Source organism: Paramisgurnus dabryanus, chromosome 13 (genome assembly GCF_030506205.2).
Source record: "Paramisgurnus dabryanus chromosome 13, PD_genome_1.1, whole genome shotgun sequence".
Classification (NCBI taxonomy): Eukaryota; Metazoa; Chordata; class Actinopteri; order Cypriniformes; family Cobitidae; genus Paramisgurnus; species Paramisgurnus dabryanus.
Window position 1 is genome coordinate 24,344,182 of NC_133349.1, and position 121,896 is coordinate 24,466,077.

The window sequence follows — 121,896 nt, forward strand, 5'->3', positions numbered from 1 at the left end:
GTTCTTTAAATTGAAAATTGACAGAGAGAGAACGACAGAAAGAGAGAAAGAAAGAGAAAAAAACTGAGAAAGAAAGAAAGAAAGAAAGAAAGAGAAAGAGAGACAGACAGAGAGAGAGAAAGAAAGAAAGAAAGAGACAAAGAGAGAGAGAGAGAGAGAGAGAGAGAGCGAGAGAGAGAGAGATAAAGCGAGCGAGAGGAAACGAAACCAAGCGCTCTGAAAAGCGCGTTCCTTCTGCTTTTCTTGAAATTACCGTATGTATAGTAATAGGCGCACACGCGTAATTTGAAATGCGGCTGGCTTGACCATGTATTTTCGAACAGCGGCTGGCTTGACCGCGGTGAAAATCACCCCATGGCAAAAATGGAAATGAAAAGTGAATTCCACTTTTGGGTCCATGACTTGGCACTCATGCTGTGATGTACTCTGGAAGGCTGGGAGAGACCGTCTGCCTCTGGATGATCTCCTCCAGGATTTCCTTCGCGAGCGACGATTTGATTCTGAAGCAGGTAAATTCACAGTCATACCGTTCTTCACACAGCTCGTCTTTGGATCGTCTGACTGTTGCTCTTTTCCTAAATTCTGCATTCCTGAAGAAGCAGGAGATGTGCAAGGGGACTTCTGAGGAGGACCTGAGATGTGGTTACTATCATGTGGTTGTTTGATCCCATGAGAAGCATCAGAGACCTTTATCAGACGGATAAAATAGAGAACATAACACAATCCAATATATACACTTAGTGTTCGTACACGTGAAATTTTTTTACAAAATCCTTCTCATAAGCATGCAGTACACTTGGATGCTGCCATAGTAGGTTTTGTATATATAATAACATTTCAAAATATCGCTTTAAATATACACCGATAATGACACTATAGGTTATAACTATATTAAAAACGAAATAAAAAAACTGATTTACCATAGTGAGATTGTTGCTGTCATCACACCTGTAAAAATGATTTAAATAATCATGTACGTTGGGTATTATCGTATAACATTAAATAACACTGACAGTACAATGAGTAAGATAACATAACCTTGTTTGTATTCTCAGATAAACTGTTTATTTTAACTTAGATGATAGTTATGTGTGTATTTGACAATTGTGTTGGGCTGCTTGACAGTATTAACAGCTTTGGACATATCTAAAAGCAGCCTTTTAATAAAACAGGCCTTCGTAGAAAATTGTAAGCTTAAAAATATGTGCATTTAATATAGTCTCGTAATAAAATCGCCCAAAATCTTTTCTTTCAAAGCCCATGCGCCGTCTTCCCTCTGCCCCGCCCATGCGCACCTATACTGCGATGGATTATGGGAACTGCTTTAAATTTGAAAAGCCCTTCAGATAGAATCTCTGTTTTTTGTCTTGGTAAATAATCACAGTTTTTCACTACAAGGCCTCTGTTTTTCATTATAATTGTATTTTGACAGCAACACAAACTACATTTATACAAATATTCAATTTTATTTCTGCATCTGTACCATGTAGCTACAAACCTGACAAACCTAATCTTACCCAACCAAGGCATGACGTGGGCAGGCTCTTGGTTGGCAGGCATGAGGTTAGCACACTCTTGGTCTTGGTTGGCAGGCACAACGTGTGCAGGCTCTTGGTTGGCAGGCATACAATTACCTTTTACCACTTACCTTTTTTCACGTAACTTTTTCCACTTACCTCACACTTTTTTTTACCTTCACATACCCTAAACTTTTTTACCTTCACTTACCTTGCACCTTTTTGTTTGTTTTTTACCTTCCTATACCTCGCACCATTTTGTTTGTTTTTTTAACTTCACTTACCTCGCACCTTTTTTGTTTTGTTACCTTCAGTTACCTCGCACCTTTTTTTATCTTCACTTACCTCACACCTTTTTGTTTGTTTTGTTTTTGTTTGTTTTGTTACCTTCACTTACCTTGCACCTTTTTTAGTTTGTTTTGTTACCTTCACTTACCTCGCACCTTTTTTTGTTTGTTTTGTTACCCTCACTTACCTCGCACCTTTTGTTTGTTTTGTTTTTGTTTGTTTTGTTACTTTCACTTACCTCGCACCTTTTTTGTTTGTTTTGTTACCTTCACTTACCTCGCACTTTTTTCTTTGTTTTGTTACCTTCAGTTACCTCGCACCTTTTTGTTTGTTTTTTTACCTTCACTTACCTCACACCTTTTTGTTTGTTTTGTTTGTTTTGTTACCTTCACTTACCTCGCACCTTTTTTCTTTGTTTTGTTACATTCACTTACCTTGCACCTTTTTGTTTGTTTTGTTACCTTCACTTACCTCGCACCTTTTTTACCTTCACTTACCTTGCACCTTTTTTACCTTCACTTACCTTGCACCTTTTTTACCTTCACTTACCTTGCACCTTTTTTACCTTCACTTACCTCGCACCTATTTTTGTTTGTTTTGTTTTTGATTGTTTTTTTACATTCACTTACCTCACACCTTTTTGTTTGTTTTGTTTGTTTTGTTACCTTCACTTACCTCGCACCTTTTTTCTTTGTTTTGTTACCTTCACTTACCTTGCACCTTTTTGTTTGTTTTGTTACCTTCACTTACCTCGCACCTTTTTTACCTTCACTTACCTTGCACCTTTTTGTTTGTTTTGTTACCTTTACTTACCTCGCACCTATTTTTGTTTGTTTTGTTTTTGATTGTTTTTTTACATTCACTTACCTCGCACCTTTTTTTTGTTTTGTTACCTTCACTTACCTCGCACCTTTTTTTGTTTGTTTTGTTTTTGATTGTTTTTTTACCTTCACTTACCTCACACCTTTTTTGTTTTTTACCTTCACTTACCTCACACCTTTTTTGTTTTTTACCTTCACTTACCTTGCACCTTTTTTTTTTTTTTTTTTACCTTCACTTACCTCACACTTTTTTGTTTGTTTTGTTACCTTCACTTACCTCGCACCTATTTTTGTTTGTTTTGTTTTTGATTGTTTTTTTACATTCACTTAACTCGCACCTTTTTTTTTGTTTTTTTACCTTCACTTACCTCGCACCTTTTTGTTTGTTTTGTTATCTTCACTTACCTCGCACCTTTTTTTGTTTGTTTTGTTTTTGATTATTTTTTTACCTTCACTTACCTCACACCTTTTTTGTTTTTTACCTTCACTTACCTCACACCTTTTTTTGTTTTTTACCTTCACTTACCTCTCACCTTTTTTTTTTTTTTTTTTTTTAAGTTATATTTTTGGGCCATTTTTGCCTTTATTAGATAGACAGTGATTAAGGAGACGACAGGAAAGTATAGGGTGGAGAGAGGGGTATGGGATTGGCAAAGGACCTCGAGCCGGGATTCGAACTCGGGTCGCCAGAAGTGCGTCTGCACCATGTGTCGGAGCACTGTCCACTACACCATCGGCTCCGACACCTCTCACCTTTTTTAACTTCACTTACCTCACACCCAATTTTACTTTCACTTACCTCGCACCCTTTTTTACCTTCACTTACATCGCACCTTTTTTACCTTCACTTACCTCACACTTTTTTATCTTCACTTACCTTGCACCTTTTTACCCTTAGTAAGTAGGCTCTGGCTTGGCAGGCATGAGGTGAACAGGCTCTGGCTTGGCAGGCATGAGGTGAACAGGCTCTGGCTTGGGAGGCATGACGTGAGCAGGCTCTGGTTTGGCAGGCACTGAGCAGGTTCTGTTAGGGGTGGGCGATATCTCGATTTTCAAACTATATCGATATAATGTTTATATTAAATTCTGATTTCGCCACTTTGCCTTCTCTGTGTGCTGTGCTCGCCCCCGCCTCCTTGCTTTTGTTCCCCTTCCCCTCGCGTGTTGTCTCATTTAACATGGCGGCGCCCACCACGAATAGATCTTCCATGATTCCGATTTACACGTATATTTTACTGTTTAAAACGGCTTAACAAGGGGAATACACTTCGTCTTTATGAAAAGTGAATTTTATAATTTTGCAATAGACTCGCTGCAATTAACAGAAACCGTCGTAGCGACGGAGAACTTTAATCCATGATATTATATGTATTAATAGTATACTACTACCTATGTTGTACTTTAGTGCACTTGGAAAAAGTATACTAAATACCAGTAATACAGTAAAATTGTTTTTCAGTGTATTAAAAAGTTAATCTTAAGAAATAGACATGTTTGTCCTGTGGGGGGCTGTTGTAACTTCTCTCTGCATTTCAACAGGGAGGGGTGAATTGGGGACTGAGCAGTTGGTTGCAATTCACAATCTCACAACTAGATGCTGTTAAAAATCTACACAGTGGACCACTAAAGGTACAGTCCATATTTTTGAAAATAAGCTAATTTTCTAGCTCCTCTAGAGGTAAAATTTTGAGTTTTACCATTTCGTAATCCATTTTGCAGATCTCTGGGTCTGGTGGTACCACTTTTAGCATAGCTTAGCACAATCTGTATACAATATTATTCTGGCGTAATAATCAAGGAACTTTGCTGCCGTAACATGGCTGTAGCAGGCGCAATAATATTATGCAGCGCCTGAAAATAGTCCCCAGCTAGGTAACTTTCAATGTGACAGGTGTCACTAAGTTTGTGTAGTTGCAGAGTTGCAGTCGGGACTATTTTCAGGCTCTGCGTAATATCATTGCTCCTGAGGGAGTCTTTGATTATTATGCCATAATAAGAGTATAGTTCCTGGCCATATCGGCATAGAAACTCGCAAGTTCTTAGTACACGATGTAATTACAGAAGAGTCAAATTTTAAATAGGAAAAATATCGAAACTCTTTGGTCATTTTTCAGCACGATGCTAATGGTCTAATCAGATTCAATGAACTATGCTAAGCTATGCTAAAAGTGGTACCGCCAGACTCTGAGATTAGCTGAATGGATTCCAAAACGGTAAAACTCAATTGTTTAACTCTAGGGGAGCTGGAAAATGAACATATTTTCAAAAAAAGTGGAATGTCCCTTTAAGGTATGGTAATATACCCAAAAGAGTACAACATTGTAAAGGTACAAAACAGAACCTTAGGGTAGGCTACCACCCCAGCAACAGAAAAGGTACAGTTTTGTACTTTTATTCTGACTGACAGTATATTAAATGCGTAAAATTTACTTAGTTTACTTAAATATATTTTGTGCACTTTTTTCACCTTGGTATTTAATAATTTTTTAGTGAAATTGCTTTAAAAAACAAACACATACACCCAAAAATCAAAGGAGAGACAATAGCTTGCAAGCCCAAAATGAAGAATCCAAATAAAAGATTCAAGTGGCACAAGGTATGAAATCAAACACTTTAGTGTCAATGACAATACAAAGAAACAGTCGTACATTTCATAAACGTTTCTCTGAGCAAGAGATTCTTGGCTACTCATTGAAATTAAATTTCAGGATGTGTAATAATGTGTGACAGTGGAAAACAACCTTCAGATTTTTTTGAATAGCGCAACTATACTTGAAAACATCCACAAATAATTAAGGAGCTCTGATGCAAAAGCTGCTAAACGTCACCTCTGTCAAAAAATGAGATAATGAAATTAACCGAATGCTATCAGCACTGAAATACTTTTGCTCCAAATCCGCTTATAATTCCAGCCTCAGGCTATTCACAAAAACTGCTTTATTGGAAAAATCCAGAGTCTGATAAAAAATGAAAATTTTCAAGAAAACACGTCAGACACACCTAGAGGGTTTTGCATCAGAGCTCTTCAATTGTTCCTGATACAAAATGGAAATTAACTGAAGCCCTGACTCGTAATCAAAAGTAGCTAAATGACATTGAAATTAAGAGCTAATGCAATGCATTTATGTTGATGAGCATTGTGACATAAATAGTTTATTTTTAGCTGCTTAAAGTAGCCGTGAAGATGCTCAGACACACCGCAACACAAGCATACATCCACATGCATCCAGACAACATATAGTTAATGTTTGTCATATCAAATAAGTACACCACATAAGATGTAAAAACTCGAACCCTGTCCAGATGAAAACAAAGACTGACACAAACATGAATACCGATTAGCATCTGCACTATACATTGTACTAGACTACAGCAGACTAGTACTATTACCAACTGTTTAACGACTGACTTATACTACATAAACATTTTACATGCTTAACAGTCAGTCCATGAAAGATGCATGCACAAATCCAATAGGATTCTAATGAGAAGGTACAGGTGCTGTTAGCACACAGTGTAAGACAGGTGGAGTTCACACATGGCGTCCACTGGTTCTCCTGAAAACTTACATTGATAGCTCATATCGAGCAGGGGAAAGTCTTTTAGTCTGTCAGGTAAGTGATAAAAGATACAGAGAACCAGGACAGACGCTCGTCCCCAATGAAGGGATCCAATCACTCCAGAACTTCTAAAGCTTTTCTGGAACTTGTCGACATTCAATTAAAATCATTATTAAAAGTTCATAATGAAACAAAGGGTACCAATCTTCTCCACCAAAACCTGAATATTTGCACCTGCAGCTGTGTCCAGCAATACAGAGGTAAAAGTAGACTGGTTTATAGTCAATCTGAACAGCAGGATGTGGAGGTTGATGCGGTACACGTGTGTTCTGCAGTGCGATAAAATACAGTGAAGGGGTTTCATGATACAGCAGGATTAAAACCACTCGCTCCCCTCCATTATCGATTGGCAGTTCCTTTCATCCTGAAAAAAAGAAGTATCAGTTAACACTGGGTTTTCTTCTGTGTTATATAAAAAATGGGCACTTCTAACCACTTTATATACACTCACCTAAAGGATTATTAGGAACACCATACTAATACTGTGTTTGACCCCCTTTCGCCTTCAGAACTGCCTAAATTCTACGTGGCATTGATTCAACAAGGTGCTGAAAGCATTCTTTAGAAATGTTGGCCCATATTGATAGGATAGCATCTTGCAGTTGATGGAGATTTGTGCGATGCACATCCAGGGCACGAAGCTCCCGTTCCACCACATCCCAAAGATGCTCTATTTGGTTGAGATCTGGTGACTGTGGGGGCCATTTTAGTACAGTGAACTCATTTTCATGTTTAAGAAACCAATTTGAAATTATTCGAGCTTTGTGACATGGTGCATTATCCTGCTGGAAGTAGCCATCATAGGATGGGTACATGGTGGTCATAAGGGACGGACATGGTCAGAAACAATGCTCAGGTAGGCCATGGCATTTAAACAATGCCTAATTGGCACTAAGGGGCCTAAAGTGTGCCAAGAAGACATCCCCCACATCATTACACCACCACCAACAGCCTGCACAGTGGTAACAAGGCATGATGGATCCATGTTCTCATTCTATTTACGCCAAATTCTGACTCTACCATCTGAATGTCTCAACAGAAATCGAGACTCATCAGACCAGGCAACAGCCTCTTTTTCCTATTTGTAGTGGAGATGAGTGGTACCCAGTGGGGTCTTCTACTGTTGTAGCCCATCCGTCTCAAGGTTGTGCGTGTTGTGGCTTCACAAATGGTTTGCTGCATACCTCGGTTGTAACAAGTGGTTATTTCAGTCAAAGTTGCTCTTCTTTCATCTTGAATCAGTCGGCCCATTCTCCTCTGACCTCTAGCATCAACAAGGCATTTTCGCCCCGGGACTGCCACATACTGGATGTTTTGCCCTTTTTTACACCATTTTTTGTAAACCCTAGAAATGGTTGTGCATGAAAATCCCAGTAACCGAGCATATTGTGAAATACTCAGACCGGCCTGTCTGGCACCAACAACCATGCCACACTCAAAATTGCTTAAATCACGTTTCGATCCCATTATAACATTCAGTTTGGAGTTCAGGAGATTGTCTTGACCAGGACCACACCCCTAAATGCATTGAAGCAACTGCCATGTGATTGGTCGATTAGATAATTGCACTAATGAGAAATTGAACAGGTGTTCCTAATAATCTTTTAGGTGAGTGTATGTGTGCCACAATTATTGGCACCCCTATGAATTCACATTAGCCAAAGTATGTTCCCATTGATTTAAAAAAGAAACATTTAGTACACCTGTTGACTAGAAACATGAAATTGGTGACGTCCGAAAGCTTAGCCAGCTAACTTGTTGCCTCACTCATGAAGTAATGAGTTCAGAGGCATGAAGGCAGCTCCGAAAAAAAGCATTCAGACAGACATCAATCATCACTTTTCTAAAGTATTAAACTTTTTTATCAAAATGCAGAGACTTTGCATATGTATTAATACCTGTAGGAGATGGGCAAGAGAAGGTTGTTCTTCTTCAGAGCTTGCACTTTGCTGAGAGTCTGTGGGTCCAGGGCAATGTAACACCGTCGGGCGTAGTCCAAAAGTTTTTCTTTAGATGGGTCGAACTCGCCAACCTCAGCCACCTTCTCCGGTGCCACAAGCAGCAGCTCGGCTATGGGTGTGGTAGAGGCCACTGTGTTACGATCAACACCGTGGATCTGGAAGGCCTTGGACATGTTCTTGAGCCTCTGGTAAGTCACTAGGATCTTCTTATAGCGGAACAACACACCTGCTGCATCTTTCACTGGAACAAGATAGGAAAAATTATCCTTCCAAAATTATAGTTTTTGTGATTCTTGTACATATTTTCCACATTTACCTCTCTGTCTTTCCCTCCCTCTGGGAATTCTGAAGACCCTCCTCCTTTTAAGTGCCGGATGACTGCCGGTGGGTCTTCCGGTGATATTCCGAAGAGACATACTCTCTGATATCACATCCTCTCCGGACATCATTTCCTCCTCTTCTAAGTAACTATCCTCCAGGTATTCGTCCTCTTCATCTCCCAGAAGAGATAGAGATTCTGTGGAAGTAAACGAATATGTAAAGATAAGATTGTGTGATTACTCATCAAAAATAAAAATTCACATTATTACATTACAAACCCACCTTGCAGTTCATTAAGTGACCGGTTGTTGCTACTGCAGCTGCTGCTTGTGCTTCCACCGCCGTGGCCCTGAAGAAGAGACTGAGGATGTGTGGGTCCGAACATTGAGTTTATCTGTGCGCCGACTGGACCGGGAGCCGAGCTCAGGACCTTGGGGTTGGCTGAGGTCTGCTGCTGGGTTGATCTCTGCTGAAATGTCTGACGGTTGACTGGCCGCTGACTCTCCGCTTGTTGATCTAAAATGTTAATGACTACATACTGACTTTATATTATAAGTAGATTCTTCCCATTATACAAAGGGACATTCAACTTTTTTTGGAAAATATGCTAACTTTCAAGAGGTAAACATTTGATTCTTACCGTTTTGGAATCCATTCAGACGATCTCCGGGTCTGGCGGTAACACTTTTAGTATAATTCATTGAAGGTGATTAGACCATTAGCATCGTGTTCAAAAATAACAGTTTCGATATTTTTTGTAGTTACAACGAAACTACATTAATAAATTATATGAATTGCTATTGAAAGTTACCAAGGGGACTATTTTCATGCGCTGTGTAATATCATTTCGCCTCCTGCAGCCATGTTACGGCAGCAAAGTCCTTGATTATTACGCCAGAATGAGAGTATAGTTCCTAACCATATCGGCCTAGTACAAAATCGCAACTTTTAATTTTATGTCTGTCTTAGTACACAATGTAACTACAGAAGATTCAAGTTTTAAATAGGAAAAATATCTAAACTCTTTGGTTATTTTTTTGTGCGATGCTAATGGTCTAATCAAATTCAATGGATTATGCTAAGCTATGCTAAAAATGGGGCCAGACCCGAAGATCAGCTGAATGGATTCCAAAACGATAAAAATCAAATGTTTAACTCTAGGGGAGCTGGAAAATGAGCATATTTTTTAAAAAGTGGAGTGTCCCTTTAACCTGAATGAAAATATGATGCTTGCTTTGTTCATACTCTGAATCCAGTGACAATAAAAGTGCCAATTTACCCCGATCAGTTTCTCTTCTTCTTCTCCATGAAAAACCTCTAGAATCATTACCTGTGAGAAAAAGAGAATTTCTGTATCACTTTTACATTCACACGTTGTAAATAATAACATTTACCCGATTACACAAACATGTGAAATGGGATAGGGTGGAATATATGAAGTGCTCAGATGCAAAAGGGGCCTAACTATGCTGCCCTCCAAAGGCAAGTTGCAGTAACTACACATTTGATCAAAAGTAAGGCATAAAATGGTATTTGTTATGTCAGGTCTCCTGTTCAATTCTGTCCCATTTTAGAGAAACGAGTGTATCAAAATTGCAGTAACATGTTTTACTGGCTGGTGTAAAAACTTTAAGGGTATTTTTCCGGTTTTAATGTTTGTGTAGTAACTGCGCTTTGCCTTTGTAAAACACTATGATACCATAACTATGCAAATTACCCCCAAACCCATTTCATTCTATTAAATAAATGGCAACCCTTTCAATCTCTGCTACAATTTTTCATTGTTTAATTAGCTCAATTTGTGCCTGCTTCGTGATTTCTGCCATACCGTTGCTCTCCTGACTCTTGGTTGAGAAGATAAAGCGATCGAGCTGGCAGCGCAGGAAGTCTCTCTCTTCCTCCAGGTCCTCGATGCGTTTCTGCAGCCATGAGTTTTTTTCCAGTGAGATCTGCAGTTGTGTGCGCAGGTTTGTGATCAACAGGTACGAGCTGCCCGGTGCTGGTGCATCATTACCTGTATCACATCATAGAGGAACACAAGTATGTACTAAAGTTTTCATATTAACATACAGCACTTACAATATAATGTTCATTAAAAGATTTATATGTAAGGAATAATTGACGACGGGCCATTGAATTATTCGAAAATAATACACACCCAGGGTGGTAATCATGTCGTGCCTTTACACATACCACGGGGCTGTTGAATGCTTTATTCTGATTGGTTGAGAAATGTTCTACGGGTATGCATTATTTTTCAATAAACGCACAACTGATTTGTCAAATGTCTTAAAATAACCATCAGAGCAATGTCTCAGGAATGTCTGCATTAACCGTGGTATAAGCGGAATAGCTGACTCCTGTCCTTTGAATTATGTAAGGAATAATTGACGACAAGTCGTTGAATTATTCTAAAATAATGCACACCCAAGATGGTTGCCAAGAAATTGGTCTGGTGGTTATTTTAAGACATTTGACAGGTTGTGCGTTTACGCAAAAATAATGCATACTCGTAGAACATTTCTCAACCAATCAAAATAAAGCATACAACAGCCCCATGCTATAAGAAATAAAAAATAATTTACGACAGGACATTGAATATTTTGAACATAATGCACACTCAAGGTGGCACATTGCAAAGTGGAGTGCTGTTACACCATGGTTCCCTCAAACATTGCTCTGGTGGTTATGTTAAGACATTTGACAGGTTAGGTGTGCATATTACTCAGAAAAATAATCAACACCAATTGAACATTTATCAACCAATTAGAATAAAGCATTTGACAGACCCGTGGTATAATGGATAATAACTAACCACCTTCAAAGTTTTGGTCGTTTTGGTTGTAAAAGGCCCCCTGATGTTCAAAGTTGTTATCTTCAAAGGGAATCGAGATTTCATATGCGTCCTCATTTTTGGGAGCTGAAAATGATGAATAAAGACATAGGATGTACATTAGTATTTTTGACACGTTTACAGGTGTCATGGTGAGTTATGATGTACATCAGCTCACGTGTCAATATTACCAAATGTAATTATTGCGCGTGTACTCACTCTGTAGCTCTCGTGAACTCGCGTGCTTCCTCGTGGCTGGATCCGCATCATTCATATTTCCGTCAGTTTTGATCTAGGAGCAAACACACAAGCGAAAACTCTTCATATCTTTACTTCATCAGTAGATCCATAAATTTGTATAAATGTTTCAATATGTGCATGCAAAATGCAAACGTTCGTGCATCTGCATATCCCATAAACGAGATGATGGTTAGAGCTGTCAGGTTATGACAAGCATCCTCAACAACAGTCCATGATGAGTAGCAGAGTCCCAGTGACTCCCAAAACCAGCCATTCACAACAAAGCTAAAGGCTAGATATGGTTATGACATGGGCTGTAACTTACTCAGTAAAATAAAACATATTAGGTGCGAGCATGGTGCATTTCTTTGGTGCGTTAAGATCATAATCAAACTGGCTAATACATTAATTAAGCTAGCATGTACACACAGTCGTTTCTCATCGCTTACTACACAGAAAAACGTAATAAACTTGTGCACAAAACCCGTACAAACCGTTTTTCACACGTGAACGTGCTCGTCTTTCACATACGTGAAGTGTATCTTAATGCACTTTCATCTGTCTGGATATTTTTAAAGAGTTCGCGTGCTAACAATAACAATTAAATCGACCCAAACAGCTGCGAAGACAGAAACAGCCCACCCGGGACGTAGCATTTCAAAATAAAAGCCTTTAAAGGGAAAAACCTTTAGGATATTAAGTTAATTTGTTACCTAAAATATTTAAGTACAAGGATAAAATTAAGAAGTCTTATTTTGAATCTTATATTTTTTTCTGTTTTAATTACAAATACGCAGATAATATGGATAAATTACCCATGATATAGGCTTCCCCTGATTTAAAAAAAAATGTAGTCTTTGAATTTTTCATGATTGTGCTTTATTTCATAAACTTTCATAAACTGTTTAAACCCAAAGCATCATGGAATAACATTGTGAAAAAACAGTCGTTATAAATTACAAATATTGTACCTTTGTGACGCAGGGATGACGTACCTGCTGAAAGAAATAAAACGATTACAGAAAATTCTAATGGTTTCCATTAAAATACCATAGGAACCATAAGCTTTTACCATTAAAACCACTTCACTGTAGTGTGTTTTGGGCCATATTTCATTAGAACCAATAAAATTCCCAATAAAACCAATAGAATTTCTGTGATGGTGTCTATTGTTTTTTTTAGCAGGGGTGTTTTTGTAGACTAACCCAGAAAGTTAGTCGACATGGGTTCCTTAAAGGATTAGTCAATTTTCTTAAAAAATCTAGATAATTTACTAACCACCATGTAATCCAAAATGTTGATGACTTTCTTTGTTCAGTCGAGAAGAAATTATGTTTTTTGAGGAAAATATTCCAGGATTTTTCTTATTTTAATGGACCCCAATGCTTAACAGTTTTAATGCAGTTTAAAATTGCAGTTTCAACACAGCTTCAAAGGACTCTAAACGATCTCAAATGAGGCATAAGGATCTTATAACAAAAATTGTCATTTTGGGCAAGAAAAATAAAAAATATGCACTTTTAAACCACAACTTATTGTCTTCCTCCAGTCCTGTGACGCGCCAGCGCGACCTCACATAATACGTCATTACGTCAATAGGTCACGGATGACGTATCTAAACCACGCCCCAGTAAGTGTGGAGAAAAAGGACCGTTCCGACGTTGCTGTATGTCGAATGATGTTAATTAATGTCTTTGTGTCAGTTTATTGCTCAAAAAATTTTCCTCAAAAAATGTTTCCTCAAAAAACAACATTTCTTGTCGACTGAACAAAAAGATATCAACAGTTTGGATAGCATGGTGGTGAGTTAAATACCTGGATTTTTTTTTAAGAAAATGGACTAATCCTTTAAGCAGGGCAGGGACTTTGTAGTGGGGGGTAAAGGGTGACTAAATACATAGGGCCCTGGCATGTGAGGGGCCCTCACGAACATTTTATAATTTTTATTAATGTTATTCTTTTATATATGTCAGGTTCCTCCCACCGCCAGAAAGCCATTCATTTTCCCCATAGACTTTTGAATTATCACAAAAAATAAGATCTGTGTTTAGCACTTTACAATTTGAAGTTAATCTTCACAGATGAATGCACATTTTATTAATATAAAATGTATGAATTTAGTAAGGAAATCGCAAATCTGTGTGTCCAATTGAAGAGATTTGTTGCAAAACGAGATAAATCCGTTTTTTAATTGTTCAGAAATCTCGTTTTTTGGTTGTGCATTCCAGTTAATATCAATTCAACTGCAGTTTGTTTGTTTTAATTTAAACCTTTATAACTTAAAAATACAGCTAAGTACCACCATAAAACAAAATAATAACATGATAACATAATAATAAACATGTTTTGACAAAAATGTAAAAAAATGGATTTATCTCGTTTTGCAACGAAACTCTTCAATTTTACTTTTAATGCATTTTGTTACAACCCTTTTTTTATTAATGTGATTTACTTTTGTAATAATGTAAAGAACATTCTGTAAGAAAATATAACCTTAATTTATTTTTTTATTTTTACTGAGTGAGCCTGTGTGAGATTGAAACCAATGTGGAATCAAAGAATGAATAATACTTTTATGATCTTAATCTTATACTTAGTCACTTATTGAAGTATAAGGTCATAGATAAAGCAAGGAAATGTTAATTTTTCCAGAAAATTAAAATTGCTGAAATTGCTTAGAAATAAAAACAGACGACTCAGACAATTGTTAAAATACATGTACAATGAGCATGGAGCTGTCATGATTGCGGTCTTACCGGTTGCTGTGTGCTCTGTTTTTCCTTTGTTGTTGTGTGTGTGTTTGACAGCTCCACATGTGCGCGTCTGCCACGGGTGTTTCCTATCTCTGCTGATTTCTCATTGCGTCACTCTCACAGCTGATCCTCATTTGATCCCCAACGGTCTTGTATAAATTCTTCCCCTGCCCTCTGCATTTTGCAAGTTCGTCTTAGTATGATTGTCGCCTATTCTTGTCCTGTCGTGTTATATATTGCCCATAGTTATTTCGCCTGTGCTCTCTGCTGCCTTTTGTTATATTCCAGAACATCTGACGCTGAGTTTCCCTCTGGAGGATTTCTTGCCTTGCCATCTCTCCACTGTGGACTTTAAGACTCTGATTTCCTCCTCAGCTGCCTCCCCGTGGATTTTGTCATCTGCCACCACTCCGTAGTGCTGGACCTCCGGGGGTTTTTCCCTGCTTTGCTGCCCGCTGCCTGCTGCTGGGCAACCATTTAACATCTGTCTCTCTCTCTCCGCCTATAGACTGTTACCCGCCTGTGCCATCTCCGGGATTTCCCCTTCGGTGACGTCAATACTGCTCTCGCTGGATTTCCACCCGCTGTGTCCATCTGTGGTCTGGGGCCCCAAGCGGTACCACCCGGTACCCTAGACGAGAGTTATCCAGCTGCTGGTGCGCAGTGTGCAGGACCCTAGACTTTTCTGTGAAGCGATGCTCACGTGGAATTGGTCGTCTACCGGCCATTGCTCTGTATCGGAGCCAGATACCCCTGAGACCCCGTGCCTGTGTTCGGCCGGGGAATTTTTCCTGGATTCCGGCGGCATCTCTTCTCCTGTCTATTCTATTTGATAATAAAACATCTCTGCTCAGGAATCTATCTCTCTTGTCGTTCCTAACAGGACGAACTCGCCAAACATGGATTCCGCGGAGGTAAATTCAATGAAGACAGCGTTCGCCCAGCAGGGCTCCTGGCTGGGACAGCATTCAGCGCAACTGACCAATACAGCACAGGATGTTGAGGAATTGGCTGCCAGAGTCACCGACCTTACTGCACGTCTTGAGCAGGTTAGTTGTGAATCCACCCCACTCTCGCAGCCGCCCGAGATGGAACCCCATGTCACTGATCCACTGCCCTATGACGGAGACCCATCTTCAAGCCAGGCATTCCTTTCTCAGTGTTCCTTAATCTTTGCCCTTCAGCCTCGTTTCTTTGATTTTTACTGGCGATTCATCAGAAACTACAGCCAGGTCGCTCAACCCCTTACGGCTCTCAACTAAATTAAGGTTTGCTTGGAATCAGAAGGCTCAGGAGGTCTTTGATAATTTAAAGTCCCGGTTTATCTCTGCTCCTGTTCTTTCTATTCCAGATCCGACAGTGCAATTAATTGTTGAGGTAGATGCTTCTGATGTCGGGGTAGGCGCTGTTTTGTCTCAGCGGTCCTCTAAGGACGGGAATGTGCACCCTTGCGCCTACTTCTCACATAAGCTTAATCCAGCCGAGCGTAACTATGACATAGGTAATCGGGAGCTGTTGGCGGTCAAGTTGGCCTTGGAGGAGTGGCGTCACTGGTAGGAGGGGACCTCAGAGCCTTTCCTGGTCTGGAAGGATCTCAAGAATCTGCATTACATCCGTTCAGCCAGGAGATTATCGTCTCTCAGGCACGCTGGGCACTCTTCTTTGACAGATTTAACTTCCCCCTCTCGAACCGGCCCGGTTCTAGGAACACCAAACCCGATGCCCTTTCCCGCATGTTCGAAGGTCCCGAGTCCACCAGAGACAAAACCATCCTCCCGGAGGGGCGGGTGGTGGGTTCCCTGCGCTGGGGAGTCGAGCAGGGGTTGAACGGGCCGGCCGAGAGGGGGAAGTGCCAGACGGGTGTCCAGCGGGTCGACTGTGGGTACCGGATGCGCTCCGCTCTGAGGTCATCCAGTGGGGTCATGAGTCCAGGTTAGTTTGCCATCCGGGAGTTCGGAGAACATTGGCTGCTGTCCTCCAGCGTTTTTGGTGGCCCACCATGGGTCCTGATGTCAGACAGTTTGTATTTGCCTGTCAAGTTTGTGCCCGTAACAAGGCTTCCCACCAAGCCCCCATTGGTCAACTTATGCCCTTACCAGTCCCATCTGGTCCCAAATAGCCATTGATTTTGTTACCAATTTACCTAGTTCTAGAGGTAACACCATCATTTTGACTGTAGTTGACCGCTTCTCCAGAGCGGCTCCTTTTATTCCTCTGCCCAAACTCCCCTCTGCCAAGGAAACAGCTCAAGTAATGATCGAACACGTCTTTCACTTACATGGTCTGCCCACAGACATTGTTTCAGATAGGGGTCCTCAGTTTGTTTCTCGTTTCTGGCAAGAGTTCTGTAGACAGATTGGCTCCACAGCCAGCTTGTCTTCAGGTTATCAACCTCAGACCAATGGGCTATGCGAACGGGCTAATCAGGATCTCGGTCAAGTGCTCCGCTGTCTGACATCACAATATCCGAGCTCCTGGTGCCAACAGTTACCCTGGGTTGAATACGCGCACAACTTTTTCCCGACGGCGTCCCTTCATATGTCCCCATTTTAGGCTTCCATGGGTTATCAGCCTCCCTTGTTTCCATCTCAAGAACCCGATGCGTCACTGTAGACCTGCGCCCCGTTTTATCTGTGGGCAGAAGGTATGGCTTTCCTCTGATGCCGCATTCACACGGTCAGTCAGCGTTAACGCTTAACGGAAGGCTTGTATGAAGCGTGGCCAACTGCCAATCACTGTGGCCGCAACACAAGCTCCGGTCTTCCATAAACTTAATTGGCTGGCTCTGCCTAGGTTATTTGCATAAGGCGATATGATTGGCTGACGCACGCGTTGTCGCTTGAAAAGTTGAGAAATGTTCAACTTCTGCCGCGAGCAACGGCACTGACGCGGCGCCGACGGATCCACAATTCAGTTCGCCAACGCTTGACGTCACCCCTTAAAAGTGAGTGGGAAGCATCAACGCTTACGTATGAATGCGGCGTAAGGATCTGCCTTTCCGGGAGTCTTCACGCAAGCTGGCACCCCGTTTCCTTGGGCCATACAGTATCATTAAGGTGATCAACCTGGTGACGGTCAAGCTCAGATTGCCTCCTGCCCTCGGTTGGGTTCACCCGGTTTTACCATGTTTCCAAACTTAAACCGGTGTTCTTTTCTCCCCTTACCTTAATCATGTTCCCTCTGCTCCCACCCCTCCTGCCCCACAGCTTATCGATGGTACCCCGGCGTACATAGTCAAGTCCCTGTTAGATGCGCGCCACTGGGGTAGAGGTTTATCTGGTGGACCGGGAGGGATACGGTCCGGAGGAGAGGTGTTGCGTACCGGCCCGGGACATCCTGGATCCTGGCTTGATAGAGGATATCCGCTGGCGACGATGTGAGCCCCCCCCGCAGACCGCCAAGTGGCATTAGTGGGGGGGTAGTGTCATGATTGCGGTCTTACCAGTTGCTGTGTGCTCTGTTTTTCCGTTGTGGTGTGTGTGTCTGTGTGTGTGTGTGTGTGTGTGTGTGTGTGTGTGTGTGTGTGTGTGTGTGTGTGTGTGTGTGTGTGTGTGTGTGTGTGTGTGTGTGTGTGTGTGTGTGTGTGTGTGTGTTTGACAGCTCCACATGTTCGCGTCTGCCACGGGTGTTTCCTATCTCTGCTGATTTCTCATTGCGTCACTCTCACAGCTGATCCTCGTTTGATCCCCAACCGGTCTTGTATAAATTCTTCCCCTGCCCTCTGCATTTTGCGAGTTCGTCTTAAGCCCTATTCGGACGGGATTAGTTTTACAGGGGGACCTCTGAGAAAATCGTGCTTCTCAGAGGTCCTCTGTGTTTTTAATCCCGTCCGAATCGGCCATGTCTGTGTTTTTCTCTGATGACCTCCGTAAAAATTCCAGAGCAATTTACCTACTGTTTTTCGCCGAACTCAGAGGTCCTCTGAGAAATTTAATCCCGTCCGGATGCAAATGTCTGTGTTTGCCCGCAATATCTTTTGAAAACGCGGTTCATTTCGTGTTTTGGCCAACTTGATCTGCCGTAAGGTCTTACTAATGCGCGTATATTGTATTTCCTGAGTCCCATTCATTCAGATATGAATGTTTTTCGCATTCGGCAAAATAAAGTAATTAAATCAAGACGAGCTGAATATCATACACTGTTAAGACTAAACACTGATATATCATTAACATTATAAGAAACTCCGTTCAAAGTTGTTCAACTCCGGAATGGTAATGTTAATTAATAAAGATATTAAATTGTATTAATCATTATTTCTTCATTATTTTTTGTTTGTTATAAGCAGACAGTTATATAAAACACGTAGGCTAATGTTACTTTAGTAGGATTTGTTTATTTTATTTTGATTTGTTAAAATTAAATTAATAAATTACATGTTCTGTCATGATTTTACATTTAAAGCAAAATATTAAACATTACAAACACGCGTATCCAGAGCACGTGCTACTGCAACGCCCAAATGCATGAAACAGACACTCCCATCTCTGGAATAGCCTGCATCATTTTAATCCCGTCCGAATCGGTACATAAAATCACAGACGTCCTGGGGGACACGCTGAAACTCAAACGTCGTTTGGAAAACTAATCCCGTCCGAATAGTGCTTTAGTATGATTGTCGCCTATTCTTGTCCTGTCGTGTTATATATTGCCCATAGTTATTTCGCCTGTGCTCTCTGCTGCCTTTTGTTATATTCCAGACCATCTGACGCTGAGTTTCCCTCTGGAGGATTTCTTGTCTTGCCATCTCTCCAATGTGGACTTTTAGACTCTGATTTCCTCCTCAGCTGCCTCCCCGTGGATTTTTTAGTCATCTGCCACCGCTCTGTAGTGCTGGACTTCCGGGGTTTTTCCCCTCTTCGCTGCCCGCTGCCCGGGCAACCATTTAACATCTGTCTCTCTCTCTGCCTATAGACTGTTACCCGCCTGTGCCATCTCCGGGATTTCCCCTTCTGTGATGTCAATACTGCTCTCGCTGGATTTCCACCCGCTGTGTCCATCTGTGGTCTGGGACCCCGGGCGATACCACCCGGTACCCTAGACGAGAGTTATCCAGCTGCTGGTGCGTAGTGTGCAGGACCCTAGACTTTTCCGTGAAGTGACGCTCACATGGAGTTGTAAAGGCTATTGCTCCGTATTGGAGCCAGATACCCCGCGCCTGTGTTCGGGCGGGGTTTTTTCCTGGATTCCGGCGGCATCTCTTCTCCTGTCTCTTTATTCTATTTGATAAAACATCTCTGCTCAGGAATCTATCTCTCTTGTCGTTCCTAACAGGAGCTATAAATTAATGTAAATTGTATAGGTAAAATAATCTGGATGTGGCTAAATTTGATGAGTAATGTTTGACTTTATATTAAAATCTTCACTAATATTGCCTTTTGATTGCAGACTTGGCAAATCTGAGCTCAGTTTGTGGCATTGTTGAGATCTCTCTTGAAACTCTAATGAGATATGTATAAGATTTCTGTGTGTTTTTTTAATAAGAACGAAGGAGAATTGAGCAAAGGTTTCCATTTAATCTCCTTGTAATCTGATTGATGTCTAGATAAATAATGTGTTAGTAGAACAACTTTTAACAATATTCTGTTAATAACATGATTTCCATAGGATATTGTTTAAATGTTTTTAATAAAATAAAAAACATACACGCGCATTTATTGTTCTCTTTGTTATGCATTTGTTTTTAAATTGAAAAACTGTAAATGGGTAAACAATTTATTTTCAATTCACTTGTTTGCATTTTTAAATGATAAAGTGGCCCATATAATAGTATAGTTGTTTTCTAATCTAGGGGGGGGGGGGCTTTTGACAAATTTACTGTTTATGACATGAAACATGACTGGTTGGATTAGCACCCTATGTCTGAAACAACATGTTTTACTTTTTAGAAAAAAGTGACAGTGTTGTGGAAAAATGCTATTTCAGTAAATCTCAGTAAAATGTCGAATTAACAATTCATTTGATATGTTTACATTGCCTTGAAAAGACAAAAAATGAAAAAAGTATTAATTTAAATGAATACAATTAAAATATAAAAATAATCATTCTTTTTGTAATAACTAGCCTACTAATAATAAACACAATACAACGCAATACACAACACAATAGCTGAACACTGGGATCAACACTAAGTAATTTCAAAACAAAAATGTATCATGTCATATTTAAATCTTCATGTTTTTAAACTCAAAGTAATCTTGAAAATGAATGGTCACTGACTTTCAGAGACAAAACGAAAGAGAAATCAAATGACTACATAATGGCATAGTCTTCTGTTCAAACCCAGAATGACTCATTTAAGCCCTGTAATGAATTTGAAATAAAATTACGAAGCTATAGACAAGCGCTCTGTTTCTGCTAATTTGACAGTTTACAGCAAACCAAAGTTTCAAGAGCTCTCACGCTTTAATAGCCTACTTGACTGACTAGAATTATTCGGTGGTTACACACGCCAACATAAAAAACGTGGCAAATACACACAATCTTATGAATGGACCTATGAGTCACCTTTAAAAAATCCTCTTCTAATCTAAAAGATTAGGCGCATTTTTTAAATAACGAAATGGGTGAACGTTTATGGGAAGTGCACTTAAAGAAGACATTACGCACGAGCGTGAAAATAGAAGTAGGCTAAAAAACCTAAACGCAGATACAACAACTTGATTGTGTGTCAGTTTAACGGATTATATATAGACTATAACATTCGAGTCTGAGAATGTATGACTCTCTGTGAATGCTGCTGTAGGCTACTGTTCATCAAAAGCCTGTGGTCAATTAAGGTCAAATAAAGTGTATGACTACAGCGGACATAATTGGCTATTGGAATCTGAGGTAAATGAATCATATAATTTTCTTAAGCCATAAGCTATGAGCGCCTTTTAAAGTTAACAACTCAAACAGAGGGTAGGCCTATATCCTTTTAAGAAATGATGTAATGTTTATTATGTAATTATGTAAGACCCTAACACAAGGCTTACAGTTAAGACATTTATTTAGTCAGCATTGGTTTTGGTTTTTCAGAATGCGTCGGATGTGCCGCTATTATCTTTTGTAGGGTTTCCCCGTCCACATCCTCATCGATGACTCACAGATAATTGCGAAACATCGTATAAAGACGTGTAAGTGTTCGTATCGCTTTATAAACTCCCAGCCTTATAGGTTTCACCTTTATCATTGCTGGATGAAACCTGCCAGGAGCTTGAAATCAACTCATCTGATCATTAGATGCCCGTGAACAGAGGTAAAGCCACTCTTTATTATCTATGAATTGAATCATAAACGCATTATAATACAAAACAAATGTTATATTGTCATACTTACATAAAAAACATTTTAAGAAATTAAGATGTGGTTTATATTAACATATGCCGATTTTATGTGTTGACTGCTCCTCATTTTGTATACATAAATGTTTTAAAATATCTGCTTAGTGTAAACTTTTTTTCTCATCACAGTTACCTAACCTAACCCTAACCCTAACTTTTCATATCATCATATATTATTAGGCCTATTATATATCTGCAGACCTCTTTTATCAGAAAATTAGTTATCCATAATATATGCTATATAAAAAAACTTAATAAAAACAAATTACCCATTTGCTAAATACTCTGCAATTCTCTTTTTCAGAAGTATTGACTGCACATATAACACCATGACGGCACACAGGCAAGAAAACCATTTGAGGAGACCTCTGACATACATTTTTTTACTGTTGGTGAGTCATGTATGCCCATGCACTGAATTGTGTGAATAGTCAACAGTTTTTTTAACATTAGTCAACAGGTTTCACAAATGTCTTCATGAGTTTTGTAATGATTCTGTTATGAGAGAAAATAGTCAAAGGTTAAGTTAGACTGTTAATGACAATGCTTTGAAATACCAAGACATTAATTCAGTTCCATAATTGGTAAACCTTTCCCACAGATCATTGAAGTTGCAGTGGGACAGCGCAGTGTTAATAACAAAGGGGATTGCTCTCAAAATGAATACTGGAGTGGAGATGGATTCTGCTGTGACAAATGTAATCCAGGTATAGTACAGGTCATTTACTAAAATAAACTTTCTGAAATGTAAAATCCATTCTGTATCAAATTACAGTAGTATTATAAAAAATTTTTGAGTTATTTGATAAATAATTTTCTCAGATAAAAATAATTAAATCAGGAGAATTTGTTGTGAAACGAAACTCTCAGAGTTGAAAACTATAATAATGTATTTTTTCTGTCTTTAGGGTATAGGTTAATAAAGAAATGCTCTGGCGGAGTGGGATCTACATGTGAAAAATGTATGAAAGGGACCTACCAAGACAAGATGAACTATTTCTCAAACTGCTTTAGATGTCAGAAATGCATCAAGCCTAGCAGACGTACTACACTTTGTACTTTTCATAGCTTTTAAATAAACCAAATATCTTTATATTATTGAGTAACTTTACCTTTTCCCTCTTTATGACAGTTCGGGCAGTGGAGATTTCATCATGTACATCAACAAGTAACACAGTTTGTGGATGTCAGCCTGGATACATCCAGAGAAAACTTGATATCATAACCTGGGACTGTGTCCCTAAAAAAAGCAGACATTTATCCAAAGTGACTTACAAAACAGAGGAGTACAACGAAGCAAATCATCCTGAAGAGAAGTGAAGAGAAGATACAAAGTTTCATTAGAGATGTGTTATAATGTAGCTACTATGTGTAAAATACTGGATTAATAGGCAAAATGTTTACAGTACAATGTAAAATGCTTGTACACTCAAGTGTTGTTTTCTAAACAAATTATATTTATTTATTTATTTTCGGATTTTTCAACTATATTAGTTTATCAGTATAATTTAAGAAAACACATTTTTACCCAACATAATTTTGTGACAACAACACTCTTGCAAAATTCTTGTCTTATTGGTTTGTATTACTTATTTTATCATTGAGATGTACAGTATTTTTTATTATTCAGATTTATTTTTGTACAATACAGTATTACAAGCATACCTTTCAATTCAACCTTTTTGACAATGCCATTGTAGACTTGTGTCTCGCTTGTGATAATATAACTGCTTTATATAAATCATATCAAGCACCTGCTTTCTGGGAAGAAAAGTAACATTGATTTCAGGAGACTGTCATGATCCTGCCTTTCTTGTCTATGCTTTTTCTAGTTTTGTGTCAGGATCATGGCAGTCCAATGTTTTGTGTGGAAGCACGTGGCCATTGTTTTCAGGCCAGGTCTGGCTCTTTCTCAAGGTTTTTTTCTCCCTAGGAATTTTTCCCACAGGGTTTTTCTCCTAGGAGTTTTTCTCTGGTTTTCCTTGTAATGCTTGTGTTTTGCTCTGTTGACACAGAAACAACATACAAATGTGATAAATCTGATGTATTGTATTTCTTAATATGTCAAACGTTATATTACAACAGACTACCTCATACCTCATTACATTTGGATTTAAATTGTGTGTTTTTACTTTTTTACATTAAACAATTATTGATACTACCATATGTGTTATTCAAGATTTTATAAGCTCATTTGCCTGAAAATTTCAGTTGTTCCTATGTAAGTTTGTTTGTTAAAGAAAATGGGTTGTAAATCTATTTTTCTCTGTTATGTGCACTGATTTGCAATTTCAATTTTACATTACTTTAATTGGGTTGGCCCAAGAACGTTTGTGTTTGATTGCATTTGGGACCTATATATTAAAAGTCTTTATTAACTTTTAAACCTAAAATCTATAACCCCCCCCCCCCAAAAAAAACCCAAACAAAAACAAAACAAGAAACCCCTCAAAAACCATTAACCCAAAAAAGGTATCATATTAAAACTATCAGTAAAAATGGTGTGAGTGATATCGATAACTGAATATTATATTTTGATAATTTATGCTTGGTCAAAGAAATCCAAGTAAAAAATTGCTTTTTTGTGTTGAGAGTCAAGTATATTCTGATAGAGAATCATAAATTCTTAAAGGTGTAGTGGAGGATTTTCTCGAATTTTAGAAAAGAACCGCCTTCTCCACGCCTTCTCCACATGCAATTGCGCAACGCTCCTGATTGACAACTAGAAGGACCAATAGTCTTGATGATCCACCCGGAAAAAGAAAATCCTCCGCAATACCTTTAATATACTAACGTACATTATGTGAACACCAAACGTGAAAATGTTTATCTTGGGCTTGATTTCGATTTGTATTTTCAAAATAAATTACCTAGTAAAACTTTAAATTAAAATTTAGAATTGGACAGTGGTCACAGTAGCATTTTTACTCATCTCAGGTAAATTTTTCTAGAATATGTATTTTTTTACAGTGTTTTGCCTTCATAAGCTTTTACTTCACTACATTAAGCATAAAATACTTTTGTACTGCATCAGAGTTTACCTCATGTCCGCTCTGCCCCGTCCCTGCCAATGTTCAAAAAGCACCTCAAAACATTTCTTTGCACTACCTCCTTTGTCCCCTAACTCCCCCCTCCCAATTTGTTAAGCGACCTTGGGTACCATGAAAGGCGCTATATAAGTCTAAGCTATTATTATTATTATTATTATTACTCCACTGCATTTCCGATTAACAAGATTTTTCATTTAATATTTAGGTAAATAAAAAAAAAACTTTTACATGAGTAATATTATTAGATTTTTTATGTAATTAAGTATTAAATAAATTGATTATGAGTAAAAATATAATGTATGTTTTAAAATGTAGAATGTAAATGTTTCAAAAAATAAAATAAAAAAAATAAAACAAACACACATGCTTAAAATAGTAATGACTAAAATGTTTATTTGACATACACAATTGACTAGTGTCAATTAAAAATTTTAGTGTTAACAATTTTAGCATTTATTTAGTTAAATTTACTTATCATGACACGTGCTACGTTCTTTAAAAGAGCTAAACATTTTCTAAAACTAACAAAACCCCACGCATTCCAGGAAGATAAGATAAAAGTCTAACTCATTTACTGAAACAAGTCTTAAACCAAACAAAAAGCTGACACTGAACTTATGTGTTCAGGGAAAGGGTCTTAGCGAAACGCGCCTCTCAATTGACCTCAGTTTGTCATCTTTGTTAAAGACAAGAAACAGCGTCACTTTCAGTAATGCTTACTGCAGCTTTGACACGTGTGCCGGAAACAATGACGTACACCTAATCGGAAAGTAAAACGATTTTCGTACGAAATAAAGATCAGTATCTATGTAAGCTCACGTGAAATAACACTGTAGCCTGCTATACTTTAGTATTTCCTGTACTAAACTGTAGTGAAATTACAAGATGCTGTAGTGTGTTTGAATCTTACTGTAGTAATATTAAGTTATACTTCAGTATTTACTTCAGTTACCAAATTTGAGTTTAGTACTATACATTACTGTATGTACTGTACTATGAAGAACTTATACTATTTATTATAATATAGGTTACTACAGAATACCACATTTTTACACTCTTAAATTTTTTTTTAAAATTAACTTACATTTTAAATATTTTAAATAAGCCTATCTACTTTTAATTTGTATAAAATTTATAATTTATACATATCCTCATAGCATTGCATTATAGCATTAACTTCTGAAAACGGGAGAGCCACCGAGAGAGGAGAGATAAGAGAGGAGGGGAAGGAGGGAGAAAAACGGTAACGTGACCTCACCTGCGTGACGTCAATGCGAAATGTGGCGTGCCGGTGGACTCTGAACAAGCGTGTTATGCAACATAAAACGAGTGTTTCTTGAAATCTTGCAAACTGATTAAATTTCAAAGACGAAGGTAAAGTGACACATATTCTGTAGATTTCTTTTATGATAGTGTTCGTGATGGTTTAAGCAGGCACAAACGTTTTTTAGGCACCCCCAAAACATCTGATACAATACTGTTTTTTTCCAGCTATGCATTTTGTAGTAAAGTAATTAAGTAAAAAAATAATTAAAAATAAACCTACATAGATAATTCTGTACAAGAGAAAACTATTAAAAAGTCAAATTCATGATTTCTCATTAGTTTCAACAGATGCCTATTTTTGTTTACATCTTTTGTCTTTACACCTCTGTTATACAACTAATCTGTGGTGCCCATCTCATAGGGGAAGATTCACCATGTCTGATCCAGATCCAGATCCTGCTGGACTGACCTACTGTAAGTTTGTCCTGGCGTTTGCCATCATCATGGACCTGTTTGGTGTTTCTATCCTCCTGGTTGGAGTCTTTGTCCCACTTGAGATCCGCGGGTGTGACATCAGTGATCTGTTGGTGTATTCTGGGGCTCTGCTGGTGCTGCTGTCTATGGGGGGTTGGCTCATTTGGTACAGTGGGAACATTGAGGGTTTGACATCTGATGGGGAGCTGACACAAAAACACAATGCAGTGGAGCGGTTCGCTCGGACCCTCAGCCGGCGCATCCGGAGGCCTCCCCGCAGCCACAGGACACCCTGACCTCTCTGGTCATTCAAGAGAAGATACACATACACAAGGCTTGGGGAAAGGAGGAAAATTTCACTTGGACAAGAGAGAAGAACTTGGATGGCTGAAGTCTGACTCATGATTAGACAGCGTTTCCGTTATGGTTGACTGTTACAGTGTGATGTACCAGGGTTTTACAATGTGGGAATATGAGGGAGAGGTTTTGTTATTGCATTTAAAAATTAAAGGAAGTGAGAACGCTCTCTTATTTATTCTGTATTTCTGTATATTACTCCAATAAAACCCCAAGCGATTTCTCAAATGCACTGATGAATTTAAAATGCCACTTTGGTGCTTTATTTTAACAATACAGAAACACAAATACAGCAAAATACATTTTCATAGAGAAACTAGAAATATATTTATAAAGTGACACATTTCATATTTATATTACAATAACACTTTGGATTTTCCAGTTATTAAGAATGATCATGTCATGTCCAATCATGCATTAACCCTCACTTACAAAAATACTGCACAATGACAGTGCCAAACCCTCTGAACCAGAAAAATAACTTAGAAAACAACAACCAATAATAATAAAATGCAAAATAAAATCCATCCATAACCAAGAAAATAATAAAACAGGAGTGATCAGTCTTTAAATCTGTTTATAAGAACATGCACCACAGTTTTCAGGCCATCACATGATGCATGTAGTGTCTGTCTTGGTCAGATTCTTGTCATGATGCAATCAACAGACTGCAATACAACCAACAGAAACCACAAGAGAATTTGAAATCGGATGTTTGTAGTGAAAATACTGCCTGCTGTGCTGCTTTTTTGTCCATATACCCCTGAACTGAAAAATGAAAACAAATAGTACAAAACAAATAATACATGATTGACCCAAGCTCTGCACCACTACTGCCTCCATCTTTGTTCCAGTATTTAGGATGACTGTGCAACAAAATACAACAAACTAAAATAAAACACTGGCCAGACCACACCAAGATCTGAAAACACAGTTAGGTTCAAGAGACTTAAAAATCTTTCAAACTGAAAGTTCACTGCAAAACAAGTAAAAAGTGCTCGATGCTGTAGGTCCAAAATAGCAACACTTAAAACCTGCCAACGTAAATTCTCTGTCATATGTCCTTGATTTTTATTCATAAGCACCTATATGATATCTGAAAAGTAATACATTGCATGTAGTGTTCTCATTCACATCCTGGCAAAGTTCAAGTTCAGGCTTTCAGAGGGCGGGGCTTGGGACAGAGGGGGTGGGGCTCTGCCAAATAATGATGTGACTTCGTTCAGATCTCTGTGGGACACTTTCGCTGACACCATCACTACCATCATCTCCTGAAGAGGCAAAAACATTCAATCATCTTCATCTCTTGTATCACCTATAAACTCTTTTTCCGCAAGCATTTTTGTTTTAAGTTGACAGCCAGTGCCAGCATTTTTTAACATTTTCACAAAAGTTTAATGCCTTCCAGAAAATGTTCGTCTTTAAATACAGTGAGGAAAATAAGTATTTGAAAACCCTGCTATTTTGCAAGCTCTCCCACTTAGAAATCATGGAGGGGTCTGAAATGGTCATCGTAGGTGCATCTAAAAAAAATCCAGAAATCACAATGTATGATTTTTTTAAACTATTCATTTGTATGATACAACTGCAAATAACACCTGAGAAAATCAATGTTAATATTTGGTACAGTAGCCTTTGTTTGCAATTACAGAGGTCAAACGTTTCCTGTAGTTTTTCACCAGGTTTGCACACACTGTAGGAGGGATTTTGGTCCAATCCTCCACACAGATCTTCTCTAGATCAGTTTGAGCTCCCTCCAAAGATTCTCTATTGGGTTTAGGTCTGGAGACTGGCTAGGCCACGCCATAACATTGATATGCTTCTTACAGAGCCACTCCTTGGTTATCCTGGCTGTGTGCTTCGAGTTATTGTCATGTTGGAAGACCCAGCCTCGACACATCTTCAATGCTCTAACTGAGGGAAGGAGGTTGTTCCCCAAAATCTCACAATACATGGTCATCCTCTCCTTAATACAGTGCAGTCGCCCTGTCCCATGTGCAGAAAAACACCCACAAGCATGATGCTACCACCCCTATGCTTTACAGTAGGGATGGTGTTCTTGGGATGGTACTCATCATTCTTCTTCCTCCAAACACGTTTAGTGGAATTATGACCAAAAAGTTCTATTTTGGTCTCATCTGACCACATGACTTTCTCCCATGACTCCTCTGGATCATCCAAATGGTCATTGGGAAACTTAAGACGGGCCTGGACATGTGCTGATTTAATCAGGGTAACCTTCCGTGCCATGCATGATTTCAAACCATGACGTCTTAGTGTATTACCAACAGTAACCTTGGAAACGGTGGTCCCAGTTCTTTTCAGGTCATTGACCAGCTCCTCCAGTGTAGTTCTGAGCTGATTTTTCACCTTTCTTAGGATCATTGAGACCCCACGAGGTGAGATCTTGCATGGAGCCCCAGTCCGAGGGAGATTGACAATCTAATGATTGCTCCAACAGTGGACCTTTTTTCACCAAGCTGCTTGCCAATTTCCCCGTAGCCCTTTCCAGCCTTGTGTAGGTGTACAATTTTGTCTCTAGTGTCTTTGGACAGCTTTTTGGTCTTGGCCAGTAGTTGGATTCTTACCGATTGTATGGGGTGGACAGGTGCTTTTATGCAGCTAATGATATCAAACACTGCATCTTATTTAGGATAATAAATGGAGTGGAGGTGGACATTTTAAAGGCAGACTAACAGGTCTTTGAATGTCAGAATTCTAGCTGATAGACAGGTGTTCAAATACTTAAGCTGTATCATACAAATAAATAGTTTAAAAATCATACATTGTGATTTCTGGATTTTTTTTAGATTATGTCTCTCACAGTGGACATGCACCTACGATGACAATTTCAGACCCCCCATGATTTCTAAGTGGGAGAACTTGCAAAATAGCAGGGTGTTCAAAATACTTATTTTCCTCACTGTATATAAACATAAAATATATCAAATGAAAGAACAGACCCTCCGGTTTCTCCATTTATCACCTCTCAAATATGGGTAAGTTTCTTTAAAAACACCAAATTTTGAGCAAAAGGCTGAGATAATTGCATTTTTGTAAAGAACTTTTGATAGAGATCCAATTCAGAAAGATGATCAAAACATACATGAAGTTACACCAAATGTTTGACCTAAATGGACACTTCGGGGTTTTATAAGTTGGGTAAGAGCGCCACCTTGTGGATAATAGCGGAAATACGGATTGCCGGAAAAACTCGTCATTGGCAGGGAAGTGTTTTCTCTAAATTGACAAGTTAACTTGTCAATGGCGGGGAAAGAGTTAATAAACGTTCGCAAATATACAAATATGTATAGTATCAAAAAAGTTCTTGTGAAAGGGAAGAGGATCAGTAATCTGTATTCTGTCTGTTAAAGCACATTCGTTCTCACATAGTTGATATAACAGTTAGAGTGTTACTATCTAGGCACAACCGGAAAAAAATGGCTGTGGCTAGAAGGGATTCAGCTACTGCCAAAATCTTGTGAGATCTTCCAGTTTTCATCCTAATCCTACCCCCAAAAATAACCCTAAATCCAACATTACTCGGAATCCAGGCCGTAGCTGTATCCCCTCTACCAAAAAAAAATCTCACCAATTCTGAAGTTTATGTATCCTTCCCCGCCACTGAGAATGAGCTGAGAGGTAGTAACAGCGCCACCTGTTGAACTTGAGGAAATGCGGCAGCCTGCATCAACATAAGAGCCAGGGAGAAAAGAGAAACAGGATTATGCTAAATTGTATTTACATTTAAAGTATACAGTGTAAAAAATTACTGATGTTTAATTTGTTATAACAAAGTAAAGTAAATGACGTCACGAACCTGGTGCCGAAATAATAAATTTAACTGCTTGACGATGGCCATGAAAACACAACTGAGCTGAAGCAAGAGAGCAGTAAGGTATAGAGCAAGACTCTGAACCTGCCGAAACAAAACAAAACACAGATTCATATATGTATGGTACAAATCATAAAAGATTTAAAACAAACAAACAAACTCACTCAATGACAGAGGGACTGAGAAAATGGCACCACTTCCTGTGCCCACCCACAGTCGCCCACTGACCACAGATAAGGCTGTGATCTGAAGAGGAGAGAGAGACAGGAACGAAGACCCTGATAAATAAAAACAAATAAAATGAACCAATCTCTATAATCAATTACTTTCTATCATACTGTTTTATAATCACAACCTTGATATATAAGCTAAACACACCATCCTACCTAAAGCTTTAGTCACCATGAACGATAAATCTACTTCCTGTAATGGCCGACCCGTCATCCAATCGAAAAGCCTAAGTATGGCATCCAGCCGACAGGAAGCCCAAACTCCACTTCCTGCTGCGCACAGGAAACGCACCTGCTGCTCGCTTCGCTCCGAAACTGAGAACGATTTCTAAAATGAACACAATCAAAATATTACACCGGATTGTGTGTAAACCACATGATGATCACCACACACTAACCTCTATTTTCCGATCTTTCACATTGATCATGTAAACTTTATTCCAGTATCCCACCCAAAGGCACCCATCCTTAGCGAGGCAACAGCGAACGGGTTGCAATGGCTGTGTACCGAGCGAGAGCACTTCCTGTGTCTGGAGATTCCAGATACCTACAAAACATGCGATTTAATATGACGCATGGGATTTATAGCCAACACATCTAACAGGTAAAACCACATGTACACACAAACCTGAGTTGTGAGGGAAAAATGCCAGAGTCCCATTGGCCAATCCTGCAACCACCTCACCCTGAGAGTACCTGTATATGGCATTCAATCTTCATCTCTTTTAACTATTACTTTAAAAGAGACATGAAGGATAAAAGCTGGCTTACGTTAAAGAGTGCACCCCCTCAGAAAGACACACAGACTGCAAACAGATTCGTCGTGAGTTGGATGCTGAATGGATCAGCACTCTACAAGAGAAGCCACACATTCATTACCATGACATTATCAGCATCATCGAGTTTTTGACTAGGGATTCGAGGTTGCACTTATAAAATAGTACCACAACAAACCCTAAACCTATACTTGAATATGATCAAATACATAAGTATGCCCTCACCCTCCATCTTGTGTACCAATCCACACAGTTCCCGCAGTGTCACCTGACAAGACAGCAAGGACAGATTGACACAACACCCCAAACAACCCAGTAACTCCTTACATGATGCATGAAAGTAACATGACTTGGATGTAAATGCCATGAAAAGAAAAATAATGCATCAATCTACTATCAATTTTTGCAATGCTACAGACTGACCAATAGAGGGCACAGCACAGATGCATAAGGCAGGGGAGGTGGGTGGGAGGCTAAACTGATCCAGAATGGTATTGGAGCGAGCCGGGTCAATCACTGTGACATCACTTCTGGAAGCAGGTCCAGTGATGGCCCACACGGAGCACTGAGGATGGGAGGTGGGGTGTGACATGTTTACAACAAGAAACGATACAACATTGGTATGGTAGTTGGACGGGAATGATATGATATTATGGGTATTGCTCTGTGATAGTAGCACATGCTAGTGTTTATATGAAAAAATGATCGGCACCTACCGTCTGTTCTCCTGATATGTCTGGCGGGACTGCGACGGCACATGTAAGCTGTAAGAGACGAATCATTCATCAATCAGGATCTTGTTAAGAAATTTCTAAATCCTGGACTTTTGTTTGCAACTGGCTAAAGACACGTAGCAAATAAATGTTTGACATTTTCCCTTATATAAACAAACAGTCAGACCCAAGTATGACCAAGCTCATTTCATAATGTGATTCACAAAGGATAGAACGTACACATTAGTAATACAAAACAGTGACATTTGAGTCAGACAGGAACTTAGATATGAGGGTCAGTTGTGGTTCAGCATATTTTTAATTCTGCAACCGCTCTTATAGATTCAGTGAATGACTCGTTGGATGATTCGATCCATGTTTATGTGCGTTTCATTAAACAAACTAGGAGTCATGTGGCATTTATTTCTTTTTGCTAGCAGTATCTAAAGAGTTCCTAAGAATTCTGGGTTGTGATGCAAGACCACACCTAAAAAGAAAATAGAAAGGGGTGACTGATGGTGAATGTTCATAGACTCACCTTCGCTGTAGCGTCTCTCTGATCCAGAAGTCTCAGGTGGATGAGGACAGGCACATCTTTGGGCTCAGGAGGAGGGTCACAGTCCTGCACACATACACACACACGATCATGGAAAGTGTGTAGATGTTGTTTATTATGTGAAATACCAGGAGACAAATCTAGGTTTCTGACACACATTGAGATGAGCTCAGGGTGGTTGCTCCCAGGGTAACCACAATGCTTTTGTTTCTATAGATACTTAGCAGAGGCGGGGCGGGAGGTTTACCTTTATGTTTGAAACAGCGAGAGGCATGCTCCAGCCGTGAAGTTGTTTTTTACCCAGAGTTTCCCACACGTGAGAGCGGATCTCTCTGTACAACTCTCGCTTACGTAATCTGGGAGACGGAGAACTCCTGAGAGAAAAGAGATGGGGAGAGAATTATTTTTATTCTTTCCCTGCCGGCATTTTTGCAAGTTACGATTTTCACAAAATTTTAATGCCTCCCAGAAAATTTTCTTATTTTAACTCTTTATCAGCCATTGATAAGTTATCTCGTCAATTAGGAGAAAACATTTCCCTACCAAAGACGTGTGTATGTTTTGAGGATCGTTCTGAATCTGATCTCTCTGAATTCCTTTAGAAAAATACAATTATTTCAGCTTTTTGCTCAAAATGTGTTAATTTTGAAGAAACCTATACCCATATTTAAAGTGCACCTATTTCATTGCTAAAAACACAAAGTTATTTTGTGTATTTGGTATAATACAATGTGTTTGCGTGGTTTATAGTTAAAAAAAACAATATTGTCCACATACCGTATATTTTTGTAGCTCCAGATTTAACGCATGTATTTGAAAAGCTGTGTCCCTAATTGGCCAGCTAATCTTTATGTTGTGATTGGCCTGAATACCTCTGACATCAGCCTGAAATGTGAAGCTCCTTACCATGTTTGAAAGATTCGCTCACAATGCAATACTAATAGGAGGTAATTTACAGGCTGTGAGTCCAAGCGGGAGGAATTATGATAATGTCAGTCTTGTCTACGTCACCAATCACAGGAAGTAAACTGTCGCCTACAATCCGTGTGTTTGTTGTAGTTCAAGAAAAGAGATTTATGTTGGAAATGATTGGGCTATATACCTTTCCATATCGTTAACATGTACTAATACACACACACACACACACACCAAAGGAAATGTTTAAACGCGAATCGGACAAGAGGTGCTCTTGAATAGCCTCTTGTTTGTTTGTAAGCAGAGGGTCTGTTCTTTTTCATTTGATATATTTGTATGTTTATATATCTATAGAAGAAATGAAAAATAAAAAAAAAATGGGGGGCAACTTTTTTTTTAAAAAGGATAGCAGAAGTTAAATATATATTAGGGCTGTCAAAATTAACGTGTTAAGGCAAATTCATTTTAACGCCACTAATTTTATTAACGTGCGATAAATGCAACACGTAATTCTGTTTGACCCTTGGTCTAGCCCACAGCTGGATGAATTGAGACACAGCAAGTGAACCCACGCTGTCTAGATGAGTCTGAGGTTTTCATAAAAATAAGAACATTAAGCTCTCGTCTAGCAAATCCAATGCTCTAAATGGTCATTAAACATCTAAAGTGATCTTAATCTATGTTTCCTGAGTGGTGTACCGTCCCAAATCCACAATCTAAAGCAAAGATGCATCTTCATTCACTTTTTGGTTTCGTTTTTAAAGCATGCAGAAATGATAGAAAATAGACTGCAGGACTTGCTTGATGTTAAAATAATTATTAAGAGAGATAAAGTTTGGGACCTGATTGATGTTAAAATAGATATTACAAGTGACAAGACTCAAAAGCGATCTTTCTGACGCTGACGTCTGAAGCGCATGCACACAAACGTTCGAGTGCGCGACCCCGATATGATATATATATATATATATATATATATATATATATATATATATATATATAGACATCTACACAAAATTACAGTTTTAAAAATATCTGTTTTGACAAGGATTCACGCAGGTATGACCTATAATCTGTAATATCTAAAGTGAATGTTTGGTTAAAGGTATTGCGGAGGATTTTCTTTATCCGGGTGGATCATCAAGACTATTGGTCCTCCTAGTTGTCAATCAGGAGTGTTGCGCAATTGCATTTTTAAAAAAAGTGGAGTAGGCGGTTCTTTTCAAAAATGCGAGAAAATCCTCCGCTACACCTTAAACTGTTGAGTAAAAGTATCTATTGTGTATCATTATATTAAACCCTTGCATTAGTATCTTAAAGCGGTCTGTCTCAATGTCAAAATTAAACAATAAAAGAAAAACATATATTTAACATATAGTGTTTTTGCTTCGCGTACAGGTGTAGTTCTGTCATGTTCTGTAATGTTAGAGAATGTTAAAAGATAAATAACTACTTTTTGAAAATTTGCTCTGCAGCAGCAAACAGAAATGGAGAAAGAACAAAGTCTTCTAAAGGGAAAATCATATATAAAACTATGGCTGATGGTTCTGTTGAAGATGTAAACAGGCTGTTGTAAACATACATTTGCATATAGCATTGTCCAAATCCATGTTGATTAGAGCATAAAAAACTTGAAAAGTGTTCAATTTAAGTAAATTTAGAACAGATTAATTGTGAGATTATCACGAGTTAACTCATGAAAGCATGCAATTAATCTAGATTAAATATTTTAGAAATCTATTGACAGCCCTAATGCTATTAAATGAAAGAACAGCCCCTCTGCTTTACAAACAACAACAAAACAACATGCCATCTTAATTCTTTTTTATCATCTCTCAAATATGGCTAGGTTTCCTAAAAAATAAAGCATTTTGAACAAAAAGCTGAGATAATTCCATTTTTGTTCCAAGTTTTTGTTAAAGATCAGATTCAGAATGATGATCCAAACATACACTGAAGCATCTAGGGATCCAAAAGCAGTAAATACGCTTTGTTTTATAAGATAGCTAACAGCACCACCTACTGTATAATAGCGAAAATATTGATTGTGGTAAAAATGTATCTTTGGCAGGGAGACGTTATTTCTAAATTGATGAGATGACTCGTCAATGGCAGTGCAAGAGTTAACAATCACAAATACCTAAAAGTGCAACTTGCTACACAATACTATAAAACATGTAGCTATGGGACTGGGTGCTGAATAAAGGTGCATTGTAAACTCCAGTCTGTGGTTGTGTTCCTGTACTGAAGTTTAACTGGTAGAGCATTGTGTTAGGTTGTGAGTTTGATCCCCAAGGAACACAAATACCAATTAAAAATACAGCTTATATGATACTTAAAAGTCATAGGAGAAGTGTCTGCCAAATGCATAAATGTAAAGTAAAAAAACCTGTGACTACAATGTGAACCTGCCATCTACACAATATGGCCAAGTGAACAAGTATGTGGACACCAGCTTATAATAAACACGTCTATTTCAGTGATTCTAGTGAAAAAACTAATCTTAATGCTATACCACTTGTGTGCTTTTGTGTACTGTGCATCTACGAGTCATCTGTTACTGTTGACTATGATATAGTGACATTTACCAATATATCAGTGTATCGTACCATATAACCCGAAAATGCAATACATAAGCTAACAGACATGATCCTAATGCAAGATGACTCACTCTGTTTGGGTCTGTCTAATGGAGCCTAGCTGTGGAGAGCCCACCGGTGTTTGTGCAGAAGATGCTGTGGTGGTGGCAGTTAATGTTAAAGCTGTAACTGGAGCGATCGGACCCTTTGTCAGCCCCAGAAAACGATTAAATCTGCAAGAACAAAAGGGCTTAGAAAGCATGTATAAAGTGACTGTTAGAGATTCAGGTTACAAAAGCTCACCTGCTCCAGACACTCCCCTTTCCTTCAACAGGGATGTGCTCTTCTTTATTAACTCTAAGGGACAAAATACACAGATATTTAAACTAGACCTTGACTTTTGCACTTGGTCAAGTGATTTTAATCATGTTGCTTTATGGCCACTAAAAAGTTAGACATAGCCTCGGTCCCTCCTTCAGTGTAAATCAAAGTGATTTTATTATTACTATTAATATGCAAATGAGGAATCCTCCTACCTGAGCCACTTGTGTCAACATGTCAATTTTTATTAGCACAGTTCTGAATAACAGGTAAGCACAGAGACAAACAAATGCATTCTGATGAATGTAGTTTAACAGACCTCAGGGCCTGAGAGCGCCGTACAGCTTCCTGTAATTCGAAGAGACGCTCTTTGTACTGATTCTTCTCCATCACGACTCGAGCCATTTCAGAACGAGAGAAGCGACGGAGGGAGGTGGGCAGAGATGCCTACAGGGAACAAAAGAAATCAAGATCAAATGACCCCAGAATAAAGAGATAGGGAGGGTATAGTTTATGTATTAAAGCGATAAACCTTTCTGAAATCATACATACAGTGAGAGAAAGACTTACATCAGGGTCCTCAGACTGGACTGTCTCTAGTTCTTTTCGTAGCCTGAAAAAAAAAAATTAAGGAGGCTGTTAATCTCTTTATTTCAGAATATGCTAATTAAACACATTTGGAATGATCTCTCTGATGAAGCCAATACAGAAGTGATTTAAACTGCAATTCATCGACTGGCCACTAGAGGCAGGCTCCAAAGGGGCATCAATCCCATAGACCTCCATGTTAAAATGCCCAATTTTACAGTAGAAAATAATATGTTTACAGCCTGGTATAAAAGTGTTTTTGGTCTATATAGCTAATTTTGCCGTTCATCACAACTGTGAGGGGGGTGAATTTTTTTGTAACTTATCCATTTAAATTATATTATGCCTTAAAGAGTAACTAAACCCTAAACCAACTTTTTTTAGTTAATGATCTGTAAGAATGGGGCTTTATTAGTGCTGATCATTGATTTTAGTTAATTTTTTGACATTTGGATATAAAGTTTTTCAATACTACTATATATGGTGTAAAAACGTCTGAGTGCTGCCCTCTTCAGGTTGAACGGTGGCTACTGCAGTTGAATTTTCCTATTGGATGTTGGGTTCAAGAAATAACTCGTGACGTAAGCAGGTTCAAGCTCACCACGCCCTTGTTACGATCTCACCTCACACTTAGTTCGTCTCCTCTATCTCAATTGGGGTCTGCCCACTTTTCTTGCATTTTTCAAATATTGCAGTGGGTGGAGTCAGGCTCTGATCAGGGGTTTAGTTACGCTTTAAAGTTCTGCATAATGAAAGGCGTGGCCACTTGAGTGACGATTGAAAAACCACTGCTGTCACTGAAGTCGAGCTAGGCAGGCGTGGTTTTACCAACCAGTCACCTCAGCTTTCCCCATGTCCCGTCTTTTTACCCATTTTTGGATATATCCACGAGTGATGCGCGGTAACGTGCAGCCAAGATGGCGACGGCAGGCACCGCTTACTTTAAGCTTAAAAAACGATCTTCAAAAACCTATGGGTGTTGTCATGGACACTACGTCCATCTTTTTTACAGTTTATGATTTTGACAGCCTTCATAGGCAGTGTAATGGAAATCTGTTTGAAATATAAACTGTGAGCGCCTTCGTGATAACTAATCCCATATTTGAAAACTACATTTGGAATCTCTTGCTAGAAATGCAATAAAAAGGGTAAAAAGGGAAAACAATTTACCTTATTTTTACATAAATTTGTGCTTTAGCTCAGGGGTTCCCAACCTTTTTTGTGCCAGGGACCAGCATATTCATAAAAAAAATTCCAGGGAACAGTTGTCAATTTGAATGCCTCAATTTTAAGATGCATCGTTTGAAACATATCACTGTGTTAAAACAGTAAAATCCTATAATTTAATTGCATATAATGGTGGCAACAAAGGCTACTTGTATGAGTATACCAATCTTTTAAAACTTTCAGACCGGTTCACAAAATGTTTCCCCTTTCTCCCATACAATTAGGTCTACTTCAAAAGCAACTTACACAGCACTCAGTCACTAGCAGGTGGCAGTAATGGCAAATTGTATGTAAATATCAGTCCATTTTACCTGTCAAATCTCTCCAGAACCACTAAAGACAATCACTTCAACAGCAACTTAGTGTTTTCACTCACCAACAGGTGACAACAAAGACTAATTGTATGAAAATAAGAGCCAGTTTCAACAGTCAGACAGTTTTAGAATACAATATCAAACAATCAGTAATTTCTGTTCAGCCTCACTAATCAGCCAATAATTTTTAAAAGTATTAAATTAGACATTAAGCTTAAACAAAAAAATACCAGACCCAACCAATGAGAACAAAACTAATTTAATGTGAAAAAAAAACATATGCATTCAAAACATCGCAGAGTGTGCCGGAGTTATGTTTGGGACTATTTTACACCATCATGACTAAGTTTGCGTGTTCATTCGCAGCTTTTGGTTTGTGCAAATGTAAGTTATAATATTGTGTTTATTTTGTGGTCTCATGATAGGATGCATTTGGTTAAAAATTTATGCAGAAAGTGTAACCTGGTGATCCTCAGTTTATGACATAACATTATAAAGAGAACAATATTGTAATAAAACATTGTGAATTATTTTGGTGTTGCCGTGTCTAAAACATGAGTCATTCTGAATGGCACATAACTTCGAATTCACTTGTGCATTCTCTTAATTTTGAGCAGATATAATTTGTAATGTTATGTTTATTTTGTATATATCTGATTAATATCATCTAGGTCAGGATACGTTTCTTTGCGTTAAATAAAGGGCTAGCAATGCTCCAGTTTACCGGTATCTATTTAACGCTCGCACCTCAAACAAAAAGGCACAGCTAATAATAACGATGAAAACACTATTTTATTACTAAATTGTTGTGAATTTATTGGTATTTGTTATTTTCAGCACGTTGTTCCAGGAAGAAGCGCGTCCACAACAGTCAAAATAATATTTTTAAATTAATTAAATATAAAAAGTAGCCTATTATTGTTTGAAAAAATCAGCATTTACTGAAATTTTCTATTTTGCCAAATTGAAAATTAAATAGAAAATATACTTTGGGGACGGGCGTTATATGAATATGAAATGTGCATTTACCTTGGACTCGGAGTGGGTTGCGCATCCATACTTTGCCATTACTTGGCAGATGGAAACTAACGCTCAAACTCATCAGACAGTGATGTTAGGTGGCAATGTATCAACTAATGAAATTAGCCATTGAAGTTTGCTGAGGCCCGCTCATCTATCCACATACTTCTCTGTCACTTCAGGTGCACCACGCATTTTTTGCAGTCCGTTCAGATACGACGCGTTGCTAAGCAAGGCGCTCAAATAAACACATATTAATTGATTTATTGTTTATGTTTTGGATTAAATAACATTACATGTCATAGCATTTAAAAAAGACAATTATTATAAAAATATAATTCTGGGAATATTTAGGGAATATTTCAAGGCCCGGTCCTAACGGGTCCACGGACCGGCACCGGTCTGGGGACCGGGGGTTGGGAATCACTGCTTTAGCTGCTTTATTGGCCGCCATTTTATTTTTTTGAACTCGACCAGCCTCGACCAATCACATTCCCCGCGCGCACACACACACACACACACACACACACACACACACACACACACACACACACACACACACACACAAATTTTGGGACAAAACAATTAAGGTATCGCAGAACACAGGAAGTAAACCTTCATGCCCTCATGCCTCTGAAGGCAGCATTTTAGAGATTTCGGACACAGTCATAATCCAATTTATATTAGTATTAGTTGAGGAAAAGGTATACATTTGTTATAAAATTAATATGCATTTAGATATTTAAACTTGAATCACTACAATGATGGAAACTTTTGGTTTTGCAGATTTTGCGTACATGAGTCTGGGGGCATAACACAAGAATCAGTCATGTGTGTTACCGTTTGGTTTCCTCCTCCATCTCTTTGGTTTTTCCTTCCAGTCGGGTGATGGTTTCTTCACAGGAAGCAAGTTCCATATTCAGGGCAGATCTCTCATTGGTCAGCTCTTCAACACGGGATATAAGGGCCTTACGAGCAGCATCCACCATTTCACTGAAACAATGGCAGGGGCAGGGGAAAATAAAGGGACACAAACAAAAAGAGACACAGGCACAAAATTACACCAAAGTAGACTGCATGATACACATGATTAGTCTTAGTCTTTTTCATAGCTGTTGTAGATCTTAACCATAAGATCTCATATCTTACTGGGTGCGTTTCAGTTCCTCATATTGAGAAAGAATCTGCTCGAACTGGTCTGTGCTATCTGCAAACATAAGAAAAGCGAGCTTAAAAGCAGACAAAGGCAACATTGTTTTTTCAAAATTGTTGCACAACATGCATAAAAAATGCATTGACTCCCCAATCAAAAATCAAGCATTTTATATACTTATCTCTGCAATAAAAGTAGTTTCCACCAGAGCTGACCCATGATAAGAGCTGAACTTTGAGTTCGCGGTTTGGCGAGTTTACAATAATACATTTCCCTCTTCCTTATTTAAATCTTTCACAGACATAGATCGACAAACACATGTAGCACAGTTTAGGAACTTACCTCTGACACTGGCCCCCTGATCCACGCTTTCCACATATTCCCGGCTGAGTTCGGATAACTCGGAAAACACAGAGTCGGTATTCCTCAAGTCCCAGTCTAAGCTTTCCGTGTCGTCATCCACATCTTCTGTTTTTTCTTCATCTTTCACCTTCAGGTCTTCGTTTACCTCTTTTTCCTCCACCTGGACCTTATTAATCTCCTCAAACAAACTGGAGCTTGATTCAGAGCTCGCTGTCTTGGAACAAATGGGAGAGCTAGAGAGAGAGAAACATATTAACAGGTTGAATAAAGTTTGTTTAAAACAGATTCATTACATAAAATATCCATAGATGCAAGAAAATTGGGTCAATAAGAGAATCTATATGGCATTCTGCAATTATGTTCAAAAAGCACTTTAGTATAACTTCTTTATCTAAACAAAAACCAATCTCTTGATACCAAAAGTGTTTGCATTGAATTTTCACCAAAAATCATCATTTACTCACCCACATGTTGTTCAAAACCTGTATGACTTTTATTATTCTGTTGAACACAAAAGAAGATATTTTGCTAAAAGATGGTAACTACTACACAGCTGGTGGTACCCATTGACTTGTATTAGGATAAACGAATACGATGGGTGCTGTTAGCTATGTGCCTACCTTCATTTATCAAAATATCTTTGTGTTCAACAGCACTTGATCTGATTTATTCTCTAACTATGGCAGCCCGCCCATGTCAAATGGGTTAAGGGACTATAAACTGATCAATTACCCAGCAAATAGACATGCATTACTCAGGAAACTAGCATATAAAACAACCAATGTATAAGTACAAAGAGTGCACTGACTGCCATGAACAGATACACTCACTCTTATCTAGACATTATTTGTTTTTTTTTAAATAACCATACCTTGTTTCAACAAATCCCTTTAATTGGGCCAGCTCAGGGGTGGAGCTTATGATGTCACTGATGAATGACTGATCTGTGTCATGGTTAGCCTCAACTTTTGTAACTTTGCTGTCATTGGTCACCGTCATTTCTGATACGTCTGATACATCTTTTGATCCATTCTGGGATAAACAAAAGATGGATTTAAAGATGTTTTATCCAAATATACAGACAGATGTTTTAAGGGGCTATCTACTGAATTCCAACTAAATTCACCTCATCAGTAATGGAGGTCTCTGTTTGAAATGGAGTAGAAACAGCATCCGTGTGTCTGCTGTGTCCATGATTCCTGCAAACATATAACAGCACTGTGATCTTCTCAAACTACAGGTGTTGAATTTCAGATTGTTGATCAGGTTTTTTTCCAAACAATGAAAGGAAGTTTGTGTCACCTGAACAAGATGGCTTCGCTCTCCCATTCTTTTTTCTTTTCGAGCAAATCTCGATGTGACAGTACTAACTGTGTGTAAGAGAAAGATGGATTTAATATGAAAACATATAGGACAGGTTTTACAGACAAGGCTTACTGTGCGGTCACACCAGACATGAATTAAAGAAATAGTCTACCCTTTTCCCATATTAAACTATTACCTCAACCTAGACAAATTAATACATACCTATCTTTTTTCAATGCGTGCACTGTACAGCGCGTTGTGAATGTGTTAGCATTTAGCCTAGCCCCATTCATTCCTATGGTACCAAAAAAAAGTTTTATTTTGTGGCACCATACTTACTGGTATAACTCCTCATGTAACCGTCTTTAAATAGGGCAAACACTGAAGTGTTTAGTGGCTTCACTGTTTGGTACCATAGGAATAAATGGGGCTAGGCTAAATGCTAACACATTCACAACACGCTGTACAGTGCACGCATTGAAAAAAGATAGGTATGTATTAATTCATCTAGGTTGAGGTAATAACATAGTTTAATGTGGCAAAAGGGTAGACTATTCCTTTAAGAAAGCGCTTTAGACCTTTTACGTGATTGCAAAAAGAGATGAGGTATTTTGTGGGTGGAGCCCAACTGTAGGCAGAAAGTGACTGCTCTGCTGTAGCGGTGTGAAGTGTTTTAGCCTTAAACTGTGTTATAGATTTTTATGGATCTGGTGTTCTGTCGAAGTCTGTTCCCCTTTAGTTGAATGTTTCTTATAGCGTTTTCATCATGTTACGTTTATTTTTTTGATAGATTAAAAGTTTAAATGGCTTGGCTACTGGGATGTGTGCATGTATGTATTATGTTCTTAATAAAAGGATAACAAAATGTTCTTTATTGGTATATCAATTATTTTTACCATATTTTTGGAGCAAATATCTGCCAAAGATTAGACGTGTTAAGCCCGTCAAACGCCAGAAACACTAAATTTGCGCCACAGGATGCCCATCATGTCTTTGCATTGACTTAACATTTAAATCACTCACGCTTAATGCTTTATTCACGTCTGGTGTGAACGCCCCATTAGATTAAGCCAGGATTAGGCCTTAGTTAAATTATGACAATTAGGTAGCTTTTATAAATGTGACTTTGAAAGAAACATTACTGGTTTGCATCTTGAGTCAGGGCAAGTTGTTTTCTGTTAAGAAAGCTCAAGCATGCATTTGATTTTGGGACTAAAATGTAAAAAATTGTTCACCCCAAAATGAAAATTAGCCCATAGTCATCCTCAAGTCATCCTAGGTGTATATGACTCTCTTCTTTCAGCCAAACACAGTCAGAGTTATATTAAATAATATTCTTTTGAGCTTTGGCATTGGATAGTGCCCCATTTTCAAAGCCAACCCAATGGGTTTTTGTAACATTGGGTCAACTCTTTGTTGTACACATGTACAGTCAGTCGCAGTTTGTAAAGTTTGAAATATAGATTTTTCCTTACAAAAACGCAATCCTTCACTTCAGCAAACACTATAATAACTGTATGGATTAGTTTTTGATGGATAGATTTGGAGTTTTTTTTAATGGAGCACTATCTAATGCCATTACAAAGCTGATTTTAAAGATTTTTTAAGATTAAAAGGTGTAAAATTAGCAAATTTTTATTGTGGGTTGAACTATTACTTAAACCTTGTCTGTGAAACTGTCCATAGAGTAACCAACACACCCAAATTAAAATTCAAGCACAGTTTTTACCTTGTTATGTGCGTTTTTCAGTGAATTTATTTCTCGGTTAAGATTTGCTTTCTGCTCATCCAGAGCCAGCACTAAAATAATCCAGAACACAAACACATATCATTAAACACATCAAAATCTATACAGCATTAACATTACGCATTTACGAATTGTGTCATCTGTATTAACAGTATCTAACACGGAGTGAGTACAGACTCACATTGGTCAGCTTGTTCTCTGGCTTTTTTCTCCAGATCTCTCTCTCGCTTTTCTCTCTCCTTTTCTCGTGCTCGCATTGCCCTCCTCTCTTGCTCACAATGGTCGTCCAGCTCCAAATACCGCTGTTGGGATAGAAAAAAGGCAACAATTAAAAATGTTCTTGTAAGTTTATAAATCTTATAAAAAAAAAGTGTAATTGTCACCCTGTCTGTGAAATCCAGTCTAAAGTCCCAATGTAATTACTGTTCGATTTTAGGAGCATTAAAGTTCACATTGATTTCAATCATTGGCATGGCCTTAGTCTAGGTTATTACAATAGAAAAGCTATATTGGGCGGCATGGTTGCTAGGGTGGCCAATCGTGCCAGTTCCGCCGGACACGTCCCGAACAGGATTTTGGGTGCGTTCTCTGGAAGTCGCGTTGGCAGACCGCATACATCATCAAGGTTTAATATTTCAGGTTCAATTTCAGAAAAGCAGCTGTTAAATTTCAAGGTTAGAATGAAACTACAATGATTTTATGTCTTAAAAGAAATAAATCTTAATTTTCTAATGTATTTTAACTGAAATGTGAGAACCTCGAACCCGCCTTCGCACAAGTTGAAAATAAGTAATCTAGAGCAAGAAATGTGACCCTTCGCATTTGGTGTGTATGCAGCATAAGGGAGTGTGCACACCAAAGCTTTTAAATGCGGATGAAAACAGCAGGCGGACGCCGATCGCTAGCTTTCTTCAGCTGAGTGCTTTGGTTGCTGTGATACTTCTGATTTGTTTATCAGTCGTTGAACGATGCACCGGTTGGTTGCTGTGATAAAAGCTTTGATGTGCATGACCCCATAAGAGTTGCACTGTCAGGGTGGTGGTCAAGATGCTCAAACAAACACAGCATCTTTAGTACAACATTGATAAAGCTGCTGCAGTGTTTTTAGCTAAATAAACTTATGAATTGCTTACTTTTAGCACTCTCTACATATTAGGCTGAGAAAAGATACATATTTTTAACATTTTAAGGACCAGTGTGTAGAATTTTAGCGGCCTCTAGCCGTGAGACTATGAATTGCAACCACAGCTCACCCCTCGCTTTCAAAACGCATAGTGAAGCTATAGTAGCCACCACATGACAAACACGTCATCGTCTGAGACAATGTAGTGACAAAATGCCCCCTATAGAACAGTTTGTCCATTTAGGGCTACTGTAGAAACATGGCAGCGACTTTTATGTAAGGGGACCCGCAGTGTATGTTCATTATTTAAGGTCTTTATACACCACTGATATTATACTTATGTATATTATATTGCATTTCAGTCAAGAGATTCTTTTAAATGTTACACAATGCACTTTAACACAATAAAAAAAAACTGTGTTACAATTTTAATTTTCAAATTCAAAAACCTAAATTTACAAGAATCCCCTCTCACCTCCTGGCTTTCCTTCCTCAGTGCTTTCTCACTCTGATATCTCTCCAGCAGTTCCTCCCTCTCTTCTTTCTCCTTTACCACCTCCTCTTCTTTCTCTCTCAGTTGAGCCCTGGAGCTCGCCAGCCCCTCCAGTACCCACACCAGAATGGGCAGCAGGGACTCCACCACACCGGCACCATGCGTCTCCACCACAGACTACAAAATTAAAAAACGAGCCGTTTTCAGTAACCGAAAAACATAAATCACACTATTCCATTAATTTTATGCACACAAACAGGCTGTATTTGACATCACGATGCTCTTATCTAAGGTGACAGCTGCACAGGAAGAGCAGTGCTTATGACTTGTAAAGGGAAAAAATACTATGGTTCACTTCCCCTATGAAAGTCAGCAAAACATCTGTACCAAAAGTTTAACCGTGTCGGCACAGTACTCGGTGTGAGTGCTGGCAAATTAATAAATCATATCTTAAGGTTAACAAAATATTTTGATTGGTTGTTAAATAAAGGTGGACACTCTTGATTGGTTACCTGTAGTTCGGAGTACAGTTTCCCCGCCTCCTCGCTCACAATATCTGGATCCAGCTCCAGTTCTCCAACTCCACAAAGAGTACTTTCACTGTAATCCATCTTTATACAGCTCCAGTTTATATCACTATTATCTGAATAAACCCTGCCAGCCTAGCTTTCTGAACTTTCGGCTGCTTTACCTACAACTTTTCTTTTTTCTCTCTTATCAAATTTTTCACTACCTCAAAATGGTTTCAGTGTGCACTGAAGCAAAAGTGAAAATACTTTGGTAAGTGTGTTAGTGGATCTGTGTTTGTCTAATAATACATGTTGATACTGCTTTTATAAATAGCTACCTGCGAAGCACAACTATTCTCTTAAGATTTACACTATTTATAGTTACTTCTTCCTCTTCCATACTTCTCATTTTTGGATTCATAGCTAAAAAACTAAACTGAATAAAAGTCATCAGACAAGAGGTTAGTAGGCGGTAATGCAGGCCTGGTTAATGCCTGGGGGCAGTGGGGTGTCCAGTCTGGGCGAAAGAGAAAAGGGTGACATGTCAAACAGCGTGAAATGCTATTGCTCATCTAAATTAGGGGTTCCTAAACTTTTAAGGACCCAAATAGACAGGTATAAGCTATCTCAAGAGCCACCAAAATGGTTTAATTATAAAATATTTAACAAAATATTTGTAAATGGAAGTTGGGTGGTAAAATGCTGTTTATTCTCCCTTAGTAGATATTATGGTAGGATGTCGAAACCTTGACCGGCTGTCATTGCAATTCATTAACTGGACTAAAGTATCCAAAATGTATTAATGAATAATAATTACAATTATTAAAGCTTCATATTAAGAGACATACAATTTGTACTTATTTTGTATTTAATAAATCATAAATAATATGTAAAGGTAATTATGCTAATAAACTTCGATCAGCACTTACAGTACATAAAATACACACTCACTCACATACATTGCATTTAAATTTTAGCCCAAAAATCCTGATCTTGTGGAAAATATTTACATTTTGGTGAATGTCCACATGTTTAAGTTCTTTAAAACGTGCAGATTAATATAAACAACACCAATGCAGAGCTTGGAATTACGGTATAATAAATCGTTTAGTTAATGGCCAGTTATCTGAAAGAAGAACTGTCAAAGATAATAGCACACCACAACTTTCTAATGAAGACAAACTTTCCTCAAACTCAAAGAAACATTAGTGCATTAAAGGACACTACAATAACACACTATCAAGTCCTCGCATGACGTCGGAAAACACCTTGAACGTCTGGTTCGCCTGCGTGACACTTGGCCATTACGTGTGGTATTTTTCACCACCAAATGAGTATTCAACGTATATTTGTCAACTCACCTTCACACATTACTGTGGCTCGAGGACCATGTCTTTGAATTCGTGCAAATAATGTTACAGTCCTTCGCTTTAGAAACGATATCAGTTACTCTACCTAGGTTCAACAAGAAGGCGTGGCTAGAAGGCGAGCAGCTCGAGTGACGCCGAACTTGCACCTATCACAGAGAACAACACAGCGTGTGGACCAATCAGTGTGCAGAGCTTGTGAGATATGGGCGGTGCCTCTCTCCGAGAAATAAAACTTTCCTGAAACTTGAACATTGACACGTGACGACAAAGCTCAAGTCGTCATGTGACTTCGGGCAGTAAATCATACCTGATTGAATATTTAGCATTTCAGTGTTTGTGTGAGATGCTTAAGATAATCAAAGTTTGAAAGTTTTTATACATAAAAACCTTTAGCTTTTAGGTTTAGGTTTCGGTTTTCGAACCTTAACAATGTATAGACACCATATCAGATTTCAGGATGCGAGACAGAGTGAAGTAAACCGCAAGATGTATATGTTGTTTGCATTCAAACACATAATATACCTAGTTTATAGATTTTTTAACTACTGCATTTACATTGAACCTTATCTATTTATACTACAAAAACTCACCCTCTCATATTATACTATTGAAAAAGCATTATAGATCACGACTTTATGGTTTAACAAACACCACCAAAATAAAGGGATGCTCAAAACTATACGTGTGCACTAAAATTCAACATGGGTCACACGAAAATAATGAATTCAAATGAGTAAACTTAGATATTTGTATGCAGGCAGCAATATAATTGTGTTTATATGTTATTATTAATTGATATATGCAAAAAAATTCTGCTGAATAAATATGCACATAATTTGCTCTAGATAGGCTGTTAGAAGGACACTGGCATTCCATGAAAATTTCACCATTATGTATTTTTGCAATGGAGTTTTACGCATATTTTTCAGTGTTTAGCAATATGTAATATTATTTGTTGGGTTTTCAAATGAGAAGTCAAAATCTTTTCGACTCACTTATTTGACAAGCAAACATGTGGTGCATGTTTGCATTTGTCTGTCTGTGTGTTTGTATTACTGAAGGGAAAAGTCACACACATTACACACATTCACAATGTATATGAATATATTATCTCTTTATGTAAACATTGTGTCTTCTGTAAAGCTGTCTTGCAATAGTGTAAACTGTGAAAAGCACCATAAAAAAAAAAAAAATATATATATATATATATATATATATATATATATATATATATATATATATATATATATATATATATATATATATGTCGGATATATTAGGAGTTTTAAAGAAAATCTATAACTTGATCTACTCTCATAGATAGAATGTGATATATACTTATCACTGCTGCTAAAAGTTACACAAATGCAGCATTTTCATTTTCATATATAATTAAGTAAAACTAGCAAATAAAAGATTTCAAATGAAGTTATGAATTTCTAATGTAAAAAATGGCTGACATAGTCGTCAAAGTCTGCTTACTGCACAGAGAGGGAGAGAGAGACAGAGACAGAGAGAGAGAGAGAGAGAGAGAGAGAGAGAGAGAGAGAGAGAGAGACAAAAAAATTGACAGTTTGCCATAAACAAATGAACCTAAGAAAGATTAGGCACATGGCAAGGGTGTGTAGTGTAAATATCTCAGTTTTTGCATAAAATGCTGCCATTATCCTTTTGCAAGTAAAAATATAAGATATTATGTTATGTAAAATTATTAGATTAAACAATTAGATTTGATAAAATAACAAAATTGACAGAAATCTCAGCTGAAACAATTAAGGATGTTTTTTCTTAAAATCCATAGAGCCCAGATGGTCCCAGACTCGAAAAAATATACAGACCATTTATATTATTTCAACAAAACAAAGTGTCACTATAATTGATGCTGACATAAGTCTCTGTAATACATAGTTATTTTTATGATAAAGGCAGGTACTTTATACAGTAAGCACTTTAATTTTTTTGCATTGTGCTAAAATTATTTAGCATAACCTTATATTGTGGATTACTAAAGACTACACTATGCTCCAGTTGGATCCAACCTCTTAAGAAAACTACAGACCACCAAACATCTATGAAAAGACATAGGGATTATCAAAGAAAACTGTAAAATATTACACATATGCATCACCTATTGTCATAAAATACACATGCATTCTGCTGACTTTAAACACTATACTTTAGTTTAAACTAACAAGTTTATTTTCTGACATAAACATGGATTTTCTATAAAGCAACAAAATGCATTGTCAAAATTGCTATACAAAAGTGAATTGAATTAAGGTATGGTTTTAAAAAAAGCATGAAAGGATCACCAATAACCCCATGGGAGTGAAATATTATTTTTTGTTATTACCAGCCTTATTGGATAACACTTTTTTGCTACTGTCATCCATGCTTGTTAATAAATGGCAGACATTTAATTTGGTTTTAGTGAATGATTTTTAAATGTGGTTAAGGATGATAGGCCTACCTTTGACAAAGTGACATATAATAATGTTTGCTCTTCAGTGACTTGAAAGAATGCTTGTAAATCTATTCTGAACTTTTGAGCTTTACAGTCAGCGTGCAACTAAATTAAATTCAAAAACCTTAAAACATATGAATGTTAAAAACATAATCAACAGCTTTTTCCCCCTAAAGTTATTAAACATTTATTTGATGAACCAGTGATGTAATGAGTAGATGTGATGAATGTGAAGTTTTGCGTCAGGTTCTGTAGGAATATGTCTGATATTTAGTTGACATGATCTAAGGAGAACAACCGAATATCAAACATATCACACAGCTCCTGACCTATCAAGACCGTGCCATCAGCTTACACAGAGTCTGAAAGAAAAAACAACACACTAAAACATTTTAAGAAAAGACATGAGACTGAAATTAAGGGTAAATGACTAAAATCAACTTCAAATAAAGAAAAACAGCACAAGGAATGTCAAACCCTATATGAAATACTCACAGATTGTCGGATCATTCAGATTCACATCATCAAGGTTGTTGTCTCATTTTGTCGGTCATGTTTAAGTAAATGTCTTAAATGTGTGTTCTGGAGTGTGTTCAGTGTTAATATCCACTGCAATGCCAGTTGTTTGTTTGTGTAATGTGTGAGATATGTGGTCTGTGTGAATGTGTCACAAGTTTAAGTCAGGATGGGTGTATTTATACACCCCTGTCCGAAGTTTAAAACCCTAAACCCCCGTGTGAACACCCACTGTCAGTACACCGATAACCTTGCCACAGGCTCTTCCCCTGCATTAAACTGATCAATAGATGTGATTTTACACTTATATGCTCACACATAAGGGGAGGTCAGGCAGACATCACTTTTTCACATTTGCAAACAAACTGCATCCCACGTTTAGTTATAGAGATCCATTAAAAGCACAATTGCATGTAAAACCACAACCATATTTGCTCAGCTATAATTTATCAAACACATTTATCAGACAACAAGAAAGTGTTTTGTGTTTACCTTGTTTTTTTTAGACAGTTAACTAAAGACAGTTGCTCTGACAGCTCAGCTCAGTCATATTTTCTTTATATAATATTAAACCCACACCATAGAAATATCTATAGTTAACCATGAAGAAAATTATACATATGCTTTGCATAAAACTGAACAGACAGAGTAAACATTGTTAATAAGGGAAAAAGATTAAATAAGTGTTATTCAGGAAAGATAGAGAAGGCTTGAGAAGGTGAGATTTCTATTACACATAGGAGATGTTGCAAAAAAATGTGTGCTATTGCTAGCTAATGGCTAATTGTTTTTAATTGTACTTGTGATGATAAGTACTACTTAAATTAGCATGATACGAAAAAATTATATGCTATTTGATTGAAATAAGTTGCAAGCTTCGAAGGCACAAATATTTATATCACCATATAAACAGAATTTAATGAGGTAATGCTGAAATCACATGTACATACTGCATAAAGTGTAGTATATGGGCTTATCAAAGATCTTGTTTGTTTCCTCAAAAAATGTTTCGTCAAAGCTGTCCATGCACATTTGCAAAGAATCGAGGGATGCACGATCATAGGTGGATAAATTAGTTGTTCTAATAAATGGCATGATAACGACTGAGGATACTCCACACCACCCCTTTAACTCATTATTTGACATTTGACATCTGTTTAGTACTACAACTTTCTAACTTTTTCAGGATATATTGTCTTAGGATTATGCTTAAAGGCCATGAATGACTGTGAGGATGAGGTTCATTAGTGTAAAAATTGTGTTTTTAATCACATTAAATTTACTTTGCTTCTTAGTTTGGAAGATGTTCTTGTTATTTACAATGAATCAGTCTCAATGCTCTGTCTAGTCTTTTATTCCTTAAACAGCTCAAACTTTTTGTACAATGTTTTATGTTTTCCTACTGTGAGTAAAATCAGGTGTCTATGTGGTGTTTTAAATATGTTTTAAGCCAAGCCATGGGCAAATTCATCATTTAACACCATTGCTGGGTATTTTTTTCCCATAAAATTAGTGATTAAAATCACCTTCATCGTCACAAACATGTACACTGCAAAAAATGACTTTCTTACATAGTATTTATGTCTTTTTTTCAGTAGAAATATCTAAACATTCTTAAATTAAGATGCTTTTTCTTGATGAGCAAAATGACCTAAGAAAATAAGTCTAGTTTTTAGAAGACAAAAAATATACAATTTAAGTGAATTTCTGCTGAAAACAAGCAAAAATATCTTGAAATAAGATTTTTTTTTCTTAAAGACTTAATTCAAGAAAAATATTATCAGCCGATTGGCAGATAATTTTGCTTGTTTGAAGCACAAATTCACTTAAATTTGATATTTTTTGTCTAAAAACTAGACTTATTTTCTTAGGTCATTTTGCACATTAAGAAAATACATCTTAATTTGAGATTTTTTAGATATTTTTACTTGATAACAAAACAAAATACTAAGTTAGCTTCAGCTCTGCTCACACATGTAGTGTGAGTGCTGTTAACATCAGCGCTTAAAGATTAATGCTGCAAACACCAGTTCACGTATGCATTGTGTAAAACTGAACTTAGCAGTTATGTGTCTAAAACTGCAGAATGTAGCATCTATTTACATATGGTCCAATGTGGTGCGAAAGAGTGAAGGCGGGGACTTATTGTATTTGCATATTCACAGATCCACATATACTAAATGAGGCAAGGGTGTAGAGTTACATTCAAGCTGTTTTAAAGCATAAAGAAATTACTGTGACAGGTAAAACTTTTATATGCTGATGGGTTTTAACTGATAAAATTATTGACTAGGGAGACTTTAAAAGACCACTGTGTAGATTTTTAGCGGCATCTCTAAAAACAAACGGTCAAGGTTTATTTATATAGCAATTTTACACAACACGAAGGTTGACCAAAGTGCTTCACAAGCAAAACAACAATGCAATAAATTAAACAAGCCATTAAAATAAGGTAAAAACAGAACAAATCACAGTCATGTATACATCATAACACCACAAGTTATAGCATTTAAAAAACCCATCTATGATAGGCCTGAGAAAAAAGGTAAGTTTTAAGTGATGCTTTGAAAGCATTTAATGTGGGAGTTGCTCTAATGTGAGAGGAAGTGCGTTCCGAAGTTTTGGGGCATGGACTGAAAAAGATCTATGTCCTTTTGTTTTCCGGCGCGATTTCGGAACATTTAAAAGTAACTGAAATGAAGATCGAAGTGATCTCTGAGGCGAATAAAAACGTAAAAGTTCTGATATATAAGTAGGGGCAAGTCCATGTAGAGCAGGGGTGGGGAACCCTGGTCCTGGAGGGCCACTGTCCTGCAGAGTTTAGTTCCAACCCTAATTAAACACACCTGAGAAATCTAATTCAAGTCTTCAGGATTACTTGGAAATGAAATTTAGGTGTGTTTGATTAGGGTTGCAACTAAACTCTGCAGGACAGTGGCCTTCCAGGACCCAGGGTTCCCCACTCCTGATGTAGAGCTTTGAATACATAAATAAGAAAAGGTGCTAAATAGCACTAAAAGTGGTTCTTGGCTCGTAATCACAGAGGAACCATTTTTGGTGCTATATACTACTGTATGAAGCACCTATTAAGAACCATACGGGGGTCATATAGCACCCCTATAGCACCACATATGGTTCTACATAGCACAATATGGTTCTACTAGACAGGTACTTCATCTATGCTATATGGCACTTAAAATGGTTCCTCTATGTTTATGATCCAAGACCCACTTTTAGTGCTATTTAGCACCGTTTGTTTTTAGATTGTTGTGGTGAGATTGTAAATTGCACAAGTCAGAAGCTCACCCTTCCCTTTCGAAGCGCATAGAGAAGCTACAGTAGCCCCCACAGGACAAACAAGCCATGGCACAAATGGCAAATGGCACACTCCGGACTTGTAGACTTCCTCAGAGTTCACACTGTGTTCTTTTCCCAAATGGCGCGACTTTAGACCTCATGGTCTTAAATTGCGGATGCTTGCTAAGTCCAAGAGCATGTGTCTCATCTGTCATTTTTACATTCTGAAGTGTGCTCATCAGCACCCCTTTGCAGGCTTCGCAGACTTTACCAACCCAGAAGTCCTTGCAAAAAAGCAATCAGCCCAATCAGACGAAGCAAGGGAGGAGTTTAAACTGATTGGCAACTTCTCTTCCTATTTCCCAAAATAAGACTCCGGTGCCCACTCGCGTCAAGGGTCCCTAAGGTCTGCACTACATGATGTCATCAAAGTGTGGACTCTGAGGAAGTCCATAACTGTGGGATTCACTGAAGACTGCATCAAGAGTACAAAGGGGGCGCTGATAAGCACACTTCGGAGCATAAAAATGACAGATGGGACACCCTATGGACTCAGGCAAGCACGCGCTATTTAAGACCACAAGACCGAAAGTTCACATCAAGAGCGCCATTTGGGACAAGACCATGTGACAAAACACGCGGCAGTCCTGTGGGCGAAAATTCCTTGTTGATGCTAGAGGTCAGAGGAGAATGGCCTGATTCTCTGAGCAACTTTTACTGAAAGAACCAGGTATGCAGAAAAGCATTTGTAAAGCCACAACACGCACAACCTTGAGGCGGATGGGCTACAACAGCAGAAGACCCCACTAGGTAACACCCATCTCTACTACAAATAGGAAAAAGAGGCTACATTTTGCACGAGTTCACCAAAATTGGACAGTTGAAGACTGGAAAAATGTTGCCTGGTCTGATGAGTCTCAATTTCTGTTGAGACATTCAGATGGTAGAGTCAGAACTTGGCGTAAACAGAATGAAAACATGGATCCATCATGACTTGTTACCACTGTGCAGGCTGCCGGTGGTGGTGTAATTGTTTAGGAGATGTTTTCTTGGCACACTTTAGGCTCTTTAGTGCCTATTGGGCATCGTTTAAATGCCACGGCCTACCTGAGCATTGTTTCTGACCATGTCCATCTCTTTATGACCACCATGTACCCATCCTCTGATGGCTACTTCCAGCAGGATAATGCACCATGTCACAAAGCTCGAATCATTTCAAATTGGTTTCTTGAACATGACAATGAGTTCACTGTACTAAAATCAGATCTCAACCCAATAGAGTATCTTTGGGATGTGGTGGAACGGGAGCTTCGTGCCCTGGATGTGAATCCAACAAATCTCCATCAACTACAAAATGCTATGCTGTCAATATGGACCAACATTTCTAAAGAATGCTTTCAGCACCTTGTTGAATCAATGCCACGTAGAATTAAGGCAGTTCTGAAGGTGAAAGGGGGACAAACACAGTATTAGTATGGTGTTCCTAATAATCCTTTAGATGAGTGTATATACACACACACACTTTTATAAAGCTTTATATTTTGACTGATATTTTATGTGGAAAAAACTTCTTGTCGAAGCAGATGTTAGTTTTTTTGCCCCTCCCTCTGTTGTCCAGTCCCCATGCAGTGACCTTCTGAAGATAATCAGGCGGAAGAGAGACACTAATTGTTTCACCTAATTGTGAGCCTAAGAGCCGGGATGAGAGAGAGAAACAGGGCGAGAGTAAAAGCAGGATAGAAAAATAGAGCCAAAAAAGACACACAATGGGAGCAGAATTGATTCAGATATGGTCATTTATGTAGAGTGATTTACTAAAACTAAACCAAAAAACCCTAACAGACATCCAACAGAAAGGTTTATCTTAATTATGATTAAACTAAAAACTAAACTAAAAATGGTGTGTTTACATAATTGACATTCAGATTAATGTCTCATCTAAATAATAAATATGAGATTTAAAGTTTAATTACATTTACTGATTTCACATCTTTGACATGTTTATATTTTCTATATGTTCTTTACATTATGTGATTTATAAATGACAAAAAATGACTTGAGCTGGGTTTTCACAGGCAGTGTCACACATTGTTAAAATACTTCAAATATTTTTCACAAATGCAGAAATACAATCAAGGATATGCCATTTTAAAACAGCATTTTAATGTGCATGTCTATCAATCCAATGAAATCTCCATTTACAGAAAGAATAAATAAAAAAGCATCCACCTATCCAACGTGTTTTTATTTCCACTCTAAACATCACAGTACTCTTCATAACATACAACTAAAACTACCACATTGTACACCGTTAGCAACTGTCATGTCATGCTGAAGGTCATGACTAGTTAAACTAGCTGGACACCATAATTATGGTAACCAGGGAAACAGAGTGAGGATGATGAGGAGTGACAGCGAGAAGGTCAGATGTTTTCCATTGGTCGATACTAACATGAGTCTGCATGATGGAGCGGAAGAGCCCGAGGGAGGGTCATAATGACACACATACACAATCACAAAATACAATATTATTATAATGACCCAGGCAGAATAGAAGAAAGATTGAGATGAGAAAGATGACTGTAAAAAACTTCAATAAAAATAGACAGTGTAGAGTAATGCTTGAACAGATATTTCATGGTGAGGTGGTAATGTAGATAAACAAGCCACCTATATCATCCCAAATCCCTCACCACATACATTTTTTGGGGGAAAAACAGAGCATGGATGTGACACACAGCATGCAGTAAAATGGATGTGATGATGTCAGTCCAGCCTTCAGGCATCTGTGTGAGTGTACAAGCGTGTAACCTGGAATGCTGGAGATCAACCCAGACAAGATGTTCAGGTTTAGATAGTCTTACAATTCACAAATTCTCCACCAGTTGTTTGCATAGTTTTTTCTCTGTCCTTCCCTTTCGCATGCAGCTACACTTGGTTTTTTTTTATAATGCATCTACGTGTGGTTCCTCAGGTTTAGGCTGTTCAACTTTTGGTTCCTCAGGTTTAGGCTGTTCAACTTTTGCTTGCTCGGGGTTGGGTTGTTCGGCTTTCGGTGCCTCTGGTTGAGGCTGTTCGGCTTTCGGTGCTTCTGGTTGAGGCTGTTCGGCTTTCGGTGCCTCTGGTTGAGGCTGTTCGGCTTTCGGTGCCTCGGGTTGAGGCTGTTCGGCTTTCGGTGCCTCGGGTTGAGGCTGTTCGGCTTTCGGTGCCTCGGGTTGAGGCTGTTCGGCTTTCGGTGCCTCGGGTTGAGGCTGTTCGGCTTTCGGTGCCTCGGGTTTAGGCTCTTCGACTTTCGGTGCCTCGGGTTTAGGCTGTTCGGCTTTTGGTGCCTCGGGTTTGGGTGGCTCACCAACTATGCCACACAATGACCTTTGAAATAGAGGAATATTGTTATGCAACTGTGGAAAATCTGGAATTCAACCTGTTGTTTATTGGCGCTTTTCCATTGCATAGTACCCCACAGTTTGTTTTGGGTCAGTTTACTTTTGGGAGCTTTTCCACTGGGTGCAGTATGTAGTACCCGATAGTTTTTTTAGTACCACCTCGGTCTGGGTTCCAAGTAGGCAGCGCAAATATAACGACACGCCTATAATCTCTCCCACTCCAAAGTGTCACTAAACTAGATGTAAAAGCTAACCAAGCCAAAGTGAGGTGAGCTGACCAAACCGTGGGGTACTATGCAATGGAAAAGCGCCATATAATTCCTCTTCACCCCTGTATTATACTGTAGCTATTATTGCTTCACCAAAACAATAGCAAATAACAACTTTTAAAATTTGCTTTAAGAATAAGCAGCTTACTGTAACTGCAAAATTTGATTCAAAAGCTTTAGATAATATACAGAAAACATATACAGAGCTTTAATCTTTAATCTCAGTACTCATCTTTTTATGCATTTTTATCCAAAGTGACATTATATCAGAATCTGAGTTCACAATCTGTGACTGTAACACAATCCACACATACTGCGGATATCTGAGCTTGTATGTCAATTTTCTGTTTGTTTATTTATTCTAAACGCCGTTCTAGCATATATGGCTATATTCATGGCGTGAACTGGTTAATTCGTACACAGGTTAGGGGAGGGGCAGTTGGAAATTTCCAATTCACCTAGCCAGCATGTTTTTGCCATGTGGGAGGAAACCGGAGTAAACCAACGCTGACACAGGGAGAACATGCAAAAACTTATTGGGGACCTTATTGCTGTGAGGCAACACTGCTACCCATTGAGCCATTTTGACGGGCAACAGGCTTTATGCCTAGCTGCACTACTTCCTGAACTTCAGCCAGCTCCTTGTTTCCTGTCTGCCATTATTGGACAAACTGATTAATCCAGGGTGTGTCTGATTATTGTTTTTGTGACAACTGAAGTCAGGCACACCTGGATTTATCAGTTTGTCCAATAATGGCAGACAGGAAACAAGGAGCTGGCTGAAGTTCAGGAAGTAGTGCAGCTGGGCATAAAGCCTATTCAGTGAGATGAGACATCCATACAAAATCTTTCTGTTCTGTGGTTTCACTCACCTCGCCTCTTCAGAGAACATGTCGATGAATTTGCAAAGTTTGCTACGTCCTTCTAATTCCTTTTTCAGAAAGCCTACTTCATCTGACCAACGGACCTTTTCCCTGAATATCTCACCTGTGAAGAGAAAACAGATTGAAAGATAATTTTTTATTGACACAACAGGCTAGGAATTTTCAATTTTACAGAAACCTGATATTTCAAAGATTCCCTTGTAGAGAGAGCATAAAACAAACACACGGTAAAGTAAGTGTGTGTTGCATACAACTACAGTTTGTTGTTGAAAAGCTTACATACGAATTTAAATGCGTAGCACAGCACATTACATTATATTTATGTATTTGACAAATGCTTTATCCAAAGTGACTTACAGTGCATTCAAGCTATGTGTTTTATCAGTGTATGTGTTTTCTGGGAATCTAACCCATGACCTGCTAACTGCCTTTTGTAATTGAATTTATATTGTACAAAGTACAATTACAATCCTTGATAAATAAAGATATGCATTGTTCTAGGAATAGTTCACCTAAAAATGAAAATTCTGTCATCATTTATTCACCCTCATGTTGATTTAAACCTGTATGAGTTGAAGACAAAAGATAAGTTTAATGATGCTAAGCACACAGTGACAGTACTCATTCACTTCTATTGTATTTGTGTTTCCTACTATAAAAGTCAATGGGTACGGACCATTGTTTGCTTACCATTATTTATCAAAATATCTATTTTTGTCTTCAACGTCATAAAGAAACTCATACAGGTTTAAAACAACATGAGGGTGAATAAATTATGACACACTTTAAATTTTTGGGTGAACTATCCCTTTAACCTTCAATTACAATGCCTACACTGTAAAAAATCCTTGTTGCAATTTTTAATTTTAATCAACTTGAATTTACAATTAATTTCAACTTTCTTGACTAGCAAGGAGTTGCTATAAATTATAAAAAATTAAGTTAAAATAACTTAAGCTAATTTAACTTAATTTTATAATTTTAGCAACTCAGGGGCAGTGGCTCAATGGTTCATGAAGGTTGTCTACAAACCAGAAGGTTGGTGGTTCAATCCCCCCTGACCAAGACACCTAAGCCCAGATGCTCCCAACAAGCTGGATGGCGCCTTGCATGGTTGACACAACCATTGGCGTATGAATGTGTGAGTGAATGGGTGAATGCGAGGCAACGTGTAAAGTGCTTTGGATGGCCATAGGCCTGTTAAAAGCGCTATAGACCCTTTTACTGTTTGTACACATGATGACGTGGCAACGTATGCGCGCGCATATTGGCAATGGAAGCACAGAAAGAATCAGATGTGAAGCAACACAAACAGGGAAAGTTATTTTAAAAAGTTAAATTATTAACATTTTAAACACAGCTACCAGATCCGTGTACTATAGTGGATAGAAGACGTTAAAAGATGGCCAAATAAAAATTTGCCAGATACATATATACGTATATTAGTATATTATATTAGTGCAACCAAACGCAACTACCAGACGTTTTGATGCTGGGAAACCATTTTGATAAACTTTCTGAGTTGCTAACACGTTAGAACCACTGGGAAACAACACCATTTCCGTTGCCAAAATGCGTGCGCAGGCTATTTGATCAAGTGGGCTGTAAAGGGTCTATATAAATGCAGTCCATTTACCATTTAACTCCAGTCCACACTGGTCAAGAAAGTTGAAATTAATTGTAAATTCAAGTTGATTTAACTTAAAAATGTAAGTGCAACAATTTTTTTACAACATACACTATAAAAATGACACCAAATCAACAGTTTAACATAATAAATTAAGTTAAACAATTTCAACTTCTTTTTATAAGTTATGTCAACTTATTACAAGTCACAACTTGAAACCAAGTTTTTTTAACTTTATGCTGTATTTTTTTTTACAGTGTAAGGTGGATTGGCTTTCATTTGTTACCACAGGGCAGCAGAATGTTTTCATTGGGTTTACAGTTAGCGTTAAACCTGGATTATCTGATACAATGCCAGGTTTAGCCAATCCTGGTCTTGAGTTTTGTTCCAGCCATGGCCTAATACACTAACAAACAGGCCTGTAGGTTTATGTAAAAACAAACCTTGCCTAGCTGGTTCTGGTCAGTGTTTAGGGAATTTCAGAAGCGACCTTTTCCCCAGATATTCACCCTCATAACTGTTAAATAGGAGCTTAAAAACCAAGACAGATAAAAACTCACTCTGGACACTTGTTTTCTCTGACTTTGCAACATTGCCCTCAAGTGTAATTCGCTTCTAGAAAACAAATGAAAAGTCAGGTGTTAACTTGCCATTCATGTAGTTGTTACAAAGTTTGTGTTACAAAACCAGGAGAAAGGGAAGAATGTAAATAGGATGAACATTAACATAAGGCGGAGAGACACGTGTCAAAAACTCAATTGAGCAAAACCAGACAATGTGACAGCTGTAGTATATAAATAACACAATGAAGCAATAAACAGACTCTCAAATACACATTAATAGCATTTTTGAGTGTAGGTTTCAGACCAATGCTCAGCCAGGAAACTATTGACTTCCAGTTACAGTTTATTAAAAATCTCCACTCACCTTGTCTGTATTACAGGTTTCTAATTCACTCTTTTTCGTCTCTAATAAGGTCTTGGTGTCAGACACCTCTTTAGTCATATCTTCCACATCTTTCTTAGTCTTTTCCAGCAGTGAAGTGGATTGGGTCAGCTGTTCTTGGTACTCTCCCAATACGTCTCTGGTCACTCTGAATTTAATGTCTAGAAAGGAAGCCTGTTTATTCAGATGAATCTCGTGCTTACGTTTGTTGTGGATGAAGCCAGCGATACCCAAACAACAGACCAGAGCGAACCCCAACAGCAAGGCCGGAAACTTCATAATCGAGGTCGACAGAGAAGCTAAACTAGATTAAAAATCGATCTCTGTCACGCGCCTGCGTACGTCTCTCAGTGCGTGCAGGTAAATCTTTTGTAAAAGTTACCTGTCGTAGATTTTAGCCCCTCCCACAAGACGAGCGCTCTGGCATTGTTAAAGACTAAATTAATTGTTTGTATTATCTATAATATTAGCAAAGACTGTCGATAAAACTTTTGTTTTTCTACGTTAATTGAATTACACTGATACAACTGAAAATGTATTTAAATATTCCTAATATAATTCGCACTTCCTTAAAACGGCCAGCAAATTCCTTGCGCTTGAAAGTAAAGATGAGAACGCAACAGGTTGCACGGCGCACCTGTGCGATGCCCCGCCCACCGTTTTTTATTGGTGCGTTTCACCATATGCATAGACGCCAGCTGCCATGACCTAAAGCATGCGGTGTACACGTGTTTTTTTGTAACGAAACCCGGAAGATGTCACTATATTTGAACATTTAACGTGTGTAAATATGGACAATATAATTTTGACGTCAAAAGAGCTTCACAGTAGAGCATGGAAACCTCAGTGTGGCAGGTGAGCACTTAAGGCGTTTGTTTGACGATTTGGAGGTTGATAATGAGTTTGTTAAGTCATGCAAATAGGCTACGTGTATCCTGGTCCATCCTGTTGAACAACCTATGCCAGATTTTGCTGCAAATTATGCCACACCCTAAGGCATTGAATATCCCAGGATTGTAATTGAGAAATATGAGGAAATAACTTTTTTAAATGGACAACAAAGCCTACAATTTGCTGGAATTTAATGTTTTCTTTAATGTTCATACTTCCTTAATATAGGACAGGTGGGTGGAGAAAGTAGATATGGTGTTGTTGGTCATAGATCACACCAGTAACAGTTTCAAGGAAGTGTTGAGCTCTCTCTCTCTCTCTCTCTCTCTCTCTCTCTCTCTCTCTCTCTCTCTCTCTCTCTCTCTCTCTCTCTCTCTCTCTCTCTCTCTCTCGCTCTCAAACACACACACACACACACACACACACCCAGACATCCAGTTGTACTGGTCAGGCAAGGTTACCTGTGACTGGTTCACAGTATACCTTTATAGAAAGAGTGGCAGTTACATCTGTGTCAACCAATGGCGTACAAGCAGCTGCCATGAGAACCGTCTGATAGTGTCTTCAGGGAGAAAGAGATACAGCAATTTATACTTTCCCAGAGGAACCCTTTCTTTGTTTTAGCTCTCCTCTGTTTCCTCAGGATGAGAGCCTTATCCGCAATGATTTTCTTGGCCGTATGTGCGCTGGTGGTTATAATCTACCAGGCCGTACAACAAGAAATCAACATCCGAAACATGAAAACCCGCATCGCCGTTTCTACTGACCAGGTGAAGCTAAAGGAGGATGGGATCATGAGCACCAAACTGCAAGTGGAAGAGATGAATAAAAAGATTTCACCTGTAAATACACAAAAGGATCAGCTTAAAAAACAGAGGGATGAAAATAAGAAAGCCATTGCTCAGTTGGATAAGGATACGAACACCTGCAAAGCTGACAAGGTAGTGTCGAAGATCTTAGTTTGATCCCATTTTACTTTTGATGAATTGTTATTTTCTGACTGCACCTTCAAGTTGTAACATAATGTTAATACAAAGCCCATTGACACATGGGCTTGCAAATACGGTAGAAATTTTAAGAAGTAGCCATGGATCCTTATTGGCTTCTTGTTATAACATTTGCACACGATTGGTGCGTTTGCCATTTGCCAAATCTATGATCCTTCCTCAGTTATAGGAAATAAAGGATTACAATATTTGCACAGCATATTTGTATGTCAAATACAGAATGAGTTAATATGGTTCATGTATGTCTGTCTGTCATATTGAGGTGTGAACAGGTAGACTTGTTCTTTCTGCTACAGGAAATGTGGATCCAAAGGTTGTGTTTGTATGAAGCAACATATGTAAACAGTTTTACTAGAATAAATGTGTTGGGTGTTGATTGCGGTTGCTCCTTGTGCAACAGCTGTTTAAAATCTTGTATTTCTAGTTTTGCGGCATTTACAATGTTAGCATGTCTGTATCGAAATATGTTAAACCTTTTCTCTTGATGAAGAATGAACCCAGATGTTTAAATATAGAAACTTTAAAGGGACATTCCACTTTTTTTGAAAATATGCTCTTTTCCAGCTCCCCTAGAGTTAAACATTTGATTTTAACTGTTTTGGAATCCATTCAGCTGATCTCCGGGTCTGGCGCTAGCACTTTTAGCATAGCTTAGCATAATCCATTGAATCTGATTAGACCATTAGCATCGGGCAAAAACCCCAAAGAGTTTCAATATTTTTCCTATTTAAAACGTTACTCTTCTGTAGTTATACATCATGTACTAAGACTGACAGAAAATTAAAAGTTGCGATTTTCTAGGCAGATATGGCTTGGAACTATACTCTCATTCTGCCGTTATAATCAAGGACTTTGCTGATGTACCATGGCGGCAGGAGGCGTAGTGATATTACGCACTGCCCAAAAATAGTCCCCTGCCATTGAAAGTAACCAAGGGGAGTATTTATACAGGTTTAGAACAATTTGAGGATAAGAAAGTGATGACAGAATTTTCATTTTTAGGGGTGAAATTATAGGTCTTTGTAAAGGCCTAAGTATGGTCAATTTTTTTATGCATACGCACCAGTTCGTGTACAGTGCACATGACGTCATCAGAAGAGTGCAATTTTTGAAACCCCGCGTACATTGTATGCGTATGTCATGCATGCGTGTACAGCAGTATGTAGTATCTACTGCTTAGTCCGAAAACTAATGCTGCGTTCCAGGCAACCTGTAACCCGTAACTCACGACTTCAAAACCACAACTCACGACTCTGAACTGGGAGTACATTGATCTAGTACGAGTTCACGGGTGGGAAGTCACGGGTTTGACTGCCGTTCCAGTGCACTTTCACTGGTAGAAGGATGTAAAAACACGAGTTACAGGCTGCCTGGAACGCATAAGGTCGTGAGTCGTGGTTTTGAAGTCGTAACTCACGGGTTTAAAAACCTGCCTGGAACGCAGCATAAGGCAGCTGACGTGTTGCCTTGCTACCTCATGAGGCAATGACGGCAACACTGAGAAACGCATTCGGACAGACTTCATAGGCAGCGTAATGGAATTCTGTTTGAAATATAAACAGAGCCCGGCTACAATTAGGGATGCTAAACAATTAATCGCGATTAATTGTTAGCAGAATAAAAGTTTTTGTTTACATCACATATGTGTGTAAACTGTGTATAATAAATATGTATATATATAAATATGAACACATTCATGTATAATTTTAAGAAAAAAAATTATATATTAAGTATTTATATATAATATAAATTATACATAAATATACAAATGTGTATATACACATGTAAACATTTCTAAAAAATATACATGCATGTGTGTACATTTATTTATACAAAGTTATTATTCACAGTTCACACACATAAATGATGTAAACAAAAACTTTTATTCTGCTAAGGATTAATCGTGATTAATCGTTAAGCATCCCTAGCTACAATACAAATTTCTCGCTAGAAATGTAATTAAAAGGTGTAAAAAGTGAAAATATAACCAAATCCACACTAAATTGTGCTACAGCCACTTTCTTGTACGTCATTTTTTTTCAACTCAACCTGGCTCATCCAATCACATTCCCTGCGCACACCAACGCATAGCATTGTGGGACAAGACGATGAAGGTATCTCAGAAAGTAAACCCAACATTGGATTTGGACGTGACTTGCGCCTTCATACCTTCGAATGCCTCCAAAGACAACATTATAAAGATTTTGGATGCAGACTTAAAGGCAGGGTCCATGATCTCTGAAAGCCATTGTTGACATTTGAAATAACCTAAACAATAGAATCTGGACCTTTTTTGATAGACCCGCCCCACACACACACAACCCAGGCAACGATGTTGATTAGTAGACACGCCCTTAACTTCTTATTGGCTACCAGTGTGTTTTGGTAGTCGGCCTGACTCCCTTTTCCAAAGCGTTTTACAGAAATCGTGCACTCTGCCTTTAACCACAAGAGATATTGCAAGTTGTCACAATGAGCATGCGTCGAACATCAGCGCACATGTATGAGTCAAATTAACTGTGCTTTTTATACACTTATACGCAGACGTTCGACGTATGCGCATTGCGCCAAAATGCAACTGCATTCTCCAGTACGCGCATACACAACCTACGCGTACAAAAATTCACCTGTGCGCATATACTATTCTGACGACGCAATTTACGCACATGACCCTCACATATGGGTAAAACCTGGACTTATAGTTCCAGCTTAATGCACACGAAAGTGAAGAATGTAAAATAAGTATTCCAACTAGTTAGGGTTAGGGACCTGAAGATATGACTACTCCTATAGTTGTCAGAGTGCATATTTCAGTTAAACAGATCCTACCTGCATTACACGTTGTCCTGGGTCTGTTTATTTATTTTTTTGATTGTTAAAACATAAAGAACTCAAAACAATATTGTTTTACGAGAAGTGGATATTTTACTTATTTCAATTTTGTCAATTGTATTTGCTGATAAAATCTGAACCTTAAATCCTTGATAATTGAGATTGTGGTTCTTCTATCTCTGTTTTTCTTTCCCTTATCTAGGATAAATTAGAAAAGCAAAAAGCAGAGGCAAGCGATGCAGTACAGAAAATAAAAGGTAAATGAGATTCTACATGTCAGGCTTATTTAGTGCTTCTGTATGGTACTCTACATCAATGTCAGAAAGTTTGTGGGTGTTACAGTGGTCAATGTCATCAGTTTTGTCAAACTTGTTTTTCTCCAGTGGATCAGGAAGCTGAAAGGAAGAAAGCTGAGATTGAGATCGAGGGTTTGAAACAGAATATTCTAGATCGAGATATGAAGATTTGTAAATTTGTGGATTTGAAGGTGGATGAAGCAAGGTATGAACTTTGCCAGTGTTGTCTGCATTTGAAAACAGTAAAAGCATAATTCAGTATATGAATAAAAAAAAATTGGTCTAGATGTTTTACACTTTCTAGAAATGTTATAATTTCGTCATTTTTATATTGAGTCTGTACCGTGTCTCTTTACAGGATATTATGCACAGCTGGGAAACAGTGAAGGAGCTTTCTAAATGGACCAATGGATGGCTCTGGATAAATGATCTAATAACGGTGTATAGTTTGTTTTCACAACCATTGTTTTACGTTATTATTAAAATGGTATTTCATAAACTATGATATAGATGTTCTTTATGCACAAAATAAATGTGAACCAAAATAATAAATAAGTCTTTTTTTAATTGTCAAGTTAACTTGGGCAGGTTGCAAAACCCAACAATTCAGGATAAGTGTTATGCTTTGCCTACTTTCTATTTCTTTGTTCTATTCAAATTCAGTTGTATTAATTTCCTAGACCATCTGCTTATAATAGGCAAACACACACTATGCTTACTGATATTGACTCTTTACATAACTTCACATGAACAATGAATCGCCAGAGGCTTATTTTCAAGTTTCTGTAGATAATTATCTGTGTAAATGTCTTGGAAAATAGGCACATTCTGTTTACAGAAATAAAACAACCTTAGTCCTTTCATAACATAAAACAAAAAATACATCAAGAGACTTTAATTAAATTATTATTTGGGGGATTATAATAGTGATTTACAAGTTATTTATGTGTACATGTTAAATGGGTCCCTGTTCAGTCCTAAGGGAGTATTTTACAATTCTGTCTGCCCTTAGGTTTATAAGAATTAATAATAATTTGTTAATTCCTATTCACTCAGAAATGGGTCTCTTTAAGTTGAATAAAAACACAGTTTAATCTTTTTGCTAAAGTTGCTGAATGCAACTAACATCAGAAGGATCCATGGATAATTGGGGCTTACATATTTACCAATGAACTTATTAAGGTTATTTTATGTTCTGTATTGTCATAAAAGGACACACAGACCAGCCCTGTTTTCCACATTGTTTGCTCTCCTCTTTTCCAAGAGAACACACGGATCAAATAAACCTGCAAACAGCAAAACTGGCAAACCTGTAATTCCAGAATGTGGAATTCATAAAAAATTAACGATGGTAGTTAAACAAATGTATAGCTTTAGAGCACTGACAGATAAAGATTAAGATGTTTAACACAGTGTTATGTTCTTTGTTGATAAATGGCCAAGCCAATTTGATTCAGTTCTCTGATGTGCAGCTGTCTTTCGTGCTCCAGTAACCTGCGTAAAGCCTCCCTCCGTACCTGTAAAACATCATACATGTTTATAACGACCTTTTCCTGCTGACATCAACAGCAACAACATTTACAAGGCAAAGTCACATTTGAATCCCTCTCCCTTTAAAGTAAATACAACACAAAAAGTGGAGAGACATCTGCTTAGCAGGCGTGGCCCATAATGCAACTTTTGTGTACACAGTGAATTAGTGGTTGATCTGACACAAATATTGCTTTACATTAAAATATCGTTTTTTCCAATAATCCGATGTGTAAGCAATATCTTAAAATCATAATCAATAGTCAAACTTAATGTAAATATTTTATCCCCATAGACAAGCTTTGGATGAAATTTAAGGGATAGTTGACAAAAAATATTTACTCACTCTCATGTTGTTAGAAATGAGTATACATTTCTTTGTTCTGATAAACACGAAAGATATTTTGAAAATTGTTTTAAACTGTTCATAAGCCCCATTCCCTTCCAAAGTATTATTTTTTTTATATGGAAGTGAATGGGGGTCATGATCAGTTTGGTTACAGACATTCCTCAAAATATCTTTCTCCGTGTTCATCTGAACAAAGACATTTATGCGGGTTTGTAACAACGTGAGAGTGAGTAAATGATGACATAATTTTCTTTTTTGGGAGAACTAAGAGACCACTCCAAAATGATTATAAATATTTCCAATTTCTCGGAATGTATTAGTTATTAATTATTGTTTTGTCCTGTGAACTACTAACAACATTTCTCCCAAATAAAATTGTTAACATTTCACAATAAGGTGGTATTTGTTAATATTAATGAATGCATTAGCTACCATGAACTAACAATTAACAACATTATCATCAATGACCAAATTCAACATTATTTATTAATCTTACTGCGCATTTACTAACGTATAAAATCTTTTTTTATTAAAATATATTTTTGAAATTAGAAATTTCTATCCGTCAATACTAGTTGCAGAATGAAATAACATGAACAATGGTACAGTATTAGTATTAACAAAGATAAATATGAATCCTTTAGTCTTGGAGCTTCAACAAGGACATGAACAGCATTTGTCCATATCTGAGGTCTTCGCAAGAGTTCTCTTTAACTCCCTTTAATAATGATTGATCAAAAAGGGAACTAAGATAATGATGTTTACTGTGTCAACAGCAACTCGTGTTTTTCTTGGTATAGCTGAGACAAAAACAAAATCCTGTTTCAACATATTGATGAGGCTGAAAACATGTAAACAGAGCTAAGTTTGGTTTCTGTGAGACCCCTAAATTTCCAAGATAGCCTAATCTAAGATTTCACAACTGTACTGTGTGTGTAACAAAATCATGCTTGCATCATTATACTGTACTATCCCCTACTGACGATACTTTGCTATTACAACTACTTATTTCCACAGCAAACATGCATGCTCAACAGGAAAGAGATGTACAAACCATCCTGTTTAACCACACATCAGTTTTACTTATATCTAATTAATGCTTACATCTTCATATACACAGAGAAAATATTTTCACCTGTACATCTACTGACCTGAGTAAGAGAGGTTTTCCACAACTCCATCTCTTTCTCTTGGACCCTCTCTCTGTGACTCAGAGCTTTATCATAGCCAGTCAAGGCAAGACCCTCAAATTCAGCTTTTAGCATCACACTCCTGATTCTGGTACAAGAAAAACAGTTTTAGTGCACGGCACTAAAGATTACTTTTTTTTAACAGTTAGAAGTTGTTATAAATTAATAACTTAAGCCAATTCAACTTTATTTGTTTAATTTTTGCCAACTCCTCACTAGTCAAGAAAGTTGAAATTACTTGTTTAAAGGAAACATGTCATAAAATCCAGACTTTTTCCATGTTTAAGTGCTATAATTGGGTCCCCAGTGCTTCTATCAACATAAAAAATGTATAAAGATCAACCCGGTAATTTAGTTTTGGTAAATCATTTTCTGTAAGCATGTGAAAAAATAGGTCATTGGCTCCCCTTGTGATGTCAGAAGGGGATCTTATTATAATAATACCACCCCTCAATCTGCCCTATCAACCACGGCACTGCCATTTAATGCAGAGATCAGCTAATTTGCATTTAAAGAACACCCAAAAAAAGGCACATTTTTGCTCACACCTACAAAGTGGCAATTTTAACATGCCAAAATAGACTTTAAAAAGTCTTGTGAAATGTCCCCTTTAAGTCAAGTTGTCAATGATTTTGTTTCACAGTGTATGGTCTCTTTTTTTTGCACCCAATGTATATTTTTACTATTTGAGATTGAGAATTGTGTATTATGCTAATCTCAGGAGTCAGGACTATTTATTAAATATGACAGGTAATGTGCATAACAGTGTATATTGCACTGTATGTAATGTCAATACCATTCAGTATTATGGAAAGTCAATAACACATAGGGGGATAGCAAACATTGCAAAGCTTTAACCACACCTGTCCAACTCAGCAATTCTGTTATTAATCTCTTCATCTTTCTGTTAGAAAAAAGACAAGATATTTACAACAGTAAACATATGAACAAACACATATTAACATCAACGAAGAATAGATACATAACATTTCTTTGGCCGTTTCTCAATCCGAGGGCTGCAGCCTGCGGAGGTCTCATATGCAGACTGCATACGTCATCAAGCCTGGTTTATTTCAGTTAACTGAGCATTACATTTGCAAGTAATAAGCGTATTACAACAATTTACGATAAACTAAGAATAACAATCAACTTTATAATTGTTTATTTTTTGAAATAAGAAAGTCTTGATGACGTAGGCAGCCTACATGTGAGACCTCCGAATGCTGAAGTCTTCGGATTAAGAAACGGCCGTACATTATTACAGGTGATTGTATATGCATATAAATGTGTATGTGACAAATAAAAGTCTTGAATCTCTACCCTTATTCTGTCCCTTTCTCTCTGCACATGTTTGCTGTTTGAACGTTGCAGGTCCCGACAAAACATTGCGCATCAAATACATGTAAACTCTTTAAAGTTACGCGAATGTTGCTGTGACAACCAGCAAACCGGTTCCGGTAATCCCTGAATCCACCAATCAGGAGCGCGTACTGCTATCACGTGATTAAAATGACATGCGTTTTCACGCCGCATGCATGAATTGACCAATCAGTGATGACGTTCATCCAAGTCATACAGAGTACGCCAGTTTAGCTAGTACAGTACGGAATGTTCACCTTTAGTTTAGCGTTGTATATTGTTATCGCGTCATTGTTTTATTAATACTTTGACTTTATTATATATCAGGTTGACGATCGTATGTAGATACGTTTTCAGTTTTATACGTTTAATGGGACTGAAAAGTATCGTACAATAACGCTTGTCAGACAGCATGTGGGTTTATCTAGTAGCCGGTAAAATGTCATCAGTTAACCGTGTCTTAAATTAAGCCCTATTTATATATAGTAGTTATATATAGCGAAGAATAGTTTACACTTTTACCGTGCTTTCTAGAAGAACATTACACATCTGGGGCTGTGGCTTTTCGATACGGTCATCGTCATGTTAGGACACATAGCAAGAAGACTTGGTCACCTTCACGGCCATCCAATGTATAATGGATTTAATCCTAACCAGCTTCTTTCAAAAGAGACCCACCGGCACCTGCAATCCTCATTCCAAACCACCTCTCCTATCTCGGTATGGGTTTCGGTATTGAATACGTATATGTATTATTTGGTAAGGAATGTATTGAAACTGGGTATATAACAACATATCAAAACTGCAATGTTCCTATTTGTCCAGATGATGTCGTTGTGGCCGTTCTCAGCAACGTCCCGTGACTACAGTCAGCCAAACTCATCGTGGAGTCCAGAGATGCAGAGAATTTATGACCATTATAATTCACTGTGTGAGAAAGAGACTGGAAATGGTGATAAAAAGAGAGGACCTTGGCGGAAGGTACCCAGCTACAACCGCTCCATTAAACATGCCACAGGTTAGTGATTTGTGACGTCTGCTTCATACCACCGTTATAAGTTAATTATTTTGATAGTCAGTACTCTTATGTCTTTTAAATAGGAAGTGATCTCAGACTTGTTTGTTCAACGATCAGGTGCTAACAAAGATCTTGGCTATAACAAGATTAAGCACTGCTATTACTTCACCTGCATCCAATTCGTCCATTGCCCTAAAACTATGTGCTGTTTTTGTTACTGAAGAATAGTGAGTACTAACAGAGATGGGACATACTAAATCTAATTTTGACCTCTATTTGGTAATGATAATATTTAAATTGGGACATAGGTATGGATACAGGACCATGCAGCCATAGACATTATATACGTAGACGCCTCATAGACTGATGCTGTCTATTCAAGCTGACGTATTAGCGTGGCTGCCATCTTGGATGGGTCCCCAATGCGCCCCCCTGCATTTATTTCCACTGAGGAAGGTGTATCCCCAACTACAATAATCATAACTCCCCAAATTATTATTGGTTTCTCACTTGGTTTAGTTACACATAAGAAATTATATGACAATATATTGCATATAAGCCGATATATTGGTAGATATTTGAATATATTTTTGGATAAATCTTTTAAACTTTAAATTACTTAAATGTGTTGTTTGTAATGAAAAGACACTCAGTGTCACTCAATGTAAAGCCAAAGTCTGACAGACAGTAAAATGACCAATTATTATTCACTTTTTAACATGACGTTATGTTTTGTTAAACACAACACCACACAAGTTTAACACACTTACTCAAACAGTACCGTAAGATGTCAGATCCACATTAATTATGTCTTGTAAATAAGTATTTAAAAAGGGTATAGCCTATTTATAAATGTTATGCATAACAAATATTTTTTAGTTTCACCAATTTTGTTTTTCTTTTATTTACTGTAATAACATTTGTATTATATCAGCCATACAGCTTTCTATATGTCGATGTCGGCCATAAAAAAAAACCATATCAGTCGACCACTACACGTAAGTAACATTAGTTATGATGATAAATAATATAAATGGTAAAATAAGAAATTATTGTTCAATCTTATTTGTGAAAGGTAATTCCATGCGATCTGGTATCAATACTGCATCGGTTATTGCAACCGTAAGCTGCACAAAGTATGGGCATAGTTGCTCGCTCTCCATTGACTGCAATTGACTCTGGTGCTAGCGTAGAGTGAGGAGACTAAACCAATATGGCGGCGACGCTAGACTACATTCCAGCACGTCATGAGGTGTCTACATATATTATGTCTATGATGCAATGGTCAATATGGGTGCTCTGGAAGTCCTGTCTTGGTAAAAAAAATATATACCCTTTTTTTTTGTTGTTGTTGTACATAAGTGTTATTCAAGTGTAAAAGTTAATGTTAAAGGGGATATTTCACAAGACTTTTTTAGGATGTCAAATAAATCGTTGGTGTCCCCAGAGTACATATGTAAAGTTTTAGCCTAAAAATACCCCACAGATAATTTATAATAGCATGTTAAAATTGTCACTTTGTAGGTGCAAGCAAAAATGTGCCGTTTTTGGGTGTGTCCTTTAAAATGAGCTGATCTCTGCACTAAATGGCAGTGCTGTGGTTGGATAGTGCAGATTAAGGGGCGGTATTATCCTCTTCTGACATCACAAGGGGAGCCAAATTTCAATTACCTATTTTTTCACATGCTTGCAGCGAATGATTTACCAAAACTAAGTTTCTGTGTTGATAATTTTTACATTTTCTAGGTTGAAAAAAGCAGTGGGCACCCAATTATAGCATTTAAACATGGAGAAGGCAGATTTTTATGATATTTAAAAGTCCCTTTGTTTCTGTTTGGTAGGGGGTGCACACCTCAGCAAACTGGTCCAGGCCAAAGCTCGACTTTTCACGAGAAGTTTTAAAGAGCACGGTGCAGGATTTGAATATGTGAAGTTTATTAATAAGGAGGAGAAGACCTGTGTCTGTGTGTTTCAGGCAGGACATTTACTGGAAGGGGCACCTGGGTGAGCAAACAGTGTTTTATGTTGATGCCACTGTTGATATCAGTGCCACAGTGGATCTTAGCTCCCATGCTATTTCTTTGAACCAGAACTGATGCCAGACATTTTTTTCCTGTGTGGCAGTTATGTACACGGAGGAGCCATAGCCACTATGATTGACACAGTGACAGGTACACTTGCTGGCTACCTGTCAGGACCTGTTATGACGGCCTACCTAAATATGGACTACCGCAGGTAACCTAATGTTTCACTTATACATTTTCTCAGTACAGAAGAAAGTGTTTTGTTTTATTAGTCTTGCTGTTTACAGTAGTTTTAAAGATTGGTCATTCCTGTCAAACTCTGTTTCCCTATATAGTCCAGTTTCTCTGGGCAGCGTGGTTTTAATCCAGAGTGCTCTGGATAGAATAGAGGGCAGAAAAACCTTTCTCACTTGCAAAGTGACCAGCAGCGATGGATCCAAACTTCACACTGAAGCCACAGGTACATTACACACAAACACAAACTGTGTCTGAATTCACTTCTTTATCCTGTATAGTGCACTATATAGGGTGTTGGAAATTTTGTGCTGTTTTCAGATTTATGATAATGCATCCAAAATCATGATATGTACTGAAGTAGATAAAGTACCCACTGCTTTATCAGTAAAACAGTATGTCCTTTAGCACTCTCTAACATGGTACCCACGGGCATCAGTTTGCCCGCAAGGCGTCTGTAAGTTGCCCTCCAAAGCACATTCTATAATAAGCCTTAATTTTAATATTTATTACATCTTAGCTTGGCTTCTTTTATGTATGCTAACACTTTAAACAATGATAAAACATATCAACAAATAAAATAAAATCAACAAGTAAAACAAAAAAGGTTTGAGTAATATCTACTAGATATCCAAAAGTAGCCCTCCAGACTGTTTTATCTTACAAAAAGGTCCCCTGTTCTATAAAGTATGTGTTGGTGCTATTAATAAATGCATATTTGGACATACTGCATCTGCCATGTTTTCATTGTCAACATGTGACCCATATGTCCTCCTTTGACCTATGACATAATCAGAACATACTTGCGTCTGCAAGTTAAATCACAAGGAATACATTTCTTGGTACCTAAACCAAATTTCTGTTATTATTATATTAACTCTTTTTTTTTTTAAATGTGTCTGTTCCTCAGCTTACATGGCCCCATATTAAGTATTTTGCAATTCTCTGTATTATAGATATTTATACATGCACACATGCAGGTTTCGGGGAAATGCATTGCAAACGTAACTCTTTGTAGAACACTTATCTTATAAATTTGATCTGTCGTCTTTTTTCTAACACTCGCTTTTTCCCTGTTTCTCTCCTTGCAGCTCTGTTTGTGTCGATAAATGTGGGTCATTTATTTGGAGCACGAAGCTAAAAGCAGCCCTGAATTCACCACAGGGTTGTGTGCGTAGCTGTATACGCACGCGCAGGTGTGTGCAGTGACCATCTGATTTAGCTGATAACTTATCTCCGCTCTGTGAATGAGGTCTTCAGAAATGCAGACATCTAACAGATAAACAGAGCACCTGCTCATCTATTCACTATAACTGGCTGCCTCATTTTAGATGCTTAAATTATATTAGTCCTGTACTTTTTTAATATTTACAAATAAAGTATTGAACAATGTTTTTTGTAGTATTAACACATTATGTTAAAATACCTCAGTGATATATATATTGCATATTGTGTTTAAAATGTTACATATTTTGTTTTAAATGAAAAAATGTGCTTTTAAATGACTTTAATGTTGTGATATGGATGTGACTGAGTACTAACATATTTATAACTTCCTGAATTCTTTTACATAAAGCATAAAATTAATTGCGTGGTTGTGATTTTTCTACTGTCAGTATTTTAAAAACATTCATTATGAAGCTCATGTGCTTTTAAATGACTTTAATGTTGTGATATGGATGTGACTGAGTACTAACATATTTATAACTTCCTGAATTATTTTACATAAAGCATAAAATTAATTGCGTGGTTGTGATTTTTCTACTGTCAGTATTTTAAAAACATTCATTATGAAGCTTTATTAATGTGAAAAGAAACTATATGGCACACACATTATGTTACGTTATGGGCATAATGGTTTCAAAGTCTCTCTAGTAATGCTTGTTATCTCTGTACTGGTGTAAATAGACCAACCTTGTTTATTTTTTTGATGGTATCACTTGGGCTGTAAATAAAGTGCCATGATGGTTACTTTTAACATGCTCTCAAAACGTATGGCAATGTTATATCTTATTGAATTTAATGTTAGGAAAAATGTGACATACAAAGCATACATTTTATCTATGGCAATTACGTTCCTTGTCCAGATGAGGTCGCTGTGGCCTTCAGCCCATGGATCTTGAAGTTGAAGCCCAGAGATAAGCTAAGTTTATACGACTAGTATAATTATATACTTAACATACATAGTTACCGCATTGAACGCTTTGGTTCGCTTTTGTGATGTGTCAACGTCGCCGCCACACAGAAGTGAGCGAGAGCTGCGGTTTCCAGGTTAAAAAACTCAATACTTATACTTTTCTCAGCATATTTCAATGCTTTATGATATAGTAAAAATGCTGTCTCCGGTTACTTATAATGTCAGTAGATAGATTTGTAAAAATTACTTAGTGAATGCTCGTCAAGCATATATTTGACTAATTCATGGTTAGTGTCATATTATATTAAACTATTAATTTGTAATCATTTAAAATGTACGAGAGACATTTATATCGTGGAATAAATCAAAGCTGAACGGCGTCTGCAACCTTTAGTGATTATATCTCAATACAACACTAGCCTGGAGTACCTTACTTCTTTTATGAATTGATTATTACCACACAATAAAAATAGTTAAGCAAAAGTATGAATCAACGCAACTTTACTAAAGTAAAATTACTCATAGCCTTGCTTCCGCTGAAAAAAATAGTCCCTGACCAAGTGTGAACAGCATCAGTTTCATTTACGTTGTTACGGGTGGTTGCTAAGGGTGTTGCGCAGTGATACACATAATCGTTGGTTGCAGCGGTTTTATTTACGTAAAAACAGTTTTATAAGACATATTATTACATTACACATATTTATGGAATATATCTACTGTAGCTAACAGTTGCTTATATATATAAGCCTACCACAGGTAAATTATTGTTTTCTTTTTGGCATATTAACCCAGGGCTTAGAAAGTTAAAGGGTCATAGGCTACAGTATGAATGTCATAAATGTCCAATTTTCTGTCTTGTAGGGGACATATACCTCCGAAATCTGATACAATGCTTGTCTTTTTTAGATGGCTTAAACCATTTGCGAATAAGACGAAGAGCAGTGTTTGAAGCAAAACATTTTCCAGAGGGGTCACCCAAGTTAACAAGCGCTTTACACAAGTAAGGATATTTGAATAAAATTATTTAAGTTAGCCAAATGTTTGAAATATTGTCATGAAGTGTTTAAGTTTTTGCCTTGAGTCACGCATCTGAAATTATGAATGCCACGAATTAACCCTACAATATGGGGGAGTCCCATTAGAACAGGAAGTGATGTCAGACTATTTTCCTGTGTAACAGTTGGGTACTGCCATCATCACCTTGATTGCCACAGTGACAGTCACTGTATTAGGACATATTATGACTGCCAATTTTAACATCCACTACAACAGTAGGCTACCACAGGTGTTTTTTATAACCACCTAAAAACACCTCTCCGGCATGATAGTTACCTTTCTTTCCTCAGTAGTTTGAGTGGGTTTTTAGAGATTCAGTTCATCTAATTAGGATCAAACAGAAGGCGCATAAACCTTCACCACTTGGCAAATGACTAGTAGTCCAGGGGAAGGGGGACACATACCATGCTTAACAAATTTATTAGACCGCTACGTAGTTTAAGATGTGTGCCATAGCTGTCCTAAACTTACAGTATTGGTGATTGCCAAAATAATTTGTTTGTTTGATTGTTTGTTTGTTTTTCAAATGATTAATCCAGCGGTATGTGTAAGCTCTTAAATCGCAGTAGTACTTTTAATGCTAAAGGATCATTATAAAAAGTGCTTTACTTTATAGGCAGGCCTAAAGCATCTTTTTTAAACATGCCTCAGAAAAAGACATCACTAATGTTTATCTTGAGACAAATCAATGGCACTGGCAATTTTTAAGATCTGTACGTGCAGGGTTTTTCAGTTGAGACGGCTCAAATATGTGTTTTATTCTAGGACTAGCCTTAAGCCATGTCTGTGAAACCGATGGTAAGTCCAAGAAGTTAATCTTCACAGATCAACACAACTTTTATGATTTTTGAAGTCTAGTTTAAAGGTGACATAGAATGATTGAACGGAGTATTTATCCTTGTTCTGTGATGTGACATGTAGACAAAAATTTTTGTTTTGGGTCTGTAATGCCTTAGAAGCTTCCTAAAAACCTCTCTCAGATAGCTCTATTAGGGTGGGGGATTTTAAACAAGGGGTTTTGCACCTATTTGGCTCCCCCTACTGGCTTAACTTGCAATCTCATTACTGATTGGCTGACTTTGCTGCCACTCAAAAAATTTAGCCAATTATTTTAAAGTGGAGGGGCAGTTAGATGCCTGTGATGTCATAAGCATCAGTTTTTCAGATTGGGCTGTTTTCTGGCTGACATTTCTAAAAGAGGAATTTCTATGAGACTGAGATGTTTAGCATGTCTAGCACTTTTTGTATGTTTGTGAATGTGGGTAGACTACCATTATTCAACAAAGACAAAGTAAAAATGTTTTTTCATTCTCTGTACCCTTTAAATAAAAAAAGAAATTGTGTTCATCTGTAAAGATGATCTTGTTGGACAATTTAAAACATGTAGGGGTGGTTTCGCGGACAGGGTTTATCCTAGTCCCAGACTAAAATGCATGTTTGAGCTGTCTTAATTTAAAAACACCTTAAACTGACATATCTTAACATATATCAGTGTCATTGTTCATGTCTCAAAATCCAGTATAGTTTTTTTGTAAGGTTTCTTTGTAAAAACTTCTTAAATGTCCCAAAAAAACTAAGGCCTAGTCCTGGACTAATCTATATGCTGTCTGTGAAACCGCCCCATAGTGTAAGTGTCATAAACTTTTGTTAAACACAGGGATTATTTTTTGCAATAATGTTTATGGGGAAAAAATAATAGACTTTTTAGCAAGGGAATCATAGACTGATATGGACGTTGTGTCCGTTACTTCACCCATAGGTTTGTGAAGAGCTTTTTTGAAGCCAATAGTAGGCAGTCCTTGCCTTGGACATGCGACCACGCATCACTTGCGGAACACCGAAAATGGGTAAAGAGGGGGGACATGGGTGAAACTGAGGTGACAGCTTGCTAAACCACCGCCCGCCTCTTGACTCAAGTGACAGCAGTGGCTATTCAACCGTCACTCAAGTGGCCACTAGGGCTGTGCAAATATATCATTTTTCGTATCGTATTTCAGTTTCTGCTATTGGTATTTTAAAAACCTATCAAATCCCTCTGTGTGCATCAAACGACTTCCTCCGCCGCTGCTACAGTTGTCGCTGTCCAGTTGTCTGTCATATACGACCATTCGGCCAATGTATCAGAAGTTAGCGGGAATGAGAAAATGGCAGAACATTTTAAAACGCCTGCAGCTTTATAAAAGTAAAAAAATTCAGCTCTTTTTTTTTCTTTTTAAATAAAAAAAGGAAAACGTATTGCAATGTATCGCAACATGTTACGTATTGTATCGTACCGTGATACATTTCATCATGGTCCTTGCATCGTGATATGTATCGTATTGTGAGGCCCTTGCCAATACCCAGCCGTAGTGGCCACGCCCATAATTATGCACTGCACAAGCAGCTTACAGTTGAAATAACTGTCACAGTATTTATACCATATCACATTGGATTATTTTGGTTATTTTACAATTTATAATATTATCTAATCGTAACTAATGTTACTTTCGTGTAACCAAATCGTGTGAAAATCCGGTAAAAATTCGGGGAGTTACGATTATAGAAGAGTTCCCCCTCAGTAGCAATTAATGCAGGGGGGCGCATTGGGGACCCATCCAAGATGGTGGCCATGCTGATACGTCAGGTCAGCTCCAATAGGCAGCATCAATCTATGACGCGTCTACGTATATAATGTCTATGCTCGGGAGGGAACCGGTGTCCTGCCAACTTCCGGGGTTGGGCTACAAAAATACGTCATCCCTGCAGCACTCTGTTGTGATACATGATTTTTACTGTTTGAAAAGAAATGCAGAAAATGGTGAAGCACTTAGTAAAGCAAAAAAAAAATATTTATAATTAGGGATAGACCGATATATTGGCCGGCCGATATATCGGGCCGGTATTTGTGCACTTTATGTGTATCGGCATTGGCCGATACGTGGCTGCCATGTTCGCCGATTTTTTCCAGGCATTATTACAGAGAGAGTGCTGGAAGCCGCGAGCGATTGCAGGTCATGTGACTAAAAACAACCAACCTTTCCATGACAACATTGAAAGCTCGGCCTCACAGCTGATCATACTGTAGCTGGACAAAGGGGATTTTTATTTCTCATCTCTATGGGGAAGTTTCCCGGACAGGGATTAGACTAGTCCTAGACTAAAATAAATGTAAGAACTGTCCAAACTAATAACATCTCTTTTGAACATATCTTAAAAAACATCAGTGCCTTGTGTTTTGCCTCAAAATGGACACAAGTAATGTTTTTAGTGAGGCATGTTTGTTAAAACTAGTTATATTTCCTAATTAAACTAGTCCTAGTTTCAGATAATTCCTGTCCGGGAAACAACCCCTATATATATTTGTAGTAGTAAAGTGCTAGAAATCAATATCCCTTGCTGATAGTTCCTCATCATAGTGGAGAGTGCAGTTCATGGTTCCATAGCACCCTCATCTGTTTTTACTATTTGTTAAATATAGTTTTTTTTAAGTTCAATAAATGTTACTTTTTTAAATTGAGACTTGTAACATTTGGCATCATCCTTGTGTCATTTTTATGATGTAAATGAAGTGAGCAAAAGCAGTATCGGCTCCAAATATCGGCTCAAGAAAATCGGCAGCCTGTATCGGTCATCGGCTAAGGCTGATGAAACAAAAATCGGTATCGGCATCGGCACTGAAAAATCCATATCGGTCGATCACTATTTATAATTATACTTTAGCATTAAAAGTAGCCTACTGCCGCAATTTTTCGTATTTACTACATTAAAGAAAGACAGAAAAAAAGAGTAAAGCACTTTATATTTTAGATGCTCAATGACAGCTATTTACTTGCAATCCCTAATGGTAAAAACAATTTTTAATAGTTAAATGTTACACTTGATTCATGTTTGACTTCTGAGAGAAGTTGAATGTGCTCAAATTTTGAGTATAAAACATGAATTGACATTCCTCACTCCTTTTCATAACAGTGAAACATTGAGAATTTAAAAAGATTGTGCATTAAAGCACTTCATGATGCTGGATGATCTTTAAAACAAATAGACAGGTGGTCTTATAAATTTGTTCAGCGCTGTACATACACACCTCATGTATGTATACAATGATGAAAATCAGACTTACAACATATTATGCACAAATCCATATAGGCTCTTACATGTACCTCTATTATGCATACAGATACCACACATCTGATATACTAGTTAAGCATGTATCAAGTTTCTGCTGTGTCACACAATTATTACTGCATAATATATCTATGCCTAATTTATTTACATTGACGCCAAAAACATTATGCTCATCACTTTGAAAGCATTACATTTTACAGCCTATACACGTTTACATACCTTTCACCCTATTATGTGAGTTTATGTACATTTATGCCTTTTTCTGTTAATGTTTCCCCCTATTTTTTAACTTGCAGTTTTATTTATGTCAATAAATGTAGGTTATGTATGTGGCACATGAAGCTAAAACAGCCCAGAATCACCACAGGGCTGTGCACAAATGTGCATATCTGTTTACAAGTGAGTCAGAATGCTGGTCTGTTTTTGTAAGCAGTGACCAACTGATCAAGCTGATATTTTATCTTTGCCCTGTGAATGAGGTCTTCAGAAATGCACATGTGAGAGATAAACTTTATTATTTATTCTTACATACCTGGCTGCATTATTTTTATTAAATGATCTGGGTTTTCGTGCAAGTGATTTTTCCTCCTAATAAGGGCACTATTAATTTGACGGACATGATTTTTGGAAGGGAGTTTTGATAATGCACAAATAGGGGGCTCTGGTTCATATCTTTGTCCTATTTGACAGTATATCGGTTCAGCACGAAGAAATTGTGTGGCCTGCAGTCAAGGAGTACATGCAGCCATCAGCTCTAATGTCCAGTCTGATAATATGCTGTGAACCTCCCTAGAAATTAGTAGGGTAGGCGGGTATCCATATTGTGTTTCTGAAAACTATTTGGTTCCACACTTTTTCATATTCCAGTAAAGACAACTGACTGACACCGCATAGTTACGGTAATGATTGACACATTGTCCACATCACAAGAGTGTACATTCATATGTGGAGACTTTGAACTTCTCTGTCAATACTATCATGCAGGGCTAAATGACTTCATGTGAATAAAGCTCTGTCACTATTCATGAACAATAACAGCTGCAGCTTAACATACATATTCAGCTACATCATCTCATTAGCCTTGAATTATATGCATTTTTAGCAAATTGGTATGTCATTCAAACACTTCTCAGAGAGTGAAAGATATGTCATGTATGTAGGACACAGTCAGGTGGGGGGACTCTAACTCTGTGCTCTGGTCAAGTGGGCTTTGCGTGATGGCTTCTGTGGAAACGCTAAAGCGGAGCTCTGTGGGGAGATATTTTCCATGCATGGTGTTATCGTTCAAACCTCTGTCTGACCGAGACATTTTCTCTCAAAGTTGCTGAGATAGATTTTACTTTTAACAAGTCAAAACCTCTTGACATTTACTTTGACGTTTGGATTTTTGCTTTTATTATGACAAAACATATTTAATTTTAGTTACATTTTTGTATGTTTCAATAAAGTTAAGTTGTTAATTAACAGAAACAAATAAACAACTTTTAGCAGCTGTTTATAAAATGAGGAATGATCCAGTGCAATTCCAGGGAACGCACATACTACTAATAAAAATATATAGCTTGTAATGCACTGTATGTTGTCGGATGAAAGTATTTCTCAAATACATAAATGTAAATTGCATAATTTTTCTGGCAGGGGTTGGGGTATTTGGAAAAAGCAGCTTATTTGCGTTGTTCAGTCAGTAAAGCATTCTGTTTATTACGATCGTGATAAAATGAAAGAGCCTGAGGAAAGGTTTTTGTGAAAGGATAAGGGGTTTAGTAAAAGCCACCAATATTTATTAGTTAATACTTTAAGGTTGTATTCGTTAACATTAGGTAATGTTACTAAGCTAACATGAACTAGCAATGAATAAAACATCAAGCATTTATTAATCTTATTTCATGTTAGTTTCAGCATTTACTAATACATTCATAAATCAAAAGTTGTAACTTTTAACATTAGTTAATGCACAATGAACATTAAAAAGATTAATAAATGCTGCTAAACTTTATTGCTCATTGTTGGTTCATATAAACTTATAAATAAAATACAACTTTATTGTTAAGTGAAAATAAATCTGCTGTGTTTCTACTTTTTAACTTTTACTCGAGAAGTTAAAAAAAATCCAATGTTTCATTGATAAAAATATTTTGAAAGTGGGGGAGAAATTGTATTATAAAAAAATGTTTTTCTCAAATGCATGTTGGCCACAACCCCACCGCCCTTCATTTAATACACTTTGCTACCAGTGACCCATTTTTTGTTGATTTTGATGTTTGTTTTGAAGCAAGATTTTACCACGACCCATTGTAAGAGCAGAGCAAGTCAGATTTTGAATTTGGACCATTTATATGGACCTTTGGTTTAACAAGAATGTACACAACAATAAAGGTCCAGCTGCTTATTTATTATCAAAAAAAAAAAAAAAGGTACAAAACTGTACTTTTTCTGTCGCTGGTGTGGTACCCCAAGGTTCCGTTTTGTACCTTTACAGGTACTAAACATAATACACTGCTGTGCCCTTTTGGGTACATTACTGTACCTTAAGGATCTATTGTGTATCTGTTTTGTAGCCCTAAAATTTAAACAAAATTGTTCCTTAAGGCAGTGTTTCCCAATCCTGGTCCTCGAGGACCCCCTTCAATGTGATGTCTCCTTATTTAACACACCTGATTTAACTCATCAGCTTGTTAGGGAGACATGTTAACCATTTTGGAAGGCTGATTAGTTTAATCAATTAATTAAATCAAGAGACATCTAAAACTTTCTGGGAGGGGGTCCTCGATGACCAGGATTGGGAAACACTGCCTTAAGGTACAAATAAGGTCCTCAGAGTATAATATCGTACCCCAAAAGGTACAACATTTCAGTGTGTTGTATACACTCAAAGGTACAAAAAACTGTTTTGTACACCTTTTTTGTACCTTTATTCCTCCTGACAGTGTTTAGACATGATCACGTTTTAATCTCTGTGTGCACCATCTTGTGTTCCTTTTTCATTTCATATGGCTGAAAAACCCAGTCCTGTTTAGAGTTCCATACGGCAAATAAATATGTTGAAGTTTGTTTTTGCATGAATTTCAAGCGGTTTTTAAACTGTGTCCCAAATAACTTGTGGTAATGGAGGTGCTTTCCTTAATTTTTATTTTTTAATTTTTCTGACCCCATGATTCAACTGCTTTCTGAAGTTCTCCAACTGTGATCCTTGGAGAGTCTTTGGCCACTCAAATTATTTGACAAAATATTACAACAATATAGGCACATGTCCTCTTTCAGGCAGATTTGCAACATCTCCAGCCAATTAAAACATCTTTTAATATTTATAACTTTTGTGGTTTTAAGTTAGCTATTTTCTGAATGCCACTTTCTATTTTGAGTAGCTCAACAATCTTTTGATACACATCAGAACTATAGACTTTGGGTTTACCCAATGTGATGAATGATTAAGGGATTTGGGCTTTGTGTTACTTAATACCTGTGAAACAGGAAGTCATGACTGGACAACATCAAATTTCTAATTACCTTGGTTTGCTAAGAAAATGTTAATATCAGATAAACTTCAGAGTATCCTATTTTACTCAAATAAAAGTGTTGGGTGCTAATTGTGTGTTTATTAGATAAATATTTTGATTTCATAATGTAATCCCCCTCAATTGATTTCTTTGTTTTTCTTTTTTTATTAAAGATTGAAAGGAGATACAATGTATATTTCTTTTCACAGCTTTCTTTGCTCATATTCACTAATGGTGCCGATATTTTGTCCACAACTGTAATTGTTAATTACCATTGAAACGGCTGAATACATTAGTGTGGATACACTGACACAGTCGTCTCATGTGACTGCCACACATTACATAACACACCACTAAAGGATTACTGGCCTTATACCCATGTGTCCTTAGTATAACTACCTTCCTCAACACTATTTATAAAAACACAACCATACATTACTCTGGGGGATATAGAGTTACGTTAAATTATTACTCAAACGGTTGTGTTAAATCTGTTATTTTAGTGACAACGCACTAAATATCTTATCCCTAAATATACACACATTATTGTTATTATTGGAACAACACATTTGTGTTACTTTTAAGTTGTTGTCTCTTTTATTTATTTTATATCTTATTTTACACAAAATCAACACAAAAGGACGCATAATGGCACAACTAGTTTGTTAATAATTAACGCATCGAGTGTAGTTTGTTACTTAGAGTGTTCTTTGTAAAAAAAAATCTGTTAACACAAAACTGTAGTTTATGCGAGGTTAAAAAAAAGGCACAAAAATTAAACTCGACCGGACATCTCATAAAATTTCGCAGCACACTGCACGCTCCCGTTACAAGCATTGCTCTCGTGCTTCCCGCGTCTGTTACATAATGACTGATGACATAACACGGTGCTGCCTCGGGACAGCTCAGCTCGCCGCGCGCCCGGACACAGTCAGTGCGCGGGCACGCGCCAGAGGCCACTCGGTCAATTTATCCAACAAGTGCACGTTCTTCTCCTCACACTCTCTGTCTTTGGGACCGGTCAGCAAATTTTATTTCTTTTGAAATGACAGTCACGCACGTTAGTTACATTGAAAAGACTGCAGGGGCGACTTGAGGAGCCTATTGACATAAACTTTATTTGTTTATTGACCAAACGCAGCAACTTCTAGGGAATTGGGAAAAATGGCGATGTGCTTGTTAAAACGTTTGCGGCGTCCTAGCCGTTAAAGCATAAGGTGTTATTATTTTACTTAGTTGTAATTACTTTCAGAGTACAAGTTTGGTTATTTGATATGTTATTGGTGAGGTAAACAGTAGTCAACAATAAGGTAAAGAGGTAGGGCGCGTGCTGGCGAAGAAATCTGACAGAAAGTAATGGAAAATGACGAACCCGAATCACCGGACCTGAGCCCTGCCAACACTCTGAGTAGACGAGGTAAGGGTGTCATTCATTAACCCATTTTATATCTACCTCAATGTTGCATTAATGCAAAATGTCAATCTCAGATTGGGTTGTGGTCTAGCCGTATGGGTGTGTATGTGTGTGTCACACACTTTAAAACATGGAACAAATACGCACACACATCCAGTGATAGATATGAGAGCAGTAGGCACCCTAAAAATACACCCCTTATGTGACAGAAGTGCATGTGTGTGCCAGCAGTCCCCATGTGCCACGCGAGTTAGAAACCACAACCCCGACTTCTTCCTATGATCTATCAGTGTACATTCACACGAGACTATATGTGCTCGTTGTGATTGCAATAATATTAATAGATTTCATTTTAAAACTTTGATTTGTGACACATGTTACACCTGTGCATGAGGGGAGTTGTTTTATGTTATTGTGTATACATAACTGTATGATGACTGTGATTGTATGTGAAAACAAGCTGAGAGATGACACAAAAAACAAGATTTTATTTTATAAATGTGTTTATATTATAAATGTGTAAATAGTAAAGTGTAGATGTTAGGTGCTTACTATTGTTTAAAGTTCTTAGTCGTGTTTTTTGCTTTTTTAATGCATTTATATAAAAAAGAATTGACATTTCATTTAGGCTAGCCTTAAATTATGTGGTTCTTAAAATATGCAATACGTATAATGTTAGCACAGTAAACATAATTTCAGAGATGGCAATAGACGGTAAGAGGTTGGTTATTTAATTTGTAAAGCAGCTGAAAAACGAGTAAACTCGTTGATGGTTACAGTATAAGATCATATCATCGGTTGTGTGCCAGACACAGTGAAATTGACTTGGTTAAAGAGCAGAGAGAAGTAAAGTGATACTCATTGGCCAAGAAAGACAGAGTATACCAACTTAACTGAAACAGAAGTCCCCTGAGGGTGTCTTGTTTACATATTGTGCAACCCTGTATGTCTTTTTATAGGGCCTAATTCATCTGAGTATTGTTTCAATTAGAAACTGGTGTTATCTAAGTTGAACTTTTGACTGGTTCACTATTTCGTAATTCTATTGGAGAGATCAGTTTGTCCAGTGACCTTACTCGGTGTACACTGAAAGTTAACACAGCAGTAACTGACGGTGTGTTAACCATTAACCACTTTCAAATGTCGTGCAAGTTCATGCCAGTGGTGGTGTGTATGCAGGAATATGTGGCATTAGACAGGAAGGTGATATATGGTATTGAAATTAATGACGTTTACAATTTTATTTATACTATAAAAAGTACAAATACAAGGTCGGCATATTGTATTCTGCAAATTCTGCATTTTTAGTGTTTGTAACTCAAAGTCGATTGGATGTACACATTTTTTGTGTCACAAAACAGAGCATGATCTCTATTTGAGTCCATGTAGCTTGACTGGCACTTCTGGACAGAAATTCTCAGCTTTCCGTTTCCCATTTTCCTAATTCTGCTTAGTGTAGTGTTTCAGGGTCATTTGAAAGTCCTTCAAAAATTCAAGGAAAACTTTAACTCTTGAAAATCTTTAGATTTGTATAAAAAAAAATTAAAATAACAAGCCAGAACACTAATATCTGCGGGTTATTTACTATTAAAAGGCGCAAAAAAATGACACAGGCTTTAGTAAATCCCGACAGTCGTTATTAAACGGCAAAATGATGGTTAGTAAATCTGGCCCTAAATGTCCGATTTGATATAAGCCTTTGTTTGTGTCTTTTTAAAGGTATAGCAGAAGATTTTCCCAAATTTTTGAAAAGAACCGCCCCTACACTTTTTAAAAAAACAATGCACATGTGCAACACCCTACCTCCTCCAGAGAGGGAACGCCTATTAACGTGTGCACGAGAGAGAGCATGCACGAGCCTCTTCTCTTTGCTCTGTTTACAAGTTGCTGCCGGCATGGCTCATACATTGAGATGTTTACCGTGTCTGCGCGGTTCATGAGCGCAGAAAGCGAACCTAGGGACGAGCACCTACGATGGCCTTACATTAACATATCACCAGAATGATTGACGACTGGGATGACCAATAGTCTTGATGATCCACCCGGAAAAAGAATATCTTCCGCTATACCTTTAATATGCAATAATCACTCAACCATTATCATAAAAAAATTGCTTTTAGATACAAATCTAATGATTTTCGAGTGTTTACATTTTTAAAGGGCTTGAAATAATGTTACACGTTGACTGAAATGTATGCATGATCCTGTTTTTGATGATTGTTTAGACATTGAGTACGTTTACATGCACAGAATAAGCGGATAACTATCAAAAATCTGCTTATTATAGAAAACTGTTTTCATGCGTTTACATGCAAATCAATAAACCGGCTATGCAGACAACTGCATTTACATGGGACTTGGAGAATTATCAGTTTTCTAGCAGGCAGTGACGTCACCGCCTATAGTACATAGTAGTCGATCAAAAAGCCAACGGCATATCTGTCTTAAGCTGTACAGTTGTATCTCCTCTCAGGTCTTCAGAACCTGTGAATGTAACATGAGCTTCTATTTTCACAGTTTCTCTGCCAACTGCTTTAGTCCAGCGGAGACTTTTATGCATTACTTTGTGCTTACTTCCGCATGTGACGTTCATCTTTCATACTCGGGGACATGCGCACATGGACAAAACCGTGAGAAAGCGGGTTAAGGTGTTTACATGCCACACGAAATCGACGTATTGAGCAAAAAACTACCTGTGCCGATCGGTTTTTGCTTACGCCGTTTATGGGCTTTCCCCGATAAAGGAAAACCGTTTTACCCGTTTACATGACCCCACACGTTATCAGTTTATTGAGCATAATCGTAGTAAGACTGTGCATGTAAACGCACTCACTGTACAACCCAGTATCACGAAATTGCGTGACTATTTCACGCATGGACCAGCATGACAATGTCACGCTTTGCCGCGTTTGAGCGTGAGCATGTCACGCTTTCTGTTTGTGTCACTGTCACGTATTGGTTACTCAACTTTTTTGTCCTAATTTCTTACCATTGTCGCTTCGGTTTAGGGTTAGATTTACATAAAATGACACCCTTACCTAAACAAACTCTAACCCCAACGTCAGGTGACAATTGGTTAAAGTTTAGAAAATATAAAAGAATAAGTATTGTATCTTTTTTTTTATAAACCAATACTTAAAGTGACAAATACTTAAAGTGACATATAACACAAGCACCAAATCTAACCCTAAACCGAAGCGACAATGGTTTGAAAATAGGACAAAAAAGTTGAGTAACCAATACGTGACAGTGACACAAACAGAAAAGCGTGACATGCTCACGCTCAAACGCGGCAAAGCGTGACATTGTCACGCGGCAAAGCGTGACATTGTCACGCTGGTCCATGCGTGAAATAGTCACGCAATTTCGTGATATAGGGTTGCACTGTATTACAAACAAACAGCAATATGATTTTCAAATATATGACCCGTGTCAATCCCTTCTCCTCTTGTGCTCTCGTCTTATCAGCATCACTGTCTCTTCCTGCAACATTTTCTTCCACATGTTCTCTGCTTATCTGACACTCCTCTTTGCTCTGCTCCTATCCCCTTACTGTATCATGTAAACACAACATAGGCCTCCTTCGTTCCCTCTCTTTTAACCACCTTCACGCTATGCGTTATCATCTGCTTTTCTTGAGCTCCCACTTGCACCTGTGCACATGGAGCATGCTCTCATATCTTCTTTTATTTCAGTTAACACTCTCTTTAAAGGGACACTTCACCCATTTGCATAAAGCTTAATCCTAGTCATGTTTTTGAATGGTCATGCATAATTTTCTCAGTTGCTGCTGAGACAGGAGAAATACAGATTTCAGTGTTGCACTTCCTTCTTTCAATGATGTAAAAATCATCATTTTGCATTATTGAAAGCAGGAAGTCCAATATCTTTGTTGAGGGGGTGAGACTACAAACACCCCTTTTCTCGGTCAAATAGGCACCAAATTCGAAATGTATTTTACATTTCAACTACAAATATGACACACTTTCAATAAAGATTAATGTTTCTACGGGTGAAATTCTCCTTTAAAGGTGCACTGTATAACTTTTAGGACAAGCTTTTGACATAAATCCAATATAATATACATAACTATATTTTCAGTGGTCTATAAGAACCTTAAATTATGAACTTTATTGTTTATATTACCTTAGATTGAGCCGTTTTTATCTACATACTCCATCTAAATGGACAAACTGCTCTACAGAGCATGTTTCGTCAATACATTGTCTTAGTCGATGACATGTTTGTCCTGTGGTGGCTACCGTAGCTTCTCTATGCATTCGAAAGGGAGGGGTGAGCGGTGGAAAAGGGATAGGGTGTTCTGCTGAACATTAAACATCTTCCTTTGTGTTTATCATAACATCATCTTAATAATTTAAATATTAATATATAATATTAAATAATAATTTTAATGGTCACTTTTAATGGTTATTTGTTGTTGTAAAGCACTCAAATCTTCATGAGTAGAATTATGTGAGAAACTGTTGTTGTAGAGATTGTTTCACATCTTAATGTGATTTTTTTTTCTTTACATCATTAACAAATTTTTCCATCCCTAAACACAGAAATCCCACTCACACTCTTGTGATGTTTTCATCTTAGATGGCTCTTTGATATAAACCCCAAGACTCATAATGTTCTCTCACAAATCTCTTTGTTTTTCCTTGTGTTTCTCTCAGTTTCTGTCTTTCTTGCGCTCTCTCTCTCTCTCTCTCTCTCTCTCTCTCTCTCTCTCGCTCTCTCTCTCTCTCTCTCTCACTTTCTTCAACCCTCCAATCCCCCAGCCAGAAATAAATACCTCTGTGTGTGGTAATAACAGATTTAATCAGGATTAAGACAAGGATTAGTGTTTAGTGAGCGTCTTTGGATTCTGATCTATTTCCAGAAGCTGTTTGACTAATTTGGGATTCAGGAGCTCACCTCCAATACCCCACTGGGTGGATCACCTTGTGATCCACAAATTTCTCATTCATTCACACACATTACAGCACTAGCAGTTTCTTACCCAGCAAATGTGTGAATATAGTGTTTATAAAGTCACACTGTGACATTTGGTTTGACAAAACATGGGGGAGATTTTATTCAGGTGGGAGTGAGAAAGAGCATTAAAGACTGAATCGAGGGGAGATGATTGAGTGACATAAAGAAACCACAAAGTATTGAAACACTCAATGACAATATGGAATGAGTTACCATAGTGGTTAATGAATCTACATAGATGAGCTAAAAGCAAATTGTGAGACTTGTGTAATAATGTCGGTGGTTGCCAAGTGAAAACTGAAATGCATCTACCCTTTGATGAAACCAGACGTCTGTTTTTCTCTCATTTACCTTTATACATGTACTGTATATTCAAATCTAATTGACTTGAAAGCACTTTTGAGGATAGTGGTTTGTTAGGTTGTTGTTGACATTTATTGTAGAAGGTTATGTAAAAAAAAAAGAGGACCAATGACACTTTGTCTTTCAGGCTGCCTTATCACCCTGCAGTTTATTACTGATTACTCAGTGTAGGATAGCAGCACTGAACCTTGTCAATACCTGGATGGGAGACCTCCTAAAAAAACTAAGATCGACTAATCGGATAAAAACACATATATTTCCTCAATTTGATTTTTCACTTATTATAGCTATATAGCTAAAAGCTATATGCGCTTTTGCTTCCGTCTTTGTCCTGTCAGGGTTGCCAGATCTGCGTAACAAAACCAGCCCAATGGCCATTCAAAATTACTCCAAAAACATCCCAATGACTATTCACAGCCCAAATACCAACAACTAATAAACCAAATCCTTCCATCTCAAATCAAAAGAAAAACATCAACCTGCCAAAACAGTTTCAAAATAGCCCAATTCAGAACTCCGCTGAAGGACAGAAGATCTGGCAACACTTCCTTGCTTTTAAACAAGCTGATCACGCAGTGAAAAGAAGTGCCTGATAAATGTGCAGCTCCTGTTGTATGAAGAAAAAGTGCCTGATTTTAGTTATAAGTGCAGAGCTCCCGCTTTATGAAATGGATGCATGTTTGGGCAGTCCGACAGTGGTGCATGGACATGTTGACAACCAATTTCATTATCGATTTTATTTATTAGTTGTTGCTATATAATAACTATATAATTAAGTTATGTGTAAAATAATGCAAAATGCCACAGGACAAAAACTATTGAACACTTACTGAAAAGTAACACTTTGTACAAAAGCCTTTGTAATGAAAGCTTCAGGACACCTTCTGTATAGAAAAACTAGTTGCATGGATTGCTCAGGTGTGATTTTGCCCTTTTATTTTTCCATACAAACATTCTTCAAATCTTGAAGGTTCTGCGAGATTCTTCCAATTGAAACCAAGAGTTTACCTGGGTTATGGTTTACCCACCATGAGATGTTTCTTGCATGACACCTTGGTAATGAGACATTATTTTATAGGCCATCAGTTGGGACTGAACCAGCTGTTATTATTTGCACTGACAAGGTCAGGATAGCTTTCTTATTACTGACTGTATTGGCTTTCCATGCCTTTTTGCACCTCCTTCAGGGCTCCAATACATTTGCCTTTGTCAATTTTACACACAACTATATTAATGGACATCTATAGGTTGATTTCTTTGCATGTGTGGAGTTGTTACCAACATCTGGTGAAAATGTTATGTCAGTAGCACCTGTAGAAATATATTTTTAGTTAAATAACAAATGGTGATGTGTTCCATACTTATTATATACAGTGTTAGGGTTACGTTATTATATAATTTCAGGTACATTTGGTGTCAAAAGGCAAATAGTGGTATTTTTAATTATTTTAATAATTTGGTACTCATTGTCAGGTCACAAGGCCATAACAATATAATATGTCTCTGTGTATGACTGTTAGTTCTGTTACATACTGTCAACACTGTTACTCTACCTTGGTAATAAAGTTTGACAGTAGCCAAATTGAAACCAACTCATTCAGACAACAGGAAATCATGGTTTTCAGCTATACAAGAAACATTTTATAGAAAATATTATATTGTTATGGCCTGTACCATCTTGTGATCCATGACAATGAGTAGCACATTTTCAAAATAAAACCCTTTCAATAAAGCATAAAAATTATTTTGAATGGCTGTGTGCTCGAGAAATTGTGATCCTCGGCCGGACTAGCAGAGTACTAAGTAGTGTAATTAGGGCTTGGCTGTGTTATCCAACTGCATTTAGATCTGTTACCGTGGTGCCTTAGATCACCCTAATAACTTGGGTAGCACAGTTAATCCTTTAAACACTAAAAGACAATCTCTGCTGCTCTTCAACATCCACATTAAAAAAAGTTTCAGTCCATGTTTGGGTAAAATACGGACAAACCCAACTGCCTTTTTAAATCTCTTCAAACTAGAAGACGTCCATATTTGACGCAACCACACCTAGCATTTTGGGTTGAAACAACCCTGCATACTAAGCTTATAGGATAATTCAAACCCAACCGTGGGTTCGTCCATATTTTACCCAACCATGGATTGAAACAACCCAGCATTTTTTTTACGTGCATACACAACGTTTTCATGCATTTCAAGCAGAGTCGAGCATACCATCGGCCGGAAAACAGCACTGGTCATTTTTTTTGTGCTATTAGGCAAACCGTGAGATGGAGTTGTGAAATGTGTCGCTTTGAGAGCCTTTGTTTCCGAGTACGCCTGCAAGTCGCCACGCACCTATTTGTGTGTGTTCCGCTACATAAGCAAAAGCGACTTTTTTTCGAGAAGCCACAAAGCCCTTCAAAGAGGGAGAGAGAGTGAGAGAGAGACAGATGGAGAGAGAGACAGACAGAGAAAGTAAAAAAGTAAGAGGCCAAATCTTCTTCCCAGAGATCGCTATCTTACCTGCACTGTGTCTTCAGACAGACACACTTCTAAAAATACCCATCGGAAACGACCAACACAGCATCAAATCTGAACTTTCTCAAAGTGTGGTCAAACGTCAGACAACGGAGATTTGGTGTGTGGGCTGTGAGGGGGGGGGGGGGGTTTGGGGTTTTATCATTGAACTGTGAATTTTAATGTGTGTTTGTGCTGTCATGCCCATGATAGGATGTGTTGGTGGATATGCGCACATGCATGCTTTATAGTTTGTGTTGTTTAGTATGTGTAGGTGTGTGAATAACACAAACTGACTGTTGCTCCTCTGTATTGTAGGAACTCCAGGGCCTAAGAAATCCCATTTGAGTAAGTACCGAACGAACCATCCATCACTTATACACACGGGCCGATGGCTGTCTGTTTACTCAGTAAAGCTCTGTGTGTGTTGTGTAATAAAGCACAATAGCTGTTTCAGCTTTTTAAACAGTAGTGTGTGTTTGCGTGCTTTGAGACATGGCATGTTTTAACCCTATGCACCTTGTTGTTTTTTGCATATCGGAGAACCCTTGTATTGTGGTTAGAGAGGGGGGCATGTATCAGTGTAGCAAAGCGGTGCATAATTACACCTGCACCAATACACACACATAACGCACCTGTATCCACATATATTTTTACTTCAGCCACAAAACCTGTAAGTTTAAATGTGAGCTAAGCCATGGGCGCTTGCTACCATAGACATACACACACAGGTGTGCAAAGCTATGGGTGTGTGCACCATCTGAATCAAGATAAGATCTGTAAGTATTTTTGTAAAAAGATGCTGTTTAAAACTTTGTGTTCGATACACTCGTGTGTGCATTGTGCATCTTCCCATTTGTTTAGTCTTATTAAATGCAAGCTTCCTAACAATGGTCTTTCAGCAAAGATTCTTATATAAAGTACTGTGAGAACGCAGAGAAGGAAACAATACATTTCATGAGACAGATTGTAGGTGGATTTGAGCAAAGTTGGACCATGATTCATAATGACAAGCAATAACAAGACTTGGCCGTACGCTGCGGCAACGATATCACATGACGATCTTAACCAAGTTGTTTATAACATTTCGCCCTCACCCTCCTATCAGACCACTATCACATCCTCTCTGTACAACACCTTAAATAAAAGCTAAAAGAAAGGTCAGTACTTTACATGAACAGCTAAGTTCACATTTTGTATACGGTATATGAATACAATAAGGTTACTATTGTACCATCCCTATGATGGAGATCCAAGAAATGTAACATTTAATCATTTAGCAAACGCTCTTATCCAAAGCAATAAGACTATAACAAACAATACGAATAAAACTGTGAAATTGTGACTTTGAGAGAGATAAGCTGCTCAATGCTGAAAAGGAAAGAGAAAGTAGAGTCCACCTATAGACAGACATAGAAACAACACACAAAGTTTTGTGTGTGAGAGAGAGAGAGAGAGAGAGAGAGAGAGAGAGAGGTGTACCTGACTACAGTTAGTTACTCTGAAAGGGACAGGCCCTCTCACGCTGTATCACTCACAGATAGAGGCAACACAAATGCTCTCTCTGTCACACATCGACCGAAAAACAACCAAATCTCGCTGTCATCTCCCACACGACGACTTTATCATCTGTTTAAAGAAGCAGTCTCATTGACAGTGCATCACAGAACTGTCAACCATATTAAGTGAATTAGTCGTATATCTACACGTGAGACAGACAGCAGTTCATACATGCTGTGAAGATGATGCGAGGTAGGCATTTGTGTTTTGTGTCTGTGAACATGGCCTAGTGTGTATTTGTATTAGTGTGTATATGTGGGTGTGTGAAACACACTTGTTTACATCACATTCGACGTGATTTCTGTAAAGCATTTTTTTATATAGAAATTTTTTTTTGCACTTCAAAATGACTAAGTAGTTTCTTTCCATGCTGGTTTACCTTTTTCAAAATTTGGCGTGACATTAAGCAATTAACTAGACAGCATCAGTGCTTTCGATCTAGAAGAGACTCACTTTCTTCGTAGTTTCGTTCCTATTAGTTTTGGGTGTTTACGCATGTTCGCTGCCATGTTAGCTTCATCTCTTAACGTCCAAGACTTTGGTAGGCCTCTAAACCACGTAGAATCTGGGATGGATGATCCTGAACATGGGCATCTTTCAGAAGGGGGTGGGAGGACATTTGGATATGCTCGCTTTGATTTTGACTTTAGCATTTTGTTTATCATTTGTATTTCTCAAATGTCTTAGGCCTGCAAGGTTGAAATGACTTAAAATTATTTTATTGGTCTGACGATTAATTCATCAAACTCTATAACACCTGAACTGTAGCTTTTCAGCATTTAATTTTTAGAAGGTGCTCTTGTTCTTTGATCTAATTTTAATGAGTTTGAGAGTAGCTTGTAGTCTGAAAGCATTGGTAGTTTGGAGAGGTGGGTGTGTGACTGTACGCTTTCTCACTGATTTTTGTAATAAGGATTAAAGGTATGCCACACAATTTCCACAATTTGCCAAAAAAAAAATTTTATTGTGTTTTGAAACAAAATTCTGATTCGATATGAAATACTGAATAGTGACGTAAATGATTTTGGAACATTTTATGTAACTCGATCTAGATTCAACTCATGTACGTAGATTGAGGCTGTTCGATAAATTACAGTTTTGCAGGACTTTTCTGTGCATGCAAGATGTTTAAACATTAAATGTTCGTAACTTCTTTAGTCGAAAACAACTTGCTTTGACATATCCTAAAATATATTAGTACGAGCATTATGTCTCAAGATGGACAATAGTAGTGTTTATTTATAAATGATGCTTTTACAAATGACTTAAATATTCTAATTTAACTAAAGCCTAGTCATGGTTAAAGCTATGATGTTATAAAATTTTTACCCACTTGAAAAAACATATGTAAAATAAATAACAATTTAGCATTATTTATATTTGCTTATTAAAAAATATAACACTTTTATGCCCACTCGTAGAAATTGATAGAATTAACAATGCAAATAGTGTGAGTTAAACCCAAAAATGAAAATTGTGTCATCATTTACTCAATTATATGTTGTTACCCGCATAAATTTCTTTGTTCTGATGAACACAAGGGAAGATATTTTGGGAAATGTTTGTAACCAAACCGTTTGTGGAACCCATTTACTTTCATAGTATTCTTTTTTCCTACTATGGAAGTGAATGGGGTCCACGAACGGTTACAAACATTTCTCAAAATATCTTCCTTTGTGTTCATCAGAACAAAGAAATGTATACAGTTTGTAACAACACAAGAGTGAGTAAATGATCACAGAATTGTCATTTTTGGGTGAACTATCCCTTTAATCTAGATAGTCAGGTAAATGTTAATAAGATTGCATTACTTTGAGGGTCTTCTTTTGCCCAATATTGCCAAGCCACAATATTGTTTAATGGCTAGATTTATTGATTATTATTAGTTTATCTTATGTTTTGTGGCTGTCCTGATCAGAACCACAGGTGAAGATATGATGAAGAGAGCACAGATAAATGGTGCATTACAAGCAAGATTATTAACCTTTCAAGATAAGGTCTCGCTTTCAGTAACTCTCTTGATACACGGTTTTCTGTTTCGAGTCAGTGTGTTTTTCACAAAGCCCACAAAACAGAAATAACAAAACGCAAGAAATGTTTCAAGTAAATTGTTAAAGTGAACTGCCGGCAATCATTTTTGTTGATTTTATCATGACACCCAGCAACAAAAGCGAGACCCCAACAAAAATCAGATGACGTTTGTTTGCGAGACTTGTGGTAATGGGCATTATTCAGAAATGACTCTCAATCAGACGTTTTTGTACAATCCCCTAAAACAGAACTTTCCACAGCAGCCCACATCATGTATGTGGTTAAATATCTGCTCGTCAAATTGCTACAATTTATGCAGCACCTGCTGAAAACGGCTATGCCTTTCAATCTTATCATTCTGCATTATCAGGTCTGCACTGCAGCTCTTGCTTAAAAAGATTTAAACTGAATTAATGGAGATTTGACTGAGCTTTTAAATTTTATTTTATCCTATATTCATTGCCATGAAGAATAAATAATTTGTGTTATGTGTTTCGCTATGCTAGCCAAATATAATAAATGTAGGCTAGTTTTCTTTAAGCAGGCTTGAAGAAGCAGTCGTTACGAGATACAAGGTTTATAAAAGGAGCAGAAAAGGTCAAAGTGCTAAAATGTTTTTTGGAAGGAACTAGATTGGGGATAAGTTGTAATAAGTAAAACATGCATAGGAATTCAAGATGCTTGTAACTATAAGCAACTGTAAGAAGCTTTCACTTTTCCAAAAAATATATGGTTGGCACCTCTTTCTCATAGATTCAATAAATAAGATGAAGTATTGAGGATCTTCCGTCTTCTCAAAGACGATACTGACTGTAGTTTTCATGTCATTCCTGCAAGGCCTGAAATATCTATGAAGCTTTTTATTTGTCTAGGTCCTGTTAGTATTTGACTGAAAAAGCCGAGCTTTAGGTCTCACGATGTATGAGAACGGAAGGTATCAGCAGGAAGACTTTCTGTGAAGGCTGATCTCAAACGATGTACGTCCGATCAACGGTACAAAACAGAAAATTGTTGGACTTTTTACATGCGTAACGTTTTCATAGACACATATTTTAAAAAAACATGCACGGATAAACATTTTGCAATCTTGCACTAGATACCAACAGCACACACACACTTTCTTAATATACTGCCAATGAACGCTTCACCAGCTGCACGACTGTTTCGCTCTGTGGTCACCCGTTTAGTCCCTGTGTGTGACTGTGTGTGTGTTTGTATGCACACACACGTGTGTGTATGTGCCCAGGTGTGCGTGCAGACTTTTTGTTTGATGCTATTTTCCATCACCTACATTTTGGGGGTTGTTTTCCTCCTTTGTTACTAAGTAGAAGGGTTCATAAATTGAATACACATTTTATGTAGTTGATTCATTTCTATAAAAAACATAAAAAAATGTATCAAATAAATCAAATAAAAGTTTGTATAGATGCAATACTAAAGTATTAGTAAATTTGAAACTTACAAATGTGTTCACACACATCTCTACCTCTTTTACATGTGTTTGTGTGTGGGGGGTTCACACCTTTTTCACTTTTGTTCTTAAAAAGTATTTTAAATCTTCAAAGACATTGAAATCATGACTTCAGCATCCAAACACTTAAAAATCAAAGAGATGATCTTTACCCTTAAACTCACAAAGACTTTCCAGTTAAATTTTTTATATAATCCAGGGGTTTTGTGTCATTCGTAAACTTTATCTATTAATTCAGACCATGAGAAAAAAATGTGAATGTGACCAGAACAGAAAGCTCAGCAGAAATTTCTTATCTAACGTAACTTCATCTTCTGCCGCTTTTTTCTTTTGACTGAAAATTCTGTGTGAGATTTAATATACAGGTAATTATTTAAATAATTACTGTTTTATGTTAGTGACAGAAAACTTTAGATATATTTTGCTTTAAAAGTGAAACATACCTTTTATAAATGTTACATAAATTCTGATTACTTTATGTATGAGGTTAACTACAGTTTTTGTTGTTAAAAAAAAGGTTAAAAAACACTTTCACAAAATATACACATTTATTTCAGTTAATTTATTACATTTGTAATTTAAACTTTTTATAATTTTGGTGATTATTTTAAAACATTTCATTTAAAACCTAATTTTAGTTCATACAAATAGCGACTCTTACGTTTTTATTATTTCATTTGAAAGCATATTTTCAATGAATACATATGATACCTCTTTCCCATTGTATTTAGGCTAAGCCACATACATCTTTGAGCTGTTACTAATAGGAATTAGACTAATATAGATAAGACACTTTAATCATAACTAAACCACAGTTTGCCTATTGCAACACTTTGTTTAGCAATCAGCAAATTTCATCAATGTATCTCATCCCCTGTGTGTCTATGGTGTGTTTCTTTGAAAGTTGTTGACTCTTGATGCTTTTCTGGCTCTCTCTGGTTTGTTCTTTCTCTAGTTTTGTCTCATTTTTTTGTCCTGTCACAGCAGTATTGTGTTCATCTCGAGGATTTCCGTTAGTGGAACCTTGAGGTTTCTCGCTACTTTACAGTGCAAAATGCAGTGATAGAGGTTTCAAGAAGCACTGAATCCAAACATTGGGTTGTTTTTGTAAATTAGCAGCGTATCCATAAGATAAAATGATGTCTTCGGCTTTTGTTTTCTTTGCAAAAGCATTTGTAGTAAAAAAATAGGTCTGATAGTACAATAAAGTAATGTGTAAATGTAAATTTGTTGTCTATAAAATGAAAGTCCTACTTATTAGTACAAAAGTGAAGGATGTTGGCCACTGTCAGCAGAACGTTCATTAACCCATCTACATTTGCTTGTTTCATTTGTCTCACCTGCTATTGTCTGTGTAAACAGAGATTATCTGTCAGTCTGTAAAAAAAGTTGACTTTTATAGTGACGAAAAATCAGAAAAAAACGAGAAATCAAAGTTAATTGAGTTCATTAAGCTGAATATCGCGTATAGCCACATAAACTAAAACTCGGAAATACATTGGTGGTTATTTATTAAGATGATCTTTTCTTCTGAACCAGAAATAGTAAATAAAAAATTAATAATGTGTCACAAACTTCGTTGTGTTTGCAAAACAGGATATTTCCGTGAAAGATTTACAGTATATTTTAAATAATAATGTTTCAAAGAGCTTGGATGTCCCAGGACTGAAATTCTGTAGAGGGAGGACCTTTGGCAATAAATTCTGCATTTTTCAGACAGTTGCAGTATTACATCAAAGACAATCATTTACGACATATCACAGCCTAAATCAGCTAACAATATATATGTGAGATAGTATCTTCATTTCTGGAAACTAGTGTGATGAAAGAGATGCGATCACACAGATACAACTACAATTCTCTCACGATCATTGTGAAAAATTGGCTACATTTTTAAAGGCAACTTTTTTAACTATTTTCTTATTTTAGCAGCAGTATTCGAATGGATATGGTTTAGGCTTATCTACCTCTGTGGTAAGCTTTATATTTGTGTTTTTAATTATTAATTATTCATTTATTAATTTGCATAAATAATGTTTGAGATTGTTAGACCATGAAACAAGGCCGAGACTGATAGCAGTGAAGAGTGAATTTTTGCATGTGTTTTTTGTGAAGGAATATTTATCAGTGTGAGAGGCCCACTTGCTGATGGGGAGCCCTTTTGGAGATGTATAGTATGTTGTGTAACATGGTTGTAGGCAGGGCTGTTGGGTGCTTGAGTGTACTTGAGTTTTCTATATTACTTTACCTGTTATGATGAATTTGTACTCAATAGTTATATTACATAAAGCATATTAAGGTATTCATTTACATTTCCAAGACAAAGGGGCACTTTATACACTAAAAAATGCAGGGTTATTTTCGAACTCAGCACTGGGTCAAAAAGTTACAAGCCCAGCCCCTTGGGTTGTAATTTAACCTATGCTAGATTGTTTCAACCCAAAGCGCTGGGTTGTTATTACATATTGTTGGATCAAATATAAACATTTTCTGGGCTGGGCTCATCCCTTTTTGACCCAATTCTGGGTCAATCTAAAAAAGCATTTTTTTACAGTGCACTACAGTTTTAAAATGAATGTGTTGTCCTCTTACATTAACACATCTCTGTGTTATTTTTAGAACAACACACTTTGTGTTCTTTTAACACATCTCATGTTTTATTTATTTATTTTATTTATTTGAACCCAAAATCAAAACGAAATGGCACATAAGGTGTTAAAATGACACATAATGTGTTAAATAGGATAACACAAAACAATGGGTCTCATTCACTAAGCCTGCGTACGCACAAATTTGTTTGTAAAATGTGCGGACTTTTTAACTTACAAATCATGACGCAATAATCATGAACAAGGAAAAATATATGAAATACTAGATATATTATACACTGTAAAAAATACTTTGCTGCCTTAAAATTTTTTGTTGAATCAACTCAGATTTACAAGTCATTTCAACTTACTATTATTTATCTTGACTAGAGATGAGTTGTTATAACTACAGGTGAGTTGTTATAACTAATAAATTTAAGTTGACTTTTCTCAACTATATTTTATTAGTTGTGACAACTAATTTCTGTTGACATGACTCGTAAATCTGAGTTGATTTAACAAAAAATTTTAAGGCAGCAAAGTTTTTTTTACAGTGTAGGGTTCTTTTTCCTTCTTCATGATTATTGCGCATGTGTTTTCTAAGTTGTTCTTACGTTTTTGCATACATTTAAAATCTATTTTAGTATGAAAGTTTCTGTCGAATCATGATTTGTAAGTTAAAACGTCGGCACATTTTACAAAAATTTGTGCGTACGCATGCTTAGTGAATGAGACCCAATGTGTTAAAATTAACACATTCTTTTTTAGAGTCTACTTATATTTTTAAAGTAAATGTTTTGCGTACCGTCAAGCCTTAAATCATTCTTTCATTCATCTTTCTGAGCCTGCAAGCCAATCAAATTACACAGACATACATTTCTCACCTTTGAGACAGCCAATAATATACATTTCATCAGCATGGTCCACCACCTAAACCAAACAAGCAACCGGACTAAACCAGTCTTGACCAGCATGGAAATAAAAGCTGGTGTTGTGAGCAGGTTCGATGACGGTGTTGTTGTAAAAGTAGTTTACTCTGGCTATTAAAAAGTACAAAGTGCAATTAAAGTAATGCAGTTTAAGTACAGTATGACTATGAGGAACAACTTTATTGGTATCTGTAGGACTTAAACTTGAAAGAGCCGCCTTACAGTTCCCTCCTTTATTGTGATTTGTGAATTTGATATCTCCTCAGCTCCTGTAGATTACGTGCCTACAAAGTGTCTACTGGCTGCATTTTTCAAAAACGAAGCAAACGTACTATATTATCTAGGTATTGTTTGCCTAATGTGTCATGACTTTATAGTATAATGAGTTGAGTCGGACATCATTCCTAATTATTATACGGCTTATTTGAATGCTTGATTCTGATTGGCCAGTCACGACATTTGCAGGTTTGTGGTTCCCAAATAACAACCGCTTTAAATTACTAACACACGATAAGCCAGATGCTGCAAATCATTTTGACAGGTACAGTTTAATATTACACAAAAATTGAATATATGTCTTTTCAATAACATGACATTAAGTGTGAAAATAAACGTGTTTCTATTTGTTAAGGTCTGCTTTTGTTAAGAATGAGCAAATAAAATATTTCAAATCAATGTTTATTGTTCCTTACCTTACTTATAAGGTAATTAACCATGTAGTAAATGGTATAATGTTCAGGTAGCCAGTTGTTATCGCAAAATAACCCCCTTCAGTATGATAGAAGACCCTAGCTTCACCCCAAGTGCTGATCACACTGTCTGGGCTTATTTCTGCAATAACAACGTGCTGCCTTTACATATCCCTAACATAATGCTTTTTTCTTAAAGCAGAAAAGATTGCACATTAATTGTTTTCGGTACTTTTTATATTTAATTTAATTGTAATTACTGTGTCACTATGCATTAACACACACTGTTAGATACATGGTCTTGAGAAATATCAGTGACTCACACGGTTCTTGCACAAACTGTTGCAAACTGTTTCCTTTTGTGCCCCAAATTAAAATACACCTCACGTTTGACACAGTGACACAAACACACTGACACAGAAACACATACACACAGACACACTCGGCCTTATCGCTGCACACACACACTTTGTATATAAAATTTATTTGATTTAATTGCATGTGAACAATTCTCCATTTTATTCCCTTCATCACTTTCTTGAAAAATCTTAAACTTTTTTGACATGCAAAGTGATTTAAAAAAGGGATATGTCCATTTAAAAACTTGCTTATACTTGATGCACCAGCGGATTCAAGAGTGCACAAGCAAAAAATACATCTAGACACACAATCAGTGTAGGTTTAGTTGTCTGGTTTTTTTTTTTAGTTTCATACTCCTGCAATCACTAAAGATGAACTATTAATATTATATTAGATGTGGTAAATAAAAATAGCTTTTAGTTGTTGGCTAGGCTGATTTTTTTTCTATGCACTGCTGTCTGTCAATTGAAAAAATAATGCAGTGAGCTTTACATGACTTGTGCGATGGGTCCCCGGCAAAACTTTTCATCTTTTCCTGTTGGTTGATTCCTCAAGATGCATTGACTGATCAATTAGATATATCATAAAATAATATTTTTACCAGCGCTCCTGTAGGAGATGGAGGGATTGGGAGAAGAATAAAGGAGAAAACGGGTGGCGTCGAGAGGAGGAGGGGTGGACATTCCTGGCAGTACAAGCACAGATGAAAGAGCGTGTTACTGGCAGTCACATCCTTTGTGAGCGAGATAGAGAAAGGGAATGAAAGAGCAAGATAATGCATGAAAGAGGGAAAGTCAGAGTGAAAGAGAAGTCAGTAAACCACTTGAAAAGACTCTGAGGTTGACACCTTCACGTCCACCTCCTCGCGCTCAGATATTCCCCCACTTTTAGTCTTTGTGAATCTCCCTCTTTTTGGTGAGGTGTTATTTGATTTTTTTTTACGTTGTTGCTTTTGTTAGACAAAACTGCCCTTGTTTGATTCACCCACTGCATGGGCTTTGATGGGCTAGGTGGGAAAAATCATCAAAAGATCTTTTATTTTTTACTTGAGAAGGTCAGACTGATTAAGACAGATTCAGATTCCACCTTAACTCAGGTCACTTTTTCTTCCTTTTCTTTATTAATTTTGAATTTTATTATGATTATTCCAGCCTAATAACACAGAGACTTTAAATGAAGAGACTTGTTATAGCCTAATCACACTACAGTTAACTTTGGGTTAATGTCTTTTCCCCCATGTTAAAGTTGTTTGAAAGGATATGAGGCATTGTGATTCACACTAGGATATGAGGTATGTCATAGCTACACGTTATGAATTATTGTAACATGGTGCATGTCTTTAAATTGCGTTTGTATTTTCAACCACAACTATGAAGATTTATGCACTCTCAAAACGTATAAGTACGAGTGTGTATTTGGTTATAGGGTGTGACATTGCTTGTTGCTTTCTGTCTGAGAAATTTTGAAGGTCTGCCACAGTGGTTGGTAAACTTACTCACCACTGCAGAAAAAGTACCCGTGTTTGGCTGGTGTCTGGGTCACAACCTTAAGATAACCCTGGATAACATTAACCCGACGGTAAAAACTCTGGCTTAAAATGTTAAAGTGCAGAAAATTTCATGTGGTGCTCAGCGGGATACATGCACTGTAATGCACTGATTTTTTTTAAAGGGGGCACAGTGCTTCGAAAATAAAAATGTTTCATTCTGTAAAACTATAAATCACAACAACATACATAAAAACTATGACGTTATATACAGCATTTTACTTTGAGTATATGAGGCGACGCACCATACCTGCATCTGCCGCGCCCCCACCACTTGACTGCAGATGATCAAATGTGTGTTCGATGGCACTAAAAATGTAAAGCTTTAGCTGCTGACACTACCAAATCTGCCTGATTTAAATAGTATAACAATGTATCAATTTATATCATTTAACTTCAATTGTTTAAATAACATTGTGCTGCGTTGTGTTTTGAAGCACAGTAAAGATATTAGAGTTGGGTCCGAGTCCACCTTTGTCGAGTACGAGTCAAGACCAAGTCCTTAAACATCAAGTCCGAGTCCAAGTCCGAGTCCAAAAGGGTCAGAGTTGGACTCAAGTCCGAGTTCTTAAAGGCCGAGTCCAAGTCGAGTCCGCCCAAGTCCAGAAAGTAATAAATTGAAAAAAGATACAAAATTTGTATTGTAAATAAATGGTTACTTTCTATTAATACTTTAACCCTTCAACCCATTTAACCAATGGCAATATAAAAATGTAATAAAAATAAATACCTCTATTGCATCTTGTCATTGCCATTGAACATTTTTATTCTATGTCAACTAGTTTCCTATCAAAACTGATTTCAAAGAAAAGAAAGGGATATAGAGGTATCTTCTTTTTACCAGATGTCTTGCAAATAAATTCTCTATGATTTTCGTAAGCAAAACAAATTATTGCTGACTTTGAGGACATCGTGCTAGCCACGCATTGATGTGTGTGATGTGTTTGTCTGCAAGTATGATGCGACGGTCCCGTACACACTGCATATTAATTCGGTTGTCACTTCACCTTTTAATGCTTAATCCTGTTCTGTACACACACACTTCAGTAATTTACGGTATTTACGTACAAAAAAGCCGAGGACCTGGCAACACTGCAAGACCGCGCGCTGTGAAGCAGCCTCACAAAAGAAGCATACAATACAAAACGCCCGGACGGAGGTTAATTTCAAAACACGATGTTAGATTATTTTGGTCAAAGCTGTGAGTAATAAAAACGTGAGACTGCAGAACGTTGCTATGGTTATTTCTGTGTCAATCATCACATTTTCAGGAGTGAGTCTTGAGTCAGACATGAAAAGAACATTAAGGGGATTCACTCCTGCATTTAAATGCGGTTGTCACTCTCGAAAGTTTGCAGTGTGTACGAGACGAGACATTAATTAATTTCTCATCTCAAGTTCATGCTGTTTTTAATGTTGCACATGACGTGGACTCGACTGTACTCGGGATATTTTCCGAGTCCAAAATGTCCAAGTCCATGTCAAGACCGAGAACAAATTCACCCGAGTGCGTGACAAGTCCGAGTTCATTCAAAATTGGACTCGAGTCCGGACTCGAGTCCGAGTCCAAGTTCGAGTACCCCAACTCTAAAAGATATCTATCCTAAATGCATTCTTTTTTTTTGTATATGCTAATAACAAGGGTCTATGGCCTTATTTATTATTTAAATGAGTGTTAAATCAATCAAACAGCTGTATTATTGCTACCCAGGCAGTCACACAATATTATGTACCTATAGTCACGTAATTTTTTTGATTCTTTTTCGTGATGCTGTCACGAATTTCAGCGTTTTTTTCGTGATCGTATCACAAATTTCTGTGTTCTTTGTGTCATTGTCACGTATTGGTTACTCAACTGCTTTTTCCTATTTTCAAACCATTTTCACTTTGGTTTAGGGTTAGATTTGATGTCTGCATTAGGAAGTCGCTTTAAGTATTGGTTTATACAATTTTTTCAGATTTATTTTTTATATTTTCTAAATTTTAAACCATTGTTGAGTTGGGTTTGGGTAAGGATGTCATTTGATGTAAATCTAACCCTAAACCGAAGCGAAAATGGTAAGAAATTACAAAACTAATTCGTGGAAATACGTGACAGTATCATGAAAAATAATAAAAAAATTAAGTGACTTAGGTAATTTCGTGTGACTGGGCTGATTATTGAGAACATAACCATACATACCATATTTTGCTTTTGTTAATAGACATCTGCTGTTTTCTTAAAGCTGACTTTTAATTTACTTACAAGAAAAGACATTTAGTAATTCTCCAAAATTGTGTGGATTTATACTGACATGTAAGATTAGCTTTGTCACATTAGATTAAGCTAAAGTCCATTAACTACACAGGTCCAGATGCAGAAAAACAGGCTATAATATAGCATATTTGTATAATGGTAGTTTGTGTTGCTGTAAAAATAGAATTATAAATGATAAAAATAGCATTTAAAAAAAGTTGTATTCTCACACATGCTATAGTTGTGTATGATTTTGTTGTTGTTTTTTAAACTAAAGGGGGCACCACTATAAAAGTTTGCATAGGGCATCCATTTGGCCAGCAATGGCCCTGAATATTATAGACCATTCGCGGTCTTTTCCTTGGCACTTTCACAAATCTGAGCCCCCTGCCCATATTTAAAAATGCAAGTCAACACATTTATTATGGTGGTGGTTATGTCAATTTTTTATTATTTCAACCAATCAGAATAAGGTTCTGTTAAATGAAATATATAGTGCTGCTCAATTGTACCATTAATGCATTTGCATTACATTTTTGTTATTAATGCAAAAACAACACGTGATTGGTTGTAATGTTCAACGCTGCACAAAATAATAATGCTGTAGTCTACACTTTTCGTTTATTTTAAAAATTCATTCAAATTGCAATTTTAAAAACTTAGTAAATATATTTATATAAAATTATTTCTAAAATGCATTTTAAATTGCACTAAATTTGACCTCATATGTAAGCAGAGGTAATTCTGTGCCCCCATGAACTTTGAGGTTGACGTTGAGACTGTGAGACTGTCACATTTTGAACCATACATTTTGTACACAGCGGTGGTTATTTGCACATTACCATACTGGCTTTTAGATGTGTTGTGAACGTTTCTGCCAACATTTTAATTACAAAATACAGCTTTAAGGAGCCCATGATCATGCACAGTTGCTGTCGCCTGAATGAAGCAACATGTAACAGGATCAAAACCCTTTCAAAATGGCGAAAATCTCTGAAAAGTAATCAGAATGCAAACACAGAACTGATAATATTGCAGCTATTAAACAGATTTAAAGACAAGTAACAGATTCAGTGACACCTCTTTGATATGTAGGTTGCATGCAATATCCATTTGGCTCAAAAAGAGAGGGCATGCCTCGGTGTATGTTTGGGGAGGAAGCTTAAGTTCATTGGTACTGGACGATTTAACCACATCGCTTAGCCACAAACACACTGCTGGATTCCAAGAAATAACCAAGTTAGATTTACTGTTACTTTGACAGAAAACACACAAACAAAGTTATGCACACACATCCATTTTAGTTCATTACACACCTAGCAGTGAACTCTGTACATAAGCATGCCAGAAACAAAATCACTTATTGTCTCCAAACCAGAAGTTTTATTTTAATTTTTTAAAGGTCTATGTAACACATAAGGATACACCATTCTCTCTGTGTATGTAGGTGTGCAATTTTGCATGCATCTTAGTGTGTGCAGCTTTGACTTTTAGGGGGCAAATTTTTGTTTGTTGTTTAATGAGACATTTTAGTTGATTCACCCTTGAAAAAAGAAAAACTTGCATCTGCTGGTTTCTAGTTTGTGTAAGGTTTAGGTTTAAGTATAAACTACGAAAGCGATTAAAGTCCATAGGATGCCCTTAGGAATTCGGCAATAAAAACCTGTGGATGAGTGTTTGTGTGTGTAAATAGCATTACAGTAGAGCTTGCAGATCATTCATTCATTATCCCTCCATCTCTATCTCTCTCTCTCTCTGTCTCTGTCTCTCTCTCTCTCACTCTCTCTCTCTCTCTCTCTCTCTCTCTCTCTCTCTCTCTCTCTCTCTGTTTGCAGTAGATTAGGATTTCTTAATGAGGCTTTCAGGGATTATCTTCAGTCTGTTACAAACCTGTGTGTGCTTCTGTGAATTTGTCTATTTTTACCTCTACGTATATGTGATTGTATACGTGTACGTTGGTATGTGCTGTACTTTAAATATATAAAGGCAAATTCACTCAAAAGTTATTTCATGTGTTAATTTTAATCAGTGCAATCATTCATAATCTAAAGGCATGTACACTTTCAAATGAACCTATTTTACAGTTTATGTGAATATAAGATTCCCTTAAACCAGTGGTTCTCAAACTGGGGGGCGTGAGATGGTGCCAGGGAGGCCCCAGTTTTTATTTAATTTGATAAAATACATGAATTTATCATAGATTCTGTGCAATTAAACCACAAAAAAGTCTGCTAACAAACAGCACTACATTCTATCATAATGGGGCGGTTTCCTGGACATGGATTAAACTAATCCTAGCCTAAAATAAATGTAATGATCTGTCCAAACTGAAAACGACTTGCACTGACATATCTAAAAATACATCAGTGCCCTTTGTTTTCCTTAAAAAAGTAATTTTATCAGTAAGGCATGTTTTTAAAACTAGTTCTATTTCCTAATTAAATTAAGATCTAGTCCTGGTTTAAGCTAATCCCTGTCCAGGAAACCACCCCTTTATGGTCAAATTCCAAGTGTTATGTCTTGAATTTTCTTTGAGAGGGGGGTGCGTAGTAAAAGGATGCACCCTACCCAAGGGGGAGCATTCCAAAAGTTTGAGAACCACTGCTTTAAACAAATGCATAGTTAAAAGCATCTGATCTCTACTACCCTCTAGTGGGAAGGATCTAAATTAATTACTAGAGCTGAAGTAATATTCCACATTCATAAAAATAAAATCCAGATAATTTACTCACCCCCATGTCATGCAAGTTGTTTATGTCTTTATTTGTTTATTCGAGAAGAAATTAAGGTTTTTTTCTCAATTTAAAGGGGACATATCATGAAAATCTGACTTTTTTCATGTTTAACTGCTTTAATTGGGTCCCCAGTGCTTCTGTCAACCTAGAAAATGTAAAAAAGATCAACCCAGTAACTTAGTTTTGGTAAATATAGGTCATTGAAATTTGGCTCCCCTTGTGATGTAAGAAGGGGATAATACTGCCCCTTAATCTGCACTATCCAACCACGGCACTGCTATTTAGTGCAGAGATCAGCTCATTTGCATTTAACAGGACAAATAAAAAAAACGACACATTTTTGCTCGCACCTTTAAATTGCCAATTTTAACATGCTGTAATAAATTATCTATATGGTATTTTGAGCTAAAACTTCACATACATATTCTGGGAGTGGGGACACAAAATATTTATTTTACATCTTAATAAAGTCTTGTAAAATGTCTCCTTTAATAGACTTTATTGGACCCCAACAGTTTACAGTTTAAAATTGCAGTTTCAACACAGCTTCAAAGGTCTCTAAACAATCCCAAACGAGGCATAAGGGTCTTATCTAGCAATAAGATTGTCATTTTAGGCAAGAAAAATAAAACATTTAAAGGTGCAGTGTGTAAATTTTTGCGCCATCTAGTGGTAAGGTGATGGTGAATTGCAACCAATGGCTCAGTCCACTGCTTAATATTTATTTTACATCTTAATAAAGTCTTGTAAAATGTCTCCTTTAATAGACTTTATTGGACCCCAACAGTTTACAGTTTAAAATTGCAGTTTCAACACAGCTTCAAAGGTCTCTAAACAATCCCAAACGAGGCATAAGGGTCTTATCTAGCAATAAGATTGTCATTTTAGGCAAGAAAAATAAAACATTTAAAGGTGCAGTGTGTAGATTTTTGCGCCATCTAGTGGTAAGGTGATGGTGAATTGCAACCAATGGCTCAGTCCACTGCTTACCCCTCGTTTTTTAATCACATAGAGAAGCTACGGTAGATGCCACCAGACAAACATGTCATCGGACATTTACTTAGTAAAAAGAGTTTGTCCATTAAAGGTTTCTGTAGAAACATGGCGGCACAAAATGGTGACTTCCATGTAAGGGGACCCTCTGTATATGTAGATAAAAACGTCTCATTCTAAGGTAATAAACACATAACGGTTCATTATGAAAGGTCTATTTTACATCACTGATAATATAGTTTTGTTTAATATTTTGCATTTCTGTTAAGAGATCCGTCTAAGAATTACACACTGCACCTTTAAAAACTTTTAAACCACAACTTCTCGTCTTGCGCTAGCCATGTCGTGTGACGTGCCAGACGTTGAAAGGTTGCGCGTTACATATGTGAAACGCACATTTGCTACCATTTTAAACACAGTCAAAACAGTCCTCTTTCTCCACACTTGTAAACATTGGGGCGGTAGTTTTGCAAAGTCATGCGTGACCTTTTGACGTGCTTACGTATAATGTAAGGTCAACCTGGCGGATCACACAGCTAGTGCAAGACGAGAAGTTGTGGTTTAAAAGTGCATGTGTTTTATTTTTCTTGTCGAAAATGTCAATCGTTTTGCTAGATAAGACCCTAATTGGGATAGTTTAGAGCTCTTTGAAGCTGCTTTGTAATTGTAAAATGCATTATAACTGTAAACTCTTGAGGTCGGATAAAATCTATTTAATTGAGAAAAATCCTGGAATGATTTCCTCAACAAAAAAAAACATTTCTTCTCGACTGAAAAAGTACGACATAAACATTTTGGATGACATTGGCGTGAGTAAATTGTTGTGATTCTTTATGAAAGTGGAGTAATCCTTTAAAACCATTATTTATGTTTGAACCGTGTTGTATTGTGTGTCTACAGCTCAGATAGAAGTGATCCCATGTAAGATCTGTGGAGATAAGTCATCAGGTGTTCATTATGGAGTTATTACCTGTGAAGGTTGCAAGGTAAGCGTTGTATAAGAGAATTACTTCATTGATTTCAAATATTTTTATTCTGAGCTTGATGCACAAACAGGATTCAAACAGCTGCTCAGATCTTTTCTATCACATTTCTCACGGCTGTATTGTAGACTCATCGTCTCTCCCTTTTTTTTTTATTCTGTTTGTGCAGGGGTTTTTCCGCAGAAGTCAATCCTCTAGTGTTCAGTACTCGTGCTCCAGGCAGAGTAACTGCCCCATCGATCGCGCCAGCCGCAACCGCTGCCAGAGCTGCCGACTCAAGAAATGTGTCGCTCAGGGCATGAGCCGTGATGGTGAGACCGGATGAATTGATGTGTCTGGATTAAGCAATGTGTTGTGGATGACGGGTGTGTCTACTCTACTCTAGATGAATGAATGAATGAATCAGTTTGTTTGAATTAATAAATGTGTGTCTCTGGATAAGTGAATGGGTGTGGGGAAAATGACTAGGTGTATCTGGATGGAGAAATAAATAGGGGTTCACTGTGTCTGGATAAGTCTGAATGAATAATCAGGTGTGTCTGGATGAATGAATGGGTGTGTTTGGATAAATAAATAGGTGTGTTTGACATCGGCTGCGGCTGGATGTAACCGATCGGTGAGATTAGCCGCATGCAGGCGGGGATGAGCTGAAAACAGAGGCGTGAAGTCGGACACGCTGTGGTTCCCGTAGTTTGCTGCATTTACGTCAGTCATGGCTGATCACGGGGCGTTTGCTTACTTTATCGCAGTAAATATGATTTGTAAGATGTAAACAACATAAAAAGTGAATTATACTGTTTTGAAAGTCCGTGTATGAGCATGAGTGGAACTGAAGCGGCTTACAGCATCTGTTTTTACAGTTCAACATAAGCATATATTATTTAAATACCAATGTAGTGGGGTCTACATTTTTTTATCCGTTTTATTTTGATGAACATGACACAATATAACATCGTGACTACATGAAAAGAGCTTTAACGGTTATAAAAATACAGATTTGGGAGCATTTGTGGAACTGAAGTCATGACAATAAACACGAAACACACGTGATCGTTGTCATGTGATAAATCGACCAATCGTTAAACAGCTGTGTTGTCATCAAAGCCCATGCAGCTCCTCTTGGTGAACTGCGCTGGCCGACTCAGGTTGCTGATCTCAAATCGCGCTCATGGTACGTTAAAGCCGTACGTCACAGTCACCTGGGATCAGCCCTGTCTCAAGTCGGACAACATTTCTTACTGGCATGCACTGCTTCAAGTCAGCCGCCGATCGGTCTGCGCGGCGTTGCATGAATGAATGAGTGTGTCTTGATAAATAAATGGGTGTGTCTGGATGAATGAATGGGTGTGTTCTCTAGGTAAGACCCAATTATAGCCCTTAAACATGGAAAAGTCTGTTTGGAAAAGGGACATTCCACTTTTTTTGAAAATATGCTTATTTTCCAGCTCCCCTAGAGTTAAACATTTGATTCTTACCGTTTTGGAATCCATTCAGCTGATCTTCGGGTCTGGCGGTACCACTTTAAGCATAGCTTAGCACAATCCATTGAATCTGATTAGACCATTAGCATTGTGCTAAAAAATAACCAAAGAGTGTCGCTATTTTTCCTATTTTAAACTTCTGTAGTTACATCGTGTACTAAGACCGACAAAGAATTAAAAGTTGTGATTTTCTAGCCCCGAAAATAGTCCTCTTGGTTATTTTCAGTGACAGTTGACTCTTTTCGGGCAGTGCGTAATATCACTATGCTTGCTGCAGCCATGTTACATCAGCATATTCCTTGATTATTACGCCATAGTTCCTAGCCATATCTGACTAGAAATGGCAACTATTAATTTTCAGTTGGTCTTAGTACACGATGTAACTACAGAAGAGTCAAGTTTTAAATAGGAAAAATATTGAACTCTTTGGTTATTTTGTAGCGTGATGCTAATGGTCTAATCAGATTCAATGGATTATGCTAAGCTATGCTAAAAGTTGTAACGCCAGACCCGGAGATCAGCTGAATGGATTCCAAAACGGTAAGAATCAAAAGTTCAACTTTAGGGGAGCTGGAAAATGAGCATATTTTCAAAAAAGTGGAATGTCCCTTTAAACGTAAATGTTATTTGACCATTTTATTATTGTCATGGAAATGATATGTAAAAGTTCTGTCTTTCTGTTGTTCAGCTGTGAAGTTTGGCCGCATGTCCAAGCGTCAGAGAGATTCACTCATTGCAGAAGTTGAGAGACACAGACAGCAGCAGCGTCTTCAGGCTAACTCTATCCAAGAACCGCAGTCTCTTCTAGCCTACCGGCCCGGCAAAGAGCCCAGAGAACAGTCATCCCATCTCATCCCCCCTCTCTCCTCACCATACCACTATTCCCCTATTGAGCCCGACCTGTCAGGTTGCCCAGTAGAGGTTCATCCTTATCCGGGGTGCCACGTAGCTGATTCCCATGCTGCAGGTCTGGCCTATAAAGTCACCCACAAGAAGGGTGAAAGCTTTAACTTGTTAACTGGGAGAGGTGTGAAATTCTCAATTTTTGTAAATCACCCCAGAATTGTGTTTGAGTGGTTGTGTCCCTTTAATCCCATTGTATCTTTCCCACAGGGGTTGACTCCACAAGGTCTACACCAGAAGCCATCTTAAACATGCCAGGCAGTGAAATGAGGTTTCAACCTTTTGACCCAGAGAGCTCATTCTTTTCCTACCCGACCTCTCTGCACATAGGTAAGAAGCCAAGGCAGGACTTTACATGGATGCTATGGTAAAATGCAGCTTATAGAATATACCAATATACGAAGTAGGACAAGATAATCATGTAAGCATTTACTGTAGGACACATGTACTAGCCGTCATGGCTACCAGGGTCTTCAAACAGAGTAAAGACATGGTTGTTTTTTTAAGTTGGGTATTAATATGTTTTGCCGCTCTCTGTGTGTTTTTGGCAGAGGAGCTATGTGCAAGTATTTTACGTTCCCACAGAGAGACGACTCAGTATCGTCCAGAGGAGCTGCAGGGTCTCAGATGGAAGGTTTTCAGCAGGGAGGAGATCCATGCCTACCAGAGCAAGGTACAGCTCCTTTAATAACCATTTAGCATTAGTGTACTGTAAACATACCCAACACACAGGGGCGTCATACAACTTTTTTGAGGGGGCACAGTGTGCACAGCTCACAGAAATTTGTGCATACACAGACATCAAACGAAATATATTAAAGAGCTGACTAACTTTTATATCAAATATTCAATCGGAATAATGACATATGGGCATCATATTTACATCTGAAACAGCATGTTTTATTTATTTACGTTTTGTTTTATGACTTGTTTAATTGTGTCATTAATGCATTTTGCACAACAACTGCATTACCTTATGAAATTAATGTAATTTTAAATCCATAAAGTATATAAACAACGAAAATGACATAAGCTTTATCCACGTGATAGATTTTAATGTTCAGTAATGATTTAAAAAAATATGTTTAGATAAAATTATTAGAGGAACGTATTTTTGCAATAAATTTTACCTCATATGTGCGCATGTGTGATTCCCCGCCCACGTGAACTCTGGCAAACTTTGGCGTTGTGCCGCCAGAATAAACTAATGTAGTCAAAACACTATCAAAACAGCAAAAATCTCTGAAAAGTGACAAGGATGCAGAACACAATTGATAATATTGTGCATTTTAAACAGATAAAAGAAAGTAACAGATTAATGGACGCTTCTTTGATTTTGGGGTTGCATGCAAAATCCATTTGGCTCAAAAAATTGCCTCTGCCAACACATAAAATACTGTGCAACATCTATACCCTTTTTTAATGTTAAAAAACAAATTTAAGTTTCTATGATGATGAGAAACATTTCATTCAGGTGTGTCCAAACCTTTCAGTAGTTGTTCATGAAAATCGAAAAACTTTCTGTAGTCTCAGTTCTGTTCTTTTGCTATCTCTCTCTCTCACTCTCAATAGTCAGTGGATGAGATGTGGCAGCATTGTGCAGTACGGTTGACCGATGCCGTTCAGTACGTGGTGGAGTTTGCCAAACATATCCCGGGATTCCGTCAGCTCTGTCAGAATGATCAAATCGCTCTGCTTAAAAGTGGTAAGACACATTATACATATGATGAGTTCAAATGCAAACCCTCTAAGTGCAGGCCTGGATTAACACAGTGTAGTGACCACATTTGAAGTGCTGCACATGGCAATATTCACAATTTATAAAACTTTCAGAAAAGGAGTTAAGGAACCAAACCCCGTTGACTTATTCTAGGCATATACATACATATACAAGTTATATACAGATTGTAATGAGATGAGTGGCATGGCTATATACATACTTGTATCTTTTACACATTTCTCATCTTCTATCCAGTTTTCCTGACATGGGCACCTAATGTCTAAGACCTTTATTCTCATCTATAATGTTTTTGGTGTTATGTAGGCTAGAAGTTCTCTCTCTATCTCTTATCTCTGCAATGTCTAATTGAGCCTGCATGGTTGCGTCTGCTCACGGTTCTGAGTGAGATGTGTTGACTTTACAAGGGCTGCGTAGACCCATCGGTAGATTCAACTGAGCGCATGGTGACATAAAACGACCCGATCGCCCATTCCGTATTTTTGTCATGGGTGCCCCGCACATGAGTGGGTACTTGAAAAAGAAACTGCTCGTGATATGTCAAATATTCCATTTGGTGGCAGTCTGGAGCCCTTGGTGCCCCCCTATTTGCCTGGTGCCCCAGGGCTCGCACCTAATCCTGTCTATGGATAATTTGGCCCTGTATAAATCCAGCTGACATTTTTCCTTGTAAATGAGCTTTTTATCTGGCTCTTATGTGTAGGTAGGTTCAATAATTTCACTTTGATGGCAAGGTTGTCAGTCAGCAATTGAATAATAATAATAATAATTCCTTACATTTATATAGCGCTTTTCTCAGTACTCAAAGCGCTTTACATATGAACTGGGGAATCTCCTCAACCACCACCAATGTGCAGCATCCACCTGGATGATGCGACGGCAGCCATATTGCGCCAGAACGCCCACCACACACCAGCTTATTAGTGGAGAGGAGACAGAGTGATATAGCCAATTAGTATGAGGGATGATTAGTAGGACAATGGGCAAGTTTGGCCAGGATGCCGGGGCACACCCCTACTCTTTTTCGAAGGACATCCTGGGATTTTTAATGACCACAGAGAGTCAGGACCTCGGTTTAACGTCTCATCCGAAGGACGGTGCTTTTTTGACAGTATAGTGTCCCCATCACTATACTGGGTTGTTAGGACCCACACAGACCACAGGGTGAGCACCCCCGCTGGTCTCACTAACACCACTACCAGCAGCAACCTGGTTTTTCCCAAGTGGTCTCCCATCCAAGTACTGACCAGGCTCAGCCCTGCTTAGCTTCAGTGGGCAAGCTGTCTTGGGCTACAGGGTGATATGGCTGCTGGCATGCTGGATGCTGCATGGCTTTTGAATACCTTATTTTCACAAATGTCACTGTCATTGGTTTAACATAAGTCTTTGACTGCAAAACCCTCTAATCCTACATTCATATTGTAAGCTACTTTGTTGCTGGGTTTCGCTCGTCGCTTTTAATGAGGTCATTAGGAGGCGTTACTAAATCTGGTTGTCATAAACAAATGAGTATCTTCCACTTCAGTAACTGACGAGAGATGAGTAATGTAAACTCCACTGCTTCACTCTTATTGGTAGTCGCTTCAGAAAGTCACTCATCATTTGCATAAAGTTAAACTTTTCTCAATTCTGTCACGTGACTGGACACGCCCCACCTGGTTACTAATGGTTACTGTCACTTGTGTTGCTGAAAGTCACCAAGCTTCAATTAAAATGAATGAGATTGTGTCGCTCTGCTACTGCTAGTCTGAATGCAGGATAGGCAATTTTTTATTGGCAAAAAAGTTTAAAATGTCACTTCTTTGGATAAGATATAGTAAACAGTTCACTAGTAATACAACTAGAACTATTGCAAGTGATGAAACTTCTAAAAATGAAGAAACTGAAGGAAACTGTGATGCATGGGGTTGCCATATTTGGGTTGTATTCATTCTCACAAGGTACCCAAATTTGAATGTGACCCACGGTTGTTTCCCAATCCCACCCCATTCCTTTCCAGTGACTCTTTTATTTATTTGATTTATTTATGCATTTGGCAGACGCTTTTATCCAACGCAACTTTCAGTGCATTACAAGCTGTACATTTTTATCATTACTTGTATTCCCTGAATTCGAACCCATGACCTTTTGCACTGCAAAGCAATGCTCTTCCACTGAGCTAATGCTTTACCAATGCTCTTCACTCTTCACTGTTCTTTTTGAATTAAGTTAAAGGTAAAAGGCCAAAAAATACAGTCAGTATTCTAATATATTGAGTAAACCTCCTTTAACTGAGTAAAAACGCTTGTAGCTCATCAGTTTAAATCCGAATTACAAATGCCGTTGTTCGTCCAATTATTTTTCTGTGCACTTAGAGGACTTTGCAGAAAAATCATCTTGGCATTAAACAGATTCTGCAAACAAAGCGATATGGCGCTTCTGAATGCTGAAAGACCGGGATTAAGCAGATTTGAAGTGAAAATAATATATAGTTGACATAACTTATAAGTTATAAATAAGTTAAAATTATTTTTCAGTGTAATGACTTGCACCTAAGCTTTTCAAATATAAATACTGCTAAGAAAAACGTTATTCTGTCATCTTTTCTTTTTCTTTTTTCAAAACGTGATAAAAGCCACTTCTCCTTCTTGGCAGAATGCATTAAATCCGCTTAACCAATCACAGCGCACCATTCCACGCATTGTAAACATTAATGGCGGTGTGTTGATTACACATAGAATCCTAGTTTTCCTCATCTACTTTGTACCCCGTGATCAACAAACAAACAAAAACAAAATAATACTTTGATGGCATTGCTAAACCTGTGGTGATGTTCTGTGGCAGGAAAGAAACGTAAGCAATCAAAGTCTAATAATTTACATGAGAGACACTCAAAAAAGAGACGGAAAATGCCGGCTGTTGCTTGTTCTCCTGACAGCATGAAGCTTCTGTCATGCTAACACATTGACGCCAGCAGATCTTATGAAAACTTTCCATTATTATAAATCAAGCAGGACCAAAACATTTTTCAGTTGATTGCTGTCAAAAAAGTTCAGCGGTGACGTCAGAAGCAATGACAGTGTTCTTAATATGACAAAGTAAGTGTTTTGATTAATGCCATTAATGTTTAATCACTGTATACCACTAGTCAAATAAATGAATATAGCATGGCAAAGATGAATGCACATTTTTACATTGATTCAACATTTTTTTTTTTTACTTGTCATGCATCTTTTAAAATCAAAATTATGGATTTGAATTTTTTATGTTTTTATAACCTAAAGATGCTATGTGAAAGTTTGTAACAGAAAATTGTGGTTTTCATCTTGTCACTTTCTTGGTATAGACAACATGTTTTTACACAAATTAGTCAAAATGGATTTATTGCGTTTTGGAACCAAACTTTTCAAATTATCTCTCTCTTTATCTTTTCTTCTTTGTCTTTCAACAACTCATTCATTTCTGGCTTTGTTTCATATGCTCATATTCTCGCTCCTCTTTATTATACTCATTTATGGGTACCTTTCTCGCTTTTTTTATTAGGATCTATGGAGGTGGTTTTGGTTCGGATGAGTCGGATGTTTAACACAGAAAACAACACAGTATTTTTTGATGGCAAATTTGCTGGAACAGAACTTTTCAAGTCTCTCGGTGAGTTAAAGGAATATTACCACAGAATCCAACAGAAAGAGATATAGTCTGTTAATCCAAATTTGTCAGTAATTCTCTTCAATATAGCCTATTAAACTATTAAATCGTCTTTACTTTACCAAGCAAATGTAATTGTAATGTGAACCATCCTTTTTGTGTTATTCAGCATGTAGTGATCTAATAGCGAACGTGTTCGATTTTGCTCACAATCTGTGTATGCTGAGACTGACAGAACAGCAGATGGCAGTGTTTTCTGCTCTCGTCCTCCTCAATGCAGGTGAGCAGCACAGTCATAATGTGCAAATTGCAAAAGTGCTGACAGCTTCCTCCAAATGACCATGGGCCAAATTTCTCTCTCTCTTTGTTTGTTTGTGTTTGTGTAGATCGGCCGTGTCTGGAAAACAGAGAGAGAGTTCAGAGAGCACGGAGAGATGTGGAGCTTGCTCTTAATCACATTCTTCATAGGGACAATCAGGAAACTCTGCTGCATAAGGTAACACAGTGAAGACAAACATTGATTTGAAAGTAACTCTATAGACTAGTTACACTTTTTTTATGTTCTCCCAGCTGTACCAGAGGATGCCGCTGCTGAAGTCTCTGTGCTTGCTGCATATTGAGAAACTGCGATGGTTTCGTCAACTGTATCCGCTCACTGTACATTCACTCTTTCCTCCGCTATACAAAGAGCTGTTCGGCTCCGACACAGACATCCAGACACTGGCTACTCACTGACACACATTTGGTTAGCAGATAGCTGCTGTTTGAAATGAATGGCGTATGCAATCAGGCTCTAAATGTACTATTTGATATAAATATATTTTTGTTACGCTGACAAGAACAGAATATAATGTTAACAGATGTATGCAATCAAAGTTTATAAAGACTTTTGTGCAAATTCTATTAGCATAAATGCTATTAAGATAATATTTTTGGTGCAGAGTTGCTTATATATGGGGATGTATTTTAACTTTTGCTCTAATGAGTAAAATGCTGATGAACCTTTTTTCAAAGCGTAAATTGTTTTGAGACCCGATCTGCTGTATAAGATTAAAGTAAAATGTTGATATTTGCAAATCTCGGATTTAAACCAACATTGTTTTTGTCAATGCCTAGTTTGGACCAGGAAGAAGTTCTGACATAAGTAAATATTGGAATTATTTACTTCAATTGTACTTTTTAATTCACAGGCAGTATAGATGGAGACAGGTGCTTGTCGACTTTTGCCATGTAAAATGAAACATAATACACTTATTGCATTAATTTAAATATGGTCAACTGTTTTGACACCTTACGTGTCGCTGTTTTTGTACTTTTTTCCTCCACAATTCCACTAAAGCTTGTCCTGGCACATGTAATCTTCATATTTCAATAATTTCACATGGATTTTAGAAGAATTACATGACTGTGAAGTGTGTTCTCACTGTGTTTTTTGTTTCATTTTCAACTTTTCATTGAGTTTAATTTAAAAGTTGAATATTTGGTAATATTTATGCTCAGAGTTTAAAAAAAATTAGAGTACTTGAAAACTGACAAATACTATAATGCTATATTATAAACGATGCTTATTTTAGACAATTCGATGTACAACAGTTGTATTTTGGTTTAATGCAACTCTTATATTTGTAGAAATCTTAAAAACTTCTCAAATGTTTATTTGTAAGAGTTTTATTTGTGCTTTATGAGGTCCCAGTGCATTTTTGTTTAATGTTCCCATGAGCTTTTTGCTATTTCTGTTGTGTTTTGTGTTAGCTTTAACTTATCACTTATTCAAGGTTTATGAAACCCTGTTTTAAAGCGAATACCCTGCTATCTATTGTGTTTTGCTGCTTTGCAGAAGTGGCCTAAAATAAACTCCTGAAAAGTATCAACATGATGGATTGGACTTACAGAGGGATTTT

General features: G+C 37.4%; 7 protein-coding genes across 14 annotated transcripts; 4 read left to right on the forward strand and 3 right to left on the reverse strand.

The window, feature by feature from the left end:
* Positions 1 to 5,225: 5,225 nt before the first annotated feature.
* Positions 5,226 to 12,247, reverse strand: ccdc106a (coiled-coil domain containing 106a). 5 transcript variants are annotated; one of them, XM_065270093.1, is made up of 9 exons: positions 12,096 to 12,247; positions 11,581 to 11,653; positions 11,347 to 11,448; positions 10,357 to 10,542; positions 9,808 to 9,858; positions 8,811 to 9,044; positions 8,524 to 8,724; positions 8,145 to 8,448; positions 5,226 to 6,610 (listed from the first exon to the last, which is right to left on the reverse strand). In XM_065270093.1, exons 2-9 carry the CDS (start codon positions 11,633 to 11,635, stop codon positions 6,586 to 6,588), a joined length of 1,158 nt encoding a protein of 385 aa, XP_065126165.1. In that variant the 5' UTR covers positions 11,636 to 11,653; positions 12,096 to 12,247; the 3' UTR covers positions 5,226 to 6,585. The 5 variants fall into 5 exon arrangements, with proteins under 5 accessions (XP_065126165.1, XP_065126163.1, XP_073667754.1 ...); XM_065270091.1 differs by having other exon boundaries at positions 8,811 to 9,059; XM_073811653.1 differs by having other exon boundaries at positions 8,811 to 9,059; positions 12,133 to 12,222.
* A 9,216-nt stretch (positions 12,248 to 21,463) lies between these two features.
* LOC135751860 (tumor necrosis factor receptor superfamily member 14-like) lies at positions 21,464 to 23,790 on the forward strand. The gene is made up of 5 exons (XM_065270146.1): positions 21,464 to 21,591; positions 21,981 to 22,068; positions 22,278 to 22,383; positions 22,585 to 22,719; positions 22,809 to 23,790. The coding sequence occupies exons 2-5, from the start codon at positions 22,006 to 22,008 to the stop codon at positions 22,994 to 22,996; spliced, it is 492 nt and encodes a 163-aa protein (XP_065126218.1). The 5' UTR covers positions 21,464 to 21,591; positions 21,981 to 22,005; the 3' UTR covers positions 22,997 to 23,790.
* Positions 23,791 to 27,383: 3,593 nt separating this feature from the next.
* LOC135751883 (C-Jun-amino-terminal kinase-interacting protein 4) lies at positions 27,384 to 48,097 on the reverse strand. The gene is made up of 28 exons (XM_065270182.1): positions 47,952 to 48,097; positions 46,594 to 47,107; positions 46,064 to 46,258; positions 44,647 to 44,767; positions 44,448 to 44,518; positions 42,716 to 42,783; positions 42,540 to 42,612; positions 42,285 to 42,445; positions 41,393 to 41,646; positions 41,047 to 41,104; positions 40,738 to 40,890; positions 37,319 to 37,361; positions 37,068 to 37,195; positions 36,731 to 36,784; positions 36,520 to 36,660; positions 33,181 to 33,307; positions 32,916 to 32,999; positions 32,381 to 32,428; positions 32,088 to 32,229; positions 31,890 to 31,932; positions 31,660 to 31,740; positions 31,517 to 31,584; positions 31,287 to 31,435; positions 31,045 to 31,216; positions 30,823 to 30,936; positions 30,644 to 30,742; positions 30,416 to 30,508; positions 27,384 to 28,094 (listed from the first exon to the last, which is right to left on the reverse strand). Exons 2-28 carry the CDS (start codon positions 46,690 to 46,692, stop codon positions 27,985 to 27,987), a joined length of 2,949 nt encoding a protein of 982 aa, XP_065126254.1. The 5' UTR covers positions 46,693 to 47,107; positions 47,952 to 48,097; the 3' UTR covers positions 27,384 to 27,984.
* Positions 48,098 to 56,378: 8,281 nt separating this feature from the next.
* On the reverse strand, positions 56,379 to 61,915 carry LOC135751827 (uncharacterized). The gene is made up of 4 exons (XM_065270096.1): positions 61,328 to 61,915; positions 60,961 to 61,015; positions 58,762 to 58,876; positions 56,379 to 57,606 (listed from the first exon to the last, which is right to left on the reverse strand). The coding sequence occupies exons 1-4, from the start codon at positions 61,622 to 61,624 to the stop codon at positions 57,183 to 57,185; spliced, it is 891 nt and encodes a 296-aa protein (XP_065126168.1). The 5' UTR covers positions 61,625 to 61,915; the 3' UTR covers positions 56,379 to 57,182.
* Positions 61,916 to 62,050: 135 nt separating this feature from the next.
* LOC135751828 (uncharacterized) lies at positions 62,051 to 66,938 on the forward strand. The gene is made up of 5 exons (XM_065270098.2): positions 62,051 to 62,200; positions 62,880 to 63,177; positions 66,278 to 66,332; positions 66,459 to 66,576; positions 66,730 to 66,938. Exons 1-5 carry the CDS (start codon positions 62,136 to 62,138, stop codon positions 66,755 to 66,757), a joined length of 564 nt encoding a protein of 187 aa, XP_065126170.1. The 5' UTR covers positions 62,051 to 62,135; the 3' UTR covers positions 66,758 to 66,938.
* Positions 66,939 to 71,004: 4,066 nt separating this feature from the next.
* them4 (thioesterase superfamily member 4) lies at positions 71,005 to 75,662 on the forward strand. Its single transcript, XM_065270087.1, has 6 exons — positions 71,005 to 71,519; positions 71,625 to 71,817; positions 73,659 to 73,821; positions 73,942 to 74,052; positions 74,177 to 74,301; positions 75,167 to 75,662. The coding sequence occupies exons 1-6, from the start codon at positions 71,382 to 71,384 to the stop codon at positions 75,214 to 75,216; spliced, it is 780 nt and encodes a 259-aa protein (XP_065126159.1). The 5' UTR covers positions 71,005 to 71,381; the 3' UTR covers positions 75,217 to 75,662.
* A 10,118-nt stretch (positions 75,663 to 85,780) lies between these two features.
* Positions 85,781 to 121,649, forward strand: rorc (RAR-related orphan receptor C). Of its 4 annotated transcripts, none has more exons than XM_073811655.1 (12): positions 85,781 to 86,286; positions 94,444 to 94,473; positions 112,164 to 112,249; positions 112,416 to 112,557; positions 114,416 to 114,724; positions 114,841 to 114,960; positions 115,182 to 115,303; positions 116,203 to 116,335; positions 119,891 to 119,998; positions 120,165 to 120,275; positions 120,382 to 120,491; positions 120,566 to 121,649. In XM_073811655.1, the coding sequence occupies exons 1-12, from the start codon at positions 86,226 to 86,228 to the stop codon at positions 120,728 to 120,730; spliced, it is 1,497 nt and encodes a 498-aa protein (XP_073667756.1). In that variant the 5' UTR covers positions 85,781 to 86,225; the 3' UTR covers positions 120,731 to 121,649. The 4 variants fall into 4 exon arrangements, with proteins under 4 accessions (XP_073667756.1, XP_065126256.1, XP_065126257.1 ...); XM_065270184.2 differs by having other exon boundaries at positions 85,782 to 86,286; positions 114,416 to 114,754; XM_065270185.2 differs by lacking the exon at positions 94,444 to 94,473 and having other exon boundaries at positions 85,782 to 86,286; positions 114,416 to 114,754.
* The last annotated feature ends 247 nt before the right edge of the window (positions 121,650 to 121,896 follow it).

Excerpts from the sequence above, each read along its gene's own strand:
- them4 (XM_065270087.1), top strand. The coding sequence starts at position 71,382 with ATGTTAGGACACATAGCAAGAAGACTTGGTCACCTTCACGGCCATCCA. Across the intron at positions 73,822-73,941 it reads TTACTGGAAGGGGCACCTGG|TTATGTACACGGAGGAGCCA; the intron begins GTGAGCAAACAG and ends CCTGTGTGGCAG. Across the intron at positions 74,302-75,166 it reads ACTTCACACTGAAGCCACAG|CTCTGTTTGTGTCGATAAAT; the intron begins GTACATTACACA and ends CTCTCCTTGCAG.
- LOC135751883 (XM_065270182.1), bottom strand. The coding sequence starts at position 46,692 with ATGGATTACAGTGAAAGTACTCTTTGTGGAGTTGGAGAACTGGAGCTG. Across the intron at positions 46,259-46,593 it reads AACTGTACTCCGAACTACAG|TCTGTGGTGGAGACGCATGG; the intron begins GTAACCAATCAA and ends TTAATTTTGTAG. Across the intron at positions 42,613-42,715 it reads AGCGAAGCCATCTTGTTCAG|GAATCATGGACACAGCAGAC; the intron begins GTGACACAAACT and ends ATATGTTTGCAG.
- LOC135751827 (XM_065270096.1), bottom strand. The coding sequence starts at position 61,624 with ATGAAGTTTCCGGCCTTGCTGTTGGGGTTCGCTCTGGTCTGTTGTTTG. Across the intron at positions 61,016-61,327 it reads AAACCTGTAATACAGACAAG|AAGCGAATTACACTTGAGGG; the intron begins GTGAGTGGAGAT and ends TTTGTTTTCTAG. Across the intron at positions 57,607-58,761 it reads ATGTTCTCTGAAGAGGCGAG|GTCATTGTGTGGCATAGTTG; the intron begins GTGAGTGAAACC and ends TCTATTTCAAAG.
- LOC135751828 (XM_065270098.2), top strand. The coding sequence starts at position 62,136 with ATGGACAATATAATTTTGACGTCAAAAGAGCTTCACAGTAGAGCATGG. Across the intron at positions 62,201-62,879 it reads TGGAAACCTCAGTGTGGCAG|GATGAGAGCCTTATCCGCAA; the intron begins GTGAGCACTTAA and ends CTGTTTCCTCAG. Across the intron at positions 66,577-66,729 it reads TTGAAGGTGGATGAAGCAAG|GATATTATGCACAGCTGGGA; the intron begins GTATGAACTTTG and ends GTCTCTTTACAG.
- rorc (XM_065270184.2), top strand. The coding sequence starts at position 86,226 with ATGGAAAATGACGAACCCGAATCACCGGACCTGAGCCCTGCCAACACT. Across the intron at positions 120,276-120,381 it reads TCTCGTCCTCCTCAATGCAG|ATCGGCCGTGTCTGGAAAAC; the intron begins GTGAGCAGCACA and ends GTGTTTGTGTAG. Across the intron at positions 120,492-120,565 it reads AGGAAACTCTGCTGCATAAG|CTGTACCAGAGGATGCCGCT; the intron begins GTAACACAGTGA and ends ATGTTCTCCCAG.
- LOC135751860 (XM_065270146.1), top strand. The coding sequence starts at position 22,006 with ATGACGGCACACAGGCAAGAAAACCATTTGAGGAGACCTCTGACATAC. Across the intron at positions 22,069-22,277 it reads CATACATTTTTTTACTGTTG|ATCATTGAAGTTGCAGTGGG; the intron begins GTGAGTCATGTA and ends CCTTTCCCACAG. Across the intron at positions 22,720-22,808 it reads ATGCATCAAGCCTAGCAGAC|TTCGGGCAGTGGAGATTTCA; the intron begins GTACTACACTTT and ends TCTTTATGACAG.
- ccdc106a (XM_065270091.1), bottom strand. The coding sequence starts at position 11,635 with ATGAATGATGCGGATCCAGCCACGAGGAAGCACGCGAGTTCACGAGAG. Across the intron at positions 8,725-8,810 it reads GTCACTTAATGAACTGCAAG|AATCTCTATCTCTTCTGGGA; the intron begins GTGGGTTTGTAA and ends TTACTTCCACAG. Across the intron at positions 8,449-8,523 it reads AGGGAGGGAAAGACAGAGAG|TGAAAGATGCAGCAGGTGTG; the intron begins GTAAATGTGGAA and ends ATCTTGTTCCAG.